This window comes from Humulus lupulus, chromosome 9, assembly GCF_963169125.1.
Source record: "Humulus lupulus chromosome 9, drHumLupu1.1, whole genome shotgun sequence".
NCBI classification, from domain to species: domain Eukaryota; kingdom Viridiplantae; phylum Streptophyta; class Magnoliopsida; order Rosales; family Cannabaceae; genus Humulus; species Humulus lupulus.
This window is the reverse complement of record NC_084801.1, coordinates 80,169,418-80,313,596: the sequence shown is the minus strand read 5'-3', so window position 1 is coordinate 80,313,596 and position 144,179 is coordinate 80,169,418.

Here is a 144,179-nt window from a genome sequence, read left to right as displayed (position 1 = left end):
TGCCTCAAACCAGCAGTGGTAGTCATTCGACATAAATCTCGGATACTAGTTGTGATAACTCATCAAATATCTACAGAGAGTCCCGTCATGATAGCATAGACAAGAAGACACTGATCAATTCCCACTTAAGATAAGTGAGTATTAGGCGTAAGCCTCGTACTCACAAAGAGTGTCCAAGTCTTCTCCACTTTATTCATTTGAAATCGTCTGAAATGCTTCGGTTGGCCATCTTGCATTACGAAACTAGCACCTGGAATGCCAAATGTTTTAGCCACTTAAACCCAATCAGTCTCACTATGATAAGCCAGTTGATAATATTCATCGTCCTCTTGTGACAACATCGGTAATTGATATAATGCATCAATATTATCAATATGGCACTCCACCAAAACCCATCGCCCAAAGATCTTTCTATTCATCGCTCCTGGGAAATTATCATAAAATTTATCGACCATGGAACAATTGGCCTTGTGAATTTTATGGTCCAAAAAACTTTGCCAATTGCAACATTGAATTTTACCCTGAATTATGTCATAAGTTTCCTGAGGATAAGGTTTATCTTGATAATGTTGAGACAACCTTTGATAATGTTCAAAGGCATATTTACTAATATATCGAGTAGGATCAAATTCTTGAGGAGGGGGTGCTAGTGGCGGGATTTGCTGTGGTTAGGGCGATGAGTATTTTTAGAAGAAGCAGCCCTAGTAGGTTGTTTTCGCAGTCCCATAATCATACAGTGCACCAAATACTACAACAAAAATTGTGCACCACTTTTGCTAATTTATCTTGCTTCCCTCAATTGAATAACACCCCAATAATACCAACTCAAAGAACACAATAAATACTAACAATGTATTCCGAAACTCCAATTCAATCTCTTGTCTATATATAGCACAAAACTACTTCAACCAAAAACTTCAAGAACATTAAAAAGGATAAACTAACGTCCCTTTGAGTCGTTGAGATTGTCCACTCTTCAAATACTCTTCCAATCTTCAATGTCACAGATAGAACAAATGAGAGAGATTTTGAAAAAAAAAATTGTGTTGGAAGGAAGAAAAAAATCGAAATGAGGGTTATGGGCTTAGAAAAAACAATTTTATACAAGTTTTCCCTTTTTCTGACGGAGGCACGCCATGACCCAGCACTATCAAGTTGCGGCCCGCCTATGTTTTTTTTTTTTTCAATTTTTAGTTTGCAGGTGCCACAACCCATCCATAGCAAGTGTAACGCCCTGGCTAGCCAAGACCGTTACACTGTGTGTTTATAAAGGTGCAAGACTTGCTAATCAGGTCATTTAACTCAAAACGTCTTACTGAAACTATCGTTGAACTAGGGTTAAAAGATTTTGGTCTCAAAAGCTGCATTTCCTGTAAAAAAAAACATTTTCTTTTTACATGGGATCCTAAGAGTAATAAGTTTAAGACCGTTTACAAAAGATTTAAGATTTAAATACAGTTGCTAGCCACTCTAAGGCAAAATAGACAGTTAAGCATTTCTCGTCCTGTTCCACTCCTCGGCCGTGGCGGCCGAACAGCTGACTATGTACATTCAGCCCCGCAGCTCTCCATCTCAGGGTTGTTCCAACTTGCCTTTGCCTTTACCTGCACCACGTAGCACCCGTGAGCCAAGGCCTAGCAAGAAAACACAACAATAGAGCATAATCATTCAATAGACAATCAGATAACCCATACCGCATAAGCATGTACTCAACAGTCTAAGCATTCATGTTAATCAAGTATTCAACATACCAAGTATATCATTTCATATCAGTAATCAAATCACATATGATAACTAGGGTTAACGCCCTTAGGCCGCACCCTCTATTTTTCCCACTGACTCTGGCCCGCTTAAACCGAGCTCAATAAATATTAAGCTGTCCTCAGCTACTAGTGGCCGAGCCGCGCCCTATGTGAAAGTATTATTTATGGCACCCTTCAGTCATTGATCACATGTCCCATGGAATAATACCATCTAGGACATCATACAGATATAGGGAGCTCTTAGTCCCATTACAAACACATAACCGAGTGCAGTTTTCTTACCATTGATTCGCTAGCTTTGTTCAATTTGATCCTTGACCATGATCCTGCCTGAGCCCTAGCATACACCTAGTCACAGCAATAGATCAGAATCATCACTAAAACTCAAATCCAAAATCTAGCCTCTAGACCAATCCCGAGCCCTAGGGAAGCCCTAATTCCACCAAACGAGGTGCTGGAATCAAACCCCGAACCCCTGGGAAAAAAACCTTGAAATTAACCCAAAAACCCCTTTCTGGAAACAGGGTAGCACTACAGCGCTCTAAGGAGAGCACTACAGCACTACAAACAGAGCCTAAAATGCCCGAGACCACATAGCCTAGTGCTGTAGCGCTAGTCATAGCACAACCCTGCACAGCATTTTCTCCTTCAAATTTCCTGAGCCAAACCTACTCAAAACTCAACCAAACCTCTACCAAACTTCAAAGCAAGCCTCTGAACATCCTCCACTCATCCCATAAGTTCCAACCACACAAAACTCAATCACATGCACTCCAAATCACAAAAATCACCATGGCTGAACCTAAAGCTCAATATCTCAGCAAAATCACAGAAATCACAAAGCTTGAAACTAGAGTTTCTTACCTTTGATGGATGAGTTCAACTTAGGTTATCCTCCGCACCAGCTTAGCATTCACCTCCTAAAATCTTCAGCCTCAACTCCCTAGAATTTCCCATCAAAATCCAACTGAAAATCCACAACAATACCAGGAACTAGAAACTGAAAAGCTACCTTGAGCCTTACCTCAAATGATGAGTATCCCCTGCCAATTCCTCAAACCAGACCAAAGACCTTATCCTCAAGCTCCTGCCTAGACTCCCTCTGAGTTTTAGCTCCAAACTCCTTCAAGAAATGGAGAAGAGACCTCCAACCGAATGACAGAGAGAGAGAGAGATAGACTCCAAATTCCATTTTTTTTCCTTTTCTCTTCTTTCTTTCCTTCAGATCTCTACTGCCTTCTACACATTCCACTAAAGTATAAAAATTAATAATACTTATCCCCTTATAAACCAAATGACCACAATACCCTCCAATTAAAATTTAAGCACTTAACCCATCCAAGGGCATTTTGGTCATTTATTCCTAATTCCCGCTAATTCCTTGACCCAATTATATTCCCTAATATCAAAATAGACTCCAATATATTCTCTAAACTCCCATAAATACCTCCAGGCTCGCCCCGAGCAGGATATAAATCCTTGCCGTGACTTTTTTGCTAAATCACTCACTAGGATCGCCTCGAATAACAGATTAAAAATATATCCACATAATAATGTAGTCTCGATAATTTATCCCATATGTATATAGTTATGCCCTCAACGGGCCAAAATTACGATTATGCCCTTCTAACCTAATCAGGGCCTACATGCATACTAGTGCACATAGTCATGCATCATAGATATTCAAATAATCATATAACATGCTTTTAACAATTAAATCACATATAATCCAATTATGCCCTCCCGGCACACTAATTAAGGCCCTTAAGCCTTATTAGTAAATTTGGGTCGTTACAGCAAGTATCGCCCTACCTATGCCAGCAAACCCCATATGCTCTTTGACTTCACTTTGGGTTGCGACTTATAAGCTCAAGTCGCAACCCACCTCCTCCTTCCTTTTCCCTGCTCTCTGACTTAGTTTAAAGTGGTGACTTACAAGCTCAAGTCGCGACTTGACCTCCAGACTAATTTGAAAACTGGCTTTTTCACAAATTGCACGATTCATACATATATTTTACTAAACAAATAATAAATAAATCTTTACAAATCCAAAACGAAATGTAAATAAAAGTGTTCAACTAATTAAGAATTAAAAAAAGCACAAAAACTAAAAATTAATCAAGAATACCACGAATCCACGTTTATTGTTTCTAATAAAATGTTTTAAAATTAATTAATTAATAAATAAATAATATTTATTTTATTAAATAATTTTTCACAAAAAAAAAAAAGTATGACACCACACCACCTGCCAGCTTAGCACGGCGGTGGCGGCGCGCGCGCGTGAGTCCTCACCCATGCGCTCAAAACTTGGTCCCCTTGGGGCGCAAAGCCAATTTTAAAGATTGTCTATTGTATACCCTTACGAAAAAGTATTCTTATCCCATGTCGCACTCTTTCAACTATCACACACTTAAAACTTCTCTATTTTACAAATTTCACACAAAGTTCCAACAACCCTTCTTGGATGAAGTGACATATGCGAACCTCTTCACATTGAATGCATGGTTTCGTCACCAGATTGTTGAGGTAGGTGTGTTGAACATTGTTTGCAGTTTTATCTTTTTGCTCCCCTATATCTATACTTTCCTTAACCATGTCTACACCCTCTCTATATTTCTTATAGGCCATGGTCTACTACGAAGCTTGCATGACCCATGACCAGTTCGACTTGTAACATCCTGCGTGTAACGCCCTACTTCCTTAGAGCTGTTACCAAGTGAGTTTAAAAACGTGCATTCAACTCGCTAATCGAGGTTTTAGAATAAATAGTGTAATTAAGCCATAAACAGATGAAAAACTTCAGAAATAATTCCATTTCATTGAAAACCATAAAAGTTTAAAACTTGGGATCCCAAAATACAGTTTAGAAATATTTACAACATATTAACCGAACCAAATCGACTAAACGACAAAATCTAGGTTTATTTACAAACATCTCCCAAAATCCTCTGGCTGTGGCAGCCAGGCTGGCCCAACATGTAAACACCGCCTCACGCTTGCTACACTCATGGTCGGTTGGCTTTCTCCTTACCCTTCCTTGCACCACAGAGCATCCGTGAGCCGAAGCCCAGCAAGAAAACCCACAAATAGATAACATATGCAACACATATATCAAGCATATAAATAGGCCACCAATGGGCTAAACACATACGGCCTAGCCGTCCCTGGCATTTACCAAGCCATGGGTTCGCGGTCCACACCGTGAGGATATCTCAGGTATCCTTTTAGGGACTTGCCTTGGCAACTCGCACTCCACATGCTCAATGCTGCTCCCGGCCCCTTGCCGTACTCGGCCTTGCACCTAACGTGTCTAATACCATTCTCGGCCCTTTGCCATTCCTAGCCCCCTACCGACCTCGACCTACACCGTTCCCGGCTCTTGCCGATCATTCACATAATAACATTCATAGCATAATAAGCAAGTACAGAATTCTAGCAAATTCAGTCAAAGGGCTATGCCCTGCAGTTCAAACACATTTGGCTCAGCCCTGCATACAAGCACTATGGGAAACAAGGGTTTTCTTACCTGAGTCCCGAGCACCGATGCACGGAGCACAGTCCTCTAACTTGAGCCTCGCCGAAACCCTAGTCACAACACATTAACAATATCCATCCATCAAGTTCTAATCCAATAAATAAGTTTGAGTCATAACCCTAACCTCCGAGACCTTGAATTCTATAAATCCGGGTGATAAAATCCATTCCGAGCCTTAACCATTGAGTTCCCAAGCCTAAAAACCCTTAAAAACACAAGCTGGCACTAAGAGCCGCGACCCTACCCACAAGTGTCACGGTTAGCCTCGAAACAGAGGCTAGCACCTCATTGACCCCCACACGGGTCGCGGCGCGCATGAACTTCTTGACCTCCCATGGCCGCGCGCGCACACGGGCCGCGACCCTCACCTCCAAACCCAAAATTTTCATCATCTTCCCTGCATTTTTCCTCAAACCAACTCACCCAAAGCTTATCTAACAGTCCTAGATAATCAACACAAACATCCAGCTCAGTATCAACATCAAAACCCATCAGAATCTGCTCCAAAAGTCAACTAAGACACTCAAGAACGTATCAAACTTAACTAACATGCAAACTCTAACAAACCAACATCAATTCTAAACATAATCTTTATAATTAAAGCTTACCTTTGCAGAGCTTAGTCCCTAAGTTTGATCCTTAATCCTCAAGCTTTTAGCTCCTAAGATTTCTCAGCCCAATTCCTTGCTCTAACTAGCTTACACCAGAACTTTCCTTGAGTTTTGTCTTAGGGAGTGAGAGAGAAAAAGAGATAAGAACTATCTTCAGCTGGGAGGAAGTAAGTTTCAGTTTCTTAGACTTCTAAATGTTTCCTTCATTTGTTTTATTTAACTTAGTCTATGTGGTTACCTCAAGGCTCAGGGTACCAAAACGTCCCCAAGGGCAAAATGGTAAATTTCCCCAACATTCCCTCCTAGACATTCTATCCTCAAATATATCTCCAAATATTTATTTTCATATCCCGATAATCCCATAACACATCTAATACCCAAATTACCTCTCGACCTACCTCGAGTCGGAATCTCAACCCCGTTGTGACTTTCTAGCTAACCGCTCCCCAGGACCGTCTCGGATCGTGTTGCACAGACATATCACATTTATATAACATTTATCACATTTATCATATTTATGCCCCTAATCCAGACGGGGCCCACATGCACATTTAACTCAACTAAACATGCATCATTATCATATATTCACATTAATTCATATATTAGCATAATAATCCATTTATTGCCCTCTAGGCACACTAATCAAGGCCCTAAGCCCTATTAGCAAATTCGGGTCATTACACTGTGTTTCAGGTGCCTTGAAACGACTTGGGTCAGGATTGTTTTTCCTGAGTTCAAAATATTATTTTAAATAATATTATATTTGTTGGGAATTTATTTCCATGAGTTATTGCTAGCCAAATTATGAATTTAGTGTTTAAAAGTAAAGATAAGACTTGCAGTCTTGGACCGACACAAAAACCCTGATCGGTAAAAATCTCAGAAAATAAAATGAAAAACTATGGAAAATATATTTTGGCCATAAAATACATTCATAAAAATTAAAGTTTGGTCAAAGATAATAAACCTAAGGGAAAATGGAAATTCTAGGGCATTTTGTGTTAAATGCTTCATTTTACCAAATGGACCTTAGGTTAAAATTTATTGTGTGATTAATTAAATTAAATGTGAGAGACATTTAATTTAATTATTATGTGTTAAGTTTTGTTTTAAAGCTCAAAAAGAGTGGAAAAGTTTATAGGAAGTCAAACTGATTTTTTCTTCTTAGGAAATAGTTATTAACCTTTATATATAAAAATATATGTATATATATATATACATATATTTTTATATGATCACATATATAAAATAAGTGGTGGCCGGCCATGTGAAGGAGTTAATGGAGTTGACCAAAATTATTTTTAGTTTAATCCCAATTTAAATATAAGGGTTAAGACATCTAGTGAATGGTAAAAACACTCAAGTGTTTAGATATTTTTATTAGTTGATATGCTCTTCTAACCCTCCCTAACTGACCCCACTCTCTCTCAAATTCACTCTCATCTTTTTTTAAAACTCTCGCTCAAGTGTTTTCTCCATCTTCAACCTCAAGAACACTAAGAAGTCTTGGAGGCATTAAGCTTTGGTCTAGGAAGGGTTTCCCTAAGGTAAAGTTTCAAAAAACTTGACTTTGTAATGTTTTTAACCATAGGTCTTTCAATAGCTAACTATCTATGTTGTTGCAGGGAGTTGGTTAAGGTATTGAAAGAGTTTTGAAGGACTCTAAGCTAGTAGGAACATCAAAAACCTAGAGCAAGAACAACAAGAGGTAAAAAGTTTACTTTTTATGGTTGTTATTGTATGGTTTGTATTTTTAAGCATTATTTTGTATATTTAATGCTTAAAGTTTCTTATTGGTGATTTAATAAGGCAATGGTAGTTGCTCAATAATTTTTATGATTCTTGTGTGTTGATTTTTGAAAATAGGGACCAAAATCCCTAAGGGTTTTGGTGAGAATCCTAAAACAAAATACAAGTTTTGAGCTGTGACTTCCAAGGGGTCAAGCATCCACTATCAATTGATTTTGTAAGATATAATTGTAATTTTATGTTGTTGAGATTGAGTACATAAAATTGAGCTTTTGAAACACTCAAAAATGTTTAAAAATGAGTGAGTTATGCTATTTCAAAGTTTTGGTAAAAAACTATTTTTTCGTATTCCTAATTTTGGGACAGAATTTGGATAGCTACTGTATAGGGAAAATGAGCCCATTTTTTTCTACACTTTGGTGGAAATAATATTTGAATATCGTAGTATTCCACTATAAAATTTGGTAACAAAATACTGAACGGTTTGAAAGTCATTAAGTGCCAAAGTTTGGAAAAATTAAGGACTTGAAAATAAGGTCATTTTTACCTCATTGTTGGAAAATAATTTTACTAATAAAAAATGCTCCTTTTGACCTAATATTTTACAAAGACCTAAATGGCATACCAAAAATAGAATTGGGAAATTTTGGTAACAATTGGGTAAGTAAATTTCATGTTATGACCTAACAAAGTATGTAGTTAAAAATGTGAAAAATAAGGTTTTTACAGAGTGTAAAAATGAGATTTTGGAACTTAAGGTAAAAAGTAAAATTTTGTTCATTGCAAGATAAAAACTTGTTAAGTCTTGAAAACATATTTTGACCTAAAATACCACTTTGGGTTTAGTGAGAATTATTTTTATTAAAGAATTTTTATTCTTTCTAAAATTAAAAAATTAATTTATTAGTAGGTTAATAAATTAAAAAAGGGTTTAAAACCCTATATTTTGAGAAAATAATTAAGTGAATTATTTTTCTAGTAAGTAAACTTGATTAATTGACTTCGGAAAAATTAACTAGTCAAGATGAGAATTTTTTAATGGCTTTCCTAATTAAGATAAAACTAAGCAATTTTCTTAAAACGGTTTTTAGAGACTAAAACCTTAAGAAAAATAAAAGGAAAATTAAGAGTTTATTTTCTTGAAAAATAATTAAGGAATTTATTTAGTATTTTTGGGATATAATACCAGCTAAAATCTTCTATATATTTAACTGACTTGTTGAAAGTACGGGTTAATAGTGATACCTTTAAAGAATAAGATTTTTAGCAGATTGTGGGAAAATACTATTGTGATACCCGAGCCTAGGTATCGAGACCATAGGGTAGGTCTCCCCGAGACTTAAGGTTTAGTCTCAAATATTTTTGTATGAATTTCCTTAATGGGTTTAAAAGCAAATAAGGATCTTTAATCATTACAAATGATTTTTAAAATGACCAAACTGCCCAAAATAATAATAATTAATTATGAAGTGCCATAATTAATCCGAGTATACTATATGGATAATTATAGTATTGGCTAAGCATAACTGGATTATACATTGGAGGGTGAAATCTTGCTAAAAGCAAAGGACTCCATGTAAGTCAACTTCTGTTGTGTGGCTGCAACATGAAACAACTATTGTATTGTATGTTAGTATAGAGATACATGCACATATATACACTGTCATAGAAAGTTTGCTTAGAGACGTTAGTCTAGTTGGTGCTGATTTAGAAAATATGACTAGTAGATATCCGTCATATTCTAGACGGCTGATCCCTATCACACTGATTGATTTTATTATGTCTGTTTCATTACCTTGATGAGTGGCTAAGAGGTGAGGATTGCTGGCTTAAACCTAGGGGCGCCAAAATGAATGGGACCTAGGGGACATCATGCTTACTTAATCAGTTAATGGTTATTCTCGAATAGTAGCCATGAATATTGGCCATTTAGTGAGAGTGCCTAGAGATTCTAGTGTTGCAAAGTTTGAGTGAGGCTGAACACCCTAGAGGCAACTGCTCACCAGCACCACTGATTAACATAGAAGTCTCTGTAAAACCGTGTAACTTCGATTACACTCTTGGATGAGTAGTGATGCCCTAGGTAACTTGATGGTTACCCTTGTGAGGGATTTTCTCTTGGATACGTAGCGATGGCCTAGGTAACACGATAGTTACCATTGATGGGGATATTTATTGGCTAGATCTTAGTGTTGAGACTCAGTTCTCTCTTACAGATTAGCATTTATGCTAGAGGGCGTGTTATGCCCGAATTGTTGGAAGTTGTCGAGCGCTGGTCTCGAATTATATTGTTATATATTATATCTGCTTGCTTTGGGATTTTCTGAGTGCAGGGATTTATTTGTTGATAAGAAATAGTTGTGATATATTATATCTGCTTATTTTGGGATTTTTTGAGTGTAGGAATTTATCTTTTTATATGAAATAATTTGTCATTGGTTATCAAGCATGACCATAATTTTTCCAGGACGCTTTTGCGTTCTTGAAATTGATTGTGTAGGTTCCGGATGGATCCAGAACCCTAATTCCCTGGATACTTTTTTTTTAAAGTTGAACTTACTAAGCATTTTCGATTACCTAGTTGTTTCTTGTTGTAGGTAAGAACAAGGGCAAAGCAGAGCAGTGATCACTGGAGTCTGCCTTGCAAATGTACATGTGGGCCAACCATTTGGGAAGCCGTTTTATTTTTGAAAATGTTGTGTTATTTTCATAAACTAGGCTCACTCTACTCTTTTTAAAATATGTTTGTATTAAATGTTAAGTATGGCCATTCGACTATTAAAAAGTATTTTTTATACGGGTTTTTGAGACTTTTGGTTAAATGAAAACATTTATATTTTCGCATTATCGAGTCTTAAAAATCTGGGTCGTTACACAACTAGCTCCTTGGAGTTCTTGAGGGCTGCGTTGTTCAGGAGGTCTAGTGTCAAGCTTAGATTGAATCTGAGATGCAAGAATGTCACAGAGCTTTGGAGGCCTCTGAGATGGGGACAAAGCTAATGAGGATCGTGCTGAGTCTTCTGGGGCCTAACCCTTTTAGGACTTTATGGAGACCAAAGAGTTTGTAGAACACTACTTTTATGTGTATGTGGACTGTTAAGTATTGGTCAAATGCTCAAGGTCAACTAGGCTATTATTGGACATCATAACTGAATATTCAAAATTTAGTTATGATAGTTGGTACTCGGGTCTTAGAGGTTAAGTCAGTTGCTTACCTCTCATGTGTATATAAGGCTCCTCTTCTATCGTGTAATTCATTCAATTTTTTATTCCTATTCTTTGTAATATTCAGAGTGAGATATCAGTGAGCCTAGAGAGATCTTGTACTACTGTAAAGAAAGAATTATTGGAGTTAGACTCCATTGTGGTACAGATTGAAACTCAAAATCAATAATGAGACTATCAAGCCCTTGGGGTTGGTTTGGCCTTGGAATAGAGTGGTGTCTAGCCAACACTCATTCGACTCTTTATGTTTCATTTCTATTTAGTTTTGATTCCTTGATTAAACCTGTTTTTGTCTTTAAGATTGATTATTGATCAATTGTTTCTGGTTTATGGTGTGTTTTATGTTCTTGTTTTGAGGTTGTGGTTACAACAAGTGGCATCAAGAGCCAGGTTCGAGGGCCATCAAGAATAGTATCAAGGTTTCAAGAAAGATCAAGATTTGATCTCAAATGGCTTCTGCACGGTTTGAAGTGGACAAATTTACAGGAGCTAATGACTTCAGCTTATGGAGGATTGAAATGAAGGCTTTTCTTATTCATCAAGGGATTTCATAAGCTATTGACAAAGAAGAGCTTGAGAATCTTGGAGATGACAAGAAGAAGATAAAGGAAATTGAACCAAAGGCACATAGTGCAATACTACTCAGCCTTGAAGATGAGGTTTTAAGAGAAGTGTCAAGTGAAGAGACTGTTGCTGGTTTATGGGAGAAGTTAGCTGCCATTTACATGAAGAAATCATTAGCCAACAAACTCTATTTAAATAAGAGGCTCTATACTCTCAAGATGGATGAAAGCAAAGAAATCAGGAAACACATAGATGAATTCAATAAGATCGTCTTGGATCTCAACAACATCGGGGCCAAGATTGATGATGGAGATCCAGGTATTCTTTTACTTAGTTCATTACCAAAATTTTATGAGCATTTTTTGGATACTATATTGTATGGAAATGACACCTTGACTATGTCAAAGGTGAAAGCTGCTTTGAATTCTAAAGAAATACAGACGAGGTCTGAAGAAAAGGGTGAGAGCAGTGGTGAAGGGTTATTTGCTCGAGGCAGATCAGAGAACATGGATTCAAGATCAGGTGGGAACAAGACAAACAATGGAAACTATAAAGGAAACAACAGAAACAAGAACAATCACCATGGTCAAAGATCAAAATCAAAATCAAGGTCAGGAAAACAATGGTAGAATTGTAAGAAAGAGGGTCACTTTAGAGATAAATGCAAGGCTTTACAAGCAAAGCTGAAGAGAGCCAAAGGAAAGGAAATGGGAGATGTTGGTGTTGCATCAGATGGTTATGACCCAGGTGATGTTATAGTAGTCTCAAGTTAAGAAACTGCTAAAGAATGGATTGTTGACTTAGGTTGCTCCTTCCATATGACTCCTCACAGAGAGTTCTTTTGTGAATTCAATGTCATAACTGGTGGTTTAGTCCTACTTGGTGATAACAAAGCCTGTAAAGTTGTGGGTATAGGGTCTGTTATGATAAAAATGCATGATGGTGTACAAAGAACTGTGACTGAGGTGAGATATGTGCCAGCACTCAAGAGAAATTTGTTATCAGTTGATGAATTGACCTCAAAGGGTTGTACAATCAAGATTGAAAGTTCACTTTAGGTTCTGAAAGGATCAATCGTTGTTATGAAAGGTGAACTTAAGAATGGGATCTATGTTCTGGTAGGGAAGACAGAGGTTGGAAAAGTTGATATTGCTACTAAAGGGAATGTAGATACAACGGTTGGAAGAGCTAGTATTGACAACACCAAGCTGTGGCACATGAGACTAGGCCATGTCAGTGAAAGAGGTCTGGTGGAATTGAATAAACAAGGTTTCTTGAAAGAGAAATTGGATGGGAAACTGAAGTTTTGTGAAGAGTGTGTCATGGGGAGAGCTCTAGGGTTAAATTTTCTGTTGGAGTGCACACAACCAAGGAACCCTTGGCCTATGTGAATTTTGATCTATAAGGAGCTTCATAGGTTCAATCACTAAGAGGTGCCAACTATTACTTAAGCATTGTGGATGATTACTCAAGGAAAGTTTGGGTGTTCTTATTGAAGACAAAATATGAGGCATTTGAACTTTTCTTAAGTGGAAGAAACTGGTGGAAACTCAAACTGGAAAGAAGGTAGAAAAATTGAGAACAGATAATGGTCTCGAATTCTGTTCAGGACAATTCAATGCTTATCGTGACAAGAAAGGAATAGCAAGGCATAAAACTGTTCCCAAAGCCCCTGAACTAAATGGACTTGAAGAAAGGATGAACATAACTTTGATTGAAAGAGTTAGGTGCATGCTCAAAGAGGCAAATTTAGAGAGAAATTACTAGGGAGAAGCAGTAAAGACAGCCTGTTATCTCATAAACAGGTGTCCATCCACTGGAATTAATCTGAAAACTCCAGAAGAGATGTGGACAGGAGCAGCACCTAAGCTGGATCACTTGAGAATATTTGGATGTCTTGCCTATGTCCAAGTAAGGCAAGACAAACTCCAAACAAGAGCACTGAAATGTATGTTCTTAGGATACCCTGATGTAATTAAAGGCTACAAATTGTGGTGTTTAGAAGAGGGTCACAAGAAGTGTATCATAAGTAGGGATGTGGTATTCAAGGAAGATCAAATGGCTATGGTACAAACAGATGGTTCAGTGAAAGACAAAGCAAGTGATACAAGCATTCAGAGAAGCATACCAGTTCAGATTGAAGAAAATAACTCACCATGGCATTCAGAGAATCTAGAAGATGAAGATCAAGTTCATTCAAGTGGTGAAACAGCTCAGACAGATCTAGACAATTATCAGTTGGCCAAGGATAGGGCAAGAAGAAAGCTAACACCACCTGACAGACTTGGATATGCTAATTATACAACATTTGCTCTAAATACAGCAGAAGAGATTGAAAGCACAGAACCAACAACCTTTCAACAAGCAATGAATAGCAGTGACAATAATAAATGGAACAATGCTATTCAGGAAGAAATGGCTTCTCTTACTAAGAACAAGACTTGGCTAACATTAAAGAAGCCTCCGGGACAAAAACTCATAGGTTGCAAGTGGATATTCAGAATAAAAGAAGGTCTACCAGGAGAGAAAATCATATATAAAGCTAGATTGGTTGCCAAGGGCTTCAACCAGAGAGAGGGTATAGATTTTACAGACATTTTCTCAACTGTTGTGAAGCAAACATCAATTTGAGTGATAATGGCCAAAGTGGCCAAGTATGATCTACAAATGGATCAAATGGATGTTAAGACAACCTTCTTGCATGGAAGGCTTGAAGAGAAAATTTATATGGCTAAACCTGAAGGGTTCAAAAGCAACAAGCCAAATCAGGTATGTCTGTTACAGAAATCTTTGTATGGCCTAAAGCAGGGACCAAGACAATGGAACTTAAGGTTCAATGAGTTTATGACTCATATAGGCTATACAAAGAGTAGCTATGATCCATGTGTCTACTATAATAGATTCGTATACTTACTATTATATGTAGATGACATTCTGATCAAAGGCAAGGATAGATAAAAGATTGGTGGGCTCAAGAGAAAATTGGGGTCATAATTTGAAATGAAAGATCTAGGTACTGCTAACAGAATTCTGGGAATTGACATCATAAGATCAAGACCAAAACACTTGTTCTTATCTCAGAAAAGCTACCTTGAAAAGGTCCTGAACAGGTTCAATATGAGAGAATCAAAACTTGTTACAACACCTCTAACACCCCACTTCAAGCTCTCAGAGGAACAAGCATCCAAGACTGAAGATGACAAAGAAGACATGGACAAGATAGCCTATGCTTCATGTGTTGATTTAGCATATGCACTAAGTGTGGTAAGTAGATTCATCTCAGATCTAGGAATTGAACATTGGAAGGCCCTGAAATGGATCATGAGATATGTCAAAGGTACCCTAGACCTTGGACTTATGTATAGTGCAAACTCAGAGTATAGAACTGAGATTGAAGGCTATGTAGACTCTGATTATGCAGGGGGTTTGGATACAAGAAGGTCATTGATAGGTTATGCATCTATAGCATTAGGTGGATGCATCAGTTGGAAATCAATTTTGCATGAGGTTGTGGCACTGTCAAGTACAGAGGCAGAATATATGGCTACTACAGAGGCCATTAAAGAAGCTATATGGTTGAAGGGCTTCACAGGTGAATGAGGTACAATTTAGAAGACATTACAGTGCTATGTAACAACCAAAGTGCTTTGCATTTGATGAAAATTCCTATGTTCCATGAGAGGTCTAAACACATAGACATCAAACATCATTTTATCAGAGATGTTGTTGGAAGAAATGAAGTTCAAGTCCAGAAAGTTGGCACTATGGATAATGCAGTAGATATTTTAACCAAGTATGTTCCCTACAGCAAGTTTAGGCACTTTCTAAACTTGCTCAATATACTTAGCTGCTAAATTTCCAATTTATAACCAACTCAAGATGCTAATGTCAAGCATTTAACCAAGGTGGGTGATTGTTAAGTATTGGTCAAATGCTCAAGGTCAACTCGGCTATTATTGGACACCATAACTTAATATTCAAAATTCAGTTATGATAGTTGGTACTGGGTCTTAGAGGTTAAGTCAGTTGCTTACCTCTCACGTGTATATAAGGCTCCTCTTCTATCATGTAATTCATTTAATTTTCGATTTCTATTCTTTGTAATATTTAGAGTGAGATATCAGTGAGCCTAGAGAGATCTTGTACTACTGTAAAGAGATAACTATTGGAGCTAGACTCCATTGTTGTACAGATTGAAACTCAGAATCAATAAAGAGATTATCAAGCCCTTGGGGCTGGTTTGGCCGTGGAGTAGAGTGGTGTTTAGCCAACACTCATTCGAACACATATGTGTTTGTGTTCCTCTTTATGTTTCATTTCTGTTTAGTTTTGATTCCTTGATTAAACTAGTTTTTTGTCTTTATGATTAATTATTGATCAATTGTTTCTGGTTTATGGTGTGTTTTATGTTCTTGTTTTGAGGTTGTAATTACAAAATGGGCCTTTGCAATTGCTTTGTTGTTTCTTCTCCTTTTCTCTCTTTTCTTTCTTTCTTTTGTACTGGCCCTTAGGCCTTTTATTGCTTGTCTTTTCAGCGACTTATGAACTTTTGTGCGTGGTTGCAAGTCGCGCCTTATTGTATGTGTCGCATGTAAACAATAGAAGGTAGGACAAAGAAAGTAACTCTCATGGTGTTCTTTTTGTTTAAAAATAAAATAAAACGGATACTCCATTGGAAAGCAAGATTACACACGGATAGCCCAATCTGATTCATTTGCATCAGATGCACAAGAGGGATTTTTCCCCCATACAATATTACACATGGATAGGCCAATCTAATGCAATTACACTCGTGGTGATCTTAAACTCTTAAACATTCATTTATTTTTGGCTTCATTGATTCATTGTCTTTGGTGACCCAGTTTGCAAATTTAGTCAAAGAAGTCTGGTTGATTTCCAATTCAAGAAGAATTATCACGCCAAAAATATTTCTTATTTTCAAGTAAATACAAACTTTTGAACGTGCTTCTTTCTGAGTGTTTTGTTTCAAACTTATAATCTTAACCGAAATGATAATGAAACAGCTTTGTCCCACCAACCCATATGAATTGGTTCTTACCTCTTCTCATTCTCAGATTCAAATATTGGATGGAATAAACCCTGCTCACAAGTTCAGAGGTACCTCCATTACTCATTGTTTATGGTCGAATAATAGAATTGAGATATTGTTCTTTTTAATATTAACACAAGTTCATACGAACATTTCCAATGCAGGGACATTTAAATGGCCACTTCAAAAAATACTCATCGCAGACACCTTCTACTCCCGAATCACCCACCCGAGATGATGTCTCCGCAGCCACACCACCGAACAGCAAGTGACATTTACTACCATTTCCGAAGAAAGGTACTACTAGTCCCTCGGTGTAGGAGAACAATCTCCCAGAATATGAGTTAAGTCAAATTTCTCCAAATGAATTCAGTGGCATCCAATGCGGAAGCGATAATATACGATAATTCACCATCGATATGCCTTGGTAGCACGGACAACACCATAGTCTTCATTTTCTTAATTGATCGACATTGGTGGTAGTCATGGAAATCAGAGCATCCAAGCAATGGCATGAGGGATGGTGTGGTGATGGTGGTGCTAGACCGTAAAGATTATCAGAATTTCTGGCTACCCCAAAAAGTGAGTCAGCATACGTATTTTCGGAAGCCATGCATGGTAGTTAGTGAAACAAGTTCTTTTAAGATTATATACAAACACAATACTTTCTTGCTTTTGCCCAAAAGCGAGTGTAAAGCTAGATTTGAATTAAATTTATATAAATTAGAAGTCATATGTAACGCCCTACTACCTTAGAGCCGTTACCAAGTGAGGTTAAAATGTGCAATCAACTCGCTAGACGAGTTTTTCAAACAAAAGTGTGATTAAACAGAAGTCTAGGCTGTAATCTTTAGAAAAAACTCGATTTCATTAAAAGTTCAAGAGTTTAACATATGGGATCCCAGAACTCGGTTTATAAAATATTTACAACCCAAAACAAGTTTATAAGTAATTAACCATCAAAACTAGGGTTTGTACAGCCATTCCTCAAAAATATCCCCAACCAAAGCGGTTGGGTAGGCCAAACATGTACGCGTCGCCCCCATGCTCTCCGTACTCATGGCTGGTTGACTTTCTCTTTGCCCTTACCTGCAACACAGAGCACCCGTGAGCCGAAGCCCAGCAAGAAAACTCAAATTCTCAACTCAACTCACAAAATTTCCAAAATTACCCCTAGGTTCCCCCCGAGCCTGGTATAAAATCCCGTTGTGACTTTTGAGCTATCTAGCTCTCTAGGACCGTCTCGGCATTTGCATCACATTAATATCACCACACCCACGTGGTACAAACCACATAATACAAATATCACATTTATGCCCTCAACGGGCTAAAATTACCAATTTACCCCTATCATGCAAACGGGGCCCCATGCATATTTATACCACCTAAACATGCATTCTAATCACATATTCATTTAAATTCATATATTATCATATTAATTCACTTATTGCCCTCCAAGCACGCTAATCAAGGTCCTAAACCTTATTAGCAATTTAGGGTGTTACATCATAATTTCAGTTTAGTCCATTTCCTTTTTTTTCTTCAATCAAATTATAAATTATGGCAGAAGAAAACACAGACGAACATTCAAGTCCTCTTTCTTCAGCTGAAGACATTTACAGGTGTCTCATTCGGCCTTCTGCTCTCCATTCGTAGCCACCTCTATCTGTACTTATCTCTTAATCCCTATCTTTCTTTCTCTAGCTTCAGAATTTGTTTGACTGAGGAATTTTTTGCATCGAAAAAGGTGGGCGGACCCGTGATTCACGGCGATACAAGGTGATGAACTTGACTGAGATTTGCAAGGATGAGAGACAAACACAGAAGAAGAAGAAGTTGGGGGACTATCTTGATTCAACACTTCTCTCGAAGATCTCCTACAAAATCAATCGAGTGAAAAAAAAGCATGTCATGTAAGATAACGATTTTGATTTCAGAGCTACTATAGATCTCAAGGATGGATGGGATCCTCGTTACGAAGACAACGGACGTGGTGACGAAGATAATTCTTGTCCTTGCTCTTCTCCATTTCGCCGCTTCAAGCAAATCGCTTTGAAGCGTTTCAAATACTAATTCGTTTCTATTTTTTCTTTTTCATGTGAAATAATTTGTGTTGATAGAAAATTTCTCATTGGAAACGAAAGTGGTGAAAAAATCAGTTTTTTGTCAACAATTAAATAAATTCATTCAAAATAATCATAATGTCTTACAACATATAAATCTATAATAAAGATGAGATTCTTTTAGCCAAATAAGTTCATCATCCACCCAAATAGTGTACTGTCAATCCATGAATAACATTATTGCTTGTACAACCACCATGAACCAGGGATACTTTTGGAAAATTGGAGAACAAACTTGTTATATTCTTTAACAAAAACTTGTTAAATAATCTGTGTCAACATGTCCATAGAAAGACCAAGAGAAATACATCAATACAATGTTACTCCTAATGGCACACATTTGGCTTTTATAACTTAAAGCAACCTACAAAACAAATCAACAAGCAAACACTACGTTAGAAGAATAACAAAATAAAAACTACAACCTAAATTTTATCATTGCAATAAAATGAAATATAATAAAAGAGAGAACTTATTTGTTGTAAATGTTGTACTCAAGCAAATTTATCCACCGTTATCCAGCAAACAAACAATATTGAAATCGACCAACACAAGAAGAAATTTCTTCTTCTTGTTGTCGTCCCTGTGATTTTGAAAAGCACACAATTAGACATCTGACGTTATAAACCTTAAATCAATAACTAAATAGAAGAAATTAAAAAATTAATAAGTCAAAAAAGTTATTTATAATGATAGCTTCTGTTCCATGGATGTTCCATCAGAATAACTAATAACTTCGTTATAACACAATAATATCAAATAGCAAATAACTAAGAATTGATATAAACTCTCTCATAATGTTAATCATAATTGGTAAACTTTAACACCATCAAACTCTTCTTTTTTCATACTTCACTTTCTCTTTTTTCTTCGATTGTTCATATGATAATGTTATTTTAAAAAAGTGGCTGATAACGAAAAAGTTGTAAATCTGAAAAACTTATATGATCTTTTTTATATAATTACATATTTACATATACAAGCAAATATATATCTAACAATTTCTCTACATAAACTTCAAATATTTTTAAACAAGTGTTTGAATTTAAAAGCATACTCAATTGTTGCTGCAAAAAACCGTACTCAAATGTTATTTCTGTTATAAAAATATATATAATATAACTACCAAATTCTAAAATAAAAATATATTAAATATAATAATATTTAATAATAAAAAGTTGAAATAACTATGGTTATCCCCAAAATTACAGTTCAATGACATGGCAATCATAAGTGAAGTGCAAAGGTTGACCTATAGAGTGAAGTGCAATCATAAGTGAAGTGCAAAGGTTGACCAGTTAAATAGCACATTAATGGTCAATGAATGTGTTGACCAAGGGAAGTGCAAAGGTTATAAGATGACCTATAGTGTCGTCATATCACTGGTCGGAAGAACATTGGCCGAAAAGATTGTTTTAACTGGTCAGGAAGTGATTTACTTGACAAGGTAAGAATTTACCTGGTCAGGAAGTAATTTACCCGACAAGGTATGATTTTACCTGGTCAGGGAGTGTTTTACCTGACCAGCTACATCAGAAGGAAGATTTTGCCGACCAGCTATGTCAGAATTATGAAGTGTAACCGATCGGGTATGTCAGTGTCTCAAGAGTTAAAAGCCTAGTAACTTTTCTACGAATCTCAGTAACAACTACAACTAGAATGGCCCGTAACTACTGCGAGAATATCTCGGATATCCCAAAATAATAGCCATATTGTTGTATTTTGAATTTGTTTTTTACTTTATTAATTAAGGTTGGTTAAAACAACCAAAGACTTCATCAAAATAGGAGACCTTTCTTGTACAATCCATGAGCCTATAAATAGAGAGCTCATGGCTTTATTTGGGAGACTTTTTTAACTTTTGACTTAGGGAAATTCTGGGAACTTTTACTTGGGTAATTCTTGGGGCATTTTCTGAGAGAGCTTAGAGAGAGAAACCTTGTGTTCTCCAGATAGAAACTCTGTTTTTACGACTTATACTTAAGAAACTTAGTTGGCTCCAGTTCATCTGATCTTGACTATAGGTCGATATATATCACAACTCCAAGTGGATTAGGCTATTCTGGACAAATTGGGGCTAAACAACTATAAAATCATTTGTGTCATTTATTTTCTATTGAAGGCTATTATATTTATCATCGTTTTTGTGTCTACTCGTTGTTAGCCAAAACAATGGTCAACATTTTTGGTGCTCTCATTAAGAGACTGAATAGAAGAAACACATTGCCATCCTACCGGTATGGCGCCAAGGAAGCCTGGTATGTCAACTACAATAGAAACTATTAGACAAGAAGGTCCTGCACCTGAGAACCCTAACACTGAGCCCATGGTCACTCTCAAGGAGATAATCCAGAAGGTCAAGCAACTCCAGGAAGCCATGGGGGTTTTCAAAGAGGAGATGATGCAATTCAACGCCCGACAGAGTCTTTTACTAATGAAATGGCCATGCAGAAGGCTGAGTTCAAGCAGCAAAAATGGGACATGGACGATAGAAGTGCAGAGATCAGATGACGACAGGAGGAGGCGGACTGGCAACATCGTGAAGCAACACTTGCTCTAGAAGTAGCTACCCAATTGGCTCAAGCCAATACCTAGGTCGCGGCACAAGCAACTGCCCAGGGAGCATGAAATGACAATGATGGTCATTAATTGTATTAATTTTTGTAAGTAATTATGTAACTTCCATTAATAGACAATGAAATACAGAGTTACATAATGTTGAGTTTATCTCACATTCAAAACTAACTCATTATCTAACCCTAAATCCTTTTGACCTAGTTTATGAAACAATACATAAGAATGAAGAGAATTAGGCAATTTAAGAACACACTAAGCTTGTTTAGCAAGCAAGCCCTGCAAAGAGTGGAACACTTCCTCCAATGATTACTAGAATTATGCCCCCATAGAATTCCACCAGAATTTAGCCATAAGAGGTTCAATTTTTTTACAAATGGCAACATGCAAACTAAAACAAGACATAGCATAAGTATGAATGGGTTAAATGACTAACTTTAGGAGAACTTCCTTACCAGCACTAGAAAAACAGTTACTATTCCAAGTTGTTAAAAAAGATTTAACCTTATCTGCAATGAAATTAAAGGATATTTTCCTAGATCTACCAAAACATTGAGGAAAAACTAAATACATACTAATAAAAGGTTTATTATCCAGACAAAGGGTTTGAAGGAAAAACCCAAAATCTTGATGATTGGTATTTAGAGAAAACATAACAAAGAACTAAGTGAAGTTAACTAATTGACTAGACGCCCTATGATATATTTGCAAAGCATCTTTAATAGCATTAGAAGAGGTAAAATTAACTTTTGACAAAATAATAATGTCATCCGCAAACAGAAGATGAGAAACAAAAGGAGAATTCATATATATTCTAATACCTTGTAAAAGACCAGCTTGCTCCTTAAGACTCAAAACTGAAGAAAAACCCTCTGAACACAAAAGGAAAAGATAATGGGAAAGAGGGTCACCTTGACGAATTCCTCTAGAAGGAATAACATTCCCAAAAACATGACCATTCAAACAAAAGCTTATGGAAACAGAAGAAAGACAATGCATAATTAAGAATTAAATGTCTAAGGAAAATTAAAAACCTTTATAACCAATTCTAAAAATATCCTATTCTACTGTATCAAAAGCTTTATCCATATCTAACTTAAGAACTGTCCAACCTTATTGGCCCATTTCCTATCATTAATTGAACGCAATAATTCATTGGCAATCAAAACATTATCAAAAATTATTCTTTCAGAGAGAAAAACACTTTGAGAAACATAAATTATATTACAAAGGACTGGCTTAAGGAGATTAACTAGAATTCTAGAAACAATTTTATACAAAATAGAACAAAGACTAATAGGCATAAAGTCTTTAAGAGAATTAACATTAGATTTTCTAGGGATAAAAACTCTTGAACTGAATGGTTATTGAGCTCAAATTTATAATAGGATTATAAATTAACCGTTCACTAGTGGAATAATTATACTTAAGGATCAAGAGGTAATTAGAAGAGAAAATTGGTAAATTTGACCAGCTATAATTTATTAACTAATAAATTAAAGGATAGAACTACATGTAATGATTATGTAGATGGACTACATGAGATTATTTTGTAAATATAATTGTACAATTACTAAGAATACAGTTCTATATTTAGAGTGGAATTAATAAATAAGATTATTAATAAAAGAGTTTAAGTAATATTCTAATTTATTGGAGCTTTGAATTATAGGTTCATGGTCCACAAGTCACCTCTATACTCAACAGTCTATGGTGTGGGTATTAATTAGGAAATAAGGACTTATTTGCAAGGGAATTAGTTTTGTATCAAAAATATATAATTATTAAATAATTATAAGTAATTAATTATTTTAATTAATATTTATAAGATAACATTAATTTTGAATTAACTAATATTTATGCACAATTTAAAATAATACATTATTTAAATACATATATATTTATCTTATTAAATCAAGGAAAATTTTCATGTGGGCTTACAATATCACATGCCAGTAATTATGCAAGCACATCATGGTGACTGGCGCACGCCCCTAGGTACGTGAGACCTACTTGGGTGTCACTTATAATTAGTTGTAAGTTATCATATTAAGTTGCCTCTTTTATTTTTTTTATTGTTAGATAACATAATATGGTTGTTAACCTAGACTACATATAGATAATGTTTTAGGTTAGTTCAACTAAGCTTCTTACAATTATGAAAAAGAGTCAAAGCTTATTATCTTAAATCCTCTCTCAAAAATTTCTAATTCTCGTCTCTAGATCTCATGTGTTGAGTGCATCTAGAGACTGAAAATAGTTCTTAGCACTCTACGTACCCACACACATCCTAGTGTGTTTGAGGTTACACTTAAAAGTTTATGATGTCGATCTCAAAATCATATTCCATGGATTGGATATTTATAATTGCATACTAAAATATAGTAAGGATTATTGATAGGCCTCAAAAGGTATATCATCTATCTTTGTATTTGATTTAATGTATAGATATATATTATCTTGGCTTGGTATTGATAAAAATATTTTTTTGAAAAAACCTTGGTTTTACTCTGATTGATATATCACTACCAACATCCCCAACATATCACAATTTCTCCTACCCTAGTGATTCCCACCAACAACCTTCCACACGCATAATGATTACAAGGGCCGAGAACAATATCCACAAACCTATTCAGAAATCAAACATGTAATAACCCATATTAGCTTTTTTATTATTTAATTTTGTGGAAATAAATTAAATATGTGTTTTAGTGTATAAATTTATAATATTTGGAAAATATTATTTTAATTATAAAGAAGTGTGACTAGATCACTTAGATTAGAGTTTGGAATTTGTAGTGCAAAATAAATATTAAGTGGAAAATACTTATTTTACTACAAAGTTTGAGTGGTATAAACTCATTAAGGGCCTTAAAATAATTATAGAAAATTATAAGCTACCTTGGAAATATTTTATAAATGCTTTAAACTATGATTTTTATGTGTTATAGATACACATTGAAAGTCATAAAAATACTTTGGAATATGATTTTATGTGTTAGAGATACACATTTAAAATAATAAAATACTTGGACTACAATTCTATTTATTGAAATACACATTGAGAGTCTTAAATATATTTTGGACTTAGATACATAGATATTTCTCTTAAGTTTGGTTTAGCATGTACCTTAGAGATTAATGTTGCTAATTGTAGAGTTTGAAACAAAACGGTGAAAAATAGAAGTGGTGGTCACAACCATTAGAGATAAGATTGTGATCTTAGACTTCATGTTATGAATTTTGATGCTTAAAATGTTGGGAATGAAATCTTGATCTTGTTTATGTTTTAAGAAAATTGTAATCTAGGGTTTATGGGGGAGTATATCTTGAACTTGATGGTGGTAGTTACCACTAAGGTACGGTTACCAAATTTTGGAAGCCAAACCACTGACATCAATTGATGGTTGTAACACCCAACTTCCTTAGAGTTGTTACCATGTGACTTATAAATGTTCCATTAGCTCATTTGCCAACATAGGATATATTGATTTGGACATTCATTAAATTCATAAAAGTTGTACATTTGGGATCCCAAAATACTGTTTAGAAAATGTATTACAATTCAAAAATATATTTACGGTTGACTTAAGCGACAAAGAAAATCTTTACAGCACTTCTCCCAAAAATAACCCTGGTCGTGGCAGCCAGGTAGCCTGAACATGTACACGCCGCTCCACGCTCTTCCTACTCATGGTTGGTCAACCTTTCTTTTTCCCTTACCTGCACCATAGAGCAACCGTGAGCCGAAGCCCAACAAGAAAACTCAACTCATACAAAGCATAGTTCAATCTAATAATAACAACACAAACAGTCAATAGACTAAACACATAGCGCCCTACGCTGACCCAGGCACTTTACCAGGCCCTGGGTTCGCGCTCTTCACCGAACAGGTGGATACAACACCCTTGGAGGATCTCGCCCTAGCGGCCTGCACTCAGTGTTCTTAACACTGATCCCGTCCCCTTGCCGTACACAACCTTTGTAGTTCTTGGCCTTCGCCGTCCCCAGTCTTCGCCATTCATTAATTAGCATGCATAACACATCATAGCATTCATAGATATTCACATATATATTAAACACAAACAATAGGGCCACACCCTAAAACACAAACAATAGGGCCATGCCCTTCTCTCAGATACAACACTTTTCTTACCTGTGTCCCGAGCTAATAGATTACCGCAATCCCGAGCATAGTCCTCTAACTCGAGCTTTGACGTAAACTTAGTCACAACACATCCATAGTAACAATCCATCAAGCCTTAAACTAAATAATAACTTGAGAATATTATTTTATCCTCTGGGACCTTGAATTCTACCAGCACGCTACACCTTGCAGCGCGGCGCCTTGGTAAACTTCTGAGGCCCCCAGGCCTCAATATTCAAACTGGTCGCAATGCCTAATGAAGAGGGCTGCAACTTGAGCCTCAAAATTCAGAAATACCATGCATGTTTCTGCGTTTTCCCCAGCCAAAACCTACCAATTCTCAGCCAAATCGACCATATATCCAGAATTCAGTCCACTGTTCAATTTAAAACAACTTAACTGGTCTAAGCATCCCGAAAACTAACCTCTAACCCCAACAATATTCAAAATAAGACCTAATGTTTAAAACAAAACAAAGTTTGAGAAAACACAGCAAGAAGCTTGGTAATTCAGTATCATAAATTCTTACCTCAATGAACAATTCGAGCTGAGCTTACTCCAATCACCTCAATCTTCCAATTCTCCAAATTCCTTAGCCAAACTATACAAGAATTCAACAAACTTTTCCCCCTCAGCCTAGAGAGAGAGAGAGAGATAGCTAAGTTTTAGAGTGTTTCTAATGTGTTATGGTTAGCTCTAGGGTCTAAGATAGGTACAACCATCCTGAGCCTCCAAATTGACCAAACTACCCCTAAGCCTATCCTCACTCCCTTAACGCCACCAAGGGAGATCTCGTCATTTGCCACACCCCGCTAAATCCTCGAGTGTTCCTATAAATCCCCATTGACATGCCCAAATAATTGCTAAATTACTATTCCCTACCCAGTAAATCCCGAACACATGTTATGTCCCCAAAATACCCCTAGGCTCCTCTCGAGCTAGGTATTCAACCTCGTTGTGCTATTTAGCTAATATGCTCCCTAGGGCTGTCTCAGATGACACATCACAAATATATCACCACACTCTTGTGGTACAAGCACAACATACAAATATATTGCATTTATACCCTCAACGGGTAAAAATTACAAGTATGCCCTTAATAACTAAATTGAGCCCACAAGCATATTTAATTCACCTAAACATGCATTTCTAATCAAATAATCATTGAATTCACATATTAACATAATTAAATCAATTATTGCCCTCCCAGCACACTAATCAAGGCCTTAAGCCTTATTAGCAAATGTGGGACTCTACAATGATGGTCGGCTATAATGCCCTGGATATCAAAGACCATTACACTGTGTATTTGAAATAGTGTAAGACTCGCTAATTAAGTCCTTTGGACATAAAGAAGTTACTAAAGTCAGCTAATGGGTTATGGTTAAAAGATTTTAAGCATAAAATAGTTGACATTCATTTAAAATAAGAGTTAGTATATGGAATCCCAAAATAATGTTTATAAGACAATTACAACCCTTAAAAGTGAATACACCTAAAGCTAGTCTAAGTGACAAAATACAATTTTTGATATAGTTCCTGTCAATCCCTCGGTTGTGGCAGTCAAGTAGCTGCCAGTGTACACAGTGCCCCAAAAGCTCTCCAACTTACGACTGGTCCAACTTTCCGTTTCCCTTACTTGCACCACATAGCACCCGTGAGGCAAGGCTCAACAAGAAAACTTAATTCGCATACAAAAATGTGCAACATTATACATACAATAAATTCAAGCCGATCAAGCCAATAATAACAGAACATAAGCAACAAGCTAGGCAATGATAAACGAATAGTTAAGTGTCAGCACCCTTAGGTCGAGCTCTCTAGTTATGTATCTGACCTTGGCTTGCTTAGGCCAGGCTGCGTCCCGCATGCTTAACATCAACCTCGGCTCCTGTAACACCCATGGTCACTATGGCTACTTCCTGGAATGAAGACTGGCCCTGCAAACCAACACAAGTCCTTCCAGCATGCTTTGTCCTCACTCACACGCTTCCTGGGAAAAATTCCTGTAACGACCCGAATTTGCTAATCAGGCTTAGGGCCTTGATTAGTGTGCTTGGAGGGTAATAAATGATTTAATATGCTAATATGTGGATTTATGTGTATATATGATTATGATTCATGTTTAGTTGAGTTGAATGTGCATGTGGACCCCGTCTGGATATTAGGGGTGTAAATGTGATAAATGTTATATATATGTGATATGTCTGTGCAGCACGGACCGAGACAGTCCTGGTGAGCGGTTAGTCAGAAAGTCACAACAGGGTTGAGATTCGGACTCGGGGTGAGTCGAGGGGTAATTTGGTTACTAGGTGTGCTATGGGATTATCGGGACATGGAAATAAATATTTGGAGATATATTTGAGGATAGAATGTCTAGGCGGGAATTTTGGGGAAATTTACTATTTTGCCCTCAGGGACGTTTTGGTACCCCGAGCCTTGAGGTAACCATATAGACTTAAGCTGAATAAAACAAAAAGGAGGAATTACTTAGAACCTTGGGGAAACCGACACACACATTATTTCATAACTAAGATAGCTTTTGTCCTCTTCTCTTCTTTACTCTTCAAGGAAAACTCAAAGAGAAACTCAAAGGAATTGGCTAGGAACTATGAGGATTTCAGCTGGGATACTCTAAGAACTCGAAGTTTGGGGATTGAGGATCAAACTCAGGGACTAAGCTCTGCAAGGTAAGCTCTAATTACTAAGGTTTAGTCTTAAATTTCTATTGGTTATAGGGGATTGGATGTTAGCTAAGCTTGATTTATCTTTGGGTGTTCTAGCTGAGTTTTGGAGCATATTTTAATGGGGTCTTGATGTTGTTTTTGAGCTGGAATAACTGTGCTGGTTATCTAGGGATGTTAGCCAAGTTTTAGGATGAATTGGCTTGAGGAACGGTTTAGAAAATGGTGTGAAAATCTGGGTTCGGTGGGGAGCGCCGCGGTCCGTGTGCGCGCGCAGCCATGGGAGGCTGAGAGGTTCATGCGCACCGCAGAACTTGGTGAGCGCGCCGCGGCCTGTGTGGGGGTCAGGGAGGTGCTAGCCTCTGTTTCGAGGCTAGCCGCGGATCTTGTGGGTGGGGCCGCGGCCCTTAGCGCCAATTTGAGTTTTTAAGGGTATTTTAGGCTTGGGAACTCAATGGGTAAGGCGCGGGATGGATTTTATTACCCGGAATGATAGAATGCAAGGTCCCGGAGGTTAGGGTTATGGCTCGAAGTTATTTAGTGGATTAGAATTTGGTGGATGGACATTGTTAATTTGTTGTGACTAGGGCTTCGGTGAGGCTCACGTTAGAGGACTGTGCTCGGGGCATCGGTGCTCAGAAAGCTCAGAACTCAGGTAAGAAAACCCTTGTTCCCATAGAGCTTGTGTGCAGGGCTGAGCCCAATGTGTTTGAATAGAACTGGTATCCAGGGGTGAGCCCATATATGTTAGAACTGCGGGGCATAGCCCTTTAACTGAATATGCTAGAATTCTATACTTGCTTGTTATGCTATGTATATAATGATGTGAATGGTCAGCTTGAGCTGGGAACGGTGTAGACCGAGAATGGCGAAGGGCCGGGAACGGCATTGGGCACGTTCAGTGTAAGGCCGAGAACGGCAAGGGGCCGGGAGCAGTGTTGAACATGTGGAGTACGAGTTGCCAGGGCGAGTCCCTAGAAGGATACCTGGTATATCCTCACGGCGTGGTCCGCAAACCCAGGGCTTGGTAAACGCCTGGGATGGCTAGGCCGTATGTGTTTAGCCATTGCTGGCCTGTTTATATGCTTGATATATGTGTAGCATATGTTATCTATTTGTGGGTTTTCTTGCTGGGCTTTGGCTCACAGATGCTCTGTGGTGCAGGTAAGGGTAAAGAGAAGATCAACCAACCATGAGTACAGCAGGCGTGAGGCGGCATGCACATGTTTGTCCAGCCTGGCTGCCACAACCAAAGGATTTTGGGAGATGCTTGTAAATAAACCTAGCTTTTGTCGTCTAGTCGACTTGGTTCAGTTTATATGTTGTAAATATTTCTAAACTGTATTTTGGGATCCCAACTGTAAAACTTTTATAATTTTCTATGGAAATTACTATTTCTCAAATCTTTCCTTTGCTTATGGCTTAATTACACTGTTTGACTTAAAACCTCGATTAGCGAGTCGAAATCACGTTTTTAAACTCACTTAGTAACGGTTCTAAGGAAGTAGGGCGTTACAATTCCCAGGAGGTTTCCCATCGTGAGAGTACTCCAGGTCAACCATGCTTAACTTTGGAGTTCTCAAGTGATGGGCTACGGAAAAGAAGATGCATCTTGTTGGCATAGGTAGAACCCATCAATCCATTTAAGCCATTTTCAATTATGTAGTCCCATACCTTCATAGTCTTAGAATCATCACACTTGACCTTCCCCAGGCGATGTGAGATTGCACAGCTTTTACCCGGTCTTTCCCCCTATGGATCACGGGATTCTGATCACCCGCCTAGGAATCTGACGTCCCCATCGACCACACTTTCTACTGGGTTAAGTCTATGATCCTATTTTAATGCCCCACGTCACTATGGCTGCTTCCTGGAATGACGACTGACCCTGCAAACCAACACGTGTCTTTCCTACGTTCTTTGTCCTCACTCGCACGGTTCTTGGGAAAAATGCCCAGGAGGTCACCCATCATGAGACTACTCCAGGTAAAGCACACTTAACTTTGGAGTTCTCAGGTGATGGGCTACTAAAATGAAGATGCGTCTTGTTGGCATAGGCAGTACCCATCAATTCATTTAAGCCTTCTTCAACTGTGTAGTCCCATACCTATACAATCTTAGAATCATTACACTTGACCTTCCACAGATGATGTGGGATTGAACAACTTTAACCCGGTCTTTTCCCCTGCAAATCACGGGATTCTGAATGTAACAACTCCCTTAGGCCGGACTCCCAGATGAATTATAACAAATAGATAGATTGCAAAACATGCAATCAAAAGTAGAACGAACAAACATGCCTATCCATATATCCTCAGACATACATATATTCACATTCTCACATATATTCATTTCCAAGGGGGTCCGAACCCCATTCAAAACCAAAGTACAGTTTTCTTACCTCGAGTCCCGAGCTGAAGATGTAGAGCGGTCTCGAGCATGATCCTCAATCTAGAGCCTTAACGGTAGCCCTGGTCACAAAGAAATAATGGGTAACTATTAAAAACTAGACCAATTAAAAGCTTTGGAATAACATACTAGCCTTCGCAACCTCGAATTCCACTTAACCATGTAGTAGTATCCTTCCCGAGCACTTAGGTTTGGGTTTCCGAGCTTAAAAACCCTACTTGGTTGATATTTCGTATTTGTGTCGTGACCATCCTCAGAGGCGCTGCGACCCTCCTCAAGTCAAAGAGCAATCTTGGAAAATACTCTGAAAATGTGCCGCAACGCGCCTTGCCTAGCGCCGTGGCACTAAGGCGATTCAGCAAATCCCCTTAGGCCTTAGGGTTCATGAAGGCCGCTGGGCCCAAGAACAGCACCGCGGTGCGACCAGACAAACCCAGAAACTCAAAACTTTCTCTCCGATTTCCCTAATCCAACACCCATAAAATCAGTTCCCAAACTTCAACTAAGCTCAGAATTAAGTCTCAATCCCATAACAACGCAACATAACTAACATTTAACCATTAATAACTAAGCTAAAATCTCAGCATAACTTAAAATTACAATCCTTTAGTGCAAGACTCTAGAACACCCTAAAACAAAATAAAACCTAATTATAACCAGATTCAAATCTTACCTCAACTGATAATCACAACCCCTGAGTTGCACCCAACCAAACCCAACCACAAGCTTCAATTCAATGCATGCTCCTACAAATCAATGATTTTGGATAAGGCAAGGAACATAAAAGAAATAAAATGTGAGGGACAGGAGTGTGAGTTGTTGAGTGTTTGCTTAGTTCCTTTTGTAAGCTTCTAGTCTAACTATGTACAACTAAGGCTAGGAAGAGACCCCAATGCCCCTAACCCAAGTGAGTTTGCTTTAATGCCCCCAAGGGAATCACAGTCATTCACCCTTTTTCCTGCTAATTTCTCGAGTTGTCTAGTCACACATTTAATCAAATAATTTCACACATATATCCAATTATTCCCTCTCGATACGCTAATCAAGGCACTAAACCTTATTAGCATTTTTGGGACGTTACATCGACAGGGGTGTGGTTATGGTTTCCAGTTTTGGTGTGTGACATTGTAAACATTAAGGGATACCAGCCCTTTTGGACTTGATTTTGGCTCAGCCAATAGGGAAACTGTCACCATGAGTGGGGGTTATGGTTATGGAGATGGGGTCGTTATTGTAGTGTGGCCAAGAACAATGGCCATGATGGGGTGCTCGTGGTTGTTGATGATGATGTTAAGGATGATGTGGTTGTCGATGATGATGCTGGTTGTGGTGTTGTGGATATCATATGCTTGGGTGAGCCATGGAAGAGTGAGACTGAAGGCCTTGTGGACAATATGCATAGGCCATGCACGTAAGATGCATGCTAGGCTTGAGTCCATATGAATAAAGAGCACAAGATTTAATGTAAGGCTAGAGTATGAGTATTTAAGAGCTTTTAATAGTATTTCTAAGAGAGAGAAGACGCTTAACCAATCATTGACATTCCAATAGAGCTTAGGGCCTGGGCTTAGAGCCAAGGCTTGAGATTTTGGACTCGGGGCTTGCAAAGTGATATTGAGGCTAAATTGTGAATTTGAGGATAGAGATATTATTCTGAAGGACTAGAAAATACCTAAATCAATAAGTTATGGTGAGTTTTTTTGTTTGGGGCTTGGTTGTGATTATGGGCCTCGAGAATTGGCCTTGGGGGATCGAGATTTGGGTTTGAGGGTAGGAGAATTCATAACTTTAGATTTATTTGGACTTTTGCGATAAAATTTCATACATAGGATAATAATAAATTATTATTGCGAATAATTACTCTCTAAGTTTGGTTCGGGTTTCCCAGATGTGTATTGTGGTAATTTTATGGAGAGGGCTTGAGTTTCGGCCGAAAGTTAGGAATGGGAATTTGGGATAAGTTCTCTTAAATTATATATCTAGAAACTTAGTATGGTTATAACTAAGCTATATATCCTGATTTGTTGATAGGTTTTAGAAGCAACATAAAACACTCACAAAAGCAATTTCTAGTAAAGGTAAGGACTTGAGGTAAGGAAGTACACATGAAGAGTAACTTAGTTATGTAGAATTGTAGACTTTAGTATGATGGGGTTTTAAGCCCTAATTATAACTAAATTTCTTTGTAATCTCATTTACTATTATTGACCCTCGTTTTGGTCAATGACACAGAGTCATGTAAACGACGGGAGATTAGTACGACGCTTAAGAAAAAAACCTAATGGAAAATAAAGAACACAAAGAATTATAGTGGTTCGGCCCCAGTGATTGGCAATTACCTACGTCCACTTGATACTATTATTAATATTGAGCTTCAAAGGTGTGATCAAAGAACTAGGGTTCCTGAGTTTCACAGACCTTAGAAGGAGAAAACAATACAAACGATGGATAATAGTAATGTAATTCAGAAAAAAGATCAAAAGACCCCCCCTTGAGCTATTTCTTGTATATTTATAGGCTCAAGGAGGGTTACATGAGTCAATTAGTCATATTTTTCCTTATTAAACGGATCTTCAGGTTATAATTAAGAGATATTCTCGGATATCATTACAATTGTACAGATTTACTCATAAATAAATAGAGTATACGACCAGGCTGGTCGTATATAAAACTTGAACTTTGCATATGGAAATATCTCTGTACGATAGGCGAGCAACATCTCTGCCACGTGTTAAAAATTCTTGCCACGTCATCCACAACTATTTTTTGGATAAACATTTGCCCCCCAAGTTTATTTATTCCGACCAGTAATAAGTAAACTTAGGAAACTAACCTTTCGTATGCCCCATGAAATCAGTCAGAGCCCCTCATGCGTTCTCGAAAACTGTGACCTAATCACGTCCAATCATGCCTTTTCGGTTTCCAAGTAATCCCTCTGACGGCTATTACACTCCCCCATGCCTTGAAAAAGGTAACTCATGATTACCCCTTTTCAACATATCTCGACCATTATAAATAATCTTCGCATTTACCTTTTAACTTTTTACTAGCCATTTTCTTGCCAAGAACTTTCAAGAACTCCATCTCAGAGCTCAAAAATTTTGAAGATCTTCCCTCGCTGTTCTAAGGATCATTCGTTTGCATGTCCAAAGTTGCTTCATTTCAGAACCTCCAACCTTCATCTAGGTAAATCTCTTCAACTTTTAAGTCCTTTGACATGCCATGCATACTGCTATACGACTGTTTTGAGTTCTGAATTTTTTTGTGTCTTGGGTAGAAATGCATGAGGATTGTGGGAATGTTGATTGATGCTTGATAGGGTAGTGTAGTTTTGCTCTGTAGGAGTTAGGAGCTAGTTTGATAGTCAAGATCGTAAGTTTAGGGTGTAAAATCGAAGTAAAAATTTGATTTTTAGGCTAGCTGAAAAACTGGGTTTTTCCCGCCCCTTCGAAGTCGAAAAAGTTTTTTCCAAAAACTTTTTATTTCCGCTTTTTGATCTATTTTTCAAACTACTCACATAGAACTTAGTGTTTTCGTTAGAATGCTGCTGGTCGTAGATGCGATCTACGTTATTCCAACTTTCAACATAAACTCCTAGGCTGTGCGTCTTATCTCCTCCTTTATCTGTTCGCAGTTTACATGCAAGATCCGTGGTGAGGAGAAAGACCTATAGACGATGACCTATTAGCTCAGCTGCTCGAGGACGAAGAGCAACCATCGTCACTGATTCCTGACATCCCATTCTCTCGTGTCAATCCAAACACTTCACCTTTCCCTGTTCAAAGTATGGCTCGTGCCAAAACCAAAGATCAGAAAAAGAAAACCTCCACTCCTTCAACTCAGCCTGCTCCTCAGGCTGAAACTCCCTCGACTAGTGGTCGAGCTAAAAATGCTCCCGATCCCAACATCCAACGAAAGGCTCAACCCTGACATGCCATTCAACCAGATGTTGAGTGGCATTTAGTTCCTGATAGTAGAGTGACGATCAGGATGATCGCTAATTATATCAGGAAGTACGGTCTCACGGGGGTGACCCTAGTCAGACCTAACCAAGACCAAAGGGTGAACCTGCCTGGAGGCACCTTCAGCGGCTGGTCGAGGTTTCGCATCGAGGCATGGGCTACCTTGCCTCTTCACTCATTTTTCGAAGGGGTGGCCAACTATTTCGGAGTTGCCCCTTTTCAAATAACCCCAAACGGATATAGGATGCTCGCTGCACTCTATATCCTGTACAGCCACAAGAAATGGCCTTTGCCAACTCCTCATGAGGTCAATTACTTGTTCGACCTCAAGTCCAACCCCAACCATGAAGGCACGGGGTTTTTCCACTTCTGTCATCAAGAAACAGGGCGCACCTTCCTGACTGACACCACCCATTTATCAAATGTGGGGAGGTACTGCTAGGAGTACTTCCTCATAACTGACATGATCGCAGACAACCTGGCCTTCGCTCAAGGAGGTAAAACTTTCGTATCACTGGCTATTACTTCTTCACTTAGTGTTCTCCACCACATTTTCTTAAATTGTTAATGTCTTCCAGGCCCATCGTTGCGACCAGACCCAACTCTGGAAATGGAGTTGAGATTGGCACTCCTAGCCAGCATGACTGACGTGGAAAAGAGCGTCAAGAATCTGGTTACAGAGGCTAACCTTAGGTTTGTTGGCCTCTTGGCCCCTCATCAGGACATGAGGGAGTCAACTGCAGGGAGTGCCACAGCTGAGGAGGAACCCGAGCAGCAACCTCAAGCGTCTCCTCCATGAAGGAGATCGACTGGGGTCACGATCAGGGAACCTGTTGGCACTCCTGCAGCAGAGAGGCCCTCCGTCCCCCTGGGGAAGGGAAAGAAGAAGGCCACCGAGCCTGTCGAACACTCGGATGAGTCCTCGGATGATAATGGTACAGTTATTTCACTTTTAGATAGCTTGCCAATTCCCTGTCACCTATTCGACGGGGACGGCAAATTTCAATATGCTCCAAATTTAGGTCTAGACTTCTTCATGTCAGAGACTGAGGATAAGACTATTAGAGTCTATAGGATAGCGACCAGTAATAATAGCTCGGGTATTTGACTTTGCAATCTTTCTTTACTTCTTTTTCTGATGTAATATACTTGGTCATTCATGCTATCTCACTGTTAGATATTTTTCTTCGTTTTCAGACATGGACTCCGTAAATGTGTTCGACATCTACAGCACTCCTGAGGCTGCCGCGGCTCCCTTGAGCAAAAAGAAGACAAGCAAGAGGCACAATGAGGAAAGCAGCAAAGTGCCTCAGGCAAAAAAGCCTCGCAATGCAGGCCCTCTGCCACCACAACTCCATCCTCTCCCCGCGAGCAGCAGATTCCTCCTGCTCCAGCCGGATCAATTCCACCTCCTGCGGCCCCGACCGACCAAACTCAGCAAGACGATCCTGCTTCAACTAGGGGCGACATAACTGTTCATGCCTTTAAATTGGTCAAGGAGAGGGTTGCTAAGATTGGGAAGCATGACCGCTGCCAAGAGTCAATGGCTGCGACAGAGATGATGGATGTTGACCTGATCCTGAACCGCGCCCTAAACGAGTTCATCAGTGTAAATCATCTTTTTCTGCGGAAACAAGTCTTCTTAATTTTATAGTTAGTCTAACTTCTACTCCAACTGCAGGCCATGCTGACCCTCACTGCCGGCTGTATCCGCTCGGGTGCTGTCACCGAGCAGGCCAGAAATTTGGAGCAACGACACGAGGATGAACTTAAAGCTGCCGAGGAAAAATATGATGAACAGCTGGAAGTGGTGCTTGAGGAAAAGGCTAAACTAGCTAAGGAGTTGGAGGAGAAGCAGAGGTCTCTGGACAAAGCTTGTAAGCAGAGGGACAAATTTAAGGAGTCCAACCGCTTTAATTTCCGCGCGGCCCAACAACTCGAGGTGGACTTGGTTGGGAGCAGGCAGGAGAATACTACCCTGGATGGCCGGATCGAGGAGCTCGAGAAAGCCAATGCTAGCAACTTGGAAAGGTACAAGAGTGCCACTCTTCGATGCTTCTATGATTTCTAGAAGCATAACCAGGGTGCCAACTTTGACTATCTTCCCGAGAATGCGAGAGACGCCGAGCTTGCTCGCTGCGCTGCTCAGCTGGCCAAGGAAGAAAGGTCAAGGGTTCCTGCTTCCCCTAAAATCTCGCTGGCCACTGGGATGGATGGGGCAAACAAATAGGCTGCAGGCGTCGTCGATCAAGGCCCTCCTCAGGGTCCTCCGGCTGCTTAAGCTTTTTCTATTTATATTTTATCTTTTTAACTACACGACCTATGGGTCGTGATGTAAAGACAATATATTTTTTTGTTACTGCGGAACGACCGGTTAGCATCCTAGATAGGCGGATGAAGCAGTTACGGTCCAAGAATATTCCTATAGTCAAGGTCCTATGGAGTAATAGTTCTGAACGAGAGGCAACGCGGGAGTTGGAGGAGGACATGCAAGGCCGGTATCTGGAATTATTTAGTAAGTAAATTTCGAGGACGAAATTCTTCTTAGTAGGGGAGAATTGTAGAGTCCAAGAACTTTACTTAGCTAGTTAGATAGTAGTAGCAATAGTAATAGCTAGTAGTAGTTGTAGTATTTTTATGATTGTGGATTTTGGTTCAGACCGGGATTTAGTTGGACACTCGTAGCAACACTTGTAGATTTTATAAGTTTAACCTATAGCTTAAGAATATTAAATATAACTGTTATCCAGATTTCCGGATAGCGTTTAGATTGATGTCCTCGGGGAAGCAGAATTATCGATGTCTTTCACGGTAGGTGACCAGAGCTCGCGGATGAACAGAAAGGCTTCGCCTCTCCCGTTTAGTGTCCGGATTACTCTTCCAAGCAAACACAACACGGAAACTCGTCAACTCTCCCGGACTCCCGAAGGGGTATCCTTCGGGGAAGCCCCTTCCAGGAGAAGCTCTTCGAGTGGTCTCCGCGGAAGCAGTTCCGTGCCTCGCACGGAACAAAGCCAAACGGTCGAGTCCTGGAGGAGGCATATTTGGAATGATATTCGCCTGACACAGGATCCCGCCTGACACGCCCGTCAGGTCAAAGCCGCACACATCCCAGCACGCCTAAGGGTACCTTTTCGCCTACTGTTCCGCTGACAACTTGGAAAAGACGGCTGACTTTGTGTGTTCCCCATACTTTCACGTAAATATACCCACATAGAGTCTTGTAGCCATGCTACTACAGTAATTGTATCCCCTATTTATGGCTGGTGTAATTAAGACTCATGTACGTAGAGAAAAACCCTAATCCGAAACCCTAGCTATAAAGACCCCTTCATTTTACAAGAAGGGGGACGATCAACAGATCACATAGCAAAAACTCTACTAAAATCTCTCTAGCTTCATCTTCTTCAAGAGAACCCGAGAGAAACACTGTGAGTGTGTGAAGTTCTTGTGCACCAGCCATCTTACTGTAACCTTTTCCAAGTATAATAACATCGACTCGTGGACTAGGGCTTGTTAACGTCTGAACCACGTAAAAACCCTGTTTTTTTAGTTACATTTCAGCATTTCTACAGTTCTTATCTTTTTATTATTCTGTTTGTATTCGTTTCCGAAAAACTCGGTAAACATTTTGGTGCTTTCATTGAGAGCTGTAGGAAGTTGTTAGTCAGCTCTTTTTCTGTGTACGTTTTTTGTATTCACTTCGTGCTAAAGAGATGGTGACTACGAGAAAATCCGCTGTTGAAAAAAATGCTACGGTCAACCCCGATACCGTGATGGAAGATGTGGTGCAAAGCGAACCCTTGGACTACCAAGGTGAAGACCCGACATCCCGCCAGGATCGGGTCAGTACCAAAGATACAACATACTTAGAAGACGAAGAAGAGTATGTCCAAGACGGTTATTACAAGGACGGCTGCTACTATGAGAAGGACCCAGAACTGGTCCAAGTAGCCGAAGAACTGGAGGTCACCAAAGCCAAGCTTGCTGAGCAGGAGCGCCTCTCCGGAAAAATGCAGCGCATGATGGAGCGCCTCCAAAGCAAGTTCGGAGACCTAGGCGACTCGGACTCGGACGCCTCTGTTTTAGGTGGTGCTGATGCCGCTATACCGGATCCAGCCGCTGCTGGACCATCCAAAGCCGCCCCTAACAAGGGCAAAGAAAAAGTTGGAGAGCCTGTGCGCGCTGACGCCCCGGCACCTCCTAAAGGCGTGAATCACAAGGCCGACTGCCCCCCCCGCGCGCAGAAGGTCTCTGGCGCTCCTAATCCCAGACGTCCTTCAGCCCCAAGGGGGCACTCCGAGCCTAAAGGGCCCGGTGCTAAGGCACCCAGGCCTAGGGGAAGGAACAACCGCCCCAGTGATTCCGTCAACCAAGACGGTCGGGCTGCGAACTCGCACTCCGAAGATAGCTGGTCCACGGTGGACCTAAGAAGAAGGTTGGAGGCCAAGTATGAAAAGGCCAAAGGAGAAAAGGCCCGGCCTCGCAGAGATGACCTCCGAAATCATATTAATGACAAGCTCCGGGGACGTGACCTCCCGGAGAGTGATACGAAGAGGCTCGAGGAACAGATTGCTGCCTTGACCAAGCTGGTCCGGAAGCAAAGTGGGGCCCTGTCAGACTCTGAGGAGGAAGACCCGGAACCATGTATTCGGAGGATCGCGGAAACGTCCCTCCCGGATAACTTCAAAATGCCCCACATAGAATTATATGATGGGAGGACAGACCCGCGTACCCACCTAGCTAAATACAACAAAATGATGCAAGTGGCGCGTGTCAGTGAGGACGCCAAATGCATGTGCTTCTCACTCACCCTTACCAGGTCCGCAGAGGACTGGTGGAAAAGATTAGCTCCCGGATCAATCCACAGTTGGAAGGAGCTACAGTCCGCATTCAGGAGGCAGTTTATTGCTACCCGCGACCACGACATGGAGGTTGGTTTCTTAACCAACATCAAGCAGCAACCCACTGAGAACCCCAAAGCTTTCATTTAGAGAATGATGGAAGCTGCTGCAAAGACCAAGGTCAGCGATGACATGAAGCTGATCGCCCTCCAATCGGGCCTTACTGTCGGCTCCCTGCTATGGGGGGAAATGCAGAGGACACGGGCCGAAACGCTGTCCGAATTCATGTCAAAGGCTCAGGGAATCATCAACCTTGAGGATGCCTACCAGCAGGCCTTTGGAGTTCCCCCAGCTCCAACGCCTTCCGTGACCACGCCGAGCTTTGCTTCGCAAGCTCCCGCACCAGCCCTCACGCTTCCAGGAGCCCAATTCACTCCAAGTGTGTACGGGCCTTCCGCGTCTGCTCAGACGCGGAGCCAAACCCATTTTTCTGGGTACGGAGCTGTACAAACCGGATGTAGTATCGCTCCTGGCATGCCGCAGCCGCAAGCGGAAGCCCCAGAACGAAATTTGAGCCAATCGCGGAGCAAACGAAGCGGAAAAAGCTCCAACCGGGGAGACCATTCAAAGAAGCCCCGGAAGGACTATGAGCCCAAGTTCACGGAATATACCAGTTTGATAGACTCGCGAGAGAATGTCTATCGGGCGACCTGTAATATGGTCAACTACAGGAAGCCCCCGAAAGTGTCTCACGGAGGAAGACGTCCGCGAGACTCCAATAAAAGGTGTGAGTTCCACGGAGACGTGGGGCACACCACGAACGAGTGCCTTCAGCTGAAGGATGAGATCGAGTCCCTGGCAAGAGCGGGACACCTCGGTCAGTGGGTGAGGATACCCATTATCTATCCCGGACAGGGGGTAGTTCACGGAGCTGCATATTCCCCGGGATAGAGGGGGACCGCTAGCGCTCCTGAAGCCGGTCACCCCCAAGCTCCCGGGTCTCAGTACCCGGCGCTTCCTGCTCCACCCGCTCCGGCGCCCATTGCCTTGTTGGCTCCAGGACCGGGCAACCCATATCCGCCCGGCCTTGCTCCGCCACCCGTTGACGGACCAGTAGCCACCATTTCCGGAGGACCGCACCTTGCCGGAAGCACCCGCAACTCCCAGAAGAGGTACTTGAGGGAGTTAGAATACGCCGAGGAGATGTGCGCCTTGGTTTAATCACCTGCTCAACGTCCCCGAATGATGGATCTTCCCATCACCTTCACGGAGGACGATGCTCGACATGTGCACTTCCCCCACAACGATTCCCTCGTGGTGGAAGCCCAGATTGCCAATAAGAAGGTCTCGCGGATCTTAGTCGATAACGGAAGCTCCGTAAACATCCTCTTCAAAGCGGCCTTCCACGCGATCGGATTGACCGAGACAGACCTGGCCCCATGCCCCATCCAGCTTCAAGGGTTCAATGGGGATGCACTCATGCCATTAGGCAAAATTCAACTTCCAGTCACCCTCAGAGGAGAAAGCGACGCTTGTGCCTTCAAGCATAGCACATTCGTGGTGGTCGACTGCCCCACGGCGTATAATGCCATCTTAGGCCGACCGGTCCTGATCGATTGTGGGGCCATAACCTCGATACACCACTTATGTTTGAAGTTTCCATGCGACGATGGGCGTATTGGCACCCTCCGAGGAGACCAAAGAAGTGCACGGAGCTGTTATAACGTCTCCGTCCGATCCGTCTACACGGTCCAAGAGACGTTTGCTGCCATTCCTTTGGCGGAAGAATTACCAGAAACTGGGGATGCTCAGGAGGCATACTTTGACGAACTCGACCCAAGAGTGGGAATCGAGAAAGCAATAGAGCCGATGGAGGAAGTCGAAGAGGTGATCCTCAACCCGGGAGAACCCACCAAAGTCATTCAGGTGGGGAAAAACCTGCCGTCGGCCATTCGAGATAAGATCGTGGCCACTGTGAAGGATAATCAGGATATCCTGGCATGGTGCCACGCTGATATGACGGGGATTAATCCCAATGTTGCGTGCCACGCACTCAACATAGACCCATCTGCAACTCCAATTCGCCAAAAGAGGAGGCCACTGGACCCAGTGAGAGCCGAAGCCGTCAAAGCTGAAGTGGACAAATTGATGTCCATAGGCTTTCTCCAGGAGTCGCACTATCCTGTGTGGTTGGCCAACCCAGTTCTGGTCCCGAAACCCGATGGGTCCTGGAGAATGTGCATTGACTTCACGGACCTAAACAAGGCCTGCCCGAAAGATTGTTTCCCTCTTCCGCGAATCGATCAGATGGTAGACGCTACTTCCGGGTACGAACTCTTATCCTTCATGGATGCGTACTCCGGATACAACCAGATCAAGATGCATGTCGCGGACCAGGAACACACCAGATTCCTCACGGACAAGGGTGTCTACTGTTACGTGGTCATGCCTTTCGATTTGAAGAATGCTGGGGCGACGTACCAGCGTCTGGTAAACAGAATGTTCAAGGACCAACTGGGGAGAAACATGGAGGTGTACGAGGACGACATGTTGGTAAAGTCCAAGACCTCCGGGGACCACAGTGACGACCTTGAGGAAGCTTTCGCGATGATCCGAAAGTACGGGATGAAACTAAATCCAAAGAAATGTACTTTCGGGGTCTCGTCTGGGAAGTTCCTCGGTTTCATTGTCAGCTCCCGCGGAGTGGAAGCCAACCCTGAGAAAATAAAGGCGTTCATAGATATGCCTTCCCCCCGGAAACATAAGGATGTCCAGAGCGTTACCGGAAGGATAGCTGCTCTCAGCCGCTTCGTATCCAAGGCCACTGACAAGTGTATCCCCTTCTTCAATGTGTTGCGAGGAAACAAGAAGTTCGAGTGGACCCCCGAATGCGAAGCAGCCTTCCAACACCTCAAAGAAAATTTAACCCGAGCTCCCATTCTGTCCAAACCTGTCGAAGGAGAGGCGTTGTTCTTATACTTAGCTGTGACTGAGCACGCAGTGAGTGCCGCTCCGTCTGGGAAGATGGCCGTATCCAGCTCCCTGTGTATTACGTAAGCAAGAGTTTATTGGACGCCGAGTCCAGATATTCAATGATCGAGAAACTCTCCCTCTGCTTGCTGATTGCTTCACGGAAGCTGAGGCCATATTTCCAGGCGCACACCATCAAAGTACTCACCAACCACCCTCTCCGACAAGTCCTGCAGAAGCCCGAGTCTTCTAGCAGATTGCTTAAGTGGGCCATGGAACTGAGCCAGTTCGACGTCCACTACCAACCACGTGTTTCCATAAAAGGTCAAGCTCTCGCGGACTTTATTGTGGAATGCTCGGGAATGAATGACCTCCTGAAAGATCCTGTCCCGGAACTTCCCACCTGGAAGGTCTATGTAGACGGAGCCTCAAATGAAAAAGGAGCTGGAGCGGGGGTCATCCTAATATCTCCCCAAGGACATCAGCTCCAGAGCGCCATCCGCTTTGCGTTCCCAGCATCCAACAACGAGGCAGAACACGAAGCCATGTTAGCTGGGTTACGACTGGCCAGAGAAGTCGGAGCCCAAAAAATTGAAGTATACAGCGACTCCCTACTTGTGGTAAACCAAATATCCGGGGAATACCAGACGAAAGGTGAAAGGATGGCTGCCTACGTGTCTCTCTCCCGCGACCTACTGCAGCATTTCAAAGGCTACCAAATCCGCCAGGTCCCCCGGGACCAGAACTCACTCGCGGACACGCTGGCCAAGCTTGCAACGGACCCGGAGATTGAACAGTATGGCTTAGTCCCCATCGGGCACTTAGAAGCCCCCAGTACTGAGACACGAAGGTTAAACGCCATCATCGACCATTCCCACTCCTGGATAGGACCCATCCTCAGATTTCTCACCACCGGAGAGCTCCCCACTGATAAAGCTGACGCAAGGAAGCTCCAATATCAAGCTCCCCGATACGTGGTTATGGATGGAAAGCTTTACCGCAGGGGGTTGTCCATACCCTTCCTTAGGTGTGTTGCCGGAACCGAAGTCAGCACCATCATCCATGAGATTCACGGAGGCTTCTGTGGCGATCATACCTCCGGGCTGAGCCTCTCCAAAAAGATCCTTCGACAAGGATACTTCTGGCCCACCATGAAGAAGGATTGTGTGGATTATGTCAGGAAATGTGAGCAGTGCCAGAAGTACGCCAAGGTTCCGCGAGCGCCGCCTACAGAAATTACCCTAATGACCAGCCCCTGGCCGTTCGCCGTTTGGGGCATTGACCTAGTAGGTTCCCTCCCAACTGGAAAGGGTGGAGTGAAGTACGCCATAGTCGTGGTAGACTACTTCACCAAATGGGCTGAAGCTGAACCTATGAACACGGTCACATCTAAAAAAGCACTGGACTTTGTCATCAGGAATATAGTGTGTCGTTTTGGGCTTCCACGAAAAATTGTGTCCGACAACGGAAAACAATTTGACAGTGAACACTTCACGAACTTCTATGCTTCACATGGAATTATCAAAAGCTTTTCGGCAGTCGCCAGACCCCAGGCTAATGGGCAAGTGGAAGCTGTAAACAAAATATTAAAGACCACGTTGAAGAAAAAACTCCAAGCCTGCAAGGCTCACTGGCCGGAAGAACTTCCGCGAGTACTTTGGGCCTATCGCACAACAGAGAGAACTTTGACGGGGCACACGCCTTATTCCATGACCTTCGGTTGCGAGGCCGTCATCCCAGTAGAAACTATGATCCCCTCTCACAGGCAAGACACCTACGATCCTACCCGGAACCATGCCCTTCTCCAGGAGTCCTTGGACATGATCGAAGAGCTCCGGGAGCAGTCGCAGGTCCAACTAAAAATGTACCAGGGCAAGATAGCCCGACACTTTAACACGAGAGTCAAGAGCCGTACATTTGAAGTTGGGGATCTTGTCCTACGGAGAGTATTTCCCGCTACGCAGGATCCGGGAGTAGGAGTCCTCGGACCCAACTGGGAAGTTCCCTACGAAGTCCAAGAAAAAGTGGGCCATGGGACGTATCACTTAAAGAGACTCGACGGATCTAAAGTCCCGCGCGCCTGGAACGCGGAGCACCTCCGCCGTTACTACCAGTAGGCCCCGGACCATCCAGTCGGAAGTCCTTGGTGAAGTTAGCAAAAGTGAAAAATGTGGAAATAATCCTCCCTGTTGTAAAACTCACGCCTAGCAGGCTAATTTAATGAAACACGGAGAGATTCACTCCGCTTTTACTGCACTTTTTTTTTCCCTGTGTTCAAAACTGCGTTTTAACAAGTGACCACGCGGTCCGGAGACGTCCGGACCCCACGTTCACTTGGGGGGTATACATGGCTAAGGCATAGCCATACGCCCCTTGAACAAAACGTACACAGAACACCACTTATGTGCTAGCATTGTGTTTGAAATTTTTAAATTGTTTGAAATGTTTAAATTGTTAAGCTTAGGTTTATTTGTTGCCATGAACATGCTGGCATTATGTGTCATATGTGCATTATGTGCTTATGTGAAAATTGCCATGGAAATGCCTGCCATTATGTATCATGAAAATTATCTCCTGTGTAGCCCAGCGATGGACGGGACTGGGGGATGAGGCACGTTCATAGAGCTACGCTAAAACACCCCCAACTCCTTGACAAGTCCTTTGCAGAATACTCAGCGATCGCTGTAGAGCTTTGCTTCGCAAGCTCCAGCTCCGGGTCTCGCAAGGCGAAAGATGGTAAGATCCGCGAGCGCTGTAGAGCTTTGCTTCGCAAGCTCCAGCTCCGGGTCCCGCAAGGCGAAAGATGGCAAGATCCGCGACTGTTGTAAGCCTTGCTTCGCGGGCTCCAAGTCCGGATCTCACAAAATAATGCATGGCGAGCTCCTTGGCCATTGCAAGTTTCAGCTCCAGAAGCAGACATGGTCGATCCCCCACTCACAGCCGGCCTTGCTTCGCAAAGCCCCTGTTCCGGGATCACACCTGGTGGGCGTGGCGATTTCCCCGACAGCAATGTGCCTTGCCTCGCAGGGCTCCATGCCAGGTCCCTGAAGTCAGCCACCATGAGGTTCGCAACAACAGTTAGTTTTGCTTCGCAAAGATCTAACCTTAAGTCTAGCGACGCTCACCAAAAGAACTCCCGTTCCAAACCATGGAACGGCTCACCTTAGCAATCCCAGCGAACAGTATAACTACAAGTCCCGGGATTGGCTATTTGCCTCAGGAAAGCTAAAATACGGTGAAAGGAGCCTGGCGTTGGAACCAGGAAACCTTCGTAACCTAGAAACTACGTGGGAAAAGACATCATCCGTTAAAGCTTCAAGTGGGAAGTGCATAGGTTTTGGCCGTTGGAACCAAAACCTCATACGCCCCTACAACAGTTTCTACCGTATAAATGTCTACCCTAAGCGCAAAGATAAATAAAGAACTCGGCAGAAAAGAAAGGAGAATGCTATAATTATGGCAAATATGTCTGCAATGAAAAACTCAAAATGAAAAATAATTAAAGATAAAACCCCTTCAAGCATTGGGGGTAACTGCAGCTTCCACGACCGCGGCTTCGGGGGCATCGGCTTCAACTGAGACTGGCGGAGTCGGCTCATTGGAAGGCGGAACTTTGTCATGAGAAGGTTCAGAGGTCCCCGCCTCTCCGGGATCTCCCACCTCAGGAGCTCCAGCACGTTCGTCAATGTTGAAAGTTTGGACGTACGCCTCTGGGCCTTGATCCCACACGAGTAGCTTCTCCCTCATGGCTTCGGCATCATCTCCCAGATAGCCTAATACCTCCGGGTTCACTTTCCAGAGTTGATGCATGAGGACCACATGCGATATATTAATCGTCCTGTTCAGTATCACCTCAGCATCCTCCTTCTCCTTCAAGCGCTCCGTCTCGGAGGTTGCCAGCTGTGCCTCCGCGACAGTTAGTTGAGCCCTCAATTTTTCCATTTCGGCCTTGGAGGCATCCCGCTCCCCCTTAAGAGAATCAATCTCCTTGCGCTGCTCCCTATTTTGGTTCAGCACGGATTGCTTCTCGGTCACATGCCCCCTGGCAGTGAATTGCAAGGCCCCGATCTCTTTATCCTTCTCGGCGAGCGCCAACTGCAGCATAGACACGAGATCCCTGCTCCTCTTATGGAGTTGCTCCTCCTCGTGCAGCTTACTCTGAAGAGTGGAATATTCCTCTTGCCGCTTAAGGAGGAGATCATTTTTTGATTGCAAGCGAGCTTCCAGGGTATCCTTCTCCACCTTGGCTTGGGACAGCTCTTCCCGGAGCTTGGAGTTTTCGGCCTTCATCCCATCCGACCGCTGTCTAAACTCATTCTCTGCCTTGGCCTGGTACTCTTGATATTTGGCAAGATATTTTTTGTCCGCCTCTTCCTCAGCCGTGCGCCGGGCCTGATCAATCTTCTCCGAAGCCTCCAAGGCCTGTTGGGTCAGTTTCTGCTTCTCCGCCTCCAAGGCCTGGCGAGCCAGCTGGCTCTCCTCCAGTTGAACCAGAACTGCACCAACCTCCCGGAACGAGCGTTCCGCGATCATAGAGGCCTGCAAGGAAAGACAACAGAATGAGCTAAAGCCGGACAAAAAGACAAATGATCCCAAAAAATAACAACTGACGGCTTACCCCGGACAGTTGCTGCTTCACAGCGTGTGTCATTAACAGCGGATCCTTACTGCTACTGATGGCCCATTTCTCATAATTGAGCTCGCATAAGCTCAGGGCCATGTCCTCCATCATCTCAGATCCGAATGGCGCCAATGCACGTCCGAGCCTAGGCACCAGCCTCTTCTCCAAGGCTGGACCATCCAAAACCGCTCCGGCCGGGTGAAGGGATCTCACCCCCTCGGCCAGCTCAGCTCTCTTCACGGCAGACAAGTTATCTGCCCTTCCCTGAGTAACAGCCTTCTCCGCCTCTAACCGCCTCTTCAAAAAACTATCGGCCCGTCTTACACCCTCCAAGAGAGCAGTGGGGAAACTGGTTGGCTTCCGCGGAAAGTGGAACTTCAGGTCAGGCAGAGGAAGGTTGGTTGTCTGAGAAGAAGGAGACCCCGGAAGGGTGGACCCCCTTTGGGCTGGAGGAGGAGGCAGACGGGGTATTAAGGCCCCGGTCTGTTGCTTTTGCTGCTGCGGCAGCAGAAGTAATTGCCCTTGTTGCTGCTGCTAGTTTGGATGTTGTTGTTGCTGCTGCTGCGGCATTGGTGATTGTCTCTCTTGTTCTTGTTGCTGCTGTTGTTGTAGTTGTGGTTGCTGTCGTTGCTGTTGTTGTTGCCTTCGACCGGGAGAAGAGTGTCTAAGGCGTTTGTTCTTAGCGCCCTCAGCATCTTCTCCGGGACGCTTGCTCACCCCAGTTGTCCTCACGGGGAACACAAGCCCTTCCCCGTCGCTGCTGCTACTCGAGACCATCATAGTCTCGGAAGGCCCGTCAGCAGGAGACTTCTCTACCCTCGGAGACGCTTGGGCCTCGCCACTTGTCTTCTTGGGGGAGGCAGCTTTACCTCCCATACCAGCCTTGGTCTTCCGTCCCTTCCCCGTGGACGGGTCTTGGCTGGTGGCAGCCTTCTTAATGAGCAAAGTAACCCTCCCCAACATCTTGGCTTCTGGATACTCTGCAAGAAACGTACAAAGCAAGGTTAACGAACCAACAAGCAATGAGAAAAAAGATAAGCGGAAGACAAGACAATCAACAACATGAAAGCACAAGCAAGCCCGCCAGCAGGGAACAAGAAACAAGAAAAAGAAAAGTTTGAAAGGGACGACCATGCACGAGAAACGTGGATGGCCTTCCCCGAGCAAAACAAAACATCGCTTCCTGCTCCAGGAAGCTCCCGTACTCCTTGAAGTCCGGGAATGACATGCTGAGAGAAGAAGGGTCAACCATGATGACACCTTCTGGCAGACTACCGTCACTCAGACACCAGAGGAGCTCATCTACCCTATCGCAATATCTGTCGAAGGGTATCCTACGCAGATCTAGCCTAAGGAAACGGGGATCAAACCCCATCTGAGAGGTCCGGGAAACCTCAGACAGGCTGGGGGTGTGGATCAATCGAAAACTAGTCTTACCTCTCCCGGAGGTACTAGCCCCCGGAGCCCCTTCGTTAGGGTAAGCCGCGGCGTGGCGAGCCTCGATCTCCTCTTCCTCCGGCTGGGGGTCGGGGAACCTCTCTGCCCAACTAGGAGATAAAGTATTTTCGTCCCGGGCTGCTTGGGTGATCACCTTAGACAGCTCCAGGGCAATCTGCTCCCGGATGTCAGCTGACACCTAAGTTTTCCCCCTGCCACTCACTGGCTCGATGTTTTGGAAGGGGGCAAGTAACCCATACTCCCTCAACGATTCGGAGGTCACAAGTCCCTCCACTTTCAACTCTTCCTCAGAAAGCCCTTCGTAGAACTTGGACCTCCTTATCATCTCCGCGCAGCGAGGTGTCCGCGGAACGACTTCTGCAAAATTCAAATACGAGCGTTAGAGATCCTACCAAAAGGCAAATCAAACGCAAAGAAACAAAGTTGAAAAAGAGAGGAAGGAACACTTACCAGGGATTTTGAAGTCCAAAGATAGGGCTGGCACCCTCTTCAGCGGAAAGCCAGTCGTCAGGAACCAGTATTCCCGGAGGTCTGGAACCCTCGCGGTATGACAGGTGGGGCACATCACGTCCGGGTGCCTTTCCAGTCTGTAAAACCCCACCTTGTCTGAATGACCCCTCATAGGCTGAGACTTCAACCCGTAGAAGTACAGCACTTCCTCCGGGGTAGGAGCTTCCAGTCTCCGGGACTTGCAAAAGATGAACCACCCCGCTAGGAGCTTGTAGCTGGGAGGAATCAACTGGAAGGGGGCAATCCCCGCCTTCACACAGAAATTGGCGAAGTAACTCCTTAGGGGCAAGTGCGCCCCACACACTATATGTGCCCAGCTCCAGGCACGAAAGCCCTCGTGACTCTGGCTAGCTGACTCGCCCAGCACCGACAGACGGTGCCACATCAGACCTGGGATGTTCTTCAGGCCTGCCTCAGAGGAATACAGCTCCAGCATGCCATAATTCCTGAAAAGGTTCGGCTTTTGGTCCATCTCCCAGATGGAACTATTGGAGGTCGGTGGGCTAGCCGCGACCACTTTCGCCTTTCCTTTCCCCTTTGCACCAGCGACAGGAGAGCCCTTCTCTTGGGCAGAATCAGCCTCCCCCACAGCAAGGAGTTGTTCCTTTGAGATGTTCGTCACTGGACAAAAGAAAGAAAGAAGAAAACACTCTAAGCAGTCAGCACCCTTGTCATACCCTAGTGGTATCAAAGGCGTCGGGGAGACCCTCCCCGAAAACTGCTTGGAGAGGCTCCCACCGAGCTTACCGAGGGATTGGCACCATGCCACCCGAAGGGCAGCAAGGAACCAGACTCAGACTCCGAGCCTAAGCCCACCAAAAGAAGTGTTTTTCCAGAGAAAGACACCCTAAAGGCGTTCATGCTTATGCCCTAAAACAGCAAAACAAGGGACGACTTTCCAAACGCAAATCGCCAAAGCATGCAGAAAAGGCTACTTATCGACTCACATCAATCACATGCCTACCAAAGCCCTATTCACACATGCACATAAGCAATAATGGCAGAAACCTCTACTCTAACAACTACCAACAACCTAAGGTTTGGGAGGAAAGAGCAAAGTAGAAATACTTACTGATATTCGGGTAGTTGGAGGTTGAAGGAACAACTGGATCACTGCACAGCACGATCGCGAGAAGTAAAAGCTGCAAAGACGAACGGCGATTCAAACCAGGAACTTCGGCGAATAAACCCACTGCCAAATCAAAAGAAAAGTTTCCAGATACTTACCAAAAGAAATGGCAAGTTCGGGGGAACGTAAGCTGGGAAGCCTGAGAGTTTGAAGGTTTGGAAATCTGAAAATCCTAAAGATGGAGAATCTGAAAGCGTAAAGAGGAAGAAAGGTCCTTTCCCTCGTTTTTATAGCAGGGAAGAAGTCGTTTCGCATTCCTCAAATGGACGGTCCCGATCTTCCCATTCCGTGTGCATCAGATCCAACGGCTGGAGAGGAAGCGACGATCCTATTTATGACTCCTCGGATGGGAATAAAGTATTTATTTCCCATCATTACACCACCTCGGGCCCGGAGTACCATTAAAAACCGTCAAATCATTATTCAGATGACTGACGCACGCATACTCAACTAGTCGCCTCACGCACACGTCTTGGTCGCAGAACCATTCCCAGAATGACACGTGGTCCTTGCCGCACTTGAGTACTTGAGTTCAAACAGAAGAAATTCCCTTTCTTTTTCATACTAACACTCAGGCGGGAAAAAGGAACCCTTCCGGGAACACAGAAGGTGCCCCCTCGCCTAATCTAAGAAACCGAAATACCCGGAGGACTGTACAAGCTCCCGGATCTCTCAAAGCTCCGTGACCTTGGGGGGTAAATGTTATCCAGATTTCCAGATAGCGTTTAGATTGATGTCCTCGGGGAAGCAGAATTATCGATGTCTTTCACGGTAGGTGACCAGAGCTCGCGGATGAACAGAAAGGCTTCGCCTCTCCCGTTTAGTGTCCGGATTACTCTTCCAAGCAAACACAACACGGAAACTCGTCAACTCTCCCGGACTCCCGAAGGGGTATCCTTCGGGGAAGCCCCTTCCAGGAGAAGCTCTTCGAGTGGTCTCCGCGGAAGCAGTTCCGTGCCTCGCACGGAACAAAGCCAAACGGTCGAGTCCTGGAGGAGGCATATTTGGAATGATATCCGCCTGACACAGGATCCCGCCTGACACGCCCGTCAGGTCAAAGCCGCACACATCCCAGCACGCCTAAGGGTACCTTTTCGCCTACTGTTCCGCTGACAACTTGGAAAAGACGGCTGACTTTGTGTGTTCCCCATACTTTCACGTAAATATACCCACATAGAGTCTTGTAGCCATGCTACTACAGTAATTGTATCCCCTATTTATGGCTGGTGTAATTAAGACTCATGTACGTAGAGAAAAACCCTAATCCGAAACCCTAGCTATAAAGACCCCTTCATTTTACAAGAAGGGGGACGACCAACAGATCACATAGCAAAAACTCTACTAAAATCTCTCTAGCTTCATCTTCTATAAGAGAACCCGAGAGAAACACTGTGAGTGTGTGAAGTTCTTGTGCACCAGCCATCTTACTGTAACCTTTTCCAAGTATAATAACATCGACTCGTGGACTAGGGCTTGTTAACGCCTGAGCCACGTAAAAACACTGTTTGTTTAATTACATTTCATCATTTCTACAGTTCTTATCTTTTTATTATTCTGTTTGTATTCGTTTCCGAAAAACTCGGTAAACAATATCCTAAGGTTTAATTAATATGACTTATTATGAAGGTGATATTTATTATAATATAAGGTTTAGATAAACCCAATAAGGAAATGACACTTTTCATATGTATGTTTAATGAATAATTAAGTATTTTGAGGAATAAGTTTAATAAGAGTAATATTTGAATATCCTAGGATCTTCTAGCAGCTTTGAAATCGTTAGAGGACTTAGTCAAGGCTATTTACTCAATTCAAATTAGGCTGAAAAAGTGCAATTACATGTATAATATTTCAGCGTATGCCGATATATCGCAGCACTAGGGGGCGATATATCGCCATACATGGATACGAAAAACACGTAGCTTCGCATGACCACCTCGACGAGCCTCGGGCATATTAGCCCAGGAAATATATCGCCTAATAGGGGCGATATATCGGCTGTGGTATCAGATTTTTGAATGTTTTTGAAATCGAGCTCATTTTATTCCTTAACCTCTTGATAAGCCCAGAATCTTTTTGACCGAGTCTTCAGCCTCTGCTGAATGATTATTCAAAGATTTTTCAATTAAAAAGCCATTATTTAATTCAAGCTAAATAAAAATATTTTCATTCTTGAACTCTATAAATAGGACCTAGTACCCAGCCATTTATTCATTCAACAAGCTGAGTTCAGAGCCTACAGGCTGCTAGGAGTGCTTTAGAGTGTTAAACACTTGGGTTGGGGTTATAAGCTTAATCATTATAAGCTTAATAAACACTTAGGAAGTAAGGTTTATAGTATAATTTGGTTCGAGGTGTAGTTCAGTCATAGAAGCATTCAAGGTATTTCGAATTCTAGTTCATTTATGTATTGTTTCCTTATGATCTTATAGTTTTTCTACTCAAATCCTAACTCGTATTCTTTATTGTTGGTTAGGCATCTAAGATCTTGAATGTAAGATTCTTGTTCGTAAGTATCATTTCGAGGGTGTAGTTATTCTTTTCATCCCTTTTTCTTTAGTATACTCACCTCTCTATTATGGTTTTTAGGAGTGTTCCAAAGTCCCGATCCTGTTCTCATATCCCGGTATATTGGTAAGGAAAATATGATAGAATTTTGTATGCTTATGTTATATGTTATGTTATCTTATGTTGTGTTATGATATGTTAACATTATGTATAGTATGATATTAGACCTTGGGCATACGACTTGTTAAGCTAGCAAGCCCCAATAATTTATGGGCATATGACTTGCTTGACTAGCAAGCCCCTCCAATCTATTGGGCATATGACTTGTTTAGTTTACAAGCCCCAAGTAGTATAATGGCCATTATAGTAGTATATGACATATGTTTATGATATGTTTTATTTTAGCATATGTTATGATATAATTTTATGTATATTATATATGTTGTTAGTTTTTCCTTACTGAGCCTTAGGCTCATTCCTTTATGTTTATATGTGGAGGAAATTAGCTATGGCAGCGGGAAAGGTTCTTGGCAGTTTAGGGATGTGTATTGAGGCAGGATGGAATCGATGGACTGAGCTTTCGATTAGAGGATGAAGTCTTTAAGTCTTTAAATTATGATTTCTATGTATTATTTTCCGCACTTGATTTTTGTAACCCATTTATTTAAGTTATGTTTTGCTTTCTTTTCAAAACAATGGGATCCCATATCCTAATCACATTTTTATGTATTCAACAGTTGCTATACAGTTTTAAATAAAGTTTTGATGTTTTCATATGTACGTTTTCTTATGATTAGTATAGTAATTATTAATGGTCCAAGGTCTAGAATAGTTGGGTCATTACAGTTGGTATCAGAGGAACGGTTCATCCGCATGAAGTTCTCCTCGATACACACACTCAAAGCTCCAAATCTGACCGCCAAGTAAGTATGTATGATTATAGTTATTATGTTTATATGCATAGCTAACAAGTTTAGTCTTTATGTTTCAGTTAAGAATGAACGGAGCATTAACCTATGGGGATATCTGAGCCATTAAGGCTTTAAAAATAATTAGAGAACCAAGAGACACCATAGGAATGCTAGAAAGAATCACTCGAAGGCTGGTTTTGTTCCACAGAGAAATAGGTCATCTCCAAGAAACTAAGCAGAACATGATGAGAGCAACAGAGAAATTCATCTTAGTAATAAGATTATTTAGAGATTATCGTACCATAATTGCAGCCTTAGAGGAGATATGGCAGACAATGGATAATGAAGACGAATTGCCGGTAGCGATGAGATACTATTTTCTCTTCATTAGGTTCATTTCAAAAATGGAGTTTCAGTTTACAAAATGAGCAAAAGCATAGGATTTTTAAGAACCTTCCTCAAGGGCATTTTGAGGCACATGATAATGAGGACTATGAGGAAATAGAAGATGATATGCTAGATAAAGGATTGGATATAGAAGATCCTGATTTTTAGAATAGTTAGTTTCATTGTTTGTTTTTATTTATTATTTGTTTTCTTTTATGGTTGTAAATAGTGAAAACTTTATGTTTCAAACTTTCAAAAATACATACATGGAGTCGATATATCGCCCCCCCCCCCCCCCCATAGGCGATATATCGCCTCACCCTGTATTCCCGAGGCTTGTTCGATTGTTCGTGCAAAGTCGACGTGTTTTCCATATCTTCCGTAGGCGATATATCGGCCCCTATGCTGCGATATATCAGTATATGTAGATATATTAAACACGTATTTTCACTTTTTCAGCATAATTAAAATTGGGTAACAGCTTTGATTGAGTCATAATACGATCCTAACAGCTACTGGAAGGTTTTAGAGCTTCTAGATCTTTCTTTTATGAAAAATATTCATCAAAAATACTTAATTCCTTAATAGTCATGATTATGACAATTGTCATGCTCCTATTGGCTTTATCTAAACCTTAGGATATAAAAAATAATATATCTAGGACCAGCAACATTAATCAAACCTTATGTTATAATGAATATTCTTAAACTATATGTTAAACTTATAAAATCCATAACTGTTGCTATGAGTTTCCAACTAAGTCCTGACTTGAACCAAAATCCACGGTAACTAACATACTACTAACTAATACTAACTACTACTACTATCTACCTAGGCTAAGTAAACATTCTGGGACTCTACACTAGAAGTGCACTTTCGGAGTTTCCTTGGGGAAGTTTCTAGGATTTATAGTCAACACAAGGGCGATAGAGGCGAATCCCGAAAAAATCAGGTCATTGTTAGAAATGTCTTCACCTAGGTGTCCTAAGGAAGTACATAGCCTAACTATAAAGGTGGCGACCTTAAACCACTTTGTTTCAAAGTCCATTGACAAGTGTCTCCCATTTTACAACTTTCTCAGAGGAAACAAGAAGTTTGAATGGACCGAAGAAGGGGAAAAGGCATTTAGCGACTTGAAAACACATCTAGTTGAACCCCCCATACTATCAAAACTGATGTCCGGAGAATGTTTATTTTTATATCTGGCTATGACAGAAAATGCAGTGTTAGTTCGGGAAGAAAATCTGGCGCAAAATCCCATAAATTAAGTAAGTAAGAGACTTCTTAGAGCTGAGTCACGGTACCCATTGTTAGAAAAGCTTGCATTTTATCTAATTTTTGCTACAAGGAAACTCAGGCCATACTTCGAGTCCCATTCTATTCACGTCTTAATCGACAAACCTTTAAGGCATGTTTCGCCTAAAGGGCATCGATTCCATACAGCTCCCAGGTTCAGATTCAAAGCATCCAACAATGAGGCCGAGTACGAGGCCTTATTGGTAGGGCTAAGAGTAGCAAAAGAGCTGAAGGCAAAGGCCATCAAATGTTATAGTGATTCTCAGCTCGTGGTTAATGAGATATTGGGCAAATACCAAGCTCAAAGTGTCAAGATAGCAGCCTACTTAGCTAAGGTAAAGGGTGAGTTTTCTGAATTCGAGTTTAGCTCCATTGAGTAAGTCCCTCGCGAGCAGAATTTTGACGTTGATGCTCTAGCTCGACTTGCTACCACAAAAGAGAAAGATACATTGAATGTTGTTCCGGTGAAGTTCTTGGAAAGCCCGAGTATAATAGCAAAAACATTTGAGGTCGGAATGATTGACATAAAGCCGACCTGGATGACCCCCATAGTGGAGTACCTCACAACCGGAAGGCTACCTGACAATCGAAAGGACGCAAGAAAGATTTTGTATCAAGCTCCGCAGTATATTATGGTCTAAGGGATCCTATATCGACGAAGGCATTCGTTGCCCCTCCTGCGATGCGTTCTACTCGAGGAAGCACAAATTATTTTACAAGAAATACACAATGGCTTTTGCGGAGACCATACTGGGGGGCAAAACCTAGCTCTAAAGGTATTGAGACAGGGCTATATTTGGCCCACGTTGACAAAGGACTCGATCTCGTATGTGCAGAAGTGTGGCAAATGCCAACGCTTCACCATAGTTGCCCGAGCTGCTCCAGTTGAGCTAACCATGTCTCATCCCCTTGGCCATTTGCAACATCGGGAATTTACTTAATTGGTTCTTTGCCAACAGGAAAAGGAAGAGTTCGTAATGCAATAGTCGCCAACGATTATTTCACGAATTGGGTAGAGGCTGAACCTTTGGCAACCATCACCTTGAAGAGAGTCTTGGACTTTGTTCTAAATAATATCATATTGGCATATGGCAGCTTCAGAATGAAGAGGTTCTGTTCGCCTATTGACCAGCTCCATGTTGCTTCATCAGACCTCGTGGATAGATACGACCAGTCTGGTCGCATGTTTCGTTTTATTTCCCTTAAAGATTGTAATCTTGTAATAACTACATTGATTATTTCCTCTTTATTACCTTTATACGCTGAGATTATGGATAATTAAGGCCCATTGGCCCATGTAACCCACTTGAGCCTATAAATATGAATGAGAGGGCTCAAGGAAGGGACTTTTTGAACCTATTTTTTCGATAGACTCATAGAGAGAGCATAAAGGTGATTATCCACCATTTTGTTGGAATTCTCCCAAGGTTTGTGAAACTTCGGAACCCTAGTTCTTTGATCACGACTTTTAGATTCAACATCAATAATAGCACTAAGTGGACGTAGGTTGTTACCATATTGTTGGGGCTGAACCACTATAAATCATCTGTGTCATTTCTTTACCATTTGATTCCATTCTTGATTCATTCCTATTTATTTGTCGTTAATTTGACACTGTGTCGTTGGCCAAATCGAGGGTCAACACATATGTCGATTTGGACTTCCGAAAAAGATCGTGTCAAACAACGAAACTCAGTTAGATAGTGATCTCGTCACAGACTTTTGTGAAAAAAATGGCATAACCAAGAGTTTCTCATCGGTAGCGTGCCCACAGGCCAATGGCAGGTCGAGGCCATAAACGAAACCCTAAATGCGAGCTTAAAGAAATGATTAGTTGAGGCCAAGGGATTATGGCCCGAGCAGCTCCCACAAGTACTATGGCCCTACCGAACCTCACATCGAACTTCCACGAAACATACCCCTTTTTCCCTAACCTTTGGAAGCGAGGCTATGCTCCCAATTGAGGAAATGGTGATGACCCACAAACAAAAGAACTTTTATCAAGATCATAACAATGAGCTACTTAGTGCATCCCTCAATCTAATAGAAGAAAAATAAGAGGCATCAAAATTATAGCTCGCCCATTATCAACAGAAGATAACTCGTTATTTCAATTCAAAGGTTAAGGGACACAGACTCGAATTAGGCGATCTAGTTCTCTGAATGGTCGTTTTAGCAAGTAAAGATCCCAAAGACGGTGTGTTAGGGCCGAACTGGGAAGGACCATATCAGATCGTGGAGGTCCTGCACGAAGAAACTTTCAAGCTAGTCAAGTTAAGTGGATAAATAGTCCCATGGACCTAGAATGCTCTAGACTTAAAAAAGTATTATCAATAGTTTTTTTTTCTTTAATGTTTTCGAAATTACCGTTTATGTAAGGCTTATTGATTAAAGTCATTTCAGTTTAATAACAGTTGGATTATTAAGTAACCAATTTTATCATTTTTATATCACGAGCTCACTTTGTAAAAGCAACCAAGAACATTTATACGTTCTTGTTGCTTGGGGGGCACATAACCAGAGAGAGCTTTTAAGAGAGTTCAGCTTATTCGAATATTAAAACAGAGAGTTTGGAAAATTTTATTATTCAACGGTTTTTTAAAGATCAAATTTTCAAAATTTTGAACGTGAACTAAGTTTGAGAAATCTCTAAAAATAAAACTCCTGGATAAAACCAAGTCCGAGTCATAATTCCTAACAGGTATAAAGCCACTAAGCCTATTAAAACCCCTGGATACGACCAGGTCCACGGCCTGATTCTTAACAGGTATGACGCAATTAAGCGAGAAAAATCTTGGATACAACTAAGATATTGATAAAATCTATCCCGATCTAAAGTTAAGCCCTAAGATTTCGAATGTACAAGAATCTAAGGATTCACAAGCATGAGAAAACAATAGAATGAGGGTAACACGAATAGATCACAAGTTAGATGTTTTTTCAAAAATATATTGTCATCTTGAGGAGAAAAACCCTCGACCTGAACCTGAAGGCAATTGCTTTGGTCCCAAGGGACTTAATTGTAGAAGCATAAAGATAAAAATAAAAACAAAGATAATAAATCACTGTGGTTTCTCAACTCGCTCCAGTCTGATGTAACAATCTGGACATCAAGCATGAGTCATTGTAACGCCCTGCTAATTAGGGTCCATTACCAAGTGTATTTAAAACCAGTGCTGGACTTGCTAAACAAGTCATTTAGACTAAATGTGTGATTAAGCCACTAAAGGTTTAGGTATTAAAAACATTTGGTTAAGACATAAACATTTCCATTAGATCAAAAGCATTTTCTTTACACGGGATCCCAAAAAACATCAATTTAAAAATTGGTTACAACATTCCAGATACATATTAAGCCGACCTAGGCGGAAAAAGTTGGGTTTAACCCTAGTTCCCTTGAGCATCTCGGCCGTGGTAGTCGAGCGGACTGCATATGTACATGTCACTGCTATCGCCCTCTGACTCATGGCTGGTTGAGCTTTTCCTTACCTTTACCTGCACCACAAACCACCTGTGAGCCAAAAGACTCAGCAAGAAAACATATTTAGCAGTTCACAGAGTAATATATCTGTCAAATAGTAATAACTGAGTCTGGTGTAGTTATTATACAAATCAGTAACCATAGGGTCACGCAAGTGCGTGTCGCACTTCCTTTCAAGTTGTTGGCATCCGAGCCAGTCAAGTGCATGTTGCACTCCCAAGGTGTCCCAGCCATGGTGACCTGCACTCCACGTGCACAATGCCAATCTCAGCTTATAAACTGAGTCCTTTAGGTCCTTGACTTATCAGTCAAGCCCCACATGCCCCGACTTGTAAGTCGAACCTTTGGGACCCTCGACTTATAAGATGAGTCTTTTGAGGTCCAATATGCCCTCAACTAATAAATCGATCCCCATTTAACATCCTAATAACCTTCTGGTTTATAAACCGAGCTTCACAGTCACAATAGACAATCACATATCTCATATAGCATACATATCAGTAGTTACAATGCATTATAATACACTCAATCAGTAGTCATAGGCATAATCATAATTATGCGCGTTCTAGTATACCTAATCAGATATTCACAAACATAATTATAATCATGTTCATTAATAGGGCCAAAGCCTTATCATATCTATATTCAACATTGACTAAGCTCTAATCACCCATTCACATTATGGGTGCAGTTTTCTTACCATTGATCCGAATGCAAGTTACCAGTGATGCCCTTTGAGTATGATCCCTGATTCGAGCCCTTAGCGTAGACCTAGTCACAACCATAATAAGGTATTCCATCAACAATGGGAGAATAAAAGCTTCTAAACCAAATCCTAGCCTCCGGGTGGTCGAATTTCACTCAACAAGGAAGTAGAATCGACCTCGAGCCCAAGAGGTTAAGTTCCCGACCTAAAACCCTCATTAGGGCCAAATTTCTCCTTAAGGGTCGCCGCCCTAAGGACCCATGTCACGGCCCGCCTCTAAGTCAGAGGCTCGACCTCCCTAGAAAACCAACACATGCCGCGGTGCTCCTCTGAGGCGCCGCGGCCCACCTCTGCCTCTGAGCCCTCTTGGCTCCTTCTTACTCCATAGGGTCGCGGCACACCAAGAACAAGGCCGCGGCCCAGCTCTTCGAACCCAGATATTCTGGGTTTTTTCCTTAGCCGAACCCAACCAAAAACCACCCAATTATATCCAAATTTTCCAACTCAATTCCCATAATTAACACAACCCTTTCCAGCAAAAAAAACCCAACTAATTACTGAATTAAAACCCATCAATAACCCAAAATTCTCTCCCCAACTATCAAACATGCAAAACTTTTAAACTTCAATCAAAACCACAGAAATTCCATAAATGAATTTTGAATTAAAGACCTTACCTCTGCTAATGTTGATCCTCTAGTTTCCCCAAGCTTAACACTTTAATTCCTAGGCTTTGTTTTCAATTTTCCCCAAGAAAATCCTTAAGCTTCAAGAGATGAAGTATAGAACGTGAGAGAGAAAATAAGTGAGCTATTGAGAATCCCTTTTGATTTTCCTAAATCTTCTGGTACATTCCCAGCCCATCAGGTCCTATATTTGGACAGAAATGACTAATTTTCCCCTTGCCCTTAGCCTACTCTTCATATTCTCTCAAGGGAAATTTTGTCCTTTGTCTCATATCTCGCTTTTCACAACTTATGTCCTATAATTCCCGTTACTTCCAATATTCTCACATGATTACCAAATAGTTTCCCATTACTCACTAACTCTCGGTAATGTACTAAACTACTAAAATACCCCCAAGCTCACCCCAAGCCGGGTATAAAACCCCATTTTGACTTTTCCGCTAACTTGCTCATCAGGATCGCCTCGCATTGTGTAACCCAAATATATCCACATAATAATGTGGTCCCAATCACACAAACACATATTTTCATTTATACCTTGAACGAGTCAAATTATTAAAATACCCTTCTTATAAGAAACGGGCCCACATACACATATTTAATATTTCTAACATGCAAGCATAATTATATCATAATATAATACACATAATAACACAATTATTGCCTCCCGGTCCCCTAATCCATGCACTAAGTCACATTAGGAAATTTGGGATGCTACAACTATCACCTTGTTGACGCGGTTCTTCGGCAACAGATAATTATATGAATAAATGGGAAGGATTAGTGCTAAATGATGACCCGTAATATGTGAATAATCTTAAAGGAAGGTTATAACTCGTTTACTCTTTATAGGTGGTTCGAAGGTTAAAATGCCTCTAGTCCACCAGTCAATATTATTGATATATCTCTGGTATTCCTTACAGGGTGTTTCTTTACAAATTAGAAGCCAACCCTTTGCAAGGCCCACGGTCTCCATATTTATAGGGAGAGGACACCTGGGTGTTGGCAAAGGGGGTCATCCCGTAACCTTCTTACCCCTCATGTCACTTCTGTGACATTCATGATTAATTCCTAAAACCTGAGGATGAAGTGAGGTCTAATCAATAGGTAAGGGGGATAATGGGCCGCATGGCCCAAACTAGTTGTGGGGTGCCTAAACACGCATGCTTATGCTGCGTGTCCGAGAATTCAGGAATGGATCAGACATGTGATGTCTGATATGCGCACGTTTACATTGCGTGGTTGAGTTTATAAAGAGTCGGGCGTGTCAGCTCCAGGTCGTACCTCGAGCTTGACGTAGTCTTTAGCTCGTGAAGCCCACATTGCTGACCCGATGCCTTCAAGTGTTCTTACAAAACCTTTGGCTACCTCGAGCTAAAGAGGTAGGAACTCGTAACAGAAGCTCCGGGTAGGAGGCTTCCACGTGGCTGATAGGAATATGCCCTTTTCCAGCTCGCTAATAACCCGTGGATATTTAGGGTGTACATTTGCCCCCCAAGCCCCTGCTCGTGGCATATGACATCACCTGTGGCCACAGTGGGGGCTTTTAGGCTTCCTTGTCGACTCTTCATGTCCCGCCCATTGCGCTGGTATCGGATACGTGGAGCATCGTGGTTGGTGACGGTCTGTCTTCCAAGAACCGCATTAAATGGCCTAGCCTATCTTCGGCCGTCGTTTCGTCTTTCGAGTTGTGATCCTCATATCCCACATCAAGATGATCGAACGACCCTCATTCTTTTGCCTTTTACATATATATAAGGTTGGCCACCTTTCGCATGAGCCACCTTTTTATTTGAAATTTTTTTCTCATCTTCTTTCGCATGATCGGTCATTGTTCCAGACGTTCCTGAGTTCCAGACACGAGGGTTCTTTCGTGACTCTAGCTCCAAAGATTCCAACTCCTATGCACTTTTCAGTCCTTACGCATCAAAAACCTTATGTAAGTCCTCTGTCTGCTGTATGCTTTAAATGTTTCCATTTTTCTTTGCTTAGGTAAACTTCCTTTTTAGTCGCATAGTGTAGGTTGTTTTTCTTTGTTGGTATTTTGTGCGTAGGTTTTTATCCTAGGGGTATCGATCGTAGGAAATAGAATGCTTAGGAACATGACTCGTAGGACAAAATTCTGGGGTAATTTTTCTGGGTTATCTTTTTAAGTTCCTATTTGGAGAGGGGAAGGCAACAAGTTTCTGGGGTGCAAAAACTGGGTAGCTTAAGGGACACGCTTCACAGGCAGTTTTACCTTTCAAAACTTTCCCTCCAAGGCAAACTTTTTCCAGACCCTCCAGACACACGGATCCCGAGCAATCGGGGACCCGTTGGGAGCATAGGCGCGTGTTCATAGAACCGCGTGGTCTCACTAACCGCGAGCTGAGATTACCTCAGCCCATGTAAAGGAAACCATCCTTCGTGCTAGATTCTTTCTTATGCTCAGGTTGCCTTTTTTAAACTTTCTTCATCTTTGTTCGTTAGGCGACCAGATGGGACCCTAGAAGAATATGCCCAAGAAGAGTGCCGGCAGCTCGTCCTCCCAGCGGGCCAGCAAGGGGAAAGAGGTGGCAACAGACTCCCCAATCCCCCACTTCGGTCCCACCATGGAGAAGGAGGTCGAGGTGGGACCTGATGCCTTCTTCGAGGCCGAGAAGATTGCCTCGAAGGTTACAACACAGGGGAAAGTCAATAAAATCATGCTTTCCCACAACATCGAGATAGGGAAGGGCGCCCTGGTTGTCCGTCCTCCCCTTGAGGGCGAGTGGAGCTGCGCACCGCTCGATGAGGAGTTCGCGGCCTGGAGCGACGAACACCTCAAGGCTGGGGCATTTCTCCCCCTAGAACAGTACTTCGCGGATTTCCTGAATTTCGTGAAGCTGGCACCCTTCCAACTCTGCCCTAACACCTACCGTCTATTAGCAGGGTTGAAATACTTGTTCCTGAAGCAGGAATGGGAGGTCCCCACACTGGCGGACATCCACTACTTTTTCTGCCTCAAAGCCAGCCTGGACCAACGGGGGCGAGGTGACAGGTTCTACTACCTGACCGATTTTCCCAACTCGGCCGCGGTCATCGAGCTACCCAGCCACCCCAATGACTTCAAGGATCAATTCTTCATGTCAACGGGGTTTCGCAACTGCGAATACCATTACTTCAAGCGTCCTCGTAAGTTCCTTCTAACTTTAGCTCGCAAGATCATCACTGGTTTGTTTCTTCCCATTCGTTATGGACTTGAAAACTATTGTGCAGCTATTTTTACGAGGATGGCTAAGTCGGTGACCCTTGGGGGTCAGTACGAAACCTTGGCGGGGCTCCCCCCAAGTGAAAAATACTATCGCCAGCTCATGTCTGATAAGACGATGCTAGCATGTAAGTTGATTTCCTCGGGCCAGACTCTGGCCTTGAGGAGGTCGCGGCCCTCCCCGCAGCTCGTGAGATGGCGCCCATCCCCAAGGTGGAGGCCGTGGAGGAGGACGAGGATGAGGAGGACGAGGTACCCCTCGTGCGCCGGAAACGGGCTCTTGAGGTCTCCCAGGAGGTCAACGCAGAGCGAACCCACTCTGGGGCAGCACCCGGTCCCTCCGGCAAAGGTAACCCTTACTTGTTTAGGGACTTAGACAGGGCCGCCGCAGAGCTACGACTTGCTAGGTTTAACCCCAGCCAACTTTTTCACCGCCACCAAAATGACCCAGATCGCAACATCACTCTACTCCAGTGTGTTGACCAGCTAGTGTTGCGTTATGACATGGGCCGCCCTAGGGGTACTGTAGTAGTAGATAATACCCTGGCCTTTAGGTCGGCCTTCTTTGAGGAGTACGGGACCAACCTTAGGTCGTGGCCCTCCCTTCTTGAGGGTGTAGTAGCTCCGGGTCTTAGGCAGTATGTAGAGGAGTCCAATCCTGAGGCGGATCCGGACCCAGAGCCTCCTCTAACTCATGAAGTCATTATCTTAGACTCCCTCGTAGAAGCTCCGGGGCCGGAGGTCCTAACAATAGATTCCTCCTCTAGCTCAAAGGGTAGGACCTTTTTCAATACATACTTTAGAATTTTTGTTATCAAAGTATTTTTACATGCATACTAATGATTCGCTATCTTTGTTTCAGATGAGGAGATGTCGCAGCCTGGGGACAATGTTCTGCGATCTATGTTCCAGGGGGGAAATCCCTCCTCCGGGTCGTCTAGACCCTTGGTGAAGAGGCTCCGGGTGACCAAGAAAACTCCTCCCCCCGGGACCAGCTCCAAGTTTCCTGCTAAGGGAAAAAACCAGGGTCCTGCTGCCATAGAGAAGGTGCCTCCACCCCCTCCTACAGTGGAGAAGATGGCTCCACCTCCCCCGCGACCTCCAGTCCCCAATCGGGAACAAGATACACCAACCGGGACCTTGTCAGTCCCGACTCCCGGCGTGCGCATCTCGGTCAACCCTCAAGCCTTGGAGAAAATCCCCGAGGTCTTTAGGGGGATGGTTTATGAAACCGCATCCTACATGGTGGACCACTGCTACAATGCCACCTCGAGGGACTTGCGGGAGATCGAGACGAGGAGCCCCGAGCACGTGATGGAGTCTTCACTGGGGATGACCCTCACGGTAAGTTTGCTTTACCACTGGTTCTTTCTGTTGTATATTTTTTTTTCTAAGGCACTTGCCTTATTATCTTTTTGTCTTGCAGGTAGCTTTGGCTCTCCACCGGAGCATATCTCAGTCCAAGGCCAGGATTGACGAGATCCGGGGCGAGCACCAGGCTGCCCAGGCCGCCCTCGCATCCGCTCAACAACAAGAGCAGGATGCCAAAGCGTCCCTGGCGACTTCTGGGGAAAGCGAGAAGGTCTCGCAGGCCGCCTCAGTTGCTGCGAAAGCCGACCTGGAGGCATCTTGGGCCAAGCTGCTGGAGGCCGAGGCTACTAAGGTCGCCCTGGACACCGCGAAGGTTGAACTTGAAGAGGCCAAGGCCGCCCTTGTGGCGAAGAGGGCATCATCCAGCTCCTCCATGGAGTCCATGCTGTACCATTGCTGGGCCGTCAACCAGGATTGTGACTTTTCCTTCCTGGGGCCGGAGGTGTGGGAGTCCTTGGAAAAGTTCAAAGCTCGCTTTCAACAAGAGGCACCCTCTGAGACTGTGGAGACTTCCACTGCAACTAAGCAGGACGCCGAGGGAGTGACTTCATCGAAGCGGCCTGGCGGGGCTTAGTATTTTTGCTCCTTTCTCTTTTATTTTTATTTCTAACTTTACATTACGAGGTTTTTTATCCTCAAGACAATTCATTTCCTTAGATTTATTTAATCTATTTATATATATTTGTGGTTTAACTTAGTTTCTGTTGGTGTTATGATTGACATCTTATGCTTTTTGGGAAAAAACATCTGTTAATCAATTTGAACAAACTTCTAAGTCTAAGGACCTGGTTGTACCCAGGACATTAATTTTAAAAACTTAGTTCGCGTTAATCTTTTATTGATATCTTGTGCTTTTTAAAAAAAACATCGATCAATCAATTTGAATCAACTTCTAAGTTTTAGGACCTAGTTGTACCCAGGACATTAATTTTAAAAACTTAGTTCGTGTTAATCCTTTATCGATATCTCATGCTTTTTAAGAAAAACATCGATCAATCAATTTGAATCAACTTCAAAGTTTTAGAACCTGGTTATATCAAGGATATATGCCCGCCAAGTAATCCGAAAAGGGTCTTTCGTGGTTACTTGACGTTACATCCACAAACATATACGAAAATGCAAAACGATTAACTCTTATTACTTAATAAACAAAAGATGGCTTTTCTAACTAAGCCTTACAAAGATATTATTGATAATATTTCTTTAAGTGTACGGCGTTCCAAGTCCGTGGGACTGCTTCTCCGTTAAGCCGAGCTAGTTTGAAGGTCCCTTCTTTCACGACCTCTGTTATTTGATAAGGCCCTTCCCAGTTCGGTCCTAGCACTCCGTTCTTGGGATCCTTACTGGCCAGGAAGACTCTTCTGAGTACCAGGTCGCCAACGCTAAAGACACGTTTTTTGACCTTTGAGTTGAAATAACGAGTGATCTTTTGTTGATAATGCGCGAGCTGTAGCTGTGAATCTTCTCGTTTTTCGTCAATTAGGTCGAGGGATGCACAGAGCAGTTTGTCATTCCGGTCTTGGTCAAATGCCTGGACTCTATGCGAGGCTACCTTTACTTCGACATGAAGGACTGCCTCACTCCCGAAAGCTAGGGAGAAAGGAGTACAACCCGTCGACGTTCGATGTGAGGTTCGGTATGCCCATAGTACCTGGGGGAGCTGTTCGGGCCAGACTCCCTTGGCTTCATCCAGTCTTTTCTTAAGGCTCTCCTTTAGCGTCTTGTTGACAGCCTCGACCTGCCCATTGGCCTGGGAATAGGCCATGGAGGAGAAGCTTTTAATAATGCCATGCCTCTCGCAAAATTCGATGAAGAGGTCTCTATCGAACTGTGTTCCATTATTCGACACAATCTTCTTTGGCAGCCCGAATCGGCAGATACTACTCTTGACCATGAAATCAAGGACTCTCTTTGAAGTGATCGTCGCCAGGGGCTCTACTTCTGCCCACTTGGTGAAGTAGTCGATAGCCACCACCACGTAGCATAGTCCTCCCTTTCAAGTAGGGAGGGCACCAACCAGGTCAATACCCCAGACCGCGAACGGCCATAGGGATGAGATCATCTTCAGCTCGACCGAGGGAGCCTGGGCGATTGTGGCAAATCGTTGGCACTTGTCACATTTTTTGACATAAGAGATTGAGTCCTTTGACAAAGTGGGCCAATAATACCCTTGCCTTAGTATCTTCAGGGCCAGGCTTTGCCCCGCAGTGTGATCTCCGCAAAAACCCTCGTGCACCTCCTACAAAATGGTCTTCGCCTCGCTTGGCAGAACACACCGTAGGAGAGGTAAAGAGTGTCCATGTCGGTATAATATCCCATCTATCTCTGTATACCTTGGAGCCTGGTAAAGTACCCGCCTTGCGTCATTTCGCTCCTCGGGTAACTTTCCTGCTGTGAGATACTTGAGGATAGGAGTTATCCAAGTCGGTCTGGCGTCAATCATCTCGACCTCCGCCCCGACTTCCTCTATGCTTGTTCTTTCCAAGAACTCTACTGGCACCAGCCCCAAAGTCTCTGCCTCCCCAGAGGTAGCGAGCTTTGCCATGGCGTTTGCGTTGGCATTCTGCTCCCGAGGTATCTGCTCGATTGAGCCATGCTCAAATGCGGATAGATCTTTCTTTACCCTGGCTAGGTAAGCAGCCATCTTGGTTCCCCATGCTTGGTATTCCCCTAACACTTGGTTTACCACGAGCTGGGAATCACTGTAACACTGGACGGAGCTAGCCCTCAGCTCCTGGGCCACCCTTAGCCCAACCAATAAAGCATCGTACTCGGCCTCGTTGTTGGACGCTTTGAATCCGAACCGTAATGCCGAGTGGAATCGATGTCCCTCTGGGGATATCAATATGATTTCAGCCCCGGAGCCATTCTCGCTAGCCAAGCCATCTACATAGACCTTCCATGAGGCCTGAGCTGACTCTTCTATCGGATCTGGGTCCGGAGCTTCTCGGAACCCCGTGCACTCTGCCACAAAATCTGTCAGGGCCTGGCTTTTAATTGCAGTTCGCAATATGTACAGTATCTCAAATTGGCTAACCTCGATAGCCCACTTCAACAGATGCCCCGATGCTTCAGGTTTCTGCAAAACCTACCTTAAAGGCTGATCGGTTATGACGTGTATTGAGTGAGACTAGAAATACGGTCTGAGCTTTCAGGAGGCCGTAATGAGGCAGAAAGCCATCTTTTCCATTAATGGATACCGGGATTCAGCTCCGAGAAGCCTCTTGCTGACGTAATAGACTGGCTTTTGAGATCGGTCTTCTTCTCGGACTAATACAGTGCTAGCTGCGTCTTCCGTGACAGCTAGGTAAAGGAAATGAGGCTCTCCTGCTGTTAGTTTGGATAATACGGGCAGCCTGGCTAAATGTGCTTTTAGGTCGAGGAAGGCACGTTCGCATTCCTCGGTCCACTCGAATTTTTTATTTCCCCAGAGCAGGTTGTAGAATGGCAGACACTTGTCGGTAGATTTAGAAATAAACCGATTAAGGGTCGCCACCCTTCCTGTCAAACTCTGAACGTCTTTTCGCGACCAGGGTGAGGGCATCTCGAGTAGCAACCTAATCTTATCAGGGTTCGCTTCTATTCCTCTGGTATTGACAATGAAACCCAGGAATTTTCCCAACGAGACCCCGAAAGTACACTTTTGGGGGTTTAGCCTCATGTCGTATTCTCTCAAAATGTTAAAGCATTCCTCCAGATCGGAGATATGGTTATCGGCAGTTTTCGACTTGACCAACATGTTGCAACATACACTTCCATATTTTTCCCGATCTGATTGGTAAACATTCTATTTACCAACCTCTGGTACGTAGCTCCTGCGTTTTTCAGCCCGAAGGGCATGACCTTGTAACAATAAACATTGGTTGGGGTCATGAAACTAGTGTGTTCCTGATCTACTGGATTCATTGCAATCTGGTTATATCCCGAGTATGCATCCATAAAAGACATAAGCTCGTGCCCCACCGTGGCATCTACCAATTGGTCGATCCTTGGCAAGGGGAAGCAATCTTTGGGGCAGCCTTTGTTCAGATCGGAGAAGTCGATGCAGGTCCGCCATTTCTCGTTGGAATTCACGACCAACACAGGATTGGCGACCCAGATCGGGAACTTTGCTTCGCGGATAAAGCTGAACTTTAAGAGTCGGGCTGCTTCCTCCTCTAGGGCCTCAGCTCGGGTTGTTCCTAGGCGCCTTTGTTTCTAGGATTTTGCAGGCACGCTTTTATCCAAGTGGAGGGTGTGCATGATTATGTTCGGACTGATCCCTATGTCTCCATGAGACCAGGCGAACAGATCTAGATTTTCTAGCAGAAACTTAATCAGCTCCGCCTTCCTCTTGTTACAAAGATTTTTCCCGAGCTTCACCACCTTCGAGGGGTCTTGTGGGTCAATATTTACCTCCTCGAGCTCTTCGATGGCCTGGAGCTCAGATCTATCCTCGCCTACTCTGGGGTCAATATCATTATTTAAGATGATATCCTCCCCTCTGGCATTCTGAGATTTATCAATCTCAGTACTAGGCACAATTTTCTGAGATTCCTTACTCCCGTCCTGGATGGTCATCGTCTGCTGCCCGGGTTTTGATTTTCCCTTCATAGAAATGCTATAGCATTCCCTGGCAGCGAGCTGATCACCTTAGACAGTGCATATCCTCGTGGAGGAGGGGAATTTTAGTGCGAGGTGACGGATGGAGGTTATTGCTTCAAACGCTATCAAAGTAGGTCGGCCAAAAATAGCATTGTAAGCGGCAGGACAATCGATGACCACAAACTCAAGGAGTTTTGAGACAGTCTGGGGTCCCTCTCCCAAGGTGATCACCAGCTCGATCGTTCCTATTGCTGCTGACCCTTCTCCAGAAAATCCATATAGCATCATGGAGGTGGCTTTCAACTCGGTGACAGATAAACCCATCTTTTCCAGCGTAGACCGAAACAGCAGGTTCACTGAGCTCCCATTATCGACCAGTATCCTCCTAACTCTCCGGTTGGAGAGCTGAGCGGCTATGACTAGAGGGTCATTATGAGGAAATTGGACGTGACTGGCATCTTCTTTGGTGAATATGATTGGTTGCCTCTCCAATCGTTGTTGTTTGGATAGATGCTGCTCTGGGACAAACTCCACTCCATTATGAGCTTTAAGTTCGTTGACATATCTCATCTGGGCACCTCTGCTCGTGTCGGCCAGATGGGGGCCTCCGGAGATTATGGAGATCTCTCCTCCTATCAAAGGAGGAGGGGTGTCCTAATTTATCCGAGACCCGGGCTGACTTATCAGAACTTCTGGAGCTGGTTGACCGGCGGGAACTCTATTTTGCGCATACTGAGCCAAAGGTCCGGCTTTGATGAGAGTCTCGATCTCATCCTTCAGGTGCCTACAATCATCCGTGTTGTGGCCAATGTCATTGTGGAATCGACAAAACTTGGAGGGATCTCGCTTAGCCTTCTGATGCTTCAAAGGCTCCGGCTTCTTCCAGGGGAGGCGAGCAGAGTTCGCTAAGAAAATGTTCTCCCTAGTGTTGGTGAGCTCGGTGTAAGTCGCGTAGATTGGCTTAAACTTTTCTACGGACTTGATCTTCTTCGGGCCGTGCTGGCCGCCCTCGCTGCTCCCTTTTTCTCTTGCCTCCACCAAACTGGTTATTCTGTGCAACGGTTTGGGTCGCTGTCACGACCTCCGTTCCCACTCCAATGGGCTATTCAGGGGCTTGGCTAGTTCCTACAATTGATGCTCGTGCTTCCTCCAGGTTTATCCATCCCTGGGCCCTATTTAAGAATTCATTCACGGTGCTGACACCTTTTCTCTGTATCTCTTCCCAGAGTATGCCTCCAACAAGGATCCTAGTCCTTAAGGCCATAAGTTTGGAACTATCATCTGCGTCCCTGGCTCGAGCCGCGGCGTTTTCGAATTTGCTTAGGTAAGCTTTCTAAGGTTCATCGGGCTGTTGTCTTACGTTTTCCAGGGTGTCGGCTTTGACGCAGGCGGCCTGAGAAGCTTGGAATGCCCTCTTGAAGTCGGCAGAAAAGGTTTTCCATGAGCTGATGAAATGCTTTTTATTCTATTTGAACCATTGCCTGGCCGGGCCAGTCAAGGTGGAAGGAAATATTAAACACCTCAGCTCGGGACCGATGTTGTGGGGCATCATCAGGGTGTTGAACATACCCAAGTGATCTGACGGGTCCCCGTCTCCATTGAATTTGGACAAGTGAGGCATACAGAAACCAGGTGGATATGCCGTGGCTGCTATGCTGGGAGCGAAGAGCTCGAGTTCGTCCCCTGAGTCATACTTATCTTTCTCTTTTTTCGATAGGAGCTTCCTCATCAGCTCCTCCCTCTGAGCCAGCCGCTCCAGGGTTTGGTCCTTGCTTCCTTGGTTTTTCTGGGGCTGTTCAACAGCTCCAGTTCCATTGTACGCGTTAGGCGGGTTATAGTCTCTCCTATCTTGAGATAGGTTATGTGGAATATTCCCGCTGTCACGTACTTCAGATAGGCCCTCCCCTTGGTGAGCATGACTACCATTTCTAGATGGGTCTCCTCTCTGAGAGTTGAGGCGATCTTGGAGGTTGGCTGTAACGCCCTACTACCTTAGAGCCGTTACTAAGTGAGTTTAAAACACAACTGTGCAACTAACTGACTCTACGAGGTTTTCGAAGACCAAAGTGTGACTAACCGGAAGTTAAGGCTGTAATCTTTGAAAATATTTAGTTTCATTAAAAACTTTAAGTATCAACATCTGGGATCCCAAAAATAAGGTTTACAAAGTATTTACAACTCAAAATAGATTTACACTTGATTGACTATCAAAAGAACAAGTTAATACAGCCATATTCAAAATGCCCCCAACCAAAGCAGTCGGGCATGCCAAACATGTACGCGCCGCCCCCACGCTCTCCATAGCCATGGCTGGTTGACTGACCCCTTACTTTTACCTGCAATACAGAGCACTCGTGAGCCGAAGCCCAGCAAGAAAACTCAAACAGTACATAACATATGCATATATTATACCAGCATATAATCCATTGATAAACAGGAAAACCATCAGATTGAACAAACACGGCCATGCCGCCCCAGAGGCCTAACCCAAGCCTGGGGTCTCGGTCCTTACCATAAGGATAACCCATGTATCCATTGGGTCCCACACTGACTATAAGCATCCCATGTTCTAGGTGTTACTTCCGGCCCCACGGCCATTCTCGGCCTTCGTCACTCTCGGCCTTAGCCGTTCATTTCATTATAATCACACATATAGTACATCTCGAAATAATCTTTCAATCATATGATAATTCATTTAAGGTTATACATTAGCACATAATACAATCTAGGGCCATGCCCTGCAATAACACTATGGGCCCATGCCCTGTTCTCGAGTGCTACAGTATTCTTACCTGTGTCCCGAGCTTTCCTGATGCACCAAGGTCACAAGCACGGTCCTCTAGCAGGAGCCTTTCCGAAATCCTAGTCACAACACACATAAAACACTTTTAATACTAACCAAACCCAAAACCACTTCTCGGGACCAATCCCCTACTCTCGGGACCTCTAATTCCTTAAAACAATACATTGGAACCATCCCCCGCGTCCCTGGACAAAAGCCCTAAAAACCCAACTTTTTGGCTGCCAAAATGGCCTAGGGCTGCGGCAGTCCCCTCAAGGGCCGCGGCGCCCAGCGGCTAGGCTACATCCTGAAGCATCCTCGCGCCGCGGCGCCCAAGAACAAGGCCGCGGCGCTCCTTCGCGAACCAAGATTTCTGGGTTTTCTCTTGTGTTTTTCCCAAGCTACAACCTCCCCAAATCATCCCAAACAAATACCTAAACCCCAAGATCAATTTAAAACTTCATATGAACCATCTAACAACCTATAGACACTAGAATCAAGATCAAAACACCATCACACCCAAAATCCAACCTTTGATTTCTAATTTCAGCAACTCAAACCAAAACTTTAAAATGCTTAACTCATGCTTTAAATTTCTCAATTCAAAACAGAAACCAAACTTAGATGTGCATAAAATCCTTACCTCAAGTGGAGAATTCACCCAAAAGCTTCCTTGATCTCCTCCAAAACTCCCACTTCAGCCCCTTCTACACTTGTTCTTCTTTTTCTTCTTCTTGCCCTAGCTTTTTCTTTCTTCTAGTTTTTCTTCTCTTCAATTTTTATCAAAACCAACAAATTACCCAATGCCCAAACCGTGTACCCCAAAAACCCAGCTGAAAATTTTCTAAATCCCTTGCAAAAAGACTTTACCCCTTCCTAATAATCCTTCCTAACTAAACCTTCAAGGGCACTCTTGTCCTTTCACTTATATTTCAATTCTACCATTTTCCATCTAAAACTTGTTACTCAAAGCAGTTACAAACGGTTACACAGGTTACTCAATCGCCAATAACTATAACCATTAGTTCTCAATTCAACTTACGAAATTCCTAAAGTACCCCTAGGCTCCTCCCGAGCCGGGTACAAAATCCCGTTGTGACTTTTAGACTAATTAGCTCACTAGGACCATCTCGACGCATGCATCACAATAAAAACACCACACTCACATGGCACAAATCACATAATAAAATTATCACATTTATGCCCTCAACGGGCTAAAATTACCATTTTACCCCTAACATACAAACGGGGCTCACATGCATCTGTATACAACCTAATCATGCATTCTAATCACATATTCAATCAAATTCATATAATATCATGTCAATTTACTTCTTGCCCTCCAGGCATGCTTAAACAAGGTCTTAAACCTTATTAGCAAATTGGGGTGTTACATTGGCCCTCGGGGTGGCCCGAGGGGTTTGAGCCGAACTCAAACGATGGCGCAGGTCTTCACCAGACCTGCCACTTCGATTACTCCCGGTCTAGTAACTTCCATTTGAAAAACTCGGAGCCCGCCGCTGAGGCTGATGATCCGGGATTTCCCTGGGCGCCCGGCTGCGATGGGAAGGTCCGATGGAAGGAGGATTTCTCCTACTGCTCCCGTGAGCCGGAATGTCTCGGACTGGACGGGGAGGAGATGGGTATCTTATTGGTGATGGAGGATGTCTAACTGGTGACGTGATCCTAGTCCCATCAGGGCGAATTAAGCTAGGTCGCGGCCTCTCCGCCCTACCATCCCTCGCGTCCTGCGCTCGGTGGTCTGATCGTGGTGCAGAACGGCTGCCGGGGCGGGCTGTCGTCGCGAGCCCTCCCCGGATCTTCTTCGTGAGCTGCGTCGGGCCCTCCTGGGTGCACTCGAGGGTGGAACTATGCTAGGAGTTGAGGTCTGGACCGATCGGCTGAATTGATGATCGGTCCTAGGAAGTTCCTCAAATACAGTTTCCTGGTGGTGTGATGTGGGAGTAGAATTTGATGTCGAGGGTCTGACCGACCGATTGGGCCTGGACCAGTTACCCCGGCGGGACTTATGAGTCCCACCTTGCCTCTTACTGACGTTAGCGTTGGTTGTAAGAGGGGGTAATCTGTCCAAAACCTCTTCGATCTGCTTGTTTGCTTTCGCCAGCTCACTCCTCAACTGTGCATTTTCCATTTCTATCGCTGTGTAGAAATCCGAGTTCGGATTGGGCGGCCGGGGAGCCAAACTTCCAGTGTCGTCTTGGCCCACTGGCTGCTTTCCCAGTCGCTGCTGAACCTCAGGGTTTTGCTCATCGGATATGGCGGCATGGTGGGCCTCCTGCCCATCACGTTGATCCGCTTCGTTACCATGCCTTGAGTGAGTAACCACCATGGTTGGGTTTTTTGCAATAGCACCAATCTAAAATCCTCTCAATGAAAGCACCAAACTGTTGACGCGGTTCTCCGACAACAGATAATTATATGAATAAATGGGAATGATTAGTGCTAAATGATGAACTGTAATATGTGAATAATCTCAGAGGAAGTTTATAACTCATTTACTCTTTTTAGGTGGTTCGAAGTTTAAAATCCCTGTAGGCCACCAGTCAAAATTATTGATATATCTCTTGTATTCCTTATAGGGTGTTTCTTTACAAATTAGAAGCCAACCCTTTGCAATGCCCAGGGTCTCCATATTTATAGGGAGAGGACACCTGGGTGTTGGCAAAGGGGGTCATCCCGTGACCTTCTTACCCATCATTTCACTTCTGTGACATTCATGATTAATTCCTAAAACCTGATGATGAAGTGTGGTCTAATCAATAGGTAAGGGGGATAATGGGCCGCATGGCCTAAACCAGTCGTGGGGTGCCTGAACACACACGTTTATGCTGCGTGTCCGAGAATTCAGGAATGGATCAGGCACGTGATGTCTGATATGCGCACGTTTACATTGCGTGGTTGAGTTTATAAAGGGTCGGACGTGTCTGCTCCAGGTCTATAACGACCCCAAATTCAGTATTAAGGCTTAAGGGCCTGGAGTAGTGTGCCTGGAGGGCATAATGGGATTCTGTGTGTGACTTTAATGAGTTTAATGTATGATTATGATTTAATGCACGTTATATGACTATTTGATTATTTGAGATGCATGACTATGCGAATTAGTAGGCATGTAGACCAGATTGTCTTAAAAAGAGCATAATTGTAATTTGGCCATTTTAGGGCATAACTGTGATAATTGTATTATGTGATTGGTGCCATGTGAGTGTGGTGTTTTTATCAGGATGCACGCATCGAGACGGTCCTAGTGAGCCAATTAGTCAAAAAGTCACAACGGGATTTTTATACCCGGCTTGGGAGGAGCCTAGGGGTACTTTAGGAATTTCGTAAGTTGAAGTGAGAACTAATGGTTATTGTTTTGGCGATTGAGTAACTTGTGTAACCGTTTGTAACTGCTTTGAGTAACACGTTTTAAGATAGAAAGTGGTAGAATTAAAATAGAAGTGAAAGGACTTGAGTGCCCTTGAAGGTTTAGTTAGGAAGGGTAATTAGGAAGGGGTAATTAGGAAGGGGTAAAATGGTCTTTTGGCAAGGGAATTAGACAACTTTCAGCTAGGATAAGGGGGTACACGGTTTGGGCATTGGGTCATTTGGTGTTTTGATAAAAATTGAAGAGAAGAGAAAGAAGAAGAAAGAAGAGCTAGGGCAAGTAGAAGAAAAAGAAGAAGAAGTGTAGAGGGGGCTGAAGTTGGAGTCTAGGAGGAGATCAAGGAAGCTTTTGGGTGAATTCTCAACTTAAGGTATGGATTTTATACACATTTAAGTTTGGTTTCTGTTTTGATTTGAGGAATTTAAAGCATGAGTTAAGCTTTTTAAGGTTTTGGTTTGAGTTGCTGAGTTTAGAAATCAAAGGGTGGATTTTTGGGTGTGATGGTGTTTTGATCTTGATTCTAGTATCTATAGGTTGTTAGATGGTTCATATGAGGTTTTGATTTTATTTTTGGGGTTTAAGTATTTGTTTGGGATGATTTGGAGGAGTATTGGCTCGGGGAAATGCAGAGGAAAAACCTAGTTTTCTGGGTTCGCAAAGGAGCGACGCGGCCCTGTTCTTAGGCGCTGCGGCGCGAGGCTATTTACAGTCAAGGGGGGGCTTTCTGACTTCTCTGGGCGCCGCGGCCCTTGCGGGTAGCGCCGCGGCGCTACGCTTTTTCAGGACTTGAAATTTTGCAAATTTGAGCTTTTGCTCTGGGGGTTCGGGGGATGTTTCCAATGATTGGTTTTAGGAATTTGGGAGTCCTGAGAGTGCAGGATTGGTCCCGGGAAGTGGTTTTGGGTTTGGTTAGTATTAAAAGTGTTTTATGTGTGTTGTGACTAGGATTTCGGAAAGGCTCGTGCTAGAGGACCGTGCTTGTGACCATGGTGCATCGGAAAGCTCGGGATACAGGTAAGAAAACCGTAACACCCGAGAATAGGGCATGGGCCCACAGTGTGATTGCAGGGCATGGCCCTAGATTGTATTATGTGTAAATGTGTAATCTTAGATGAACTATTATATGTTTGAATGGTTATTTCAAAATGTATTATACGTGCGATTATAATGAAATGAACGGCTAAGGCCGAGAGCGGCGAAGGCCGGGTACGGCCTTGGGGCTGGAAGTAACACTCAGCACATGGGATGCTTATAGCCAGGGTGGGACCCAAGGGATACATGAGTTATCCTTGCGGTGAGGACCGAGACCCCAAGCTTTGGTAATGCCTCTGGGGCGGCATGGTCGTGCTTGTTTAGTCTGATGGTTTTCCTATTTATCAGTGGATTATGTCTGCAATATTATTTGCATATGTTATGTACTATTTGGGTTTTCTTGCTGGGCTTCGGCTCACGGGTGCTCTGTGTGGCAGGTAAAAGCAAGGAGTCAGTCAACCGGCCATGAGTATGGAGAGCGTGGGGGCGGCACGTACATGTTCGGCCTGCCCGACTGCTTTGGTTGGGGCGTTTTTGTATATGGTTGTATTAACTCATTCTTTTGATAGTTAACCTGGTGTAAATCTATTTTTGAGTTGTAAATATTTTGTAAACCTTATTTTGGGATCCCAGATGTTTGATACTTAACGTTTTCAATGAAACTAAACATTTTCAAAGAGTACAGCCTTAGATTCTGGTTTATTCACACTTTTGGTTTTAGAAACCGCATAGAGTCAGTCCAAAAGCATGATTTCTATTTTAAACTCACTTAGTAACGGCTCTAAGGTAGTAGGGCGTTACAAGGTCGTACCTCGAGCTTGACGTAGTCTTTAGCTCGTGAAGCCCACACTGCTGACCCGATGCCTTCAAGTGTTCTTACTAAACCTTTGGCTACCTCGAGCTAAAGAGGTAGGAACTCGTAACAGAAGCTCCGGGTAGGAGGCTTCCACGTGGCTGATAGGATTATGCCCTTTTCCAGCTCGCTAATAACTCGTGGATATTTAGGGCGTACACCCTGTAACGACCCAAAATCGCTAATAAGGCTTAAGGGCCTTGATTAGCGTGCCAGGAGGGCATGATGGGACTTTTGTGTGATTTTATGAGTTAAATGCATGATTATGACTTAAAGTGTGTTATATGACTATTTGATTATTTGAGATGCATGACTATGTGTATTAGTATGCATGTAGGCCCTGATTTTGTTAGAAGGGCGTAATTGTAATTTTGGCCATGTTGAGCATAACTGTATTGATATGTGATGATTGTTGAGACCACATTGTGATGTGGATGTATCTGTAATTTGTGACTCGAGGCGATCCCAGAGAGCGGATTAGCGGAAAGTCAAGGAGGAATATTTATACCCGGCTTGGGTTAAGCCTGGGGGTATAAGCACGGATTTAGAGAATATATTGAGGTTAATGTTGATATCGAGGAGTATTATTTGGTGACTTTCAGGTATTGGGGAGCAAGCGGGAAAATATTAGAGACACTTGAGGATTAGCGGGAATTGGGTAAAATGACTAAAATGGCCCTACTTGGACACAAGGGTTTAGAATTAATAGGGAGGGCATTTTGGTCATTTGGCTTTTTAGAGATTGATTTATGAGGCTTTACACTTAGTGGGATTTATAGAGAAAGTGTGTTGGCTGTGGAGAAAAAGAAAGAAAAAGGAAAGAAAGGAAAGAGAGAAAACAGAGGGGTTTTTCTCAAGGATCAGTTTGTGCATTCTTGCACCATCTCTCTCCATTTTTCTTGGGGCAAAGCTCAGTGGAGAGCTAGGATAGGCTGAGCATCAAGGATCTTAAAGTTTGACTTGAAGATTTGGCAAGGATTAGCAAGAACACATCAACTTTTGAGGTAAGTTTTTAGAGATTTCAGTTTTAAGGGTTTTGCTGGTTTGAGCTGTGTTTTGAGCCGAGTTGATGGGAACTTTAGGGAATTTCTGGGCAAGTTTTGAGGGAGAGCAAGCTAAGGAGGCCTAGGGTTGAATCAAGGTCGAAATTTCGTCAATGGTATGATTTCTAAGTCCTTAACTTTGTTGTTTGACTGAATTTCTGGGTTTAGGGTTCATCTATGGTGAATCTTGAGATTTGGGATGTGTGTGCTTGGGTTTTGAGATTTGGGGATGCTTGGGATGAATGGAGAGTGTTCATATGCTTGTTTTTGAGTTTGGTAATGATTTGGACAAGTTTGGGGTTGAAATGGTAGAAGGAAATCGCAGGAGGCGATTTTGGGTAGTGCTGGTCTGCAACTAGCGCTACAGCGCTAGTCAGTGGGCTCTGTAGCGCTAGCCCCTGTTCCTAGGGGTGTGGTTCTGCTTGTAGCGCTACAGCGCCCTCTTTAGAGCGCTGTAGCGCTGGACTGTTCACAGAAGGGGTTTTTGGGCTATTTGAGAGGGATTTTGACCTAGGGTTCGGGCCTCGATTCCGCCACTTTGTTTTGGGGATCTAGGACTTCCCGGGGGCTCGGGAGTGGTCCCGAGGCTAGGTATTCAGACTTGGGGTTCGGTGTTGACTTTGACCTATGTTTGTTCCTAGGTGTGCGCTAAGGCTCAAGTGGGATCGTGCTTAAGGAGTCAAGTGTTGAAAGCTATCGAATTGACAGGTAAGAAAACTATAGCACCCGTAGGATAGGGCATGGGCCCATAGTGTGATTGCGGGACACGGCCCTATATTTCATTACATGTTAGGGTGTAGACATAAATGAATTGATATTTGTTTGAATGTTGTTTGAGCTATGCTATATATGATTATAGTGGAGTGAAACGGCAACGGAGCCGAGAACGGCAATGGAGCCGAGAACGGCAGTGGGGCCGGAAGTAACACTTAGCACATGGGGATGCTTATAGTCAGGGTAAGACCCAGTGGATACATGTGATATACTTACGGTGAGGACCGAGACCCCAGGCTTTGGTAAGGCTTCTGGGGCGGCATGGCCGTGTTTGCTTAGTCTAATGGTTGACATGTTTATCTGTGGACTATCTGATATGATTAACTGTATAATTTGCATATGTTATGAACTGCATGAATTTTCTTGCTAGGCTTCGGCTCACGGGTGCTCTGTGTTGCAGGTAAGGGCATAGATTGAGTCAACCAACCATGAGTACGGAGAGCGTGAAGCGACGCGTACATGTTTGGCCTGCCGACTGCTTTGGTTGGGGGTTTATTCGAGAAATGGCTGTAATAATCTATGATTTTTATAATTAATCAACTGTAAACTTATTTGAAGATGTAAATAGTTTTCAAACCTTGTTTTGGGATCGCAAATGTTTAATACTAGAAGTTTTTAATGAAACGACGCATTTTCAAAGATTACAGCCTTAACTTTTTATTAGTCACACTTTTGTTTTAAAAACCTCGGTTAGCGAGTTCATTGCACTGTTTTGTCTTAAAAACTCACTTGGTAACGGCTCTAAGGTAGTAGGGCATTACACACCCCTCCTTAGAAGAATTTTGTCCTCGAAATTTTACCTGAACAGCTCGGGATATTGGTCCTGCATGGTTGATTCCAACTCCCAGGTCGCCTCCTGGACCTTGCTGTTCCTCCATAATACCTTCACTAAAGGTATAACTTTATTCCTCAGGACCTTGTCCTTCTTGTCTAATATCTAGATTGGTTGCTCCTCGAAGGACATATCCGTCTGCAGCTCCAGATCTTCATAACTCAACACATGTGTCTCATCAGAAACATACTTCCGCAGCATCGAGATATGAAACACGTTGTGCACGGTCGACAACGTCAGAGGTAATGCCAACCTATAGGCCACCTGACCGATCCTTTCCAGAATCTCAAATGGTCCTACATATCTAGGGCTCAGCTTGCCCTTCTTGCCAAATCTTCTCACCCCCTTGAGTGGCGAGACTCTAAGGAAGACATAGTCTCCCACCTAGAACTCCACGTTCCTACGCTTCGGATTCGCATAACTTCTTTGTCTACTCTGCGATGCGAGCATCCGAGCTTTGATCTTCTCAATAGCTTCATTGGTCCTTTGAACTTCCTCAGGAACCAAGTATCTATGCTAACCCAACTCATCCCAGTGAATAGGCGATATGCACTTCCTACCGTACAGCATCTCATAAGGAGCCACTCCTATGGTCGCCTAGGATCTTTTGTTGTAGGAAAACTCTATCGGGGATAGATATTTACTCCAAGACCCCTCAAAATCCAATACACATGCTCTCAACATGTCCTCCAGTATCTGGATAGTCCTCTTAGACTGACCATCGGTCTGAGGATGATATGTTGTACTAAACTTCAATTGCGTGCCCATGGCCTTCTGCAAACTTCCCCAGAACTTGGAAGTAAAGGTGGGGTCTCGATCTGATACAATCGACCTTGGAGCTCCATGAAGACGCACTATCTCTTTTACATAGAGATTTGCATACTGGTCAATGGTATAAGTCATCCTCGCTGGTAGAAAGTGAGTTTATTTAGTATATCTGTCCACAGTCACCCACACCGAATCGTGCTACCCCACCGTCTTAGGCAATCCCACCAAAAAATCCATTGTGATGTCTTCCCACTTCCACTCTGGAATGTCTAAGGGTTGTAATAATCTTGTAGGTCTCTGATGTTCAGCTTTAATCTGCTGACACGTCAGACACTTGGCTACATACTCAATTACATCACCCTTCATCCCTGGCCACCAATACAAAGTTCTTAAATCCTAGTACATCTTCGTGGTGCTAGGATGCAGGGAATACGAAGTGGTATGTGTAACATCCGGGATAGCCAAGACCGTTACACTGTGTATTTATAAAAGTGCAAGACTTGCTAATCAAATCATTCAGTTATAAACGTGTTACTGAAACTATAATTGAACTAGGGTTAAAAGATTTTGGTCACAAAAGTTACATTTTATATATTCAAACATACCTTTACATGGGATCCCAAAAGTAATAACGTTTTAAAAGACAGTTTACATAATTTCAGGTTAAAAGTACAACTACTAGCCACTCGGCAAAACAGACATTTAGGCTTTTCCCGTCCTATACCACTCTTCGGCCGTTCCAGCCGATCAACTGACTGTGTACATTCAACCTCAAAGCTCTCCTACTCAGGACTGGTCCACTTTACCCTTGCCTTTACCTGCACCACGTAGAACCCGTGAGCCAAGGCCCAGCAAGAAAGCACAATAACAGAGCATAATCATCAACCAAACAGTCAGATAATTCATACAGTGTAATCATACACTCAACAGTCCAAGACATGCATATAATCTGGCATTCAGCATACCAAGCTTATCAACTATCATTAACAACTAATTCACATATGACAATCAGATTCGACGCCCTTAGGTCGCACTCCCTATTTATCCCACTGACTCCAGCCCGCTTAAACCGAGCTCAGTGAATATCAAGCTATCCTCAGGTACCAGTGGCTGAGCCGCGCCCTGTGCACAAATATTGATTTCGGCACTCTTAGGCCGTTTATCACATGTCCCATGGCATAATACCATCTATGACATCATACAAATATAGGGAGTTCTTAGTCCCAATACAATCACATAACCGGGTGCAGTTTTCTTACCTTTGAATTCTGGTAGCTTTGATAAATAATGACAACCCTCAAGTACGATCCCTTCCGAGCCCTAGCATACACCTAGTCATGCCCATAAATTAGAATCAACACCAAACTTCAATTCCAAAACCTAGCCTCGGGACCAATTCCGAGCCCTCGGGAAGCCCTAATTCCACTAAACGGGGTGGTGGAATAAAACCCCGAGCCCCCCAGGCGAAAACCCTAAGAAATAACCCAAAATCCCCTTTCTGGATATAGGGTAGCACTACAGCGCCATAAAGAGGGTGCTATAGCGCTACAAATAGAGCCAACAGGCACCCAGACACCAAAGCCTAGCGTTGTAGCGCCCTAAGGCTAGCGCTACAACGCTAGTCACAGCACAGCCAAGACTTAGGTTTTCCCCTTCGAACTTCCTCGAGCCAAAACTCCTCCAAACTTCAACCATACACAAAATAAGCCTACCAACATCTATATCTCACCCCACATGACCCAACCATACAAAACTCAACCACATGCATCATCAAACTAAGAAAAAGCCATGACTGATCTTGAAACTCAAAAACTCAATAGAAAGCAACAAAAACTTCAGTATTCAAGTGACCAAGTTCATAATTTCTTACCTTCAATAGAGAAATTCAACCCTAAGCTATCCTCCACACTTCCTTAGCTTTCAGTCCTCAAAACTTCAGCCTTAATTCCCTAGAATTCCCATCAAAACTCAGCACAAAAATCCATTTCAACAACAAAAACCAGAAACTGAATAACAACCTCAAAACCTTACCTCAAATGGATGAATAACCTCTAGCAATTCCTCGATCCAAATCAAGGAACCTAGTGTTGAGCCTTAGCCTAAGCATTCTCTGAAATTTAGCTCCAAATTCCTTCAAGAAATGGAGAAGAAATCCCAAACCGAGAGAGATAAGAGACTCCTACTTTTCCTTCTTTCCTTTTCCTTCTTCTTTTCTTTTCTTCATATTTCTAAAGCTTTCTACATATTCCACTAAGGCATAAAGCAGTATAACACTTATCTCTGATTCTAAACATCAAAAGAGCATATTACCCTCCCAATTATAATTAAACCTTTGAATCATTCTAAGGGCATTTTGGTCATTACTCTCAATTCCCGCTAATTCCTCGAGTGTCTCTTATATTTACCGCTTACTTCCTAACACCTAAATAATCACCAATTATATTTCTCAATATCAAATAGACTCCAATATATTTCCTAAATTCCCAGAAATACCTCCAGGCTCGCCCCGAGCCGGGTATAAATCCCCACTGTGACTTTTTCGCTAAACCGCTCACTAGGATCACCTCGAGTCACAAGCTACAAATATATCCACATAATAATGTGGCCTAAACAATTTATCACAAATATTTACATTTATGCCCTCAACGGGCCAAAATTACGAATATGCCCTTCTAACCTAATCAGGGCCTACATGCATACTAATACACATAGTCATGCATCATAGATATCCAAATAATCATATAAACATGATTTTAATCATTTAAATAACATATAATCCAGTTATGCCCTCACGGCACACTAATCAAGGACCTTAAGCCTTATTACTAAATTTGGGTCGTTACAGTATGAGATTCATCCAGAATCTCTCGTCTAATAACAGCTTCCATCGGAACGCAAATCCGACCTTTGTATCTTAGCAGGCCCATGTCTGATATAGAATAGCCCCTAGCTGCTCCATCTAGAACATCCTCCCTAATCTTCACTAGCTGTGGTTCTTGTAATTGACTCTCCTTTATCCTTTCTAGGAGAGTAGACTGTAGGGTAATGTTGGCTAACTTGCCCACTACTAACTCAATCCCTGCCCTGGTCATATCCTCTGCTAACTCCTTGGATATCTGCCTCACACTATACAACTACCCTAGACCTCTCCGACTTAGGGCATCAACCACCACATTGGCATTCCCTGGATGATAAAGAATATCGCAGTTGTAACGACCCAAATTCACTAATAAGGCTTAAGGGCCTTGATTAGTGTGTCGGGAGGGCAAAACTGGATTATATGTGAATTAAATGATTAAAAGCATGTTATATGTATGCATGTAGGCCCTGATTAGGTTAGAAGGGCATATTCGTAATTTTAGTCCATCGAGGGCATAAATGTAAATAATTGTGATAAATTGTTGAGACCACATTATTATGTGGATATATTTGTAATATGTGACTCGGGGCGATCCTAATGAGCAGTTCAGCGAAAAAGTCACGGCATGGATTTATACCCTGCTCGGGGCGAGTCTGGCGGTATTTTTGGGAATTTAGAGAATATATTGGAGTCTATTTTGATATTGAGGAATATAATTGGTGATTAGTTAGGTGTCGGGAAGTAAGCGGTAAATATTGGAGGCATTCCAGGAATTAGCGGGAATTGGGTGTAATGACTAAAATGCTATTAAGATGTTTAAAAGCTTAGCTATAAGTGAGTGGGCAATATGGTCTTTTGGTGTTTAGAATTAGATAAGTGCTATTTTGGATTTATTTCCTTAGTGGATTATGTAAAATTGTAGAAGTCTGAAGAAAAGAAAGAAAAGGAAAGAAGGGAAAAGCAGGGTAACTCTATTGAACGGTTTGGGTTTTCTTCATCAATTTCTTCTGGATATTTGGAGCTAAAATTCCGAGGATCTTTAGGCTAAGACTGTGTAATTGGGATCTTGATCAGGTTGGGGAATTAGCTGAGGTTGTTCATCAATTGAGGTAAGGTTTTGAGGTTAATATTCAGTTCATGGTTTGGTATTGAATAAGTTTTTCAAAGCAGAGTTTCTGTGGGAATTCTAGGGAATTAAACCTAAGGGTTTGAGGAGCTGAAGGCTAAGAAAGTGTGGAAGACAACCTAGGTTGACCTCATCCATCAAAGGTAAGAAACTTTGGTTTACATTCTGTGATTTCAGTTGATTTATGTTGAGTTTTGAGCTCTAGGTTCAGCCTTGGTGAATTTTGTGTTTTCTGGTGCATCTGATTGAATTATTGGTGGTTAGGTTGTTTGGGATGAGTTGAAGATGTTGGAAGGCTTGTTTTGAAGTTTGGTTGAGGTTTGGTTGAGTTTTGGAAAGGTTTGGCTCGGGAAAATTTGAAGGAGGGAAATCTGTGCTAGGTTGTGCTGTGACTAGCGCTGTAGCGCTAGTCATTGGGCTACAGTGCTAGGCCCTGATGTTCCAGAGCTTTTTGGCTCTACTTGTAGTGCTATAGCGTTCTCCTTAGGGCGTTGTAGCGCTACCCTGTTCCCAGAAAGGGGTTTTTGGGTTATTTCTTAGGGTTTTTGCCCGGGGGCTCGGGGTTTGATTCCACCACCCCGTTTGGTGGAATTAGGGCTTCCCGAGGGCTCGGGATTGGTTCTGAGGCTAGGTTTTGGAATTGAGGTTTGGAGTTGGTTCTAACTTGTGACCATGACTAGATGTACACTAGGGCTTAGATGGGATCGTGCTTGAGGATCGAATTGAACAAAGCTATTGAAATCTGAAGGTAAGAAAACTGCACCTGGTTATGTGTTTGTGATGGGACTAAGAGCTCCCTATATCTGTATGATGTCATAGATGGTATTATGCCATGGGACATGTGATAAACGACCTAAGGGTGCCGTAAATAATACTTGCACACTGGGCGCAGCTCGGCCACTGGTAGCTAAGGACAGCTTAATATTCACTGAGCTCGGTTTAAGCGAGTCGGAGTCAGTGGGATAAATAGAGGGTGCGGCCTAAGGGCATTAACCCTGGTTATCTACTTAAATGACTTGATTAGCAAGTCTTGCACCTTTATAAACACACAGTGTAACGGTCTTGGCTATCTACGGCGTTACAGCAATCATAGTCTTTCACCAGTTCCAACCAACGCCTCTGCCTCATATTCAAATCCTTCTGTGTAAAGAAGTACTTAAGGCTCTTGTGGTCTGTATATATCTCACACTTCTCTCCATAAAGGTAATGCCTCCATACCTTCAGTGCAAAAACCACTGCTGTCAATTCCAAATCATGGGTCGGGTATCTCAGCTCATAATTTTTCAACTGACGTGACGCATAGGCAATCACCTTCTCTGCTTACATAAGGACACAACCTAACCCCTGCCTCGAAGCATCACAGTAATCCATAAACTTCTCCTAATCAGTCGAAAGACTCAAAACTGGGGTGGTAATCAAACGCCACTTTAACTCCCGGAAGCTATTCTCACATCTATCTAACCATGTAAACTTTTGATTCTTACGTGTCAACTCCGTCAGTGGGGACGATATTTTTTAGAATCCTTCTACAAATTTCCTGTAGTAGCCTGCCAATCCAAGGAAGATTCTAATCTCGGAGGCATTCCTTGGCCTCGACTAGTTCCTAACATCTTCAATCTTAGCTGGGTCTACCTTGATTGCATCTCTACTAACGATATGACCCAAGAATGTCACCTGTGGTAACCAGAACATACACTTCCTAAACTTCGCAAATAACTTATGCTCCCTCAGTCTCTGCAAGACCAACCTGAGTTATTGCTCATGCTCCTCCTCTGACTGTGAATAAATTAGGATATCATCAATGAAGACGATCACGAACTGGTCCAGATAGTCCTTGAACACTCTGTTCATTAAGTCCATAAATGCTGCCGAGGCGTTAGTCAAACCGAATGACATATCGAGAAACTCATAGTGCCCATATCTGGTACGGAAAGTGGTCTTGGGTATGTCTTCGTCCTTAATTCTCAACTGGTGATAACCAGATCGAAGATCTATCTTTGAAAATACCATTTTACCTTGCAGTTGATCAAATAAGTCATCTATCCTTGGTAGAGGATACTTGTTCTTGATAGTCAACTTATTCAGTTCTCTATAGTCTATGCACATCCTTAGAGAACATCTTTCTTCTTCACAAATAACATCGACGCACCCCATGGCGAGAAACTGGGTCTAATAAAGCCCAGATCCAACAATTCCTGTAACTGCACCTTGAGTTCCCTCAACTCTGCAAGGGCCATTCGGTAAGGTGCCCTAGACACTAGCTTTGTCCCTGGTGTCAGCTCAATAAAAAAGTCGATTTCCTTGCGTGGTGGCAACCCTGGTAAATCCTCTAGGAACACATCCAGCAATTCACAAACCAACCTAGTCTCTGATGGTCCCACTGGCATTGTAGCGACCTAAATTTGCTAATAAGGCTTGGGGCCTTGATTAGTGTGCCTGGAGGGCAATAATTGTTATACTATATTAATATATGTGAATTTAATGAGTATGTGGTTAGAATGCATGTTTAGGTGATTAAATATGCACGTGGGCCCCATTTGGTAGTTAGGGGCAGATTTGTAATTTTAGCCCGTTGAGGGTATAAATGCAATAAATGTTATATATGTGATATTTCCGATATAATGGTGATATATTTGTGATGCACGTTCCTTGACAGTCCTAGAGAGCTATTTCACTAAAAGTCACAACAGGATTAGATACTCGGCTCGGGAGGGAGCCTGGGGGTATTTCGGGGGTATTATAGATTTAGTTGGGGACTTTAAATTAGTGGTTAATGGTATTTTAGTAACATGGGTAACCATAGGTAACCATTGAGGATAGTTACTCTAAGAGAGAAAATGGTATTCTTGTAAGAAATTAGGAAAGGTCTAAGTAGCCCTTGAGGATTAGTTAGAATATGGGTTAGATGGAAGGGCAAAGGGATCTTTTGGCTGAGATTTAGATAGCTATGGCTGAGTGGGGAAGCTATTCACGTTTCTCTACATTTAGGCTTATTTTCTTCTTGCCGAAAGTTAGAGGAAAATAAAACAAGGAACAAGAAGGAAAGGGAAAAGGACTGAGTTTCTTTAAGGTCAAGGGAGGAATTCAAGGCTGTAGAATCAAGCCATGGCCAAGGTTAATCACAGAGGTAAGAAATTCATCCATGGGTTTTCTTTAAGGTTTAAGCTTGTTTTAAGGATTTGAGAATGAGGGTTGAAGATAAATTTGCAGCCTGTTGTCTATGAGAATTTAGCTGGGAATCAAGGAGATTTAGCCTGGAGTAGAAGAAGGAAGAAGCTGAGGGTCGAATCCCATCTTGAGGTATGGATTCCATGCATATTTGAAAGTTAAGTTTTGAGAATTTTGAAGGATGGTTTAAACTTTGCAAGGGCTAGTTTAAGTTTTGAGAATTTTGAACCACTAATTGGTTCTTGAGTTTGATTGTTTATTTAGGTCTGTTGTTGATGTATATAAGTTGTAAGATGGCTTATTTGGGATTTTGAATTGAATTTGGGACTTTGGTAATCCTTGGTAATGATTTAGAAGTGTTTTGGCTCGGGGAAAATGCAGGGGAAAACCCAGAATTCTGGGTTCGCGAAGTGGCATCGCGGCTCTGTTCTTCTGTGCCACAACGCTAGGCTACAGCAGAGGACGGGGGCCCTTCTGGGCACCGCGGCCCTAATTGGGTGGAGCCGCGGCGCTAGGCCATTTCTAGGCAGGGGAAAATTATGGATTTTAGGCTTTTGCCTAGGGGGCTCAGGGGACGCTTTCGCCACTTTGTGTGGGGTTCCAGGAGGTCCCGAGAACTCGGGATTGGTTCCGGGAGACGCTTTTGAATTGGTTAGTAATGGGGATGCTATTTATGTGTTGTGACTAGGTTCTCGGTGAGGCTCGGATTAAAGGATCGTGCTTGAGGGTTTAGTGCTCAAGAAGCTCGGGACACAGGTAAGAAAACAGTTGTACCCGTAGAGCAGGGCGAGGCCCATATTTGTGTTGCAGGGCACGACTCTATATGATTATGTGTTGGGCGTAGCCATTGAATATGTTAGTATATGTTTAATTTATGTTTAAATTATGCTGTGTATGCATATATGTGAACGATCGGCTAGGGCCGGGAACAGCGAAGGTCGGAAATGGCGAAGGCCGGAAACGGCGAAGGCCGAGAACGGCAAGGGGCCGAGAGCAGCTTTTAGCACATGTAGTGCGAGTTGCCAGGGATAGACCCTAGAGGATACCTAGGATATCCTTACGGTGTGGACCGCAACCCAGTGCCTGGTAAAGCGCCTAGGACGGCTTGGTCGTACGTGTTTAGGTTATTGGTGAATTTCTTATATGCTGAGTGGTTTGTATGCATATGTTATATTTATGTGGAGTTTTCTTGCGGGGCTTTGGCTCACGGGTGCTCTGTGGTGCAGGTAAAGGCAAAGAGAAAGTCAACTGACCATGAGTATGGAGAGTGTGAGGCGACGCGTACATGTCTGGTCTGCCTGGCTGCCACGACCAGGGGTATTTTTGGAAGTTGTTTGTAAAGAATCCTGTTTTGTCGTTTAGTCGACTTTAAATGTATTTTGAGTTGTAAATATTTATAAACATTATTTTGGGATCCCAAATGTTAATGGTCTTATGAATTTCAGTAAATGGAATTATTTTCGAAGTTTATGCCTCCGTTTATGATTTAATTACACATTTACCTTAAAACCTCGATTAGCGAGTTAAATGCACATTTTAAACTCACTACGACTCTAAGGAGGTAGGGCGTTACAATTTGGTATCAGAGCGAGTCAAGGTTTATTGGTTCTGGAGATTGACCGAACATGTACGCTCGCTGTCAGTGACAAGCTCGACTCAGGGTTGGTTGGTATAGTTGATTAATATGCTTAAATATGTGCTTGAATGCCATATTTTCCTACTTGTTTCAAATAGAGCATGATGAATGGGTTAACATATGCATGATGCTAGGGCATGGCCTGTTGTGTGTCATGGTTGGCTGTTGTGATTGGGAGGTGGTATTGGACTTTGTTATCATGCCTGATGAGCAGCATCATTGATTGAAGGCATATAGTGGTGATGCCTCGGCAATCATCTAGACTCCGCGGCAGTCGGGCCGAGGATGACAATCAGGGTTAGGACCCTCCACCTACCCCACATAATTGGCAAGAGATGTTTGCTAAAATGGTAGCAAGATTACAGAGGACAGAAGAAGAACTACGTCAGTTGAGGCAGCAGGCCCCTTCACAGGTCACTGGGCTGCCAATTAAGAAGGGTGCGGCACCAGTGCCAGTTCAGCCTGTGGTTGAGAACAGGTGGGAACCTCTGTATGAAAGATTCAGAAAGCAGTATCCTCCCACCTTTGAGGGTGGACCAGATCCACTGCGGGTAGAGCAGTGGATGAATATGGTATCCTCTATCCTGGATTTCATGAGGGTTGAGGGAAACGAGAGGGTTTCCTGTGCCAGTTATATGTTCAGAGAGGATGCCCGCATCTGGTGGGATGTTGTGGTTTAGAGAAGGAAAGTGGCAGTCATGACCTGGGAAGAATTCAAGAATATATTTAATGAGAAATATTACAGTGTGGCAGTCTGGGCTGAAAAGGTAGACGAGTTCATCAACCTGACCCAGAACCGGTTGACCGTGACAGAATATGCTCCAAAATTTGATCGATTGGCGAAGTTTGCACCAGATTTAGTGCCGACTGATGCGACAAGGAGAGATAGATTTGTACGGGGGCTGAATTTTATGATCGCCTGTGATGTGAAGATCACCTTGGATCTAGGGACTACTACCTATGCTCAGGTTGTGGACAAGGCCATTACTGCAGAGGGGGCTGAGGATCAGATCTAGAAGGAGAGCACTGTTGGGCGCGATGCTAGGAGAATAATGCCACCTTTTGTTGGATTCAGTCGGGGCCGCGGCCCCAGTGAGAAGAAGAGGAAGGCCCCCAGATCCCTTTGTTCCTCTCAGTTCTCATAGGAGGGCACGGGGTACTTTTAGTGGCCGTCAGGGCGGAGGTGACAATTAGAGGAGTTTCCCAGTGTGTCCTTGGTGCAAATGACGACATCAGGGTGAGTACAGGATCAGGGCCTACTTTGTCTGTGGGAGTGCCAATCATTTGAAGAAGGACTGCCCACAAGTCAGGAAGGACGAGCCAAAGCAGGGAGACTGTCTCGCTCCTGCCAGAGTGTTTACTTTGACTCAGATTGAGGTGGAGGCTAACCCCTCAGTTGTGACAGGTCAGATTTCTAGTGCTGGGTCTTTATATACTGCATTGTTTGATTCGGGAGCTACCCACTCGTTTGTGTCTGCTAGGGTGATAGATCTGTTGTGTAGACCTAGGGTTGTGTATGCTAGGGGTTTTCAGACATTGTTGCTATTTGGGGAACTAGTAGTCTCTAGGAGATGGATTAGGGCATTAACAGTAGAGGTAGATTGTAGGGAATTGTCTGTTGATCTGATTGAGCTTGAGATGGATGACTTTGATATGATCTTAGGAATGGATTGGTTAGTGAAATATGGGGCAACGATTTACTGCAAGTGCAAGATGGTGACTTTTGAACCAGAAGGGGAAGTACCCTTTGTATTTGTGGGGATGTCTAGTGGACTGTGAATACCTATTATTTCAACATTGAAGGCTAGAGACCTGATGCAGGAAGGTTGCATGGGATTCTTAGCAAATGTTGTGGACACCTCTGAGGTTAAGTCGGTTGGACCAGGTGAGACTAGATTGGTTTGTGAATTTCCAGACTTATTTCCATCAGATCTGCCAGGCTTGCCACCGCAGCGAGAGATTGAATTTGTTATTAAGTTGGCGTCAAGGGTGGAGCCAGTATCTAGAATGCCTTACAGAATGGCTCCAGCAGAGTTAAAGGAGTTGAAGATTCAGTTGCAAGAATTACTTGATTTGGGGTTCATCAGACCAAGTTTCTCGCCATGGGGTGCTCTAGTGTTGTTTGTTAAGAAGAAGGATGGATCTCTTAGGATGTGCATTGACTACAGGGAGCTGAATAAGTTAACCATTAAGAACAAGTATCCACTGCCTAGGATCGATGATTTATTTGATTAGTTACAGGGGAGTACGGTGTTCTCTAAGATTGATCTCCGATCAGGTTACCATCAGTTAAGGATTATAGAGGAGGACATACCAAAGACCGCTTTCTGAACAAGGTATGGACATTATGAATTTCTGGTTATGTCCTTTGGATTAACCAATGCTCCAGCAGCTTTTATGGATATGATGAATAGGATTTTCAAGGATTATCTGGATAAGTTCGTGATTATATTCATTGACGATATCTTGGTGTACTCTCAGTCAAAGACAGAGCACGAGCAGCATCTGCAATTGGTTTTACAGCGGTTAAGGGAGCATAAGTTATATGTTAAGTTCAACAAGTGTGAATTTTGGCTACCGCAAGTCACGTTTCTGGGTCACATCGTCAGTAAGGAGGGGATTCTGGTTGATCCAAGTAAGATTGAGGTAGTTAGAGATTGGCCTAGACTGAGCAATGTTCCTGAACTGAGGAGTTTTCTAGGTTTAGCAGGATACTATCGGCGGTTTGTTGAGGGGTTCTCCAGAATAGCTACGCCTTTGACAGAATTGACAAAGAAGAAGACAAGGTATGTCTAGATGGACAGATGTGAGAACAGTTTTAAAGAGTTGAAGCGACGACTGATTACTGCACCAGTGTTGAGTCTGCCAACGGATAATGAGAAGATTTTGGTTTACTGTGATGCTTCCAGACAGGGTTTGGGGTGTGTGCCGATGCAAGCTGGTAAGGTGATAGCTTATGCATCGAGACAGTTAAAGGAGTATGAGCAGAGATATCCCACGCATGATTTGGAGTTGGCAATGGTGGTATTCGCACTTAAAATTTTGAGACATTATCTCTATGGTGAGAAGTGCGAGATATACACTGACCATAAGAGCCTGAAGTATTTCTTTACCTAGAAGGACCTGAATATGAGCCAGAGGCGGTGGCTGGAATTGGTTAAGGATTATGATTGTGATATCCTATACCATCCTGGGAAGGCTAATGTAGTGGCTGATGCATTGAGTCGGAGAGGCCTAGGACAATTGTTCGGTTCGAGGCAGATATCTAATGAGCTGGCTGAGGAGATGACTAGAGCGGGAATAGAATTGGTCGTTGGCCGGTCAGTCTACACTTCTTGAGAGGATTAAGGAGGCGCAGGGGAAGGATTCCCAGTTAAGAGGTCATAGAGAGAATGTCTTAGTCGGAGCGACTAAGGACTTTTCCATTTCAGAGATGGGGTTACTAAAGTACAAGGGTCGGATTTGCGTACCGATGGATTCTAATATCCGGCGGGAGATTTTAGATGAATCGCATACCAATCCCTATTCTTTGCACCCAGGTACGACGAAGATGTTCCAGGATTTAAGAGTTTTGTATTGGAGGTCGGGCATGAAAAGGGATGTGGTAGATTATGTAGCCAAGTGCTTAACGTGTCAGCAGGTCAAGGCCGAGCATCAGAGGCCAGTGGGATTGCTACATCCTCTAGGGATCCCAGAATGGAAGTGGGAGGATATTACCATAGACTTCGTGGTTGGTTTGCCGAGAACCATGGGACAGCATGACTCGGTGTGGGTGATTGTTGATAGGTATACCAAGTCAGCCCACTTTCTACCTGTCAGGAAGACTTATACCGTGGAGCAGTATGCTGAATTATATGTGAAGGAAATTGTTCGACTTCATGGAGCTCCGAGGTCGCCAGTGTCTGACAGAGACCCCACCTTCACCTCCAAGTTTTGGGAGAGCCTGTAGAAGGCTATGGGCATGCAGTTATGGTTTAGTACCGCTTATCATCTTCAGACAGATGGATAGTCTGAGGAGACGATTCAGATATTGGGGGACATGTAGCGAGCCTATGCATTAGACTTTGGTGGATCTTGGAGTAAGTATCTTCCTCTGATTAAGTTCTCGTATAATAACAGCTATCAAGCGACTATCGGAGTGGCTCCGTAGAGATTCTATACGAGAGAAAGTGCAGATCACCTATCCATTGGGACGAGACAGGTGAGAGAAGTTATTTTGGTCCTGAGATAGTTCAGAGGACCAATGAGGCGATTGAGAAGACTAGAGCGCGGATGCTCGCCTCCCAGAGTCGTCAGAAGAGCTATTCAGACCTGAAACGCAGGAATGTAGAATTTTAGGTTGGTGATCATGTGTTTCTTAGGGTTTCACCTCTGAGAGGAGTGAAATGGTTTGGTGTTCGGGGCAGGCTAAGCTCTAGGTTTGTTGGATCCTTTGAGATTCTAGAGCGGGTTGGGGAGGTAGCTTACAGGTTGGCGATGCCTCCAGCCTTATCAGGGGTTCATATTGTTTTTCATGTGTCCATGCTCCGAAGATATGTATCAGATTCGACTCATGTATTGAGTTATGAGAGTTTGGAGCTAGACCAGGATTTGTCCTATGAGGAGAAGCCAGTTCAGATTCTTGATCGGAAAGATAAAGTTTTGCGGAGTAAGACCATCGCCTTGGTTAAAGTGTTGTGGAGAAACAACAAGGTTGAAGAGGCGACATGGGAACTTGAATTAGACATGCAGGAGCGGTATCCCGAGTTGTTCAGGTAATTTCAAGGACAAAATCTCTGTAGGGAGGGGATAGTTGTAGCGACCCAAATTTGCTAATAAGGCTTAGGGCCTTGATTAGTGTGCCTGGAGGGCAATAATTGTTATACTATATTAATATATGTGAATTTAATGAGTATGTGGTTAGAATGCATGTTTAGGTGATTAAATATGCACGTGGGCCCCATTTGGTAGTTAGGGGCAGACTTGTAATTTTAGCCCGTTGAGGGTATAAATGCAATAAATGTTATATATGTGATATTTCCGATATAATGGTTATATATTTGTGATGCACGTTCCGAGACGGTCCTAGAGAGCTATTTCGCTAAAAGTCACAACGGGATTAGATACTCGGCTCGGGAGGGAGCCTGGGGGTATTTCGGGGGTATTATAGATTTAGTTCGGGACTTTAAATTAGTGGTTAATGGTATTTTAGTAACTTGGGTAACCATAGGTAACCATTGAGGATAATTACTCTAAGAGAGAAAATGGTATTCTTGTAAGAAATTAGGAAAGGTCTAAGTAGCCCTTGAAGATTAGTTAGAATATGGGTTAGATGGAAGGGCAAAGGGGTCTTTTGGCTGAGAGTTAGATAGCTATGGCTGAGAGGGGAAGCTATTCACGTTTCTCTACATTTAGGCTTATTTCACTTCTTGCTGAAATTGAGTGGAAAATAAAACAAGGAACAAGAAGGAAGGGGAAAAGGACTGATTTTCTTTGAGGTCAAGGGAGTAATTCAAGGCTGTAGAATCAAGCTAAGGCCAAGGTTAATCACAGAGGTAAGAAATTCATCCATGGGTTTTCTTTAAGGTTTAAGCTTGTTTTAAGGATTTGAGAATGAGGGTTGAAGATAAATTTGCATCTTGTTGTCTATGAGAATTCAGCTTGGAATCAAGGAGATTTAGCCTGGAGTAGATGAAGGAAGAAGCTCAGGGTCGAATTCCATCTTGAGGTATGGACTCCATGCATATTTGAAAGTTATTTCTGGTTTGGTTTAAGCATTCTGAAGGCTGGTTTAAGTTTTGAGAATTTTGAACCACTAAGTGATTCTTGAGTTTGATTGTGTATTTAGGTCTGTTGTTGATGTATATAAGTTGTAATATGGCTTATTTGGGATTTTGAATTGAATTTGGGACTTAGGTAAGCCTTGGTAATGATTTGGGAGTGTTTTGGCTCAGGGAAAATGCAGGGGTAAACCCAGAATTCTAGGTTCGCAAAGGGGCGCCGCGGCTCTGTTCTTCTGCGCCGCGGCGCTAGGCTGCAGCAGAGGACGGGGGCCTTTGTGGGCGCCGCGGCACTAGGCCATTTCTGGGCAGGGGAAAATTGTGGTTTTTAGGCTTTTGCCCAGGGGGCTCGGGGCACACTTCCGCCACTTTGTGTGGGGTTCTGGGAGGTCCCGAGAGCTCGGGATTGGTTCTGGGAGACACTTTTGAATTGGTTAGTAATGGGGATGCTATTTATGGGTTGTGACTAGGTTCTCGGTGAGGCTCGGATTAAAGGATCGTGCTCGAGGGTTCAGTGCTCAAGAAGCTCGGGACATAGGTAAGAAAACTGCTGTACCCGTAGAACAGGGCGAGGCCCATAGTTGTGTTGCAGGGCACGACCCTATATGATTATGTGTTGGGTGTAGCCATTGAATATGTTAGTATATGTTTAAGTTATGTTTAAATTAAGCTGTGTATGCATATATGTGAATGATCGGCTAGGGCCTAGAACGGCGAAGGCCGAGAACGACAAGGGGTCGGGAGCAGCGTTTAGCACGTGGAGTGCGAGTTGCCAGGGTAGGACCCTAGAGGATACCTTGGATATCCTTACGGTGTGGACCGCAACCAAGGGCATGGTAAAGCTCCTGGGACGGCTTGGCCGTACGTGTTTAGCTTGTTGGTCAATTTCTTATATGTTTATTGGTTTGTATGCATATGTTATATTTATGTGGAGTTTTCTTACTGGGCTTTGGCTCACGGGTGCTTTGTGGTGCAGGTAAAGGCAAAGAGAAAGTCAACTGACCATGAGTATGGAGAGCGTGAGGCGACGCGTACATGTCTGGTCTGCCTGGCTGCCACACCTGGGGTATTTTTGGAAGTTGTTTGTAAAGAATCCTGTTTTGTCGTTTGTCGACTTTAAATGTAGTTTGAGTTGTAAATATTTATAAATAGTATTGTGATCCAAAGAATAGGCATGGATGACGTGGCAGACATTTTTAACACGTGGCTGACACCTGGCAAAGGTTCTGTTCGACTATTGACCAGGGAGGTTCCCCTAGCGTAACATTTGGACTTTATATACGACCAGCTTGGTCATATTCTCCATTTCTTTTGAGAATATCTTATGCAATTATAACGATATCCGAGATTATCTCCCATAATTCCTGAGTATCTGATTATTTAGTAAATAATATCTGTAAGAAATTTATGTAATCCTCCTTGAGCCTATAAATAGAGAAGAAATAGCTCAAGGAGGGGACTTTTTTGGCTGATTTAAGTTTATACTTTACAAGAGAATTAGAGCTATTATCTGAAAATTGTATTATTCATCTCTCTAAGGCCTGTGAAACTCAGAGAACCCTAGTTCTTTGATCACTCCTTTGAGAATTAATATTAATAATAGCTTAAGTGGACGTAGGTCATTACCAATTCGTGGGGCCGAACCACTATAATTTGTTGTGTCGTTTATTGTTCTTTCCATTAGATCTATTTCAATACCTTCATTCACATCAAGCATTTGACTCCATGTCAGTTGACCAAATCGAGGGTCAACATTCTGGTGCTTTCATTGAGAGCTTGAGATGAGGTTGTTGAAGTACTAATGGCAAAGACAACCAAGAAGACTGGGCAGGCGGCTGGCGCTGCACCATCCCAACCTCCTCCTCCGAACATGATTGAGGATGAGCCACACTTGGAGTTTGATGAGGAGGAACTGGACTACGAAACATTGAGAAATACTCTGGGAGTATTGCAAGATGAATTGGCCAATCTAAGGGCCAGTCAAGAAAGTGCTGAGGAGACTATGGCGCGAAAGCAGCAAGAAATAGAGTGTCAGCGCCAAGAGTGAGTGAAAGACAGGTGGAGATGGACCGTCGTCAGAGGGAGGTCATGGCAGCCCTCGAAGTAGCCTTTCAATTGGCTAGGAATCAGACTACACCTGCCTTGCAGCCTGACCAACCCTCGAATGGGCCACCTCAAAGGGGTCCCAATCCTAGCCCTCCAATCCAGCCAACGAGCCCTCAAAGGCCGGAGCAGCCACCAATGCCTCATGATGATGTCCCACCTAGGGATCCTGAGATGCGACCTCCATCCCAAGCTGGTCGAGGCAATCCCCCACAGCCAAGGTAGAATAGGGCTAGGCAGCAGCCCCATGTAACATGCCGACTTTGAGGGCATGTTACAAGCTAGGATGGCACTCGGTCAGATGCGCACGCGAGGGTGCAGGCTGGTGAGCATGCTAATTCCTAGTTTGTACGGCAGTGGCATTTTTGTAAATATCTTCAATATTTCCCGGAAATGGACGGGACTTGGTAGGTTCCATATTGAAAGGTCAATGAACGCAATGGTACGATCGGATTTGGGAGATTTGGAGAATTGGCGGCTGGAAGCCAAATATGTCTTCCAAGCAAAAATCATATATGTTCCTGGTACAAGGCTAAAAGCTCAGAAGGCTCTTTGTAGGGGGAGCACCTGGTGTCAGCTCTCCACCACCCCCTGGCGTAGGTGCGTCAAGTGAGCTACTACTAGTTGGGAGGACTAGTAGGGCGGGCATATGAGGACCACGAGGGGACTCATATGTCTCCATTAGTAGGAGTACTCGTGGACATTACCGGGCCGCCCCAGTAGTGCGTCGAAGTGTGCTGCCAGAGGTTTAAGGGTACGGTTCCCTTGGCTTGCTGGGATGCCGCTTGCATGGAACATGGCCCAAACCTTCAAGAGATGTCGTGGCGCGCCATGGGCATGAATCTCTACATGAGATGGCATGGGAAGTCATTCGTGGGACTTGTTAGCATGCAAGCATTGGAGGGTGCACTATGCTTGAGCAGGACAGAGGTCCAGTGTGTGCTACTAGTCTGGCAGCCAGTCTCGAAGGCCTGCCAACATGCATGATGGTATGGTGCCTTGAGGATTGGACCATGGATGTATTAAGGTCCTTGGTCTGTGACATGAGCTAACCGGATAGTATCGAATGGGGCATGATGAGAGGTGTTGGCACGTCAGCTTGGTGTTGGCTCTTGACCACACATGCTACCTTAACTTGCGAATGTCTGAGTGAGCATCGGTGTTGGGATTTGCCTTGCCATAGTGAGAACCTATGGACAGTGTGAGTGTCTTGGCAAGATAGCCTTGATGCCTGATTGCACTCATAGATGCTTGAGAGCATGACTTAGCGAGAGTTGTTTGAGAGACGGAAGTGTGCAGAGGCACACGGTCGCGCGAAAAATGTGCCCATTGTTATTCGAATGGTTGGAAGGCTGACCTTGGCTAAGAGGAGTCATGGTGCCACATGGGCATTTCTGCTGTCAAAATGTCAGCCTGTGACACCCCGTAGCCAGGTTCATCTCAAGTTAGGGTGAACCTGGTTGGCCCATCCTAGAAAGGATGTAGGCGTGCTGAAGGACCATAAAGGTCTGGATGCTTGGACAGATGTCGTTGAGCCTTTTAGTCACCTAGAAAGGATCTGTAGGCTGAGACGGGATGAGACTTGGTTGCTTTTCTTTGTGGGAATACTGGACATCCTAGAGAAGGGACAAGTTATGGCTGCTTCAAATCAAAGCTCAGTGATGCTAGAAAGACAACAACCACGTGCGATTGTTGAGAAGTGCTACAAAAGAGTTGGAACTCATTGACACGAGACAAGGTTTGATCGAGAGGTCAAGGTTTTATGCTGGGTTCACTAGTTCATGTTTGCCTGAGTGACAGTGTAAGTCAAATGGAGCGCTGTTGTTGAAAAGGTAACTTGTACGCAAGAGTGTGGGAGCATAATGGTGGCCGTCAGACGCTTGTCAGTCACGACCGAGGTTGAGAGTGGATGGCATTGGGGAACTAGATAAAGATGAAGATGAAATGCTTCAGTTGCTACTTGTGTGCCAAATGGCATCACATGGAGACCAAGGTGGTCATGGCCGCGATTGTCAAAGGGCAGTCGTACTTGGAGGTGTGTACATGTTATCTTGTTTCACCCAAGAAGGGAGGCGCCGAGACAATTGAGTGGAACATGTTGCCTCACAGTGATTAGCTAGTGTGGACAATAGTGTGGCATCATGGGAGATGCTGAGTAGTGGAATATATGCATCAAAGGCCAGCAGGGCCGAGTAGACCGCGCACAGTGGTCAGATTAGTACTAGAGTTTCTGGAGTGCTGGAGAGCCGCGTCAAGGAAACTTAGTACTACAAGAAGGCTTAAGGAGGCAGAAATGAGGCTTGAGTTCAAATGTGGGCCGGAGGGCCTTGCTATCGGGACTTAGTGACCATAGAAGCCTAGAGAAGCTGCCCAGAGGGGCGAGATGCTAGTATGTAGAAGATAGATAGCTATGTGGAGAGCTCACGCATAGGGGAATCGACAATGGTGCTACACGAATTCTTGCGCGTGGGCAAGTTGTCGAGGATGCCAACAGTTGAAGTGGGGGAGAGACCTTCACGGTTCAAACATCCAAATAACAGACCAATGTTCCATTACAAAAGCATCGACATGAGTTATCATGGAGATCGTTAGTTGTTCAGAATGTATAGTCAGGGAGACTCGGAGACAGAGCCAGTTACCTAGGATGAAAATCGTCAAGACTCAAGTACTACGGTAACATCAGTGCAACATTTTCCTAAGGTGAAAAGTCAGTAGGACTCAGGTACTAAGGCAAGATAGAGATGTCGAGAAGCGAAGAGTCAGAATGGCTGAGACATTAGTTCAACATCATCTTCAAAAGTGATAAATGGAACGAGGGACCGCACGAGAAAAGCGGTTAGCTTGCGAGCTATACCTTGAGAGGTACACCTCAAGAAGAGAAGTTATTCCCAAGTTGAAGTGGGGGAGCCCACTAATTCATATGTTCAAAGGGTCAGAGTACTTGCTCAGTTTTGGTGTGTGAATCTAGAGAGAAACACAACAACAGATGGGTTGTACAGTGCGAAGACATGCATGACTGATGCGAGTAGGTCAGGTGACCAATTGAAATTGCAGATAGACGGTATGAATGGGCGTAGGCTGAGACCAAGATTTTGTAGGTTTTGCAGCATATTATGGGACATGCTTAGTGTTTTATGGGGACACAAGCCGAATGATTCAGAGAACATATGCCAAAGGGAGATAGCGAATTGGGACAACTTCAGACCTCAAGGGTGAGGTAAAGTGCAGTCACGTTGATCAAGATTCAACAGGCCATCTAGAGTTAGGCAAGGTTGATTTGGGGGCAGAACTTGAGGCACGATGCTGAGAGTCAGCATGAGCATGAGCCAGAAGGCAATGTAGTGGTTTCGAATGATGTCAGATCATTGACCACATTGTAGAAGCTCAGAGTAGCAGTTATGGTTATGGTCAGGAGTGACCATTTCGCATCAAGCCATGGGTATGCAGTAAGGCCGGAGGGCCAAAAGTCTGAGAGACTAGTTCGCGAAGTCTGTGTGCAAGGATGCACTAGATACTGCATAAAGGTTATAGTTGGCATGAGTGCCACGTTGAAGAGAGACATGCCTTCAATGGAAGGATGTTCCATACGTGCCGTTGGGAATGGTTAGTTTGCGAACCTCACCCTGAGGGGGGTGCACCTTAATTTCCTCCTTGTCAATAAGAGAGTAGGTATTGGAAAATTGGCGGGAAAGCAACAATCAAAAGATGTGTTGGCTTTGTGGTCAGTGTTCCAGGGGCTGCTTAGTTAATTGGAGGGGCACCGTGATGGACTTGGAGGAGTTCATGTGTGCAAGGAGTATTCGAGTGTAGTGGCACTACTTCATGGGAGAATTCTGAATAGCGACGGTGGCATGGGGTCCTTGATCGAGTCCAAGGGTGGACGTGGGAGATCATCACCAAGTTAGTGGTTCTACAGTGGTAGAGGGACTAGTGCAGACTCAAGATTCGGAAGAAGCATGGAGTGAGCTTAGGAGTTGAGGCAGGAAGATTGGCCAGCGGTCTGTCGATGAGGGCATCGACAATTGAAGTGGGGGAGAGTGTAACATGCCAGCCTTGAGGGCATGTTACAAGCTAGGATGGCGCTCGGTCAGATGCGCACACGAGGGTGCAAGCTGGTGAGCATGATAATGCCTAGTTTGTACGGCAGTGGGATTTTCGTAAATATCTTCAATATTGCCCGGAAATGGATGGGAGTTGGTAGGTTCCATATTCAAGGGTCAATGAACGCAATGGTATGATTGGATTTGGGAGATTCAAAGAATTGGGGAGCTTGAAGCCAAATATGTCTCCCTAGAAAAATTCATATATGTTCCTGGTACAAGGCTAAAAGCTCAGAAGGCTCTTTGTAGGGGGAGCACCTGGTGTCAGCTCTCCACCACCCCCTAGCGCAGGTGCGTCAAGTGAGCTACTACTAGTTGGGAGGACTAGTAGGGCGGGCATATGAGGACCACGAGGGGCCTCATATGTCTCGATTAGTAGGAGTACTCATGGACATTACCGGGCTGCCCGGTAATGCGTCGAAGTGTGCTTATAGAGGCTTAAGGGTACGGTTCCCTTGGCTGGCCGGGATGCCACTTGCATGGAACGTGGCCCAAACCTTTGAGAGATGTCATGGCGCGCCATGGCCATGAATCTCTACATGAGATGGCACGGGAAGTCATTCGTGGGACTTGTTAGCATGCAAGTATTGGAGGGTGCACTATGCTTGAGCAGGACAGAGGTCTAGTGTGTGCTACTAGTCTGGTAGCCAGTCTCGAGGGCCTCCCAACATGCATGATGGTATGGTGCCTTGAGGATTGGACCATGGACGTATTAAGGTCCTTGGTTTGTGACGTGAGATAATCGGATAGTATCGAATGGGGCATGATGAGAGGTGTTGGCACGTCAGCTTGGTGTTGGCTCTTGACCACACATGCTACCTTAACTTGCGAATGTCTGGGTGAGCATCGGTGTTGGGATTTGCCTTGCCATAGTGAGAACCTATGGACAGTGTGAGTGTCTTGGCAAGATAGCCTTGATGCCTGATTGCACTCATAGATGCTTGAGAGCATGACTCAGCGAGAGTTGTTCGAGAGACGGAAGTGTGTAGAGGCACACGGTCGCGCGAAAAATGTGCCCATTGTTATTCGAATGGTTGGAAGGCTGACCTTGGTTAAGAGGAGTCAAGGTGCGGCACGGGCATTTTCGCTGTCAAAATGTCAGCCTGTGACACCCCGTAGCCCTAGACGCAAAGGGGGTGAAGAGTCGCACCCACCGAGCAGGGGGCAGCGTCGTTCTGGCAACAGAAGGTACTCAAAGATAGGCTCTGCGATCTGGGGCCCTCCACGACATGATAATGCATGAGGACCTACCGACCAGCGCAGGCCTCCCCCTAACACTCGGGAAGTTTAGCCCGAGGAGGCAACCGAGGAGACAATCGATCTCACCATATCTAATCGAGGTTCAGAGATGGCCATGCTATAATGAGGCCGACTTAGGTAGAAGGAATGCCGGTCAGAGGAATGAGGAGAGTGGTGGAGGCAAAATCCCACCACCTAGAGAAGACCAACAAGTGAGACGTAACGCTGGGGGGCAGCCCAGACAATACAACATCTTTAATCGGCTCGGAGAAAGCGAGCAATGGCGAAGAGACGATGACTTAAGGGATGTACTCAATGACCGCCGAGAACGGCACGACGAGTACATTCCCCCAGCACCAGAGGCCCTGGAAATTCCTGCATTCGTTCAGGCCCAGATAGATGCCTTGAACCAAGTAGTACAACAACTGGTCGAGGGAAGAACGTCTCACATTGAGTACGACAGGAGAAGGGGCACTCCTTTCGTCCAAAGGATTGCTGTGGCAGAAACACCCAGCAAGTTTAAAATGCCCACACTTCCAAACTTTGACTGGTATGGTGACCCGGTATCTCATGTCAACAAGTTTGAGATACAGATGGACATTCAGAAGGTGTTTGAAGACGCTTGGTGCAGGATCTTCCCTGCAACACTTTCTGACGCTGCACAGGAGTGGTTCTTTAAATTCCCTCCTGTAAGTATAGTATCTTGGGAGATGTTCGTAAAGGAGTTTTATGGAAAATTCTATGCGGGTCGTGTGCACCCAACTGAGGCAAACCAACTGGTCGAGATACACTAGCAAGAAGAAGAACAACTGAAAGACTACGTCCAGCGTTTTATGTGAGCAGCTGCTAGAGCCAAAACAGTGGGAGACGAAGGCAAAATGATGGCCCTAACTGCAGAAGTTAGACGTCGTACGCCTCTTTGGAGTAGCCTCAGGAAGCATGGGGTTAAAACTACCCAAGAATTCTTAGATCGAACTGATCGATACATCAAGCTCGAGGATGTCATTGCCAGCGAGGGAAAGACCCCAAACAAAGATAAGGGGACTGAAGACCTAGCCAAAGCCACTAATGGGTCAAAGCCCAACGGCAACGACAAATGCAATGGGAATGGCAATGGAAAGAATGGGGGGAAGAGGCCCCATAGTGAACCCTCTACCTCTAAGAGCAAGCGCGCTAAGGGCAACCATTATGAGCCACGGTCCACTAACTACACTGCCTTGCCGAGTCTCGAGCAGAGGTGTATCAGGCCACAAGTTCCAGTGTGCCTTACAAAAGACCCGCTGCCATTCAAAAGGATATTTCGAAAAGGGATGCCACCAAGTTCTGTCATTTTCACAATGACTACGGACATAATACCAACGAGTGTAACCAGCTAAAGGATGAAATCGAGTTCCTTATTAGACAAGGAGACTTAAGAAGATACGTGCAGGCCTCGGGGGCTTCCCAACAAGAGGCTCCAGGTGGCAACGAGCAAGCATATGCACGCCAATGCTCGCCACCTTTGCAGCCTGACCCCGTGGCTGGCACTTTACTCACAATATGCGGAGGCTCGCACCTTGCGGGAAAAAGCAGAAAGGCAAGGGAACAATATGCTCAGACCCTACGCCACGACCAGGACATCGAGATGATGACTATGGAGGACTGGGTGTCAAAGAAGGCTCGGTTAGAGAACGATGAAATAACCTTCTCTGATCGTGACGCCCAGCATGTCCGGTTCCCACATTCCGATCTGCTAGTCGTGGATGTTCAAATTGCCAACATGATGGTGAAGAAAGTGCTGGTCGATAAAGGAAGTTCAGTTAACATCCTGTATAAATCTTCGCTGGAACAAATGAAGTTGTCCGTCAAGGATTTGGAGCCTTGCAACTAAACAATTTACGATTTCTCTGGTGAGGGACTCGCTCCAACAGGGTCAATCAGGCTTCCGGTTACAGTAGGTATAGCGCCCACTACCAGGACATTACTCACTACTTTCATAGTGGTGGATTGTCCTTTGGCTTACAATGCTGTAATTGGAAGACCCATACTGGTTGACCTTCGGGCCGTCACCTCAATATGGCACCTGGCCATGAAATTCCCAACAGACACAAGGGTAGGACGCATGTTGGGAAACCAGTGGGAAGCCAGGGAGTGCTATAATGCCTTAATTACTAAGGCCAAGAAGGGAATGTCGAGGAGCGCTCCCCCAGAAAGGTTGCAGATGGCCATTGATATACAAGCCCAATCAGGTGATGAAGTCACCAAATAGGGTGTTGCCCAAAGTGAGGATAGAGACTTAGATCCTCACTTTGGGGATTTTGAGGAAGATGTTGGACCTGTCAAGGACCTTGAGGAGGTCCAGCTTGATGAAGAGTTTCCAACTAGAGTTGTAAAGGTCGTCAAAAATTTGGAAGCAATAGCCAAGCACGCACTTGTGGAATTTTTGAGGAAGAACCAAGAAGTTTTCGCCTGTTCACATAAAGGCATGGCTGGGATAGATCCTGCAGTCATCAGCCATGTCCTGAACGTCGACAAAAGTTTTCCACCCGTGCAGCAGAAAAGAAGGCTGCTCGATAAAGATAGATCGAAAGCCTTGAAAGAAGAAGTTGAAAAACTAAAGGAGAATGGGTTCATCAGGGTGGCGTTTTATCCATCATGGGTCTCTAATCCAGTACTGGTTCCCAAGCCTAATGGCAAATGGTGAACCTGTGTGGATTTCACAGACCTTAATAAAGCCTGCCCTAAGGATTGCTTCCCACTCCCAAGGATCGACCAGCTGGTCGATGCAACTGGGGGACATGAGATCCTTTCTTTAGGATACAATCAGATTAGTATGCATCCCCCTGAGAAGGATCACACTAGCTTTCAGACCGATACAGGGCTATACTGTTACATAGTAATGCCCTGCAGACTGAAAAACGCTGGTGCGAATTACCAGCAGCTAGTTAACCACATGTTTAAGGAGTTAATCGGAGTAAACATGGAGGTGTACGTTGATGACATGCTGGTAAAGTCAAAAAAGGCAGAAGGACATGTGAAGGATTTACAAGAGTGTTTCAATGTTTTGAATAAATATCAAATGAAGCTATATCCTCTCAAGTTTTCCTTCGGAGTAGGATTAGGGAAATTCTTGGGGTTCATTGTCAATTCGAGGGGAATCAAAGCTAATCCCGAGAAGATCAAAGCCCTGATCGATATGAAATTTCCATTGAAGATCAAAAATGTGCAAAGTTTGACTGGAAGGATTGCCGTGCTCAGTAGATTTATTTCAAAATCGACAGATAAATGCATCCCTTTCTTTAATCTACTGAGGGGAAACAAGAAGTTCGAGTGGACTGAAAACTGCGAACAGGCTTTCCAAGCCTTAAAAGCCCACTTGGGGCAGCCTCCTGTCTTATCAAAGCCTATAGATGGGGAAACTTTGTTCATTTACCTGGCAATCACCGAATACGCTGCAAGTGCAGTGCTAGTAAGAGAAGAAGAAGGCGTACAAAAGGCAGTGTATTATGTAAGCAAGAGGTTAATCGGGGCCGAATTGAGGTATCCTCCCATTGAAAGATTAGCCTACTGCATAATATTGGCCTCAAGGAAGTTACGTCCTTACTTCCAAGCCCATCCAATCATAGTCTTGACTGATCAGCCCCTTCTGCAAGTTTTGCAAAAGCCAGAGGCTGCTGGTCGTTTGTTGAAATGGGCAGTCGAACTCGGGCAATTCGATATCACATACTCACCACGAGCAACAATAAAAGGACAGGTCTTGGCTCATTTCATTGTTGAGTTCACTGAACTACCAGACATCGAGAAAGGTGGAAAGCCTAGTGCGCCTGAGCCTTAAGTCGAAGCTCCTTTGTGGAAGTTATTCACAGACAGATCGTCCAACGAATCTCACGCAGGAGCAGGAGTGATATTGATAACGCCGGAATGGCATCGATTTCACTGCGCTATTAGGTTTGATTTCACCGCTTCAAATAACGAAGCCGATTATGAAGCTCTACTCGCTGGGTTAAGGTTGGCCAAAGACATGAGCATAAAAGTGCTGGATATTTACAGTGATTCACAGCTGGTAGTGAATCAGGTCTTAGGGGAGTACCAAGCACGAGGTCTGAAAATGGTGGCCTATCTGAACAAAACCAAAGATCTATTGGCACAATTTGAGAAATATACCCTCCAGCAAATACCTCGAGATCAGAATTCAAACGCAGATGCCTTAGCCAAACTCGCGAGTGCGAAGGATGTTGACACTTTAAATATAGTGCCAGTCGAATGGCTGTGCGAGCCAAGCATACGAGCAGAAGAAACCAATATGGAGGTCCGGTCAGAAGATACATGGATGGCACCATACCTGGAGTATCTCACGGCGGCATACTACCAACAGATTGAAACAAAGCCAGGACCTTTCAGAGACAAGCTGTTAGGTATATCCTGGTCAATGGGGTTCTATACCGAAGAGGATACTCAATGCCACTGCTCAGGTGTGTTACACCAGAAAAGGCTAAAGAACTGATGAAAGAGGTACATGAAGGCTTCTGTGGAGATCACGCTGGGGGGCAGATCTTATCAAAGAAGATTCTAAAGTAGGGTTATTTCTGGCCGACCATGAACGAAAACTCGATGGAGTTTGTGCGCAAATGCGACAAGTGTCAGAGGTTTTCCAAGATCCCACGGGTAGCTCCTAATGAGTTAAATCAGTTGCAAAGTCCATGGCCCTTCGCAGTGTGGGGTATAGATTTAATCGGGTCCTTGCCAACAGGAAAAGGTGGAGTGAAATACGCAGTTGTGGCAATCGACTACTTCACCAAATGGGTTGAAGCTGAGCCACTCGCTACCATAACGACAAAGAAAGTGCTTGATTTTGTCATCAAGAACATTGTTTGTAGATATGGATTGCCCAGAAAGATTGTCTCGGACAATGGCACCCAGTTTGATAGTGACCTATTCACAGACTTCTGCGATAGGCATGGAATCACCAAGAGCTTTTCTTCAGTTGCTCATCCACAAGAAAATGGGCAAGTCGAAACAGTAAATAAGACATTGAAGGATACCCTGAAGAAAAGGCTCGAGGAAGCTAAAGGAGCATGGCCAGAACAGCTGCCTGAAGTACTCTAGTCGTATAGAACGTCTCACCGAACAGCAACAGGTCATACCCCATTTTCCTTAGCAAATGGTTATGAAGCTATGCTGCCTATCGAGTCAGATCCGCCCTCGCATCGTAGACTCATATACGAGCAAGGTCAGAATAGCCAACTGTTGACAAAGTCCCTAGACCTGATCGAGGAGAAGCGAGAAAAAGCCCAACTCTGAGTAGTTGCGTACCAGCAAAAGGTCGCTCGATATTTTAACTCCAAAGTAAAAGAAAGAAAGTTCAACGTCGGAGACTTAGTGGTTCAAAAAGTTTTCTTAAACACTTGTGACCCAGCTGCAGGAGTACTCGGACCAAATGGGGAAGGACCTTACCAGATTGAAGAAGTCCTTCATCCAAGCACCTATAAACTTGCACGCTTAAATGGAGATCTCGTTCCGCGTTATTGGAATGGAGAACACCTACGCAAGTATTATCAATAAACAGTCCTTTTTAAAGGACTGGCTTGTATTAATTTTTACTTTTTACAAGTTTTGAAAAAGGGTTAGTCATGTTATATGGCTTGTAACGACCCAAATTCGCTAATAAGGCTTAGGGGCCTTGATTAGCGTGCCAGGAGGGCATAAATGGGATTAGAATGGATATTGTTGACTTAAATGTGTGAATATGCGATTAATGTTGATTATATGATAGTTGATGATATTATGTGATAATATGAGATAGATATGTGATATATATGAGAACCACATTATTATGTGGACAGGTTCGTGGAGCACGACTTGAGACGATCCTAGGGTCAGATAGCAGGAAAAGTCACAACGAGACTGAAGATATGACTTTGGGCAAGTCAAGGGTATTTAAGGTATCGGGTAGTGATTTGGACTATCGGGTTACGAAAATAAATATGTGGAGATATATTTGAGGTTAGGATGTCTAGGCGGGAATATTGGGGGATTTTACCATTTTGGCCCCGGGGACGGTTCCGGCACCCCAAGCCTTGGGATTGATTTAGCAATAAGATATACTTAAGGAAAATTTTAGAAGAAAATACAAACCGACTAAAACTTTTACCTCAGTTCTCTCTCACTCTCAAGGAAAACAAAGGGAAGGAAAACACAGAAAACTTAAGGGAATCAAGCTGGAGTTTCTGAGGATTGAGGTGGGGATTTGGAGGCTTAGCTCAGGGATTAATCAAGAACTGAGTCAGGGTTAAGGTAAGAAATTTAATCTTCTCTTCTGTGGTTGGAAATTCTGGGTTTTGGTTAAGTTTTAAGGCAAACATGGTTTTGATGTTTTAAGGCAGAATTGAGGAGAAAACTTGGAGACTTAGCTTGGCTTTGGCTTGGTGAAGTGGTTCAACAGAAGGGGTAAGTTTCAACTCATGGTTTAGAGATTTAAAATTGGATTTGAATGGCTGGTTTGAGTGTTTATAGCTCTTGAGTTTCAGAAATTGAAAAGAGAAGATTAGTGTGTGTTAGGTTGTGTTTTCTGTGGAATTATGTTGTTTAAGTCATGCTAAAGGAGTTGGGATTAATTGGTTGTGAGTTGGGGAACTTTGGGATGGTTTAAGGTGAGGTTTCAAGCTTAGAAATGATGGGTTTTCTGGGCACGAAGGGGAGGGCTGCGGCTCTGTTCTAAAGCACTGCAGCCCTAGGATGAAAAAGGGCCAAGGAGGCTCGGCCATGGGAGGGCGCCGCGGCGCCCAAGGCAAGGGCCGCGGCACGTGTCTTGTTCAGCATGGGCTTGGTTCTATTTTGAGGCTAGGGCCGCGGCTAAGCTTCAAGGGCTGCAGCCCTTTGTTGCACACATGAGTTTTTGAGGGTTTTAGGAACGGGAAAGTGGTCTAGTATGCTCGGGATTGGTTTCACCACCGTGCTTGGTGGAATTCAGATTCCTGGGAGTTAGTTTTGTAACCGGAAACCTATATTTGAGTATTAATGAAACCCTATACTTTGGTTGTGACTAGGTGATAAGGGCTTAGGCTCGAGAACAGATCGTGCTTGAGGGGCGTTGCTCGTAATTCAATAACTGTACAGACTAAAGGTAAGAAAACTGCACCTGGTTGAATAAATGTGACGGGACTAAGGGCTCCCTATTGTAAACACTTGAAAAGATGGTATTATGCCATGCAAGCCATTTAGTGAACCAACGGCCTAAGGGTGCCAAGGGTTTGACTAGCACACAGGGCACGGCTCGGCCACTGGTAGCCGAGGACAGCTTATTATGCACTGAGCTCGGTTTAAGAGGGCCGGAGTCAGTGGGTTAAACAGAGGGTGCGGCCTAAGTCGTCGGCCTTGAATATTATGTGATATGAGTGTTATATGTGATAGACTGTATCTTGAATCTGATTGTATGTGCTGAATATCTGTTGTGGATTCTCTGATGGGAATACATGCATAATGAGTTAATTGTCTGTTAGCATTGATTGAGTTGTATAAGATGTTTTCTTGCTGGGCCTTGGCTCACGGGTCCTACGTGGTGCAAGTAAAGGCAAGGGCAAAGTAGACCAGCCTTGACTGGAGAGCTCAGCGAGCTGAATGTATGTAGCCAGGTGCTCGGCCGCCACGGTTGAGGTTTAGGCAAGGACGTGAGACCTGGAGACTGTCTGTTTTGCCTTAGTATGGCTAGTGAATACTCATGTACTTTTGGGAGTCTGTAAACTTATTTTAACTCTGTTTTCTTAAGGGATCCCGTGTGTATAATAGTTTAGATATATGAAATGAGTCTTTTGAGACCAAAACCTTTTTAACCCTAGCTCTTGCATGTTTAGTGACACATTTTTAAAATGCTCACTTGTTTAGCGAGTCTTGCACCTTTATAAGTACACAGTGTAGCGGTCTTGGCTATCCAGAGCGTTACATGGCTAATCGCTTATAAGTGTAAGATCTTTTAAAGATCACTCGTAAAGACATGTTTAGTCCATTTAATACGAGAATTATAAGGGACTATGCACAGCCAGTCATTTTCGCCAAACTTTGTAATTTTTTACAAGTATATGTTCATTACGTGTGTTGTTTTGCAGTATTATAAGTTTTACATTTTATACCGAGCAGTAATGTTCGTACAGGTCATGGTCAAGGCAAGTGACCAAGGACCTAAAGCTCCTCGATCACTTGGGGGGCATATAAGGTACTTCGATAGCAAAGCATACCAAGAGTTATGTAAACACATGAACAAAATAAGTGAAAGCATACTACGGTACTTAGAGTATTATTCCAAATTTATATTTTGAAAAGTCAAGCCAAAGTACTATGCTAGGTTCGGTCATGCGAACAGATGTTATAATAAAGCAGAAATATTATAATGTCAAAGGAATCCTTTTACACCGCGAGCAGTACTGCTCGGATGTAATTGTTCAAGTAAAAGTAAAAGTTGCCCGTGCAGCAAAATCAAAGAAAAAATTAAATTGTCTTTACAACACAACCTGTGGGTCGTGTAGTTGAGATATAAAAAAAAAAGAAAAAAAAAGATTAAGGAGTTGGAGGGTCTTGAGGAGCGCCTTGGTCGACGGCTAGGCCAGTTTCTGCGTCTGCACCATCTATCCCTGCTGTAAGGGAAATCTCTGGGGAAGCAAGCACTTCAGCCTTCTCTTCTTCTTCCAGACGAATGGCGCACTACATCATTAGAGTCATCCTCAAGCGTTCTGACAGGTAGCTGAAGTTAGCCTCTCAGTTGTGCTTCTAGAACTCATAGAAGCAAAGATGCGTGGCTTCCTTATACTTCTCCAAGTTCTTGGCTCCAGCCTCCTCAAGCTCCTGCACTCATTTTCCGAGTTCCTCCGCCTCCTGCCTGCTAGCAATCAGATCAAGCTCGACTGTACAGCTTGTTGATAGTTGAGCTTGGTGCTTTCCCTGAACTTTTCCCTAGATTCGTGGCCTTCTTCAGGGCATCCCAAGTTTCTAGCAGCTCCTTGGTCAGAGTAGCTTTGTCCTCGAGCATCTCATCTTTCTGCTTGGATAGCTCCGTCTTCTCTGCAAGCAACTTGCCATTATGTATGCTAAGCTCGTTGTTTGTAGCTTCGAGTGCTTTCTTGGCCTCGGCAAGTCTGGCATCAAAGTTCCTGACCCGAGATACCAACGCCCCATCACGGTGCCAGCTAGCGGTTATGGTCAGCAGTCCCTGGAGACAGATAGAAAAAGATAAAGTTAAGGCAGGGAATCAAAAATAAATGTTACATCAATAGGAGTTGACTTACGCTAACTATCTCGTTCAGCCCTCTATTGAGAACTTGATCAGCCTCCATAGAAGTGGTTTCGGTAATAGCTGCCTGGCTGCGTCTATGCTTGGAGAGCTTGTAAATTGTCTCCCTAGCAGAGCTGACCACGAGGCTGGGCAGGGAGCCTTCGGGTGGAGTGCTCAATGTATGGCTGCTAGGAGCCTTAGGAGAAGGCTGCTGGTCGGCGGAAGTTGAGGCCGGCTGCTCGGGGGGTGTTGGAGGTGGTGATTTCTCCTTCGAAGCGGCAGTAGCTGGAGGGTCGTCAGTTCGTGCCTTATTTGAGGCAGTCTTGCTGCTCTCCCCTCGAGCCCTCTTGTTGTCCTTCTTTTGGCCAGAAGAGGCGGCATGAGCCCTGTAATGCTCGAACACATCCTCGGAGTCCATATCTACACAAAAGGAAACAACGTGAACAGTAAGACGAGATGGTCACACAGGGCCAAAAAATAAAAGTAAAAAGATTACAAGTAAAGCACCCGTGCTACAACTATTGGTTGCTACATTATTTACCAAACTACCTACTGCTTGGAAGAAATATGAATTTAAGATGGGAGCATTCTTAAATTTTCCATCTCCGTCGAACAGATGACAGGGAATTGGCAAATGGTTTAAAAGCAAAATTGCTGTACCGTTATCATCCGACGAGTCGTCAGAGAGTTCGGTAGGCTCGGCGTCCTTTTGCTTTCCTTTCCCCTTGGGAGCCAAGGGCCTCTCCGCTTTGTGAGTGTCGGTAGGTTCCCTGATCGTAACCCCAGTGGGTCTCCTCCGTGGAGGAGACTCTTGTGGTTGCTGCTCGGGTTCCGCTTCGGCGCGAACATTCCTTGCCAAAGGCCTACTCATAGTTGGTCGAGGGTCCCAGAGGCCATCCAGCCTAAGGTTCGCCTCTGTAACTAAATTTTTGACACTCTTCTCAGCATCTGACATGCTGGCTAAGAGTGCCGCCCTTGACTCCATCCCTGGAGTTGGGTTTGGTCGCAACCATGGGCCTGAAACACATTGAAAGTTCAAGACATTGTGGTAGAAAAAAACTAAGTGAAGAAGCCAGCGACGTGAAAATTTTACCTCCTCGCGTGAAAGCCAAGTTTTCTGCGACCAGGTCAAGCGTAAGGAAGTACTCCTGGTAGTACCTCCCCATGTTGGAGATATGGGTGGTATCAGTTAGGAAAGTGCGCCCAGTTCCCTGATGACAAAGATGGAAGAACCCTGTGCCTTCTTGGTTGGGGTTAGATTTGAGGTCGAACAGGTAGTGGACCTCATGTGGCGACGGCGCGGGCCATTTTTTCTGGCTATACAGGATATAGAGTGCAGCAAGCATTCTATATCCGTTTGGGGTAATTTGGAAGGGGGAAACTTCGAAGTAATTGGCCACCCCCTGAAAGAATGCATGAAGAGGCAAAGTGGCTCCTGCCTCAATATGAAATTGCGACCAGGCGCTGTAAGCACCTCCAGGCAGATTAGCCCTTTGGTCTGGGTTAGGTTTGACTAGGATCACCCCTGTCAGATTGTATTTATTTAAGTAGTTGGCGATCATCCTGATCGTCACCCTACTCTCAGCGACAACATGCCACTCGACATCCGGCTGAATAGCGTGTCGAGGGCGGGCATGCCTTTGCACATTTGGGTCAGGAATATTTTTGTCTCAACCACTGGTCGAGGGAGCATCAACAATTGGCTGATGAGAAGTGTTGGGAGTTTTACTTTTTCGAGCTTTAGTTTTGGTGCGAGCCATGTTTTGGGTCGGAACTGGGGAAGTGTATAGGTTAAGGCGGGAAAAAGGAATATCTGATATTAGAGTCGAAGGTTGTTCTTCGTCTTCAAGCAGTTGAACTAAGAGATCGTCATCGATGTGTCTTTCTCCTCCCCACGGGTCTTGCATATGAACTGCAAACAGACAAAGGAGGAGATAAGACGCACAGCCTGGGAACTTATGTTGAATGTTGGAATAACGTTGCTCGCGTCTACCGACCAGCAGCATTCTAACCGAACACTAAGTTTTATGCTAGCAGTTTGAAAAATGGATCAAAAAGGAAAGTAAAATGTTTTCTGAAAAGAAGCTTTTTCAACTCCTAAGGGGCGGGAAAGACCCAGTTTTTCAACTAGCCTAAAAATCAACTTTTTACGTCGATTTTACACCCTAAACCTATGATCCTGACTATCAAACTAATTCCTAACTTATATAGATGAAAAGTACACTGCCCTATCAAGCATCAACGGTATATACAAAATCCTCACAAATCTCTACTCAAGAACACGAAAAGTCTCAGAACTCAAAAGCAGTATGCATGGATTCTCAAAGAGTTTAAAAGACGAAGAAAATTACCTGGATGAAGGTTGGAGATACTGAAAAATAGAAGCTTTGGGTCTGTAGGATCCTCGGCAAGGCGTCTGAGACCTTCGAAGCTCTGAGTTTTGGGATGGAGTTCTTGAGATTTCTTGGCAGAAAATGGTGAGTAAAAGATTATAAGGTGAATGAGGGGGTTACTTATAGAAGCCGAAGTGTGACAAAAAGTAGCAATCATGACTTTCCCTTTTTCGAAGCATGGGGGAGTGTAACAGGCAACGGAATGGTTTCTTGAAAACTGAAGAGGCTTGATTAGACGTGATTAGGTCACGGTTTTCAAAAACGCATGAGGGCTCTGACAGATTTCGTGGGGCATGTGAAAGGTTGTTTTCCTAAGTTTACTTATTGTTGTTCGCAATAAATAAACTTGGGGGGCAAATGTTATCCAAAGAATAGCTATGGATGACGTGGCTGACATTTTTAACACGTGGCTGACACCTGGCAAAGGTTCGGTTCGACTATCGACCAGAAAGGCTTCCTTAGCGTAACATTTGGACTTTATATACAACCAGCTTGGTCGTATACTCTGTATATTTTGAGAAGATCTTATGCAATTATAACTATATCTGAGATTATCTCCCATAATTCTTGAGTATCCAATTATTTAGGAAATAATATCTGTAACTAATGACGGTGAGAACTCGTCAACTAAGTTAAGTTGGAAAGAATTGCAAGATAAAGATTATCAATAGAAAAGCCTTAGAAAATTAAGTATCAACTCTAAGAACAATTGCAGAAGAACAATGGTAAAATCAGTTTTTCATTCACTATGGTGCACTTGCTACAGTATTTTTTCCAACCCCCTCCCAAATGGAAGTGGAGTCCATTTTATAGTGGCTTCTAATGGCCCCTGATACATTGTGGTCCAGGGGACCAATCTATGCACAAGTACACTATCAGGAGAGTGGTATCAGGTGTAGTGGTGTCGGCTCTGGTACACAGTCAGAGTCCATGAGAGCACCTCACCTTTTGTACTCGGTCATGACTCCACCACTCGCTTTGTATGGGTGTCAGAGACGTGGTGATGGTGTAGCCACTCTTCGTACTATTCCCAACCGCCACTACTTATCGGGCATAGGTGTCAGGCCCGTCCCCTGATCCTAGCAGGCATGTACGTACCCCTTTCGAGGTACCTTGTTCGTACTATTTTTGTCTCTTGTGGGCCACCTCGACCACTGTCGTCATGCACGCGGGGCCTTTGGACGGGATCCATTAGGGCGAGGCTGTCTCTCACGCGTAGCTCTTTGGGAGAGGCCTTCACGAGATGCTGAGAGGGTGGCATGGCCTCGCAGCTAGGCTATGACGAGGGCCTCGCATGGCCGAGGCAACATGGTCTCGCATGGGTGAGGCGGCAGGAACACGGCCTCGCGGCTGGGACTCGGGCGTGGCCTCGCGTGGATGAGGCGGCAGGGACACGGCCTCGCGCGGACGAGGCAGCATGGACACGGCCTCGCGCCTGGGTGCGGCCGAGCGAGGCGGGGCGGTGCCTTGCGCCTGGGCATGGCCGAGTGAGGCGGGGCCTCGCGCCTAGGTGGAGCCGAGCGAGGCGGGGAGGTGCCTTGCGTCTGGGCTTGGCCGAGTGAGGCAGGGCCTCGCGCCTTGGCGTGGCCGAGCGAGGCAAGGCCTCGCGCCTGGTTGTGGTCGATCGAGGCGGGGCGGTGCCTTTCACCTGGGCATGGCCGAGTGAGGCAGGTCCTCGAGTCTAGACGTCGCCGAGCGAGGCGGGGCCTCGCGTCTGGGTGTGGCCGAGCGAGGCGGTTTCCAGAGGACGATGGCCTGAGCGTCCCGCGACTCAGACACTCTTTTAGGCCTTTATGGGACCTTAGTGCGTGTCTTGGATCTTTTATGGGCATGGAATATTGAGCATCCACACTTGCCCCCCAGTCTAGGAGAGGACCTTTAGGTGCTCTTGTAGACTATTCTCCTTGATTCTTATAAATAGGCCCTCATGCAAGGCTTATTATTTACACTTTACTTCCTTAGCTTGTTGGTATCTAGAACCTTACTCCTTTCAAGAGGTAAGGCGTTCAATCCCCCACAACCTCACTTTTGCCATAGTTTTCTTTAATTTTTTTTTTCATTTCATCATTTTTTTTTTACATATGAGCTAATTTTTTGGTGTGTCTATTTGGAGGATAACACATCGTTTTGGTCTATTTTTGCAGACGCGTATATTCGACCATTTGGTGCTTTTGTCCCTCGACCCCCTTTCGACCTCGACAACGCTCCATCTTATCTGCTCGATGTATATTTTCTTTTTCCCTCACGTTCATTGGGTCCAAATTAGCATTACTCGGGATGGGGTACCTTGGCCTGAGCTTATAATGAGTATGACCATTTGCATGCCCCTCTTTTTTATGCCTTGTAGTGGGTCATTTAGGGTGTTTGCATCTAGAGATATTAAGCCTATTCCTTTGTGTTTTGTAGCCATCCCCTCATTTATACGTGAACCCCTTTTTGCTTTTGGGACGAGGTCTCATGGCCAGTGACGGCCAGTCCGACATACCTCTGGGGGTTGAGTTTATTGACCGGCCCTCAAACTCAGAGTCCCCTGAGGAAAACCCCTACCAAGACTATGACTCCTTAAGGCAGGCCCGTATCCGCCATCTTGAGTACATGGCTGAACTTAGGCATAAAATTTGGGTGGTGGAGAGCGAAATTAACTCGGTGTCGGGAGGAGACAGAGCACCTTTCCCCCCAGACCTTAGTGACCATGTAGCGAGCCTTAGGGTGACCCTTTTAGAGTTGCGGAGGGAGTTGGAGTTTATGAAGGGACACCTTCCGCCTGAGCCCTCCATCCCATCCTTGCCTAATGACTGACATGGGGCTGCCTCCGCTTCTCCTTAGCCCCTAGTCTCAGTTTTTCCTAGCTCAGCACTTCCGCAGTCGCTCCCTCGATGGAAGACTCTTGCTAGGAAGAAAAAATGGAGGGTCAAGTGTTTTGTCTCTTCCTCACATTTTTCTTTTGATTTTGCAGATATGCCGAGGGCACGACGAAAGGTGGCTTCCAATGAACCGGACGATGCTCCTTTACTGGCAACCGAACTGGTGTCGCGTGTGTCCGAAAACAAACTGAGGGACATCGTGGACCACTGTCGCATCCCTCTGGAGTACGCGTTATATGTTCCTCAGGAGACATGTCGGGCTGACAGTCCTAGGCTCGGCTTCGTGGCCCTCAGCGAGCACATCCTGAAGGCGGGTGGTACCATCCCATTACACCCGTTCTTTGTTGCGGTCCTCAACTACTTCGACCTTGCCCCGCTTCAGCTGGCTCCCAATGGCTGGCTGACTTTAAGCTGCCTTTTCGTTGCATTTACGAAGCTGTTTAAATGTGCTCCTACGGCGACAGAGGTGCATTTCCTCTACAACCTCATGCCCCTTCCCAAGTCCAAGGGCTTTTACTATTTACAAAAATCCAACAACGAGGCCTCTTTGATAGAGGGCTCGGTGTCCAACCCGGGGTCCTGGAAGCAGGACTTTTTCTTCATGGAGGCCCCCTCTCTGTCCGCGAGGACTTCTGGGCCACTCTCAGTAAGTACCCTGAGCACCACTTTCTCTCTTTTACTTTCTTACAACTTATTGTTTCATGACTTACGTTCATATCAACCATGGCGTGTATTATGCAGAGCAATTCACTGAACCCACAGTTGTCGGGTCGGAAGCGAGAGACATGAGAACGTTCCTCAGCACTGACCCCGCTATGAAAAAGGCGGTGTGCCTATTCACCATGAAGAATCTAAACCGCCATAAATTTCCCCTGTCTCGGACCCCAAGTTGTTGTGGACCATCTCTGGGTCCACGAAGATGAAGGGGGCCTTGGCCGAGCCTTGCCCGGATGACGATGAGGATGAGGAAGAGCTGGAGGAAGCCCCCCTTGACCGCGGGGGATCTCACCAGCTGCCTCCATCTCCTGGGGGATGCCCTCCATGTGCCTCCTATGATCCGGACATAGCCCCTCATTCTCAAGACCAGCAGGCCGTTCCAGGATGTTATGTTTGCCCTGACCCTGAAGGCTACGACGCCTTCACTCAGGCTCCTCTCAACCCTGGACCATCGGGGACTTATTTCGCCGACCTTCTGGAGCCTCCCTCTGATCTGCCAGAGCCTCAGTTTTCCACTTTCACCCCGCCCCCTCCCGTTTCAGCAAGCGGGTCATTGGTCCTCATCCAGCCAGGTGCCCCTGGTGCAGATGGGGAGCCCTGGGTGACTCGGATGGCGACATCTTACGGGCAGCGATACAGTGAACTTGCCTCGAGCCTCCCCGTATCTGACTGGAATGGTCTTGGGAATGTTGCTCAGTCGGACCTTGGGGAAAACCTAAGGCGCACCATGACTTGGGTGAGCTCCCGCACCTCGCGTCGACCCTATTATGTATAGGTGTTCATGCATATATTTTTTGTTTTTGTCACTTATTATTGTTGTTGTTAACTTTCTTGTGCAGGCCTATACTGTGGCTCTGCGGTTTGCCGACTCGGCTGGCAATCTCTCTGCGTCGTGCACCGAGAGGGAACGTCTTGCAGCATAGGCTCAGGAGCTTGAGAGAGAGCTTAATGAAACCAAGGATAAATTGACAAGGGTTCGGACCAAACTTGCCAACTCGTTAATAAAGAGGAAGAAAGTGGTTGCCAAGGCTTCGGAGCTGCAGGACAGGGTTACCAAGCTAGAGAGCGAGCTCCAGGGTGCCCAGGCTACCGTGGCTACTGCACAGGTGAGGGTCTCCTCCCTACATATCGATCTTGAAGCTGCTAGAGCTGAGGTTGCTGCGTCGCAGGAGAGGGTTTCCTCTTTAGAAGCGGAGAGGGTGACTACTGGGCATAGGTCTATAGAGCGCGCCCTCTATGGCGTATGGAGGCAGGACCCCAATTTTGACTTCTCCTCCTTTGGCGAGTATGTCGTGACCCGGGCGGCTGGGTGGAGCGCCCGGGGCAGGAGGCCCTGAGGTTGCTATTTCATTACCTCTGCCAGCCTGTAGTAGATATATGCTCGCTTGAGTCATTGTAATATTATCGTTCTTACTATTTTTCTTTTGAAATTCGTGTACTGTCTTCAAAACTTTCTTTTTCAATGTATATATACATGTGTTGCTATTTATCTCTTATTCTACTGCATTTGAGGTCCTTTTGAGCCTGTATGATGGGGTTTGGTTGGTTCCCCTCTTTTATTTACCAGGCTGGAGGTCCTTTGGAGCCCATGTGAAAGGGTTCACTGGGACCTCTTTTGGTGCCTCTTGATTACTTTTATAAGGATATTTTGACCCCTTGGGTCCTAGCTATCCTTTTATATATTCTTGCGCGCGCTTATTAGTTTTTGCGAGAAGCGTCCTTCTCGTCGTTATTCATAGTACTATTTTTGCAAGGGTCTCTTTTAGGACCCTTTTTGGCTAGACGGCTTGGTGGCCGCTCTAGACTTATTATTGTCGTTACCATATTTTTTTTGTAAGTCCCTATGGCCTCCTTGATGTTCACAAGGGTAGCTAATCCATGTGATCCCAGGGGATGCCTTGTAAGGACTTCGCTTAAGGCCCTGATGTAGGGGATCCCTCTAGGATCCCCCGTTAAAGGGTCCTTTTTAGGGTCATGGTCCCTTTTGGGTCCTCCTGATGGAGGGCCCTTTTTAGGATCCTCCTGGTGCATAGGGTCCTTTTTAGGGTCCTGGTGCAAGGGGTCCTTCTTTGGATTCTCCTGCTCATTGCTTGCTTTATCTTCACGGGCCACTTTCTCCTGATGGAGGGTCGTTTTTAGGGTCTTCCTAATAGAGGGCCCTTTTTAAGATCCCCTGTTAGAGGGTCCTTTTTAGGATCCTCTTGGTAGAGGGTCCCTTTTAGGAGCCTCCTTTTTAGGAGGGCAAGGGGTCCTTTTTAGGAGTCCTTTTTAGGAGCCCTTTTTAGGTTCTCCTTGCTAGCTGCATGTTTTTGCCTCCTGTCCTGCCCCCCAAGTGTTTGGTGAAATTTATTTCGGCAGCCACTTTGGCTGATGCTCGCGTAGCGAAGAAAAGTAACACATGAAGTTGCAAACAGTTTCATTCATAGCATGCGGTTTACAACCAACCTTGTAAATAAAAGGGTTTCATCTAACTAGGAGGTTACCTAGGTAGCCTCTTTGATTCTTACTTACTTAAGCTAAAACAACAAGGAACAAACTAAACATAGGTTCTTTTTGACTGAGTGTCGAAGCCTCGCTGGTAGCACTCCTAGAGATGATCCGTAACTCGTGGGTCCAACTTGTGTGGGTCTAATTTGTGTGGGTTGCTCCTTCATACACAACCATTGCCATCGGTACAGATGGTTTGGTGGCTGTGTGGAGGGACATGTTATAGCATTCCCTCGCTTCCTTCTGCTCCCCTTTCATGCATGCTACTCCCTCAGGGGTCAGGAACTTCATAGCGAGATGATACACAAAAGTTATCGCCTTCAATTCTCTCAGAGAGGGTCTCCCTAATACCGCATTGAAGGCTGAGGCGCAATCCACCACGACAAAGTTAGCCATTACGGTGGTTTACCTGGGTTGCTCCCCTATGGTAAGGGCTAACTCGATTGCCCCCAGGGGCTGTATCGAATCTCCCATAAACCCATACAAAGACGTAGTGCAAGGCTTTAGGTGACAGAGGCTCAATCCCATCTTCTCCAGCGCTGGTCGATACAAGATGTCCACAGAGCTCCCGTTATCCACCAAGACCCAATGTACCCTCATGTTAGCAAGCTGGGCAGTTAGCACCAGGGGGTCATTATGAGGGAAATGCACCCCTTGCGCATCTTCTTCAGTGAAAGTTATCGCGTCATTCTCGCCCTTGAAGCTCTTTGGGGGGCGTTGCTCCAAACTTAGAACGCAAGGTGGTGGACTTCGTCTGGCCTCCTTGGCGTACTTGTCTCGCCCCTTCCTTGAATCGCCTCCGAATCTTGGTCCTCCAAAGATGGTCCTGACCTCTCCCTGTATTTCTGGGGCCACCTCCCGCGCCCGCGGCGGGGACGCTCCTTCTTCTGGCTTCTGGCTCTCCTTGCGCACGTACCTGCCCAAATGTCCCCTGCAAATGAGCTCCTCGATTTCCACCTTCAAATGGTTGCATTCCGCGGTGGTGTGGCCGACATCCTTATCACATTAATTCACTTATTGCCCTCCAGGCACGCTAATCAAGGTCCTAAACCTTATTAGCAAATTGGGGTGTTACAACTATCTTCTCCTTACAAGAATTTCGTCCTCGAAATTACCTGAACAACTCAGGATGCCGCTCCCGCATATCGGACTCAAGCTCCCACGTCGCCTCTTCAACCTTGCTGTAACGACCCAAATTCGCTAATAAGGCTTAAGGGCCTTGATTAGTGTGCCAGGAGGGCAGGTTGGGATTTATGTGTGATTTTATGAATTAAATGCATGATTATGATTGAAAGCATGTTATTTGGCTATTTGTTTAACTGAGATGCATGGCTATGTTTACTAGTATGCATGTAGGCCTGGTTCGTGTTAGAAGGGCATAATTGTAATTTTGGCCATGTTGGGCATAACTGTATTGATATGTGATAATTGTATTCTGTGAATTGTACCACGTGGGTGTGGTTGTTTTATTGTGATGCACGTGCCGAGACGGTCCTAGAGAGCTAGTTAACTTAAGAGTCACAACGGGATTTCTATACCCGGCTCGGGAGGAGCCTAGGGGTACTTTGGGAATTTTATGGTTAAGTTGAGATTTAGCGGGTAATGGTTATTGGAGATTTAGTAACCTGGGTAACCATTAGTTACTGCTGTGGGTAACAAGTTTTAAGGTAAAAAGTGATAGAATTGAAATGAAGTGTAAAGACTTAAGTGCCCTTTGAGGTTTAGCTAAGGAGGATTAGTAGGAAAGGGTAAAATGGTCTTTTGGCAAGGGTTATAGACATTTTGCAGCTGGGATTTAGGGGTATACGGTTTGGACATTTATGTCACTTGAGGCTTGATAGAAATTGAAGAGAAGAAAGAGAAGGAGAAAGAAGTTAGGGCAAGAAGAAGAAGAGAAGGAGAAGTGGGAGTCTAGGAGGAGATCAAGGACTTTGTGTGGGTTCTCCATTTGAGGTAAGGGTTTTATACACATCTAAGTTTTGATTTCTGTTTTGATTTGTAAAATCTAGAGCTTGAGTTAGTGTGTTTGAGTTTTTGGTTTGAGTTGCTGAAAATGGGAATCAAGGGGTTGATTCTTGAGTGTGTTGATGTTTTGGCCTTGTATCTAGTGCCTATAGGTTGTTAAGTTGTTCATGGGAAGCTTGGAATTGAGTTTTGGGGTTTAGATATTGGTTTAGGGTGATTTGGAGAGGTTGAAGCTCGGGAAAACGCAGGAGAAAACCCAGAATTCTGGGTCTGCGATGGCGTGCCGCGACACAGGTTTTTCGTGCCGCGGCAAGGGAGCCCCTGACTGATGGGTGCCGCGGCACAAGGCAAATTTCAGGTTGACATTTTTGGCAATTTTAGGCCTTTGCTCCGGGGGGTTCGGGGGATGTCTCCGGGGTGTTGTTTTAAGGTTTTAGAGGTCCCGGGAGTGTAGGATTGGTCCCGGGAAGTGGTTTTGGGTTGATTAGTAATAAGGGATGTTTCTTGTGTGTTGTGACTAGGTTCTTGGAGAGGCTTGTGCTAGAGGACCGTGCTCGCGGCTTTAGTGCATCAAGAGGCTCGGAATGCAGGTAAGAAAACTATAACACCCGTAGGATAGGGCTTGGGCCCATAGTATGATTGCGGGGCGCGGCCCTATATTGCATGTTGCATGATGAGATGATTGCCAGGCGTGGCCCTATACTGCATTACATGTTAAGGTGCAGATTTAATTGAATTAGCATTTGTTGAATGTTGCTTGATTTATGCTATGTGTGATTATGATGAAATGAACGGCAAGGGCCGAGTACGGCGTAGGCCGGGGCGGCCGTGGGCCGGAAGTAACACCTAGCACATGGGATGCTATAGTCAGGGCGGGGCCCGGTGGATACATGTGTTATGCTATATTCAGGGTGGGACCCAAGGGATACATGAGTTATCCTCGCGGTGAGAACCGATACCCCAGGGCTTTGGTAAGGTTTCTGGGGCGGCATGGCCGTGTTTGCTTAGTCTAATGGTTGACTTGTTTATTTGTGGATTATCTGTTATGATAAACTGTATACATTGCATATGTTATGTTCTGCATGAGTTTTCTTGCTGGGCTTCGGCTCACGGGTGCTCTGTGTTGCAGGTAAGGGCAATGGCTGAGTCAACCAACCATGAGTACGGAGAGCGTGAAGCGACGCGTACATGTTTGGCCTACCCGACTGCTTTGGTTGGGGGTTTATTTGAAAATGGCTGTAATAATCTATGATTTTATGATTTATCAACTGTAAACTTATTTCAAGATGTAAATAGTTTTCAAAACTTATTTTGGGATCCCAAATGTTTAATACTAGCAGTTTTAAATGAAACGACGCATTTTCTAAGATTACAGCGTTAAATTTTAATTAGTCACACTTTTGTCTCAAAACCTCGGTTAGCGAGTTCATTGCACACTGTTTTGTCTTAAAAATCACTTAGTAACAGCTCTAAGGAAGTAGGGTGTTACAACTTGGTATCAGAGCGAGCCAAGGTTTATTGGTTCTGGAGAATGACCGAACATGTACGCTCGCTGTCAGTGACAAGCTCGACTCAGGGTTGGTTGGTATGAATGATTGACATGTTTGAATATATGTTTGAATGCCCTGTTTGCCTGCTTATTTATATGGAGCATGAGAACTGAGTTTACATATGCATGAGATACTGTTAGGGCCTGGCCCTTGACTATTGCATGTTGAGATTGATGCATGCTGAATAATACTATTATGCATATGGATGAATATTGGCATAATGGTTCGCATATTGAGTGTATGTGGTTAATTTTCTGGATTAAATTTGTACGCCCTGGTTTTCCCACGGGCTGTTTAGCAGGACGAGCCTTGGACTAAACATAATTTAGTCCGAGGCCCCCACAGGCCAGAGGCTCTATTTCCAAGACGGGCCCTTGCTAGCTCGAGGGGGTCCTGTTTCCAGCTCGCACTTGTTGCCCCAGGAGCTGGGAATAACATCCGACGGCCACGGACGGATAAGCTCGGGTTATGGACTGCTCCGGTAACGAGCTTCTAAGGAAGCTCTGACCCTATGGGAAGTCAACACGCAAGATAAACGTGCATATTCCTGCCATCACGTGTCCGATATCCCCTTGACTTCTCGGACACGCAACAGGAACGTGCGTATTCAGACACCCATGGACGGATTGGGTCGTGCGGCCCATTATCTCCTTCCATACTGATTAGACCACACTTGTGTGTCAGGTTTAGGAATTAATCATGAATATCACAGACTTGATATGACAAATGGTAAGGTCACGGGATGACCTCCCTACCAACTTCCAGGTGCCTTCTCCTATAAATATGGAGACCCTGGGAGTTGATAGGGTTTGGGGAAAAATAGTCTTTGAAGAACTATACCCAGAGAATATCAATAATATTGACTAGTGGAGTAGAAGGATTTTAACCTTCGAACCACTTAAAAACGTGTCTCGAGTCACCTAGTTCTTTCCCCAAAGATTTCCTATCTGTGATGGTTCTACTTTTAGTACTAATCTCTTTCTCTTCTTCTCTTAATTATCTGTTGCCGAAGAACCGCATCAACAGTTTGGTGCTTTCATTGAGAGCAATTCCGATTAGTACTACCACAAACATACAACTATGGTGACCACTCGATCCAAACATGGCAACGAGACAGAACAGCATGATGGGCAGGAGGCCCGCCATGTTGCCCTCCCTGATGAGCAAGTTCCTGAAGTCCAGCAGAGGCCAGGAAAGCAGCCGGCGGGCCAAGACGACACTGGTAGTTCAGCGCCCCGACCGCCTAATCCGAATCCATGTTATTACACTGCGGTGGAGATGGAGAATGCTCAGCTGAGGAGCCAGCTAGCAGCAGCTGGTCAGCAAATCCAGGATATTCTGAGTCGACTACCCCCTCTCACAACCAACGGTAACGTTGGAGAGAGGCAAGGCGAGGCTCCTAAGTCTCGCCGGAGTAATCGATCCAGGCATAGCCGTTTGGGTAGACTCCCTGCAGCCAACTCCACCCCTTCACCACACCATCAAGAGGCGAACTTCAGGGAAATGCCTCGGACCGAACAGCAGCAGTACAGCCGTTCGGTTAGGACGTCAACCCCCTAGCTCTCAGCCTTCCTTGAGGACGCTCAGAAGAGATTGAGGAAGTTCCCAAAGGAGGGCCGAGGAGATCCGGAGACGTCAGCCCGTCCCCGAAGAACGTCCAGTTCCTCGTCCAGCTCGCCCAGCGCGAAACCAGCAAGCTGGCAGGGCCGAGAGGCCCCCACCTAATTTAGTCCGTCCTGACGGCACTAGGATCGTCTCTCCGGTCAGGCATCCTCCTTCTCCCATCAGATATCCGTCTCCTCAGCCCATCCGAGACATCCCGACCTACGGGAATAGCAGGAGGGACCCGCCGTCAGCTGAACCCTCCTGGCGCGGTACGGTGCCGGAGGAAGGATCAGGTCATGGCCGCCAAAGACGCACTCCGAGTCTGTCCAGCAGGAGTCACTGGACCGGCAGTGCACGGAGTGATCTTTCGGGAGGAGACCTGCGCCAGCGGCTAAGTTCAGCACAAAGTCACCATACTACCCAGGGAGGCGACCTTCGAGATCGCCTCAACTCTCACAGAGAGGATCGAGTTAGGAATGGTAGCCAGGCCCGCTCAGTTGGGGTCCGATCCGAAGTACGTAACGGCGGGGATGCCCCAAATGTCCTATCTCAGGATAGGAGGGGCAACAACCCGCCTAATATGTACAACGGGTCCGGAGCTGTTGAACAGCCCCGGAATAACCCAGGATCTCAGGACAAAACCCTAGAGCGCTTAACTCAGATGGAGGTGCTGATGAAGAAGCTCTTGTCGGAAAAAGAAAAAGACGAATATGATTCAGGGGATGAGATGGAACTCTTCGCCCCCAATATAGCAGCAACGGCATACCCTTCTGGCTTTCGTATGCCCCACTTGTCAAAGTTCAACGGGGATGGAGACCCGTCTGACCACTTAGGGATGTTCAACACCCTAATGATGGCTCATAACATCGGACCAGAGCTTCGTTGCTTGATCTTTCCTTCCACCCTAACTGGACCTGCCAGGCAGTGGTTCAAGCAAAGTAAAAGGCAGTCAATCAGCTCCTGGAAGACCTTTTCGGCTGACTTCAAGAGGGCATTCCGCGCCTCTCAGGCCGCCAGAGTCCAGGCCGACTCCCTAGCAAACGTGAGGCAGCAACCTGGAGAGACGCTAAAAGCCTACTTGAGCAGATTTGCAAATGTCGCTGCTCGAGCCAGAGACGCCGACGACAGCTCCAAGCTCATGGCTATGAGGACCGGGATCCTAGTCGGCGGAGATCTGTGGAAGGATATTCAAAGGAGGGGGGTTAGCTCGGTTAGTGAATTCCTTAACAGAGCCCAAGAGTGGATAAACTTGGAAGAAGCTGAAGCTTCAGCCGCAGGGACCAGCCAGGTCCTCGAGAAGCCCGCTGGGGTGGGAACAGAGATCGTAGTGGCGACTCCCGACGTCGCGCAGAGTAACCAGCCCGGTGGCGGCAAAAGAAAAGGAAATGGTGAAAACAGCCAGCACGGTCAAAAGAAGAATAAGTCCGTGGATAAATTCAAGCCCGTGTTCACAACGTATACCGAGCTCACCCAGACCAGAGAGAATATTTTCCTGGCCAATGCTACGCGAGTCCCCTGGAAAAGGTCGGAGCCAATAAAACACCCTAAGGGAAAGAGAGACGCTTCCAAATTCTGCCGTTTTCATAACGACGTCGGGCACAATACCGACGACTGCAGGCACCTCAAAGATGAAATCGAGACTCTCATCCGAGCAGGTCCGTTGGCACAATACTCGCGGAACAGGGTCCCAACAAGTCGACCCGCTCCGGAGATCCCAGCCAGTCAACCTGGACCTCGGGTAGATCAGGACGTCCTTCCCCCCGTGGTCGAGGGGGAGATCTCCACCATCTCTGGAGGACCACACATGGCTGGCACGAGTAGAGGCGCCCAGAAGAGGTATGTGAATGAGTTGAAGGCCCACAATGTAGTGGAGTTCGTCCCGGAACAGCGTCAATCAAAACAACAAAGATTAGAGAAACAACCGATTATCTTCGCGGAGGAAGACGCAAGCCATGTCCAATTCCCTCATAACGATCCCTTGGTCGTAGCAGTCCAGCTCGCCAACCGGAGAGTAAGGAGAGTGTTAGTAGACAATGGGAGCTTGGTGAACCTCCTATTTCGGTCCACCTTAGAAAAAATGGGTCTGACCGTCTCCGGGCTTAAGGCAACCTCGATGATGCTGTATGGTTTTTCAGGAGAAGGATCAGCAGCGATAGGGACGATTGAGCTAGTGATCACCCTTGGAGACGAGTCCCGAACAGTGTCCAAACTACTCGAATTCGTAGTCATTGACTGCTCCGCTGCTTACAACGCCATTTTGGGCCGACCTACACTCATTGCTTTCGAGGCTATCACTTCCGTCCGGCACCTCGCCATGAAATTTCCTACTACAACAGGGATCTGCACTATCAAGGGCGATCAGCTCACTGCCAGGGAATGCTACAGCATTTCCATGAAGGGAAAATCTAAACCCGGGCAGGTGACGATGACCATTCAGGATGAAGAGGAATCTCGGGGACCCAAGGCGGCTCCCGAGATTGAAAAACCTCAGATTTCTGAAGGCGAAAAGCTCGCCCTAAGCGAGGACATTGACCCCCGAGTAGGCGAGGACAGGTCCGAGCTCCAAGCTATTGAAGAGCTCGAGGAGGTAAGCATCGATGAACAAAACCCGTCACGAACGGTTAAGCTCGGAAAGAACCTGTGCGATGGAAGAAAGGCGGAGCTAACTGCGTTTCTGAAGAAGAACCTGGACGTATTCGCATGGTCGCACGAGGACATGATAGGGATCAGTCCGAGCGTAATCATGCACACGCTCCACCTAGACAAAAGCGTCCCTGCCAAGTCTCAAAAGCAGAGGCGTTTAGGGACAACCCGAGCCGAAGCCCTTGAAGAAGAAGTGGCCCGGCTCAAAAAATGTGGCTTTATCCGCGAAGCCAAATTTCCTGTTTGGGTTGCCAATCCCGTGTTAGTTCCAAAGCCCAATGGGAAGTGGCGGACCTGTATCGACTTTTCCGACCTGAATAAAGCCTGCCCCAAGGATTGCTTTCCATTACCAAGGATTGATCAGCTAGTGGATGCCACGGCGGGGCACGAGCTTATGTCCTTCATGGACGCGTACTCGGGCTACAATCAGATCACGATGAATCCAGCAGACCAGGATCATACCAGCTTCATGACCCCGACTAATGTCTATTGCTATAAGGTCATGCCGTTCGGTCTGAAGAACGCCGGAGCTACCTACCAAAGGCTAGTAAACAGAATGTTCACGAACCAGATCGGGAAAAACATGGAAGTGTACATTGATGATATGCTTGTCAAGTCTAAGATTGCCAGCAACCATGTCACCGATCTGGAAGAATGCTTTAACATACTGCGAGAATATGGCATGAGGCTCAATCCTCAGAAGTGCACTTTCGGTGTCGCATCGGGGAAATTCTTGGGTTTCATAGTCAATACCCGAGGAATCGAGACAAACCCCGACAAGATCAGGTCACTGCTCGAGCTTCCTTCCCCTAGGTCGCGGAAAGATGTCCAAGGCCTCACAGGAAGAGTGGCTGCACTGAACCGGTTCATTTCTAAATCAACCGATAAGCGCTTACCCTTCTACAACCTGCTCTGGGGAAACAAGAAGTTCGAATGGACAGTAGAATGCGAAGGCGCATTCCTCGACCTAAAAGCGCACCTGGCTGAACCACCTGTGCTGTCAAAGCCCAAGGTAGGAGAACCTCTTTTCCTCTACATGGCCGTAACTGAGGACGTAGCTAGTGTCGTTCTGGTGCGAGAAGAGGACCAGACTCAGAAACCAGTTTATTACATCAGCAAGAGACTCCTCGGAGCTGAGTCAAGGTACCCCTTGATGGAAAAACTGGCGTTCTGCCTAATCACGGCCTCGCGAAAACTCAGGCCATACTTCCATTCCCACTCTGTACACGTCATGACCGATCAGCCTCTAAGGCAGGTTTTGCAAAAGCCTGAAGCCTCAGGACGCTTGCTAAAGTGGGCGGTCGAACTCAGTCAGTTCGAGATTTTCTATACTCCCCGAACTACCATAAAAAGTCAAGCCTTGGCCGACTTTGTGGTAGAATGCGCGGGATTCCATGAGATCCCATCAGAAGACTCACATCTGCTCGCCTCCTCAGGTTCATCGTGGAAGATCTTCGTTGATGGCTCATCTAACGAGAACGGCTCCGGGGCCGGAATCATTCTGATATCCCCAGAGGGGCATAGATTCCACTCGGCGCTAAGGTTTGGGTTCAAGGCATCTAACAACGAGGCAGAGTACGAGGCCTTGTTAGCTGGACTTAGGATAGCTAGCGAGCTAAAGGCGAGCTCTGTCCAATGCTTCAGCGACTCCCAGCTCGTGGTGAATCAGGTTCTAGGCGAGTATCAGGCGCGGGGTCCCAAGATGGCCGCCTATTTGGCAAAGGTAAAGTCCGAAATGTCTGTGTTTGGGCGGGGGTCGATCGAACAGATACCTCGGGAGCAGAACGCCAACGCAGATGCTCTCGCCAAGCTCGCCACCTCAGGAGAGACAGAAACCCTGGGGTTGGTGCCAGTTGAGTTCTTGGAGAAACCTAGCATAGATGGAGATCGAGCAGATTTTGAAATGATTGACATCAAGCCGACCTGGATGACTCCCCTTATTGAGTATCTCGTCGAGGGTAAGTTACCCGAAGGGTGCAACGACGCACGACGAGTCCTTTATCAAGCTCCGAGGTATACGCTAGTCGAGGGGGTGTTGTACCGATGTGGGCATTCCTTACCTCTCCTCCGGTGCGTTCTTCCAAGTGAAGCGAAGGCCATCCTGCAAGAAGTTCATGACGGATTCTGCGGAGATCACACTGGGGGGCAAAGCCTGGCCTTGAAGATCCTCCGGCAGGGTTATTACTGGCCGACTCTGTCCAAAGACTCGATCTCATATGTAAAAAAGTGCGACAAGTGTCAGCGGTTCGCTGCGGTTGCCCGAGCTCCTCCGACCGAGCTAAAAATGATTTCGTCTCCCTGGCCCTTTGCCATTTGGGGGATAGATCTAATAGGTGCCCTGCCCACCGGAAAGGGCGGGGTCCGTTACGCCGTGGTAGCCATTGACTACTTCACCAAGTGGGCCGAAGCAGAACCGTTGGCGACAATAACATCGAAAAAGGTGCTAGACTTCGTGGTTAAAAGCATCGTATGTCGATTTGGCCTACCTAAAAAGATCGTCTCCGACAATGGTACTCAATTTGACAGCGATCTGGTCACTGAGTTTTGCGAGAGGCACGGAATTGTGAAAAGCTTCTCGTCCGTGGCCTATCCCCAGGCGAACGGCCAGGTCGAGGCTGTCAATAAAACTCTGAAGGCAAGCCTCAAGAAGAGGCTAGATGAGGCAAAGGGGATCTAGCCAGAACAGCTCCCCCAAGTTCTGTGGGCCTATAGGACCTCACATCGGACTCCCACGGGTCACACTCCTTTCTCCCTAACCTTTGGAAGTGAAGCAGTCCTCCCCGTGGAGGTGAAGGTCCTGTCACACAGGGTCCGGTCCTACGACCAAGATGGGAACCACGAGCTCCTATGCCACTCCTTAGACTTAGTGGATGAAAGGCGAGAGGATTCACAACTCCAGCTCGCCCATTATCAACAGAAAATCACTCGCTACTTCAACACTCGCTACTTCAACTCCAGCGTCGGTGATTTGGTCTTGAGGAGAGTTTTTCTGGCCGGGAAAGATCCCAAAGATGGGGTTTTGGGACCAAGCTGGGAAGGACCATACCAGGTCATCGAAGTCATCAAAGAGGGAACTTATAAGTTAGCTCGACTTGGTGGAGGGGCGGTCCCGCGGACTTGGAATGCTATCCACCTAAAGAAATACTATCAATGAGCCATTTGTAAGGCCTAGAAGGTCACCTTCCATGTATAAATAAAAATCAAATGTTTCTCGTTATTTGCAAGTGCAATTTTAAAGTAACCACGAAAGACCCTTTCCCAGTTACTTGGGGGGCATATGGTACCTAGATATAACCAGGTCTCCTTAACGACTTAGGTGTTAATTTTTATCTACGGATAAGAGTTATCACAAACTAAGTCCTATCCTGGTCTTAACCAGGTCACAAAACTTAGAAGTTAACTAAAATTTGTTGACCGTGGTTCTTCTTTAAAGAGCTCGGGATACGGATAAAAGTTGACGCGAACTAAGTTTTTCAAAATAAGTTCCTGGTCTTAACCAGGTCACAAAACTTAGAAGTTAACTAAAATTTGTTGATCGTGGTTCTTCTTTAAAGAGCCCGGGATACGGATAAAAGTTGACGTGAACTAAGTTTTTCAAAATAAGTTCCTGGTCTTAACCAGGTCACAAAACTTAGAAGTTAACTAAAATTTGTTGACCGTGGTTCTTCTTTAAAGAGCCCGGGATACGGATAAAAGTTGACGCGAACTAAGTTTTTCAAAATAAGTTCCTGGTCTTAACCAGGTCACAAAACTTAGAAGTTAACTGAAATTTGTTGACCGTGGTTCTTCTTTAAAGAGCCCGGGATACGGATAAAAGTTGACGCGAACTAAGTTTTTCAAAATAAGTTCCTGGTCTTAACCAGGTCAAAAAACTTAGAAGTGAACTAAAATTTGTTGAACGCGGTTCTTCTTTAAAGAGCCCGGGATACGGATAAAAGTTGACACGAACTAAGTTTTTCAAAATAAGTTCCTGGTCTTAACCAGGTCAGAAAACTTAGAAGTGAACTAAAATTTGTTGAACGCGGTTCTTCTTTAAAGAGCCCGGGATACGAATAAAGTTAACTCGAACTAAGTTCATAAAAATAAAGAGATGAATTGTAACCAAATGCATAAAAATATATATATGTCAAACTGGCTGAGCAAATTGTCTCGGGGTGGAAACGCCTCACATAAAAAAGAGAATTACAATAGAAAGAGAGTTCAAAATACTTAAACGAGAAGTGTCCTAAGCCCCATCAGTTGGCCCTTTGGAGGTCGCGATCTCTTCCTGCTCCGCCGCGACAGAGGCCTCTCCAGTCTCCGATGGAGGAACCTCCTTATTTAGGCGGGCTTGGAGCTGCGGCAACAAGAATGCCCAGAGGTCCGGCGGCATGAAAGAAAAGTCCGCGTCCGGATTGTGGGACCAGCAGTGATAGAACAGGTCTTGTAAGGACTGCTCCGAGACAACCCGCTCGGCTTTCAGGGCGGCCTGGGAGGCCTGGGCTTCGGCCTTCGCCGCCTCAAGATCTGTCCGCGATGCAGCCAGGGAGTTTTTAAGCTCTTGGTTCTCGGAGCGGATCTTCCCTAACTCGGCTTTAGAGGCCGCCAGCGCGTCTCTCGCCTCCTGAGACTCCTGGAGGGCGGTCTGGCGATCAGCTTCCAAACCCTCGAGCTGGGCCTTGGTCCTAACAATGCCTCTGTATGCGGCAGCAATGCCCTGCAAGAAAAGAATGATAAATTAACAAACTGGAAGGAAAAAGGCGGCATGTGAGTGTTAAAGCCTTAAAAGAAGGGGGCACTTTACCGTTAAGGTCATGTCCATCGCAGACTCTATAACTCGGACCGGGCTCATTGTTTCGATGGCCCGGAGCTCCTTCTCCCTGATATTGTAGAAATGGCTGACGGCGTAGCTAGCCGACTCATGCACCGTACCCCGGAATGCTTCGGGCATCTTCTCCAGAGCCCGGAGGTCGACCGGGATACGCACATCCGGGGCTGCCGCGGCCAGATTCCCGACCTCTATTACCCCGTCCTGGGCGGCTAATGGAGATCGTTGAGGTGGCGGGTGCATGAGCCCTGTCCTGGCAACAGGGAGATTCGCCCCCGCGACATGGGATGGCGGGGCTTTCTCCTTCTCCTTAGCCGGGGATTTGGTGGAGGCCCCAGCCGAGCTCTTGGACTCGCGGAGCCTCTTTAACCTCGGCCCTGCTGGGGGGTTCCCGCCGAACACAACGCCCCGCAGACTATTCCCGGGCTGGGACATCTCTTCTGCTAAGAACAAAAAACATGGTTATTACAAGGAAGCAATCATGCAGAAATAGAGACAAAAGTTTCAAAGGAAATAATTAAGCAAATACTAAGGGAGCCCTACCCCCCGAGCTGGAGGAGCCTAAGACGATTATCTCACGATCTGTCGCAGGTTCTAGGTCTGGCTCTGACTCAGGACTGGACTCTCCTACGTACTGCCTAATCCCCGGAGCATAGATGCCCCTCTGGAGCGCAGGCCACGTGCGCAAGTTGGTCCCGTACTCCTCAAAAAGGACCGACCTAAAGGCTAGGGTATTATCTACTACTACGGTACCCTTAGGCCGACTCTCTTGGTTGTCCAGCACGAGCTGGTCAACGCAGTGAAGCAAGAGCGTGTTCAGGTCCGGATTCCTTGGGTGACGATGGACGAGCTGCCTAGGGTTGAACCTAACCAGCCGGGGGTCTGCGGTGGCCCTATCTACATTCTTAAACAAGTAAGGGTTACCTTGGCCTGAAGGACCCGCGGCTGCTCCCGATTGGACCCTCTCCTCGCCCATACCTTGGGCGACCTCCAAGGTCCTCTTCCTGTTCATCACCAGAGGAACTTCCTCACCTTCCTCCTCGCCTTCTTCGTCTGCGACCTCCTCCGCGATGATCGGTCTGTTGTCGCGAGCTGGGGGATGCCCCCAGGGCCTTTTCAAATTCAAAGTCTGATTTGGGAAAATCAGCTTGCAGAATACCATCGTCTCGTCCGTCACGAGCACGCGGTAGTCTTTCTCACTGGGGGGCAAGTTCGCCAATGTATCGTATTGACCCCCGAGGGTCACAGACTTTCCGATCCTCGCGTAAATGGCTGCAAGGTTGGTTGAAATCAGAAGTGGAATAAGGGAGGAGCTAAAACAAGATAACCTTTAAAAGGCAAACTAAATCAAGGATCACTCATGAGGACGGTTGAAGTAGTGATGGTCGCAATTGCGAAACCCAGTTGACATGAAAAACTGGTCTTTGAAGTCGTTTGGATGGCTCGGCAGCTCGATGACTACTGCTGTGTTAGGGAAGCGGGTTAAATAATAGAACCCGTCGCCTTGCCCCCGTTGGTCTGGGCTGGCTTTAAGGCAAAAGAAATATAGAATATCAGCCGGAGTGGGGACCTCCCACTCATGCTTTTGGAACAAATACCTCAATCCCGCCAGCAGACGGTATGAGTTGGGGGGGAGCTGAAATGGGGCCAACCCCACATAGTTCAAAAAATCAGCAAAATACTGATCCAGGGGGAGGAAGGCCCCTGCCTTGAAGTGTTCACCGCTCCAGGCCGCGAACGACTCGTCGAGCGGCGTGCAGCTCCGCTCCCCATCCGCAGCAGGTCGGGCGATCACGGAGGCCACCCCCAGGGGAATGTTGTGGTTGAGGAAGATTTTGGTGATCTTTGCCTGGTCGGTTATCTTCGAGACAATTCTCTCCACCTCGAAAAACGCATCAGGGGCCACCTCGGCTTGCTTCTCCACCGCCGGCCCAAAGTGAGGAATTGGCGAGCTGGGCACCACCGCCTTTCCTTTATCCTGTTGGGAAGACGAACTTCCCACGTTCTTCTGTGGCAGATTTCTCTTTGGGGCCATCTGGTCGCCTATCGAACAAAAGAAAACACTTTAGAAAAGGCGACCCAAGCAGGAGAGTGAAGCAAATATTAAGTATACGAGCTGGGGTAATGTAACGCCCTACTACCTTAGAGCCGTTACTAAGTGAGTTTAAAACATAAATTGTGCATTTAATTGACTCAAAGTGGTTCCTAAAACCAAAAGTGTGATTAAACCAGAGTTTAAGGCTGTAATCTTTTAAAATGGTCAACTTCATTGAAAACGTTAAATATAAAACATCTGGGCTCCCAAAATAAGGTTTACAAAATATTTACAACTCAAAAATAGATCTACACTTGATCAGTTATCAAAAGAATGGTTAAATACAGCCATATACAAAATGCCCCCAGCCAAAGCAGTCGGGCAGGCCGAACATGTACGCGCCGCCCCCACGCTCTCCATACTCATGGCCGGTTGACTGACTCCTTGCTTTTACCTGCCACACGGAGCACCCGTGAGCCGAAGCCCAGCAAGAAAACCCAAATAACACATAACATATGCAAAGTAAATAGCTGGCAATAATTCACTGATACATAGGAAAACCACCATAATAAACAAGTACGGCCATGCCGCTCCCAAGGCCTTACCAAAGCCTGGAGTTTCGGTTCTCACCGCGAGGATAACTCATGTATCCCTTGGGTTCCACCCTGAATATAAGCATCCCATGTGCTGTGTTACTTTCGGCCCACGGCCGCCCCGGCCTATGCCGTACCCGGCCTCTGCCGCTCGTTTCATCATAATAACACATATAGTACATTCAAAATAAACATTCACACACATCATGGTTCATTTAAGGTTAAGCATTTGCACGTAATACAATCCGGGGCCACGCCCTACAATCACACAGTGGGGCCATGCCCTAAACTCGGGTGTTACGGTTTTCTTACCTGTATTCCGTGCTTTCCGATGCACCACGATCACGAGCACGGTCCACAAGCACGAGCCCCTCCGAAATCCTAGTCACAACACACATAAAACACTTTCAATACTAATCAGGCCTAGAACCACTTCCCGGGACCAATCCCGCACTCCCGGGACCTCTAAATCCACAAAACAAAGTATCGGAATCATCCCCCGTGTCCCCGGGCAAAACCCCTAAAAATTCAACATTTGGGCTGCCAAAATGGCCTAGGGCCGCGGCACACCCATCAAGGGCCGCGGCGCCCAGAGCCCAAGCCCCATCCTGAAGCCTCCTCGCGCCGCGGCGCCCAAGAACAGGGCCGCGGCGCTCCATCGCGAACCCAGAAAATCTGGGTTTTTCCTGCATTTTTCCCGACCTTTAACCTCTCCAAATCACCCCAAACCAATACCTAAACTCCAAAACTCAAATCCAAACCTCATATGAACGATCTAACATCCTATAAACACTAGAATCAACTCAAAACATCAACACACCCAAGATCCACTCCTATGATTTCAAATTTCAGCAACTAACCCCAAAACCCAACAATGTTTAGCTTAGGCATTTTAATTCCTTAAATCAAAACAAAATCCATACTTAGATATGTATAAAACCTTTACCTCAAATGAAGAATCCACACAAGTCCTTGATCCCCTCCTAGACTCCCACTTCTCCTTCTCTTCTTCTTCTTCTTCTTGCTTGCCCTAGCCTTTCTCTTCTCTTCTTTTCCTTCTCTTCAAATTTTATCAAGACACTAAATGCCCAATACTCCAAACCGTGCCCCCTATATCCCAGCTGCCTTTTGTCTATTACCCTTGCCAAAAGACCAATTTACCCCTCCTTACTAATCCTTCTAAGCTAAACCTTCAAGGGTACTTAAGTCTTAACACTTTCATTTCAATTCTACCACTTCCTATCTTAAAACTTGTTACTCACAGCAGTTACAAGTGGTTACCAAAACACCAATAACTAATCACTCTTTCTAAACTCAACTTATAAGATTCCCGAAGTACCCCTGGGCTCCTCCCGAGCCGGGTACAACATCCCGTTGTGACTATTAGACTAACTGGCTCTCTAGGACCGTCTCGATGCGTGCATCCTGATAAAACATCACATTCACATGGCACAATTCACATAGTACAATTATCACAGTTATGCCCTAACATGGCCAAGTTACAATCATGCTCATTTTAAGACAATCTGTTCTACATGCATACTGATTCACATAGTCATGCATCTCAAATAATCAAATAGTCATACATCGTGCAATAAATCATAATGATGCATTAAACTTAATAAAGTCACACACAAAATCCCATCATGCCCTCCAGGCACACTACTCCAGGCCCTTAAGCCTTAACACTGAATTTGGGTCGTTACAACTATCCCCTCCTCATGAGAATTTCGTCCTCAAAATTTACCTGAACAACTCGGGATGCCGCTCCCGCATATCTGATTCCAGTTCCCATGTCGCCTCTTCGACCTTGCTGTTTCTCCACAATACTTTAACCAAGGGGATGGTCTTGCTCCTCAAGACCTTGTCCTTCCTATCAAGGATCTGAACAAGCTTTTCTTCGTATGATAAGTCCCAATCCAACTCCAAGTTCTCATAGCTCAACACATGAGTAGTGTCCGAAACATACTTCTGAAGCATGGATACATGAAACACGTCATGAACCCCTGATAGAGCTGGAGGCATTGCTAACCGGTAAGCCACCTCCCCAACTCGTTCTAGAACCTCAAATGGGCCAACAAACCTGGGACTCAGCTTGCCCCGAACGCCAAATCGTTTTACTCCTCTCAGGGGTGAAACCCTAAGGAATACATGATCACCAACCTGAAATTCTACGCTCCTGCGTTTCTGATCTGAATAACTCTTCTGGCGACTCTGGGAGGCGAGCATACGAGCTCTAATTTTCTCAAGTGCCTCATTGGTCCTCTGAACCATCTCAGGACCTAAATACCTTCTCTCACCTGTCTCATCCCAGTGAATCGGTGATCTGCATTTTCTACCATACAACATCTCATACGGAGCCACTCCGATAGTCGCTTGATAACTGTTATTGTACGAAAACTCAATCAGAGGGAGATACTTACTCCAAGATCCCTCAAAATCCAAGACACAAGCTCGTAACATGTCCTCCAGTATCTGAATTGTCCTCTCAGACTGTCCATCCGTCTGAGGATGATAAGCGGTACTAAACCGAAGCTGCGTGCCCATTGCCTTCTGTAGGCTCTTCCAAAACTTGGAAGTGAAAGTGGGGTCTCTGTCGGATACTATTGACCTCGGAGCCCGATGAAGTCGAACGATCTCCTTAACATAAAGTTCTGCATACTGCTCCACAGTATAAGTCATCTTCACAGGTAAGAAGTGGGCGGACTTCGTATACCTGTCCACAATCACCCATACCGAGTCATGCTGACCCACGGTCCTTGGCAATCCTACCACAAAGTCCATGGCAATATCTTCCCATTTCCACTCGGGAATCCCAAGAGGCTGTAATAATCCTGCTGGCCTCTGGTGTTCCGCCTTAATCTGCTGACAGGTTAGGCATCTAGCCACATAATCCACCACGTCCCTCTTCATGCCTGACCACCAATACAAAACCTTCAGGTCATGGTACATCTTCGTAGAACCTGGGTGTAAGGAGTAAGGAGTGGTATGACACTCGTCTAGAATCTCTCGCCGAATGTCTGGATCAATCGGAACGCAAATCCGTCCTTTGAACTTCAACAAACCCATCTCAGAAATAGAGAAGCCCTTAGCTGCTCCCGATAGGACATTCTCTCTACGATCAACTAACTGAGGGTCCTTTCCCTGTGCTTCCTTAATCCTCTCGAGGAGCGTTGACTGAAGAGTAATGTTGGCTAACCTACCAACCACTAGCTCTATACCCGCTCTGGTCATCTCTCCTGCTAGTCTGTCAGATATCTGCCTCGAACTATACAACTGTCCTGGGCCCCTCCGTCTCAATGCATCAGCCACCACATTAGCCTTCCCAGGATGGTATAGGATATCACAATCGTAATCCTTTACCAGCTCTAGCCACCGTCTCTGGCACATGTTCAAGTCCTTCTGGGTAAAGAAATACTTTAGACTCTTGTGATCAGTGTATATCTCGCACCTCTCTCCATACAGATAGTGTCTCCAAATCTTAAGTGCGAATACCACTGCAGCTAATTCCAGGTCATGCGTGGGATACCTCTGCTCGTACTCCTTTAATTGCCTTGATGCGTACGCTATCACTTTCCCAGCCTGCATCAACACGCATCCCAGACTCTGTCTGGAAGCGTCACAGTAGACCATAAACTTCTCATTATCTGTTGGCAGGCTCAGCACTGGTGCAGTAATCAACCGCCGCTTCAGCTCTTTGAAGCTATTCTCGCATCGATCTGTCCACACAAACTTGGTCTTCTTCCTTGTCAATTCTGTCAACGGAGTAGCAATTCTGGAGAACCCCTCTACAAACCGCCGGTAGTACCTGCTAGTCCAAGGAAACTTCTAACTTCAGGAACATTGCTGGGTCTAGGCCAATCTCTTACTGCTTCCGTCTTGCTTGGGTCGACCAGTAACCCATCCTTACTGATAATATGGCCTAGAAATGAAACTTGCAATAACCAGAACTCGCACTTACTAAACTTGGCATATAGCTTATGCCCTCTTAACCGCTGCAACACTAGACGCAGATGATGCTCATGCTCTGTCTCTGTCTGGGAGTATACTAGGATATCATCAATAAACACAATTACAAACTTATCCAAGTAATCCTTAAAAATTCTGTTCATCAAGTCCATAAATGCCGCCGGGGCATTGGTTAATCCAAAGGACATAACCAGAAATTCATAATGCCCATACCGTGTCCGAAATGCAGTCTTTGGTATGTCCTCATCTCTGATCCTCAATTGATAGTAGCCTGATCGGAGATCAATCTTCGAAAACATTGTACTCCGTTGAAGCTGATCAAATAAATCGTCGATCCTAGGCAATGGATATTTGTTCTTGATGGTCAACATATTCAACTCCCTGTAATCGATGCACATCCTGAGCGATCCATCCTTTTTCTTAACAAATAAAACTGGAGCACCCCATGGCGAGAAACTCGGTCTGACAAACCCCAAATCAAGTAGTTCCTGCAGCTGAATCTTCAATTCCTTTAATTCTGCTGGGGCCATTCTGTAAGGTGCCTTGGAAACTGGCTCTGCTCTCGGAGCCAACTCTATGACGAACTCAATCTCCCGCTGTGGCGGCAACCCCGGTAGATCTGCTGGAAACAAGTCTGAAAACTCGCAGACGACTCTGGTTTCATTCGGTCCCACTGCTGCCACCTTAGAGGAATCCACTATACTTGCTAGGAATCCTATGCAACCCTCTTGCATCAGGTCTCTAGCCTTTAGTGCCGAGATCACAGGTACCCGCGGTCCATCCACCGTTCCCACGAACACAAAGGGTGCCTCGCCCTCCGGTTCGAAGGTCACCATTCGTCGCCTACAATCAATTGTTGCTCCATACCGCGTCAACCAATCCATCCCTAGTATTATATCAAAATCGTCCATATCTAGTTCAATCAGGTCAACAAACAATTCTCTACCGTCTACCACTACTGGTAAGGCTCTAACCCACCTCCTAGAGACTACCAGCTCTCCTGTAGGCAATATAGTCTGAAAACCCCTAGCATACAAAATACTAGGTCTACACAGCTGATCAATCACCTTAACAGAAACAAATGAGTGCGTAGCACCAGAATCAATCAAATCAGTAAACAAGGATCCAGCGCTAAAAATCTGACCTGTGACCACTGAAGGACTGGCCTCAGCCTCAGTCTGAGTCAAGGTGAAAACCCTAGCGGGTGCGAGGCTGTCCCCCTGCCTAGGCTCCTCCTTCTTAGCCTGCGGACAATCTTTCTTCAAGTGACTGGTGCTCCCACAAACAAAGCATGCCCTGGTCCGGCACTCGCCCTGATGGCGTCGCCTGCATCGAGGACACATCGGAAGGCTTCTCCAGCTGTCATTTCCGCTCTGGCGGCCACCCACAAAACCGCGAACCCTCCGGTCAGAACCATAAAGAGCAAATGAGTCGGGTACTCTCCTCTTCTGCTCACTGGGGCCGCTACCCCGACTAGGCCCAGAAGAAGAAGGCACTACTCTCCTGGTATCACGCCTAGCAGCGCCCTCCTTCCAGATCTGATCCTCATCCCTCTCAGCAGTGAGGGCCTTGTCTACCACTTGTGCATAGGTAGACCCTGGAGTCATTGTGATACTTACGTCACGGGCGATCATTACATTTAATCCCCGTATAAATTTGTCCCTTCTGGCCGCATCAGTCGGCACTAGCTCTGGCGCAAACTTCGCCAATCTGTCGAATACCAGGGCGTACTCGGTGACGGATAACCTGCACTGAGTCAGGTTGTTGAACTCATCCACCTTCGCCGCTCGAACGACTACGCTGTAGTATTTCTCGTTGAAAAGGCTCTTGAATTCCTCCCAGGTCATAATAGCAGTATCCCTTCGCTGCCCTACCACCTCCCACCATATTCGTGCATCATGTCTAAGCATATAACTTGCACAATCAACCCTATCCCTTCCTTCAACCCTCATGAAGTCCAGGATTACAGACATTGTACTCATCCACTGCTCAGCCTGTAGTGGGTCTGCTCCCCCCTCAAAGGTAGGAGGTTGTTGTTTTCTGAATCTTTCATATAGAGGTTCCAACCTGTTCCCAGTCACAGGTTGAACCGGAGCCAGTACCACACTAGGCGGTGGTATCACAGTGGCCGGTGGAGGAGCTGGTTGCCTGTACTGACTAAGCTCATCCTCTGTTTTCTTCAACCTAGCTTCCATCTCTGCTAAAATCTGCTGCCAGTTCTGAGGAGCAGGTGGAGGGTCCTGCCCCTGGTTATCATCCTCGGCCTGAATGCCGCGGAGTCTCGATGATTGGCGAGGCATTGCAACTAAATGCCTGCAATCAATGACACCGCTCATTAGGCATGATAACAAGGTCCAATTTCCACCTCTCCATCTCAACAACAACCGAGATCAATCGACCAGAATGACATACAAATATCATGCAGCATACAACGGGCCTTGCCCTAGCATCATGCATATATTATTTCAATGATCATGCTCATAATAATTTAGGCAGGCACACAAAGCATTAAACACATATTCATGAATATATCAACCGATCATACCAAACCACCCTGAGTCGAGCTTTTCAATGGCAGCGTGCGTACATGTTCGGTCAATCTCCAGAACCAATAAACCTTGGCTCGCTCTGATACCAAGTTGTAACGCCCTACTACCTTAGAGCCGTTACTAAGTGAGTTTAAAACATAAATTGTGCATTTAATTGACTCAAAGTGGTTCCTAAAACCAAAAGTGTGATTAAACCAGAGTTTAAGGCTGTAATCTTTTAAAATGGTCAACTTCATTGAAAACGTTAAATATAAAACATCTGGGATCCCAAAATAAGGTTTACAAAATATTTACAACTCAAAAATAGATCTACACTTGATCAGTTATCAAAAGAATGGTTAAATACAGCCATATACAAAATGCCCCCAACCAAAGCAGTCGGGCAGGCCGAACATGTACGCGCCGCCCCCACGCTCTCCATACTCATGGCCGGTTGACTGACTCCTTGCTTTTACCTGCCACACGGAGCACCCGTGAGCCGAAGCCCAGCAAGAAAACCCAAATAACACATAACATATGCAAAGTAAATAGCTGGCAATCATTCACTGATACATAGGAAAACCACCATAATAAACAAGTACGGCCATGCTGCTCCCAAGGCCTTACCAAAGCCTGGAGTTTCGGTTCTCACCGCGAGGATAACTCATGTATCCCTTGGGTCCCACCCTGAATATAAGCATCCCATGTGCTGTGTTACTTTCGGCCCACGGCCGCCCCGGCCTATGCCGTACCCGGCCTCTGCCGCTCGTTTCATCATAATAACACATATAGTACATTCAAAATAAACATTCACACACATCATGGTTCATTTAAGGTTAAGAATTTGCACGTAATACAATCCGGGGCCACGCCCTACAATCACACAGTGGGGCCATGCCCTAAACTCGGGTGTTACGGTTTTCTTACCTGTATTCCGTGCTTTCCGATGCACCACGATCACGAGCACGGTCCACAAGCACGAGCCCCTCCGAAATCCTAGTCACAACACACATAAAACACTTTCAATACTAATCAAGCCTAGAACCACTTCCCGGGACCAATCCCGCACTCCCGGGACCTCTAAATCCACAAAACAAAGTATCGGAATCATCCCCCGTGTCCCCGGGAAAAACCCCTAAAAATTCAACATTTGGGCTGCCAAAATGGCCTAGGGCCGCGGCACACCCATCAAGGGCCGCGGCGCCCAGAGCCCAAGCCCCATCCTGAAGCCTCCTCGCGCCGCGGCGCCCAAGAACAGGGCCGCGGCGCTCCATCGCGAACCCAGAAAATCTGGGCTTTTCCTGCATTTTTCCCGAACTTTAACCTCTCCAAATCACCCCAAACCAATACCTAAACTCCAAAACTCAAATCCAAACCTCACATGAACGATCTAACATCCTATAAACACTAGAATCAACTCAAAACATCAACACACCCAAGATCCACTCCTATGATTTCAAATTTCAGCAACTAACCCCAAAACCCAACAATGTTTAGCTTAGGCATTTTAATTCCTTAAATCAAAACAAAATCCATACTTAGATATGTATAAAACCTTTACCTCAAATGAAGAATCCACACAAGTCCTTGATCCCCTCCTAGACTCCCACTTCTCCTTCTCTTCTTCTTCTTCTTCTTGCTTGCCCTAGCCTTTCTCTTCTCTTCTTTTCCTTCTCTTCAAATTTTATCAAGACACTAAATGCCCAATACTCCAAACCGTGCCCCCTATATCCCAGCTGCCTTTTGTCTATTACCCTTGCCAAAAGACCAATTTACCCCTCCTTACTAATCCTTCTAAGCTAAACCTTCAAGGGTACTTAAGTCTTAACACTTTCATTTCAATTCTACCACTTCCTATCTTAAAACTTGTTACTCACAGCAGTTACAAGTGGTTACAAAAACACCAATAACTAATCACTCTTTCTAAACTCAACTTATAAGATTCCCGAAGTACCCTGGGCTCCTCCCGAGCCGGGTACAACATCCCGTTGTGACTATTAGACTAACTGGCTCTCTAGGACTGTCTCGATGCGTGCATCCTGATAAAACATCACATTCACATGGCACAATTCACATAGTACAATTATCACAGTTATGCCCTAACATGGCCAAGTTACAATCATGCTCATTTTAAGACAATCTGTTCTACATGCATACTGATTCACATAGTCATGCATCTCAAATAATCAAATAGTCATACATCGTGCAATAAATCATAGTGATGCA